This window comes from Prionailurus bengalensis, chromosome D2, assembly GCF_016509475.1.
Source record: "Prionailurus bengalensis isolate Pbe53 chromosome D2, Fcat_Pben_1.1_paternal_pri, whole genome shotgun sequence".
Classification (NCBI taxonomy): Eukaryota; Metazoa; Chordata; class Mammalia; order Carnivora; family Felidae; genus Prionailurus; species Prionailurus bengalensis.
The window spans coordinates 31,233,280-31,374,407 of NC_057351.1; the positions used below are offsets into that span (position 1 = coordinate 31,233,280).

Genomic DNA, 141,128 nt, shown 5'->3' on the forward strand with positions numbered 1-141,128 from the left:
GACAGACCCTGTCTCGTAGTTCTGGAGACTTAGAAATCTGAGATCAAGCTGTCAGCAGCACTGGTTCTTCTGAGTGCTGGGAGGAAGAATCTGGCCCATGCCTCTCCCCTCGGCTAGTGGTTTGCTGGCAATCTTTGGTGTTCTTTGGGTTGGAAAAGCATCGTCTCGACCTCTGTCTCCATCTTCTTCGTGGCATTCTCCCTATGTGCGTGTCTGTGTCCAAATCTCCCCCTTTTGAAAGACCTCTGTCACACTGGCTTAGGGGCTCACCCTACTCCAGTACGATCTCATCAGTCCAAGCACCCATCTTCTCTAGAAGAGAAGGTCATCTTCTCCAGGTACAATCTAACCTCACAGATAGATCAGTACATCTACTGATAGATGATTATTGCGATGGGCTACCATTTATGGAAGACTTACCAGGTAAGTGTTTTCCACATAGCCTGGGCTATGGCCCCAGCAACCCTTGTCCTTCCCTGGAACCGACCAGCTCTACTCCTTGCCTAGATGAACGCAGAAGCCTTGGAACTAGTCTGTCCGTTTGTACCTGCAGCTAGCCATTCTCCACAGAGTGCAGAGGGACTGATTTAAGACCCAAATGTGATACAACCAGCCCCCTGATTAAAATGACTTCAATGTCTGCTTGCTGATATTTGGATAAAGATAAAAGTGCTTCATCCTACGGGGCCCTGTGGCCTCAGACAGGAAGCTGAACATTCGCCCCCAGCCTCAGTTGCTTTCATTTAAGAAACAATCGAGGGGCGCCTGGGTGGCTCAGTCGGTTGAGTGGCTGACTTCGGCTCAGTTTGTGGACTTGCAGTCTGTGGGTTCGAGCCCCGCGTCGGGCTGTGTGCTGACAGCTCAGAGCCTGGAGCCTGCTTCGGATTCTGTGTCTCCCTCTGTCTCTGTCTCTCCTCTGCTCATGCTCTGTCTCTCTCTGTCTCAGAAATAAATCAACATTACATGCTGGAATTTTTTTTTAGAATTGCATTAAATTTGTAGGTTAATATGGATATAATTACCATATTTTGAACTTGGAATATTACCACCAATAAATATTGGATATCTGCCCATAAAAAAAAAAAAGAAAGAAAGAAAGATTAAATAAATAAATAATTAATTAAATAAAAATAAAAAACAATCGAATTGGCAACGCCCTTTTCCTTAGTAGAGGTGCTGAATACGGCTGTTGACTCCCTGAAGATTCAGGAAGCTTGACTTTGATTTGTGGACTTGTGTGTCCATGGGGTATATTTCAATTAAAAGACAAAACTTCAAGACGTTTGGATAAGTTGCCCAATGTTCTGGGAGTTCCTCGGTCACATTCCCCTTTATAAAGGCCTTTTAGATCTCTTGACAACCACCATACAACTACAGATTCTGTCTCTCTCTCTCTCTCTCTCTCTCTCTCTCTCTCTCAGGGGGAGGAAAGCGGGAATTAACAAACCGGGGTGATTCAGCAAGTTACATCATGGTCACGAGATGAATTATGGAAATTGCAACAAGAAAAAACGACCTGGTCCTTCAGCGTTTTTCAGCCCCTTTTGTCCGGAATTCATGCTGTTTCCTGTTGCTAACGGAGAATAAAGAGTGATCTGTATGTTGCATCTGTGTCCCCAGCGCCCAGAGGGGTCAGGAGTGTGCTTGGGTGTCAGCACCGCGCGTCCTTTCTGCTCCAGGGAGGGCGCTTCTCCGGAGCAACAGTCTTCCCGGCAGCACTTGGGCGAGCAGCGGGTTGTGGCCAGCTCCTCCGTGTCTGCCCCAAGGGACAGGGACTTCGAAATCGCTTGGGCACCTGAGAAAACAGGAAGAGCTCTCCACACAAGGCTGAAGGCGTCACTGGTAGTCTCTGAATGTGGCTTCTTTGGGGCAGTGACCGGCCCTGTGACTGGGCTCTGTCTCTCCGGGTGCTAAAGGCACTACAGGAGTCCTAGCAAAGAGAAGAAAGTAACTGCTGACTCCAGCAGGCTCCCAGGACATCACGATTTTAACATTGAGAGATTTTACCAAAAGAGTCTGGATTTATAACTTACCTTGAAAAATGGAAACGTTGGGCCTATTCTCCCAATCTGCTTACAACTGCGGCGCCCATGACACCCTGCCTCATGCCCCACAGTTTCGGTTTCCCACACTCCGCTTTTATTTTATTTATTTATTTTCTTTGCTCCGTCCTGGGCACTTTCTACCGAACTGTTGCAGTTTACTTATTACATTTATTTGTCTGACTCCTTCCACTAGACTCTGAGTCATGCTAGGAAAGAGATCTTTGTTCCGTTCAGTGAAACATCCCCTGCCCAGGATACTGTCACCTAGCATTTGAATGAATGAATGAGTGAATGAATGAGCCAGAGGCAGTCACTTCACCTGCTCGGGTCCCTGAAGGTGCGGCTGTGCACTTGCCCTACACAACTGTCCCTACTGACCTGCACCCCGGCCTCTCCCTCTCCTCCCTCTTCCTCTTGTCTCTCTGGCCACACCGGCCTTTTTGTCCCTGCCACTGGGCCTTGGCACATACAGTGTCCTCGGCCAGAACACTCTGTCTCTTCCTCTCTGTCTGGTTAACTCCCGTTCATCCTGTGCACTCAGCTCAAGCTCTTCTTGGTCCCTCAGCCAGGCCAACCCCCCTGGGCATGGAGAATGACTGCCCTTAGTTTTTTAAAAGCCTGCTAGAGAGGGGCGCTTGGGTGGCTCAGTCGGTAAGCATCTGACTTCGGCTCAGGTCAGGATTTCTTGGTTTGTGAGTTTGAGCCCCATGTAGGACTTTGTGCCGACAGCTTGGAACCTGGAGCCTGCTTTGGATTCTCTGTCTCCCTCCCTCTCTGCTTTGCCCCTGCTTGTGCTCGCTCTCTCTCTCAAATATAAATATAAAGGTTTTTTTTTTTTTTTAAACCTACTAGAGAAAATTACTTTAACTCTGTTTCTAACCCCCAAGGTTTTTATTTGCTGGTGGGGATGGACGTTCTCCCCTCCTCCGCTGACCCTGAGCACAGTGTAAATCCAGAGCTCCTCTGAGTGAGTCAGCCTGGGAGCTGGTTCTGCGGGGCCAGGAAAGGAGTAACCACGGGCCAACGCTCATAATTACCCCCTTAGTCCTCTGTTTACACCGGACTTGTATTACCTGGACCTCTTCCTTGTACCCTATCTGTGTCAACACTGCTGGGAGAGGGGGAGGGGGCCTGGCCTCCTTGGGCATTCTGGCCACACTGCTCACCCTGAGCTCAGGACTGGGACAGACACCCACCACAACCAAGTCACTGCATGATGGAGGGCCCTTGCCGGGAACCTGGGGACAGAGAGGTGGAGTTTCCACACAGAGGCCTCTGGGAAGTAGAATCAAAGTGAGGCAGAGAGAATTCTAGACTGCCAGAGTTGGACTGTAGCTTCCCCTCTGTACCCAATTTTGAGGTGAGAACATTGAGACCCAGAGAGGGTAAACGGTTCATCCGAGGCCACACAGCGCCCGAGTCCCAAAGCTGGCACAAGAACCCATACATTTCATTACATTTCCAGAGCCTGGGCTCCTGGAGCAGAAATGTCAGGAATTCTAGGTTCAGTAGCTTCACTAGCTGTGGGATCAAGGCATAGAAGCTGATGAGAATGGGGAGAACGTGGCACCTCTCACCTGGGAGTGTTCAAAATACAGATGTCTGGGCCCCACTCCCCCATTCACTGGGTCTGCAGGAAAGCCCTGACATGTGGATTTCGAAAAGGTTCTTGGAGATTCCGACATGCAATGCTACCTGGGGAGGCTGGGCCTGGTCAGTGCTCAAGTCCCTTTTAGCTTGACAGATACTCAGCCACAGATAATAAAATGAGGCTTGTGCTCAAGTGCATTCCTGGCCTCAGTCCACGGTGGCAGGTCTCAGTGGGTCGGCTCAGCTTCCAAGGGGGCATCCTGCAAATTTAAAAATTTTGCTTGTCACATGATGAGGATAGCGATCTTGCCACACAGACATTGCAAGGGCAGCCCCTCACAGTGAAGAATTGCCCCTGGGTCCTGCACATCGTTTTGACATTTTGCCAGAATGTTCATGTAGGTAAAAAAACCAGGTCACGGTCACATGAGCCAAAAACCCAATGTCACTTTCATGTGAGGAGTAGATTTCTTTGAAAACATGGTTTTATTAGGGGCACCTGGGTGGCTCAGTCAGTTGAGTGTCCGACTCTTGATTTTGCCTCAGGTCATGATTTCATGGTTCGTGACATCGAGCCCCATGTTGGGTTCTACTCTGACAGCATGGAGCCTGCTCGGGATTCTCTCTCTTCCTCTTTCTCTGCCCCTCCCTTGCTCATGCATGCGCGCTCTCTCTCTCTCTCTGTCTCACATATGCTCTCTCTCCCTCCCCCCGCCAAACCCCCATGATTTTATTATACATGGTTCCTGAAGTGCAGCCACCATGTGGAAAGTTGCATGTGAGTTGTCCTACCTTGCCTGAAACTTTACAACTCCTAATCCACCATTTTGGAAAATCACATCACCCATGGCAGGGCCGCTAACAGTGTTTGAGTCCCTGAGACAACACCTCCGTACTGGTGTGCATTTGTAGCTTTCCAGGTCACAATGATTGTAGGTAGTTCTACAAGGATCCTGATTTAGCCTTTTTTTTTTTTTCAAATGTCAACAAAAGAAAAGCGGCAATATTCAAACAATTACTCTTTTCTCTTAAAAACCTGCTTATCCATTGTAAGTCCACGTATCTGCCAACTTCATGTATGATTTCATGATCCTGGCTTTCACTTTTTTTTTAAAAAATTTTTTTTAACATTTATTTATTTTTGAGACAGAGAGAGACAGAGCATGAACGGGGGAGGGTCAGAGAGGGGGAGACACAGAATCTGAAACAGGCTCCAGGCTCTGAGCTTTCAGCACAGAGCCTGACGCGGGGCTCGAACCCACGGACCGTGAGATCATGACCTGAGCTGAAGTCGGCCGCTCAACCGACTGAGCCACCCAGGCGCCCCTGGCTTTCACTTTTAAAATTAGGTCACTGTACTGCATTGGGAGAGAATTATATGCGTAGGTCGGTACACCCCCTGATTGTAACAAATATATTTTGTAATCCCCATAACCAGAGAGCGTGAGGTCTGGTTGATTTGAGACGAACTGGTCTACCAAGAACAAAACCTGTAGGAACAAATAGATCTGAGGCTCTTGGACAAGACTTGATAAGGCCTAGGGTGCCCGTATGGGGCAAGGGGAACTTTAGAAAGACTGACCAACCATGAGGATGGGGTCCCGGTGGGGAAGGAAGCGAGGCCAAGAGCAACACGGTGAGGGGGCTGGGCTTGGTTTAGCCAGTCACAGAGCCCAGATTTGGATCTCAACTGAGTTCATCCTAGACATGCGTGGTTCAGATTAAACTGATGTTCTTGGGTCCCTCTTGTGGGTCTGGGCCTCTGTTGGGTACACATGTTCCCCTCCCGAGGTACCATCACAGCCCTGGGGTAGATGCTATTAACCCTTGTTTGACAGCTGAGGAAGCCCAGGCTCAGCCCAGCAGACTGAGTTGTCTGAGGCCAAGCAGTAATCTCTGGGTGGAAGCCGCTCTGCCTGCCTTCAAAGCCATTTTGTCAGCACAGCCCCAGCTGGTTTCCTTCTGCCCCAGGAAGTTCGTATTTGTTTGCTTTCTGATAAGCAGCCACTCTGGTTTTGATGCTTTGCTAGGAGTGATCACGCAGCCTAGACGGCAATGGGTGGCTTCCTCAGGAAAAGCGGGCTTCCTTGGGAAATGACTCTTGTTTCTCAGGGCTCGGCCGCTCTGACTTGTGGCACCTGGGACATGTACCTCAGTGGCCCACTGCACCTTGCAGTCTGTCCCAGAGCGGCAACCTCTGGGCACAGAGTGCTCCCGGCCTCAGGTGCTCCCATGTCTGGCTGGCCCTTAGCCCTCCTTCTTCTCAAGGCCACTTGTTTGTGTTGGCTGGTTCCGTTGTGTCACCCCAATCTGCTGCTCTTGCCTAGTTTCCCACCTTTCCTTGGGGAGGGCATTTTAGACTCCATGAACAGAGGTCCTGCGGGGGGCTTTCCTGTGGGCCCTTCCTTTCCAGGAGGGGTTCCGAAGCTACGAGGACATCTGCCCACAGCCCTGTCTTGAGGTCAGCTTCCACAGAAGGTCCCCAGTTGGGAGGGGAGGTGTCAGGGACAGGAATGGAGTCATGGGTAGCATGTCCCTGCGTTTTGGAGCGGGGCATGTGTCCTCATGGATGGGGGGAAGGCTGTCACTAACTTGGCCATGGAGAGCTGTCATTTTAAGAGACCCAGATTTGCTGGCAAGAATTGTTTTGAAAGAAGCCGTGTAGGGAAAAAAAAAATCCCAGACCATATTTCTTCTCACTCTGCCCCCTGGCACCCCAAGCCCTCCGTCATCAGCATGAATTTCCGTCCCTCACCTGGTTCCCCCTAGGTATTCCCAGTCCCTCCCAAGTGTTTGTTATCCTGGAAGGCACCATGACGCCACCAAAGGCCAACGTGGGGAGCATTAGTTCTCCTCCTCACCCCTCTAAATATTCACCACCCCCCTTAAGCCGTCCCAAACATACGGTCTTAATAAAAACACCATGCTTTCTCTGCAAGCAGGGCATCCTGGGAAGTACTTCTCAAACTTTATGGTGTATGTCTATCACCAGGGGGTCTTGTTTAAATGTACCCTCGGATTCAGTCTTCTGGAGTGGGGTTCCAAGATCCAGCATTTCTAGCAAGCTTCCAGGTGATGCCAGTGGTGCTCCTTGGGAAACCACACTCTGGGTGTGGAAGTCACCCCACCTCTGTCTCCCACCAGCCAGCGAAGCCTCTCCTAGCGAAGCCCCTACTGGGGGAGTGTCTGATGGGGGCAGAGGGGAAGCAAAACTGCCTGTGTCCCTTCTTGAGCCCCCTCTTCTTTTTTCACATCCCTCTTCCCTCGCCACTGTAATTCCCTCTTTTATTTATATCTTCTTTGTTCTCATTCCTCTTGCTTTCTCCCAAGGGCCCATCAGTATAGCTAGGACATGTGAGGTCGATAGGCAGTGGGGATTTTGTTCCATTTTGGTATAATGTGATTCCCCTGTGAAAGCTGAAATTATCTCCCTTAATCCCCATGCATCTTTTATCTTTAGCAGATTTCTACTTGATGTTTCTCTTGTAATCCCTGATGTTATTGTATAGTTAAGGGGAGTGTGGGGTAGAGGAGCAGGGGGTCTGAAGTCTCTCTCTCTCTCTGTCTCTCTCTCTGTCTCTCTCTCTGTCACACACACACACACACACACACACACACACACACACACACAGATACAACTTCTGTGCTCTGCAAGGAACTTCCAAGAGTCAAGTTCCTTTCTGGTCCTTGGTTTCTTCATATGTATACTATGGGGTTGTGCTGGCAAATAGGGGAAGGTTCCTCTCCCTCTAACATTCTTTGAGCTTAATAAATCAGCCAGCATATTTTAGTTTCTCCCTACAAAATCTGGGGCTTTCACTTGCCATCCAACTCTACCCCATGCTTCTGTGTGTCTTCTGAGTGATCACTTCTCTTCTCTGAGCCTTGGCACCCTTGTTTACAAGTTGGGAGATGATGGGAGTCGCCTGATCTGGGCAAGTTAGGACACAAACAGGGCCCCGGATGTGAAGGTGCCTATCATAGTTCTTGGCAAAATAAGTTTCTTACTCAGCTCGGGCTGTTAGAACACAATGCAAGATAAAGGTGCTGGCAGGTTCAGTTTTGGGTGAGGAGCCTCTTTCTGGCTTGCAAACTGCTGCCATGGCATCATGTGCTCAAGTGACCTCCTCTTTGTATGTGATTGGAGAGCAAGAGAGCTCTGGTGTCTCTTCCTTTTCTTGGAAGGACACTAATCCCCTTGCCGGGGCTCTGCCCTCATGATCTCATCTAACCCAATGACTTCCCAGAAGCCTCACCACCACGTTGGGGGGTAGGGCTTCAACATACGAATTTTTGGGGGGGGGGGGAACAAACATTTAGTCCACAACAATAAGGATTAGTCAATGAGGCCGAATTGGTTGGTTCATCTGGGAAGAATGAACAGACCGTTCACGATGCGTGAGGAGCAGTGAAGTCGCACCACAGAGGTGTGGGGAGGAACCAGAGATGGACCCTGTCCTCCAGTCAGCTGGCACAGAGATTTTAGAGTAAAGGATGAGAGGTGGCAGCTAAGAAAGAGACCAGGGAGAGCAGATCCTGGGATGTGAAGAAGAAATAAAACACAGGGGTGGAAGTGGGGGTGTGTGTGGGGAGAACGTGCCTGGAATCTCAAAGTAACTCTTGATGGGTAGGCATCGGCTGGAGGTCCCAGGACATTTTTCTGACCCTCCGACGCTGAGAATGCGAGTCTGCTGGGAGACAGCAGCAAGAGCGGTAAGGGTCTGGGGGTGTCAGTGCCTGATGCAGGAGCTCTGAAAGGCAGACGTTCCTCGGACTTCTGATGGGGTGGGGCTGAGAGCAAGGAAGCCCAGGGATAACTTGCTTGACTCTTTCAGAGGCTTCACCATTCTGGCTGGGAGTTTGGGAAATGCTGAGGGGGTGTGCAGAGAAGGGCCGGGCGAAAAGGGATTTCATCCTTGAGAGCAGTGGAGGAGTAACGATGGCGGTGATGCCACCCTAAGTTAGCGTCAGGAAGACATTTGCAAGGGGATGGAATTGGGTACCCTCGATTGGTGTCATCTTTGTTAAAATTTCAAGATTCCGCCTAGGGGTCATTTTAAAAATCGGTTGCAGAAAAATACCATATGCTGATCGCTGTCAGTTACATGTAACTGTGGTGCCTTTGATTCTGCTGTATTAGTGTCGTGGGTAAGTCATGCAAAATGTATTTGACACTTAGCTATTTCACCTGGAAATGAAGGGAGAAGGGGCAAATCTCTGAGTCACCTATTAAAATCCCAAAGGTCTCTCTAAAGACACATTTTGAGTGGTTGCCTTGGATCAACCTGTACAGTGCTCGGCAGGCTGACTCTCCAGGGCCTCCAAATGACCAAATGTGACCCGGAAGTTCGTTTTTATAACCAACGTCTAGCCTTAAGGAGAAGTTGCGGACCCTCTGCCTCCAGCGGGTCGCACCTCCCCCGCCCAGGGCCCTGGTGCTGGCCTCTGTCTGGCCAGCAGGCGGCGCGCAGGGCGGGGGGGCCCGGAGGGGAGGCGGGTCTCTGGGCCGGGACGTGCGCGCGCCCGACGCCGGCGCCGCGCACGCCGGGGCTGGGGAGCCATTTCCGGGCGGGGAGGGGCGGGGCCGCCGGCGGTGGGACCTCCAATCTCGGCGGCAGCTGCAGGGGGAGCCCGCGCTCCGCCGCCCCGCGAGTCTGTCGCGTGGTGAGGAGGAGCCGGGCCGGCGAGAGGGAGAGGCTGAGGGGAGGAGCGGGGAGGCGGACTCGGGGCAAAGGAGTGCAGGGGGGGCCGTTGCGGCTCCGGAAAAGGGACGGTCGAGCTGGGGCCGAGGGCTCCCGGGTGGGCTGGGCAGGGCAGGGCCGGGCAGCGCGGGGGAGGAGGGAGGGTCGGGCAGAGCGAGGGGCTGGCGGATGCCCGCGGGCGCGTTCTGAGCCTGGGCGCGGGGGGCCCGTGAGTGGGTGCGGGAGAGCGCCGGGGCCGATAGGGAGCGGGCTCCGAAACCCCAGTCCCGCGGAGGTAGGAGCGGACGTCGGGCAGCCCGGATCTGCGGCTCCTTGCGAAGAGAGGGAGGGCTCCGGGGTGGGAGGGATGGGGTCGCGGACGAGGCCAGGAGGCTGGACGCTGGGACGGGCTGCCCCCGGCGCCCGTCCGACTCTTCGCCCCGCTGCGTTTGTGGGCTGGGCCCCGGGCTCCGGTTGGCGGCGGGCTGGGCGTTTCCCCCGGGTGTCTACCTGGGGGGCTTGCTTCGTGGGAGGCTGGGCCTGGATTCGTTTGCTCAGCTGTGGGAGGGAAGGCCGGTGCCAGCAGGGTTCTCATTCGCTGGCCCGGGTGCTGGGGGTGGAGTGTCCTATCTGGGAGTGAAATCTGAGCCCTCAAAGGAGGGAGAGAACCATTTCTTGACTGCTCTAGCGACTCTGGGCGGGCAGACGCGACAGTTTAAAGCTTTGGAAGTAAACAAACCTGGTTCCCTTTTGCAGAGGGGAGGCTCCGTAAGGACAGCTGGAAGAGGAAGATGCCGAGTACGGACCTTCTGATGTTGGTGAGCTTTCCCAAACATCCCCTTTGTCATAAGGCGCTTGTCCCTTAAGTTTTATTTTTAGTCCAAAGGATCTGAGTGTGTAACTCTCACTTCTGATGCTTGCTTTTCGTAGCTGAGCCTTCCTGCTACCTTTATTTTGGGCTTAATGTTTGAGATGGGTAAGTGACTGAATTAAACATATGAATATATTTGTATTTAATGAATGTGAAGAATCTTTTACAGAATTCTTGCAACTTATTTTAATCTCTCCCTTCCCGTACTACCGGAGCAGTATTAAAACTTGTATTTAATTTTGTTTGGGTCTGCCGTATATTCGTTTAAAAGCGTGGGTCTCCCAGACTAGAGTTATGATTCCTCAGAAAGCAGATATCCTGTCTTACTTGTTTAAAGAGGAATAAACAGGGGCGCCTGGGTGGCTCAGTCGGTTAAGCGGCCGACTTCGGCTCAGGTCATGATCTCACCGTCCGTGAGTTGGAGCCCCGCGTCGGGCTCTGTGCTGACAGCGCAGAGCCTGGAGCCTGTTTCAGATTCTGTGTCTCCCTCTCTCTCTGACCCTCCCCCGTTCATGCTCTGTCTCTCCCTGTCTCAAAAATAAATAAAAACGTTAAAAAAAATTAAAAAAAAAATAAAGAGGAATAAACAGCTGTCATGGTGCTCTGTGTATAGTAAGTGCTTAACAAATGCTTGGTGAGTTAAACTGGTTTGAATTTGAGTTATTTTGTTGGACTGAGGAATATGCCTGCTTTGGTAGAAGCTGTTTTTCCCTCTTGAGATTTTCTGTGCCTTTTTGTTTTGTTTTGTTTTGTTTTTTGTTTTTAAATAACTGAGCAGGGAGAATAGCATTGCCAAATGCATGTTTACCAAAATGAAGTTTTATTCTTGGGACCTTTATGATTCCATAGAGGCTCTTTATTGTGAGAATTGCAGGGAGCCTACGGTTTTTCAGTAGCTATATAGAAAAAGAGCGTTTCATTTTTTTTTAAGTTTTTTTTTTTTTTTTAGTTGTTTTACATTCATTTTTGGGAGAGAGAGAGAGAGAGACAGAGAGAGAGAGACAGAGAGAGAGACAGAGAGCATGAGTGGGGAAGGGGCAGAGAGAGAGGGAGACACAGAATCTGAAGCAGGCTCCAGGCTCCAGGCTCCAAGCTGTCAGCACAGAGCCCACGCGGGGCTCAAACCCACAGACCATGAGATCATGACCTGAGCTGAAGTCGGTCGGGCAAACCGCCTGAGCCACCCATGCGCCCCAAGCATTTTATTTTTAATAAGCTATTTCTCTGAGCCTGAGGTCTCTTTGTGCAAAAGCATTGATTTAAAAACCATTCCGGGGCACCTGGGTGGCGCAGTCGGTTAAGCGTCCGACTTCAGCCAGGTCACGATCTCGCGGTCCGTGAGTTCGAGCCCCGCGTCAGGCTCTGGGCTGATGGCTCAGAGCCTGGAGCCTGTTTCCGATTCTGTGTCTCCCTCTCTCTCTGCCCCTCCCCCGTTCATGCTCTGTCTCTCTCTGTCCCAAAAAATGAATAAACGTTGAAAAAAAAAATTAAAAAAAAAAAATTAAAAAAAAAACCCATTCCTTTCCCTTTTTTTTTTTTTTTTAATCTCACTATCGCAGAGAATTGGTAGCCATCTCTGGGAACTTGGCAAAAGTGAGTAGTGAGGGTGTGTTTTGTACCCGGTGCTGACTTTCTGTAGTGGCAAAACCTATAGGTCTGTGGGAAGGGTAAAGAGGGAAACTAAGTTGTGATTAGTTCAGGTGTGAGGCAGAGAGCAAGGATGATTTTAATTTTTTTTTTTTCCAACGTTTATTTATTTTTGGGACAGAGAGAGACAGAGCATGAATGGGGGAGGGGCAGAGAGAGAGGGAGACACAGAATCGGAAACAGGCTCCAGGCTCTGAGCCATCAGCCCAGAGCCCGACGCAGGGCTCGAACTCACGGACCGCGAGATCGTGACCTGGCTGAAGTCGGACGCTTAACCGACTGCGCCACCCAGGCGCCCCTTGCAAGGATGATTTTAAAGGCAGGTCAATACTTGGTTTATCCACAGATCCTGGTGAAGAGTTCCCCTAAAATAGTTTCTTGCCTCAATTGTCATGGATTGTCAGTGGATAATAAATAGCCTTATGTGATTTTATTTTTTTTAAAAAAAAATTTTTTTTTTCAACATTTATTTATTTTTGGGACAGAGAGAGACAGAGCATGAATGGGAGGGGCAGAGAGAGAGGGAGACACAGAATCGGAAACAGGCTCCAGGCTCTGAGCCATCAGCCCAGAGCCTGACGCGGGGCTCGAACTCACGGGCCGCGAGATCGTGACCTGGCTGAAGTCGGACGCTTAACCGACTGCGCCACCCAGGCGCCCCGCCTTATGTGATTTTAAATTCTTATTGCAAGAGCCACATGTTAGGAAAATTGGGAGCTGTAAATAAGTAAAAGGAAGCAACCCCCAATAATTCCACTAGTCGGAAATAACTACCGTTAGTACCTTACAGGGTTAATGCAGAATGATTTGTAACTATTGACAATTTGCTTACAGATCAGTATCTTTATGTAAATTAGGATTTCTGTGTGTGAGTAGGATATACCCTCGTGCCCAGAGATGTGCTTATTACTTCTTGGGCCCATGGGCTCTCTGTAGCAGTGTTTTTATTCAGAATGTCAACTTTGGAATCAGTTTTGTTTTGGAACATTTCTGTAGCAATCACCACTACTTTTCATTTTCTCATTTGATGATCTAGAATATTTAGGGTGTTGATTTGCTTGTTGGTGTAGAGAATTAATTCACACGGATAATGGCTGGCCCTCAAGAATCCTCATGCTCTAAAGATATGGCACTTGTTCCTTGAGGTGCTTTCTCTGGAAAAGTTGTTATTCCTACTTTTCTTTTTTTAAAAATTTTTTATTTAAAAAAAAAATTTTTTTTTAACGTTTATTTATTTTTGAGACAGAGAGAGACAGAGCATGAACAGGGGAGGGGCAGAGAGAGGGAGACACAGAATCCGAAACAGGCTCCAGGCTCTGAGCGGTCAGCACAGAGCCTGACCCGGGGCCCAAACTCACGGACCGCGAGATCATGACCTGAGCCGAAGTCGGACGCTTAACCAACCGAGCCACCCAGGCACCCCTTCCTACTTTCCTTCCTTCCTTCCTTCCTTCCTTCCTTCCTTCCTTCCTTCCTTCCTTCCTTCCTTCCTTTTTGTTATTCATTCTTTGCCTGTGCTGTGCTAAAGAATCAATGGCTAGGGCCGGGTGTTCAATGGGGGCATTAAACCATCATTATCTGTGTTCTTTAGTTACTTTGTATGAAGCAGGAGACTTGTTCTGGGCCCTTTAACTGGGAAGAAAGGACCCTAGTTAATAAAAAATAGCCTGCATGCAGGGCAGCGTATTGTAGAACCTTAGAATGTCAGAATTAGAAGTAATCTCGGAGGCTGTATGATGCAACTTCTTACTTACGTTGTATAGGAGTCCTTTTTTGAGCATCTCTGATAAATGATGTCTAGTCATCCCTCCTTTCTGCTGGGGGAATAAGATAGACATAAGCTAGGAGATGGTACACGGTGGATCCAGGAATAATAGAAGTCTGATAGTTAATACTTACTGAACAGGTATTACATGTTAGGTGCAGAAATAGATACTCTACATATTTATTTAATTTTCACAATGACCCGTGGAAAAATATGCTGGCATCCTCCTTTTGTAGATGGAAAACTAGGCTTAGGGAGGGCACCACAGTGATGAAGTTTTAACCACACTTAAGTCTTACTTCGAATCCCTCCTTTTCTGCTTTGCAATGCTGTCTCTGGGCCACATTCCCCATAAGGGACAGAAGAGGTTGGTGAGCTTTGTGACTGATGCGAGGGGGTTTGTGTGGACTGGGACTGGGGCAGGCTGAGTAGGATAGCTGTGCCCTCTAAGGGAGCACTTTGGAAGCGAGTGTGTGGGGTGCTTTTGTTTTCTAGTACGATCTTGTCTGAAAATCCATATTTTTAAAAAAGTGTTTTTAAATGTTTATTTTTGAGAGAGATAGAGAGAGACAGAGTGCGAGTGAGGGAGGGGCAGAGAGAGAGGGAGACACAGAATCTGAAGCAGGCTCCAGGTTCCGAGCTGTCAGCACAGAGCCTGACACAGGGCTCGAACTCATGAACCGTGAGATCATGACCTGAGCCGAAGTCAGATGCTCAATCAGCTGAACCACCCAGGCACCCCTACATATTTTTTTTTATACAGGTCTTGTTTATTTTCTCTCACCTTGCAGTTAGGGCACTATATTGCAAACTTAAGAGTTATATTCATATAAGTGTAATGCTGCAGTCTTTGAATTTCGTTTCAGAATAATAAAGGGGCATACCACATATTTGTTATAAAGAGAGGGCGTTCGGTTTGATAGGGTTGGAAACTGTTGTGTGGACAGGATACCGTGAACCAAAAGCATGAAGATGAACTGGGGTCTGTCCGTGACAGACCTTGTATTCCAGAATACAGAGCTTGGGCTAACAGCCCTCAGTGCTTTCTTGCCCTTAATTTTGTCCTCTTTTGATAATGTGGTTTGCCTGCCTTCTTCCACTTGCTTACTTACGGCATGTCACGGCCTGTAATACTTTCCACCTGTGTTTCAGAGAGTAAGAGGGGTGAGAGTATCCATCGGACACTTGCGATGCTTTCAGAAGAATGTCAAGTCCGGAAATTTTTTAAGGAGTTTTTCTCCACGTTGGCAACCATTCTTTTCATCCAAGTTCTCCTCCTTCCTAGTGCTAGGGAATGGTATCGCTTCGCAAGTTGTCAGATACTTCCGGTTTTTAAGAAAAGAATACTTTATGAAGCCAAGTCTTCTCCTTAGGTGGCTTTTCTCTTGTGAATGGTGCGGTGAATCGTATGCACCATGACAGTGCTGGGTAGAGTTTGAGATAGTTTATCTAGGGCCAAGGTTCTCAGATAAGTGTGATTTTGCCCCCCCCCCCCCCCCCCCCCCGCCCCACCTCGGAACATTTGGCAATGTCTGGAGACATTCTTGGTTGTCAAACTTGGGTGCTAGTGGTCAGGGATGCAACTAAAGGCCCTACTATGCACACAGTCGTCCACTCTCAAGAATTATCTGGCCTAAAATGTCCGTAGTGCTTGGGTTGAGAAACCCTGGTCTAGGGTTCCTTACCATAGGTAATGGCATCTGGGTAGCCTTTGCATTCATACAGGTAGGGGACTGAGTCTTGTCTTAGAGTTTAATGGGCCCGTTACAGTGTTACTTAGGGTTGTTTTGCCCATGGATGAAGTCCTGCTTTGGGATATGTATTTTGGACAATATACAGCATAATCTTCCGTAACACAGTAAAATCGTAAGAAATGTTTTCCTTTGCAACATTTCTGCAGCACTCTCTTGATTTGGAAACAGTAAGCCTGTCTCCATTTTGTGTTTTGGGTTCAGATGGAATGTTTCTAGACCTTAGAGCTTTATCTTTGAGCCTTGAATCTTTTTCAGGCATGCTTTCTTTCTGAATGTCTGATAGGATTTGAGCAATAAACCAAAAAATCGACACTAAAAGCTCATTTGTAGTATTTGAATCTGTTGTCTTATTTGTAGGATTGTCTAGAAGAAAGGGAAAATTCATTGGGACTGGTAGGACCTTTAAAATTTTGTTGACAATTTGAATGGCCCTCATAAGATAAGTACTGTATTTGGCATTGTTCCAGCCTTATTAGTAAAGTAAAACTTTAACGGCAAGTTTGATAATTTTTCCAGCTGTTGGTCTAAAGGAAGGAGGGGTTATAAATAGAAAAACCTCAGATCCCAGTTTTTGGCTTGGCTTTGCTGTCTGGGTGTCAGGAACTTTTAGTAACGTTTGCCTTCTTAACTAGGCTTTGCCCAGTGTCCTGTTACATAGTTTGTATACATTGGTGGCACAATTGGCCGTCATCGTGGGATTAAGAATTTTCTATGGGAATTGATTTATAGTGAATCAGGAAACATGCAGAACAGAATTACTGGGAGAAAAACCATGCTGTGGGGTAAGAGGAAATACGAGGCATCTGGGAAGATAGAGTAGTACAGGCTGAGTCATCGGTTGAATATATCGATTATCTCCTGGGAGCCTCCAGTAGTGGGACTGAGGAGATGAGAGGACTATTTACAAACTGGGCAGAGTCGAGGAAGACCAGTAGGGGTTGGCGAAACACCTCGAGGCCAAGAGCCGTTAGCATTGTTAGGCTTGAAGGGGCAAAGGTGCAGTAGTTTCTGGAACCTTGAGAGGTTAGCTGTAGGCGAGAGTGACCCATAGGATTTCTGCCACTGCCAGCCGGTAGCCCTGCAGGAAGGGAATCCAGGGGCATAAATACCTCAGACTCTGTCAAAATTTTCCCACCCTCTGATCTCATGCTGGAGCCTTTCGCTGGCCAAACCCAACCGGAAAGGGAGCCTGGGTGATTTACTTCATGGAGGGCAGCCCGTTGAGGCACATAGAGGTGGAAGGTTGGGCTGAGGGCGTGGAGGAACCAAGGGAGGATAGCCAGTGTGCTAAAGTTGAGGTCAAGTTAGTTTTGAAAGGCACAAGCGAGAAGACAGCTTGTTAGCAGACTCTGGTAAAATGGATAGGAGATGGAATGTTCTAGAGAAGGAATGTTCTCGCCGATAACAGAAGGATAGATTCAGAGGCAAAGTGTCGCCACGGCTTTGGCAAGGCCAGAGCTGCTTTTTTCCAGAGGTAGCCTCAGAATCTTAATTGCCTCAAGGGCCTTTAGAAATCCTGCAGTCAAGCTTCCCTTTGCTCTGTGGAAATCCTTCCCCCAGTGCCCTGCCAGGGGTGGGTGTGGGATGCTTTCTCAGGGAGCTCTTGCCATTGTTGGACAGCTTGAATTGTCAGAAAGGTTTTCATTTGTCCAGATCACTGAACACATCCATTCGGGTTAGGTTTGGCTGCTTATGAGAGAAAAACTAAAGTCGTGGCGATTTTTAAAAGGTAGAAAAAGACTTCTCTAAAGTAAGAGGAACCCAGAGTAGACAATTCGTGGCTGATGTGGCCATTCCTAGGTCTTTGAGGAGGTTCCCCCGCACACGGTGTGTCCCCTCCTGGTCCAGGATAGCCGTGCTGAGCTTGAGCTGTCAGGTTCATGTTTTCTCAGGTAGGAAGAGGAAGGGCAGGAAGAAGGGCTTGCCCTGCTTTTGGGTTGAAGGTGTTTTCACGTGGAACTTAGCATACATACACAAGACTGTATAAAGCACATCGCTGCGTTTTAATAAAACAGTCATAACATCTATCCCCCAGGCTAAAAAATAGAACATTTGGGGCGCCTGGGTGACTCAGTCGGTTAAGCGTCCGACTTCAGCCCAGGTCATGATCTCACGGTTAGTGAGTTTGAGCCCTTCACCGGGCTCTGTGCTGTCGGTGCATAGCCCGCTTCCAATCCTCTGTCCCCCTCTCTCTCTGACCCTCCCCCATTCACGCTCACTCTCTTTGTCCCTCAAAAATAAGTAAACATTTACAAAACCCTTTAGGACATTTACCTCCAATCCCTGATGACATCTCCTTTCCTTCCCTCTAGGGAGAACTATCCTGATTTTGGGAATAATTATTCTCTTGCTGTGTTAAAGGAAAAAAAACAAAAAGAAAAAAAGTGTTACCCCCATGTATACATTCCCTAAGTTCAGTTTTGTTTGCTTTTTCACTTGCTGTAAATTGATTTATATGTATTTTTTGTGGTTTTCCCACGTTGCTCGGTGTTTGTGAGACTCATCCATGTTGGTCTGTGCAGTTTATTGGTTTTAGGTCCTTGATTTTCACTGTTGCATTGTATGACTGTCACAGATTATCCGTTCCATGATGGGCACTTGGGTGGCTTCCAGTTTGAGGCTTTTTTGAACATTACTGTTAGGAACTTTCTTATATGTGACAGGGGGTCAGAATTGCAAGTTTTTCTGGGATTTAGTCCTCTTGGTGGAACTGCTGCATTATGACTTCATTAGATAATGGCAGACTTTTCAGAAGAAGCTGCAACAGTTTATACTTCTAGCAACAGTATATGAGAGTTCTTGTTCCTACACAGCTTGGCAAACCTGGTATTTACAAGGCTTTTTTACTTTTTGCCAGTCCAGTAGGGGTGAAGTCTAATTGATTTCCAGGTGAATTCCCCTAATTACTAGTGAGGGTGAGTGTCCTTTTCAAGGTCTGTTGACTCTTTGGAGCTCCTGTTTTGTGCGGGCCTCTTCTAGCCTTATGCTTTATCAATTATTTGTTTTTCTTTGTAGTTCTATTAGATTTTGCTGTATGTGTTTTGAGATTTTGTTACTAGGTGCATACAGATTTAAAATTGTTATATCTTACCCAGGAGGTTGTGCTTTTTATCTGATAGTGCTTTTTTGAGTTCATATAATACAGCTGTGTGAGCTTTTTGTCATGAAATGGCCAGATTGTAAATGTTTGAAGGAATGGCTTGCCTGTTGTATAGGCAGAAACTGTGGAACAGTCTTCCTCCTAGTCCATTCTTATGGCACATTGTTATTTGTATGCCCTATTATCCCATGAAGTGGATAAATCACCTTTATTTTATTTTAATTTAATTTAATTTAATTTAATTTTTATTTTTTTAATTTACATCCAAATAGTTAGCATATTGTGCAACAATGATTTCAGGAGTAGATTCCTTAATGCCCCTTACCCATTTAGCCCATCCCCCCCATACCCCCTCCAGTAACCCTCAGTTTGTTCTCCATATTTATTTATTTATTTATTTTTTTTTTTTTTAAATTTTTTTTTCAACGTTTATTTATTTTTGGGACAGAGAGAGACAGAGCATGAACGGGGGAGGGGCAGAGGGAGAGGGAGACACAGAATCGGAAACAGGCTCCAGGCTCTGAGCCATCAGCCCAGAGCCTGACGCGGGGCTCGAACTCCCAGACCGCGAGATCGTGACCTGGCTGAAGTCGGACGCTTAACCGACTGCGCCACCCAGGCGCCCCAATGTTCTCCATATTTAAGAGTCTCTTCTGTTTTGTCCCCCCTCTTTTTATATTATTTTTGCTTTCCTTCCCTTATGTTCATCTGTTGTATCTTGTAAAGTCCTCCTATGAGTGAAGTCATATGATACTTGTCTTTCTCTAATTTCACTTAGCATAATACCCTCCAGTTCCATCCAAGTAGTTGCAGATGGCAAGATTTCATTCTTTTTGATTGCCGAGTAGTACTCCATTATATATCTATACACCATATCTTCTTTATCCATTCATCCATCGATGGACATTTGGCCTCTTTCCATACTTTGGCTATTGTTTCAACGTTTTTTTTTTTTAATTTATTTTTGGGACAGAGAGAGACAGAGCATGAACAGGGGAGGGGCAGAGAGAGAGGGAGACACAGAATCTGAAACAGGCTCCAGGCTCTGAGCCATCAGCCCAGAGCCTGACGCGGGGCTCGAACTCACAGACCGCGAGATCGTGACCTGGCTGAAGTCGGACGCTTAACCGACTGCGCCACCCAGGCGCCCCCATACTTTGGCTATTGTTGATAGTGCTGCTATAAACATGGGGATGCATGTGTCCCTTCAAAACAGCACACCTGTGTCCCTTGGATAAATGCCTAGTAGTGCAATTGCTGGGTCATAGGGTAGTTCTATTTTTAGTTTTTTGAGGAACCTCCATACTGTTTTCCAGAGTGCACCAGCTTGCTTTCCCATAAATCACTTTTGAATTTAAAATGAAGTAGAGGGGTGCCTGAGTGGCTCAGTCAGTTAAGCGTCCAACTTTGGCTCAGGTCATGATCTCAAGGTTCGTGGGTTCAAGTCCCCCATCAGGCTCTGTGCTGACAGCTCAGAGCCTGGAGCCTGCTTCGGATTCTGTGTCTCCTGTCTCTGCCCCTCCTCGGCTCATGCGATGTCTCTCTCTCTCAAAAATAAAGAAACATTAAAAAAAATAATTACAAAAGAAGTAGAGTTCTCGGGTGCCTGGGTGGCTCAGTTGGTTAAGCGCCCAACTCTTGATCTCGCCTCAGGTCGTGATCTCTCGGTTCTTGAGTTCAAGCTCCGTGTTGGGCTATGCACTGACAGCACGGAGCCTGCTTAGAATTTTCTTTCTCCCTCTGTCTCTGCTCCTCCCCCATTCGTGCACTCTCTCTTTCCCTCTCTGTCTCAAAATAAGTCAACTTAAAAAAACATAAAAAAAAGAGGTTCTTTTTTTTGAGGTATATCTTACAGTAAAGGGCACAAATCTTAATTGTACAGGTCAGTTATATTTGCATATGAGTATGCTGTACTCGCTGCCCAGGTATAAAGAATGGCCAGCATCCCAACAAGTTCCCTCGCATTTGGTACCCACCAAAGGTTATCTTTCTTCTCACTGTAGGTTAGTTTTGCTGATTTTTGAACTTTGCATAAATGGAAACATATAGTTCACGTTATTTTCTGAGTATCCTTTTTGCTGAATCTGTGAGATTCAGCCATGCCCTTATATAGCAGTATTTTTTTTTTTTTAATTTTTTAACGTTTATTTTTTGAGATGCCGAGACAGAGCATGAGCAGGGGAGGGGCAGAGAGAGAGAGAGGGAGTCACAGAATCCGAAGCAGATTCCAGGCTCTGAGCTGTCAGCAGAGTCCAACGCGGGGCTTGAACTCACGAGCCATGAGATCATGATCTGAGCTGAAGTTGGACGCTTAACCGACTGAGCCACCCAGGCGCCCCCGGGTAGCAGTAGTTTTAAAACTCATGGCTGTGTAGTTGCACGATGTATAAAATCCCACCATTTATTCATTCTATAGTTGACGAACATTTCTGTTTCTGGTGTTGGCTGTTTTGAATGACACTTCTACATTCTTGATTGAACATGTCTTTTGGTAAGCACAGAATTGCCAGGTCATGAGGCGTACTGCCAGACAGGTTTCCCGAGTGGTTGTCTGATTTACACTCCCACAAGGTTTTCTTAATATGTAACTTTTGCATTTCGCTTTCCAGCAACAAATCTTAAATTTCTGTTACCTGCACACTACATGTCGGAGACAGCATGGAAAACTCTTTCCTGAAGCAGGTTAGGCACTTTTAAAGTGTGAAACACCCTTCCGTTTCTGTCATTTCCCCGGAAAGTAAAAGCCTACTGCATTCTTATTTACCTCGTCCATCACTATTAATAAACATTTGACGTAAAGAGAGCAGAGTTTTCTGTTAAGGGCAGACGTTTAGATTTGCAAAACCCCATTTGTAGCAGATAATTTGAAGGTAAAATCATAGTGCTCTGGAACTCTTTGGAGTCTAAGTAGCTGTTATAGTAGGTTTACACTTTGCGCTCCATATTGGGGAGACCTTTTTTTCTGGAGGCTTTTTCTGAAGGCATTTAAATGCACTCCTTTGAAATGCATTTTGGCTGATGGATCTAAAAAGGGATACATCAGTCCTGTCTTGAGTTCCAGTCTTACTGGTGCTGGGACGGGTGAGGCAAATAGAAGATTCTGTTTGCAAACTCTAACAGGAAGGACCAGAGGACAAAAACAAGAATGCCATGGGAGACCTGCTCCTTGGCTAGCTGCATTGCAGCCAGGGCAGACGAAGGCCTAAGGTTATATTGCCCAGCCCTTTTTGATAAGCTTGTGATTTCAGATGCTTTCCCAAGACTCGTAACTATAGCAGGCAACAGCAATCTGTCCAGATGCCTGAAATCAGCCTTATGATCTGTCAACATAAGTGGGTAACCAGTTGAGTCTTGTTTTGCAAGTAAGAGGACACTTGTAATCTTCTGATCGAATTAAATAGTGGAAGGCCGAGAGTTGATGTAACATCTGCCTTATTAAATGGAGGAGCAGCTCACTGGTCGCCGGCATCTTACTACCATCCTCTGTAAGAAAACACAGTGTAGGGGCGCCTGGGTGGCTCAGTCGCTTAAGCGTCCTACTTCTGCTTGGGTCATGGTCTCACCGTCCGTGAGTTCGGGGCCCTGCGTCCGGCTCTGTGCTGACAGCTCAGAGCCTGGAGCCTGTTTCAGATTCTGCGTCTCCGCCTGTCTCTGCCCCTTCCCCACTCACACTCTGTCTCTGAAAAATGAATAAACCTTAAAAAAATTAAAAAAAAAAAAAAAGAGAGAACACGATGTAGGCATGGGAATCAAACCACTTACAGCCTCTCCCAGCTCTATCTGTGGGACTTTGCTTGAGACCTTGCAAAGGTTACTTGTCCTTGCTGCTTACTGAAAAGGAAAGGGGAATGTTTCCTCACAGAGATTCCGATTCCTCAAATACTTAGTGTTTATTATCTGCGGTTGCTTTCTTATTACCTTACTGCACTGAATACTCACAGCAGCCCTGAGAGTAGATAGATGGGGGTATCTTTTTGTCCGGTGAACTTTTTGTTGAATTATAGCAATGGCATCTGTTTTTGCAGATGAGCAAAATCCTGCTGCATCGAGACTTAGTAATGTGCCAGAGGCCACACAGAGCTAAAATTAGAGTAGAAGCTTTTGATTACCATTCCAGACTTTCCAGGGCACCACGGCTGCCTATAGAACACTAGTAACAGGCCACTCGGTGATCCCACAGAAGTCGTGACGAGTGTCAGTTCGGCACGGCACTCAGAGGTGGCTGTCCCTTTCACATACCCCGGGTAGAGGCTGGAGTGTGTGTTTATGAGCTGCCAAAGGAGAAAGTGTTTTTTAAAAACCTCCTCTAAAAATGCAGCAGTTAATAATTCTGTTTATAAACTCTTAAAAATACATACCGTAAGACAATAGTGATCCACTTTGTCTAGTTTGTATACAATTTCTAAGTTAGTTTTAGATACTTAGGGTTGATTTCATTTGGAGTCCAAAGCTTTATTCTGTGTTTCTGGAATTGCAGAGTTTCTGCTGGTTTTTTGGCCCATATGGGAACTTGTTTTCAGAAAGGCTTTTGGGTTTTTGGGGGGTTTTTTGTGGTTCTTTTTTGTTTTTGTTTTTAAAGAAAGCCTGTGAATCTTAGGTGGTTGGTCTTAGCTACGTTTGGTAGACAGAGATGAAATTGCTGGGTCATAATGCCCCCCCCCCCTTTTTTTTTAAAGTGTACAGTTCATCAATTTTTTATCGTGTTCTCATAGTTGTGCAGCCACCCCCACAATCTCAGAACATTTTCAGAAGAAACCCCCCAGTTGTAGCACTTACTCCCTTATGTGGCTGCAGTCCCCGGGCCTGGAAGCTGCCACCCTGCTTGTTGTCTGCACATATCCTTATTCCGAGTGCTGCATACACACAGAATTCTACAATGTCTGGTCTTGCGTGATCAGCTGTTTTCCTTAGCAGGGTGTTTTGAGGGGTCATCCTGTTGTAACATGGATCAGAATGTCGTTCCTTTTTATTCTAGTGCTGAGGCTTTTCCTGGAGAATTTGAAGTAATGGATGCTAGTTCTCCTACAGGGAACACAGGAGTCTTGGGTTCACTTTACATATAATAGAATACTTCTATGATTCGTTTTAGAGAGGGGGTCATTAACCTGGGGAAGATGGACCCCAGTGATGGCTTTTAGGATGTCCTGAGCCCTTTGTAATTATCTTCAGGTTTCATGTTCCCAAGCATTTCTTTTGTGGGGAAGTTTGGGGACTGAGAGTTTTTAGCTTTTGTTAAAAGACAATTTTCAAAGGGTGCCTGGGTGATTCAGTTGGCTAAGCCTTTGACTCTTGATCTCAGCCTAGGTCCTTTTTTTGTTGTTGTTAAAAATTTTTTTTTTAATGTTTTATTTAATTTTGAGAGAGAGAGAGAGAGAGAGAGAGAGAAAGTGTGTGTGAGCTGGGGAGGGGCAGACAGCGAGGGAGACTCAGAATGTGAAGCAGGCTCCAGGCTCCGAGCTGTCAGCACAGCGCCCAATGCAGGGCCTGAACTCACGATTTGTGAGATCATGACCTGACCTGAAGTCAGGTGCTTAGCCGACTGAGCCACCCAGGCGCCCCTCAGCTCAGGTCTTGATCTCAGGATCATGAGTTCAAGCCCCACGTTGGGCCCCATGCTAAGCAGGGAGCCTACTTAAAAAAAAAAAAAAAATTCACAAAAGGTAAAATCATGACACTGAAACAAATATAAAATGAACACACATTAAAATTTTACTTTGCTTATAAAGAGGAAACCAGGCAGATGTTCTAACTGGTTTGAAAGAAAGGTCCAAAGAACAGACACATTTTTTATTTATTTTTTTTATTTTTTATTTTTTTCAATATATGAAGTTTATTGTCAAATTGGTTTCCATACAACACCCAGTGCTCATCCCAAAAGGTGCCCTCCTCAATACCCATCACCCACCCTCCCCTCCCTCCCACCCCCCATCAACCCTCAGTTTGTTCTCAGTTTTTAAGAGTCTCTTATGCTTTGGCTCTCTTCCACTCTAACCTCTTTTTTTTTTTCCTTCCCCTCCCCCATGGGTTTCTGTTCAGTTTCTCAGGATCCACATAAGAGTGAAACCATATGGTATCTGTCTTTCTCTGTATGGCTTATTTCACTTAGCATAACACTCTCCAGTTCCATCCCTGTTGCTACAAAGGGCCATATTTCGTTCTTTCTCATTGCCACATAGTACTCCATTGTGTATATAAACCACAGTTTTTTTATCCATTCATCAGTTGATGGACATACAGGCTGTTTCCATAATTTGGCTATTGTTGAGAGTGCTGCTATAAACATTGGGGTACAAGTGGCCCTATGCATCAGTACTCCTGTATCCCTTGGGTAAATTCCTAGCAGTGCTATTGCTGGGTCATAGGGTAGATCTATTTTTAATTTTTTGAGGAACCTCCACATTGTTTTCCAGAGTGGCTGCACCAATTTGCATTCCCACCAACAGTGCAAGAGGGTTCCCGTGTCTCCACATCCTCTCCAGCCTCTATAGTCTCCTGATTTGTTCATTTTGGCCACTCTGACTGGCGTGAGGTGATATCTGAGTGTGGTTTTGATTTGTATTTCCCTGATGAGGAGCGACGTTGAGCATCTTTTCATGTGCCTGAAGAACAGACACATTTATAGATTAAGAACACTAAAATGAGTACACAAATGCCACCCAAACTATTTTCTTCCATAGTGGAGAGGGAAGTCACTTGAACCTTTACCACGTGGCAGGTTTTACGTGTTTATAGATGAAGAGTGGTTTGCATTGCTGTAATCATTTCCAACTTCGAGAGTTGTAAAATAGCTTCCTTAGAATCAGACTCTGGTAGCGTAGAGGGACGTTCTAGACAATGTATAATTTTCCATCGAAATCACACATTGTCTTTTGCACTTTTGATGATCAAAAAAGTTTAAAACTCTTTCAAATGTTAATTTTAAATTGAGTGTCTTACCTCAGTTTAAAAAAATAGCTCCTTTGTGACTGGATTTTAAAGGCCGACTTGCCAAAGAGTGTTTTACATCAATTGAGGGCCAGTCAGAGACCCAGGGATTGGTCTCTGGTTTGTGCTTTTGAATAAGATTACATGTTCCAAATCTCCAGAGAGGTAGACTTTGCAAATGACTTAGGTTCCACTTCTGGGCATACACTCAGTGTTTCTTATCTCTGACAGCAGCAGGACTATTGACAATGGAGATTTCTATAAATATAATCTGGAAAGTCTAGGTATCTTCACTCAGGGACAAAGGTAGATAATCCTTTTAGTAAACTAAGTCTGGGAAGGGAGAAGCCCTCTGACTTCTTCCCCAACTGTGGTATACTCAGGGAAGTCAAGACTTCCCCTTTATGTGTGTAGAATACGGGATTATTTCTGCTGGTCCTTGCTTGCAATCTAAGGAGTTACCATTTGTAGTGCTCAGAGGATAGTGAACTTTTGTAATTTGAAGATGACTTCTGTGTATGTGCACACTGGGCTACTTGCCATGAGAGACTGGGAGTTAAGGCCGTCAAGTTTGAGTAGTACCTTCTGCCCACATCTTACCGCCTTGCCTTTGGGTGACCATCTATTTAGCAAGGAAACCCGTAATTGCTCTTACCTCAACATCCCTCAGCCTGTTCCTCTGCTTATTGAACTTGGTTTTCTGCATTTAGCATTCGCTCCTAGTTTAAGCTCCCCATGGTGCCTTTCTTGATGCATTACAGAAGACAGGGGCTCAGAATCCTTAGTTGACAGAAACCACACCAGTCTTCACTTGATGCCTTGTCCTGAGCATGAGTAGGTAAATCAAAAACTGATCCACCCGTTTGGCAGGTTTAGGGCTGTCAGCTTTTACGAGCTCAGAAGCTTTGATTTTCCACGAGTACATTTTTAAAAAAAAAATTTTTTTTAATGTTTTTATTTATTTTTGAGACAGAGAGAGACAGAGCATGAGCAGGGGAGGGGCAGAGAGAGAGGGAGACACAGAGTCTGAAGCAGGCTCCAGGCTCTGAGCTGTCAGCACAGAGCCCGATGCGGGGCTTGAATTCACAGACTGTGAGATCATGACCTGAGCTGAAGTCGGACGCTCAACCGACTGAGCCACCCAGGTGCCCCATCCATGAGTACGCTTCTAATGACTTGAGAACATGGCATGTCAGTCTCCTTTCTGAGGCCAAGATTGTGTCTCCGTGATGGTAAGGTGCTTTGCCTGAATAATCTAGGGCTAAGTGTAGGGCAGTTAGACTTGGTAAATGTTTGTGGAATAGTACCAAGCGTGTACCTCTGACTCTTGAGGCATGGCTGGAAGGGAAAACGTGGACTGTTAAGCTTGTTGGGTGAACTTCTCAGATACCGGATCTCTTGTTTCACATAGTGGAGTTTTGGAGGAAGTATATGGTTTGCTCTTTACCTCCTAAGAAATGATGATTCAGTCCCTTCAAACATTTCTGTATTTGGTTTCATTGCTCAGTTCTTACTTCTTTAATGACCCAAGGGAGTTTTTCCTTCGGGCTTGTGATCTGGTTTTGCTGATAAACATTAATGCCTTTGAAGGCTCTAAAAACAATAGTGTTTTCTTACCTGTTTGCGCTTTGAAATTCTGCAGAATGTGATATGAAAGAGAACCATTTAATTAGCTTTGTTTTCTGTGTTTTTAGGGCAGAAGTGAAGTAAGAATGACTACACTAACTCTTCGGGGTCTCCTGTCCTTGAACTTTACTCCTTAACCTTAGTCCCGGGCTTTAGAGTACCATCTGATCGCAAGACATTAAGACAGTGGGTGAACTGGGTAAAACAGGTTTTTCTTTTCCTTAGCAGCCCATCTGCTTTAAAGCTTGGATTTCTGGCTCTTCTGGAAGAACTGTCGAATGGTGAAGTGTGTAGTTGTACTAGACGTAAAGAAAGTGGACGGAAGAGGAAAAACAAGTCCCTTTTTCTCTGCAGCATTGCAGGGTGGCAGGTTTTGATTTTCATTAGTGTTTGGCTTAAGAATAGTTATTAGCCAGGAGCAGTGAAGCGGTCTTATGGATTGACGTGGCTGGGCCCTCAGACTTCCAGGGATGCTTGGGGACGTCTTTTTACCCTCATCTAAAAGATGGATAGCCGCCGAGTTTGGTGGCTGAGTCTTCGTAATATGTTAAGTCAATTATTGAGCGAGTCTTCTACAAAAGAAGGGGTGGGGAGGCTGTGTGACCTTTGGGTTTCAGCGTCTTCCTCTGTGAGGGATGGAGAGTGGTCATGTACTGGTCTTTAACCTGTCGGCCCTGGTGGCTGTGAGATGATGTATCTTGTGAGCTCATCAGAACGGTGCTGGTGTGTGCAGTCTGGTTACAAACACCAGCGATTCTGCTCCGCAGGTTCAAGTCAGTGGGAGATGCGGGAGAGGGGAGGCCGAATCCTCCCTGGGGTCTTACAGAGCAGTGCTGAGTAGATGTGGTACTGTAATTACTTCATTTCAGTTGAGTAATTGTTGGGTTCTTACCACATTAAAAGTAGTGTAGGACATACGAAAATTGTGTTGTTTGTATTCTAATCCGCACTTGGTACCATAAGAGAGGTCACGTGTGAAAACAGTTACTTGGCCATTCTCCCCCACCAGGGTTGAATGCTTTGCTGCTGGGACAGATGAACTCACAGTGCAGTTGGCCAGTGCAGTTTGGCCCTGACTGACTCTTGAGAAATAGCCCAAATGGAGGCATACTGGATATCTGGCATAGTAGAAATGCAAAGAAGTCATTGTGCTGTGATAGGAAGGTGAACCTTTAGCAGAAAAGTGGCTTTCCCAGAATCCCGATTTCACAGTGACTCCACGGTGATACCGTGAGGCGTCACTGTTGTGAGTTTCTCCTCTCTCCTCCCGTGAGAGACGGACTCACGCTTGGACTCAGGTCTGCGTGTGGCCAGCAGCCCTCATTTGCACAAGCGAGCATTTCCAGTGGCGCAGGGTGTTACTGGAGCCAAAGGAAGCTGGGGAAACTAGCTCCCGGGTGCTTTGATTTTGACCAGAAAACCTTAGCCGACTCTGTGCTGGGTAATAATCAACTGAACACGGTTGCCACATTTTCTTTGGCAAGGAATCTGTGTCGCTGTGGCAGTTCGGAAATTATTAGTAGAGTCCGTCAGCCTGACAGTGGGAATGTTTTTCTTTGATCTTTAACCTGCTTTTCTTTGAGGTGGGAGGGGCAGGAAGGGGAACCTATGTTGGAATAACTTGTTGCTTCCTCTGCTGGGCCTCACAGCATTTGGTTTTCTTGAGTTCTCTTCTTTTAGGTCCGACTCCTCCAGCAAACGTTTAGATGTGTGTAATATTGTGGAGCCCTGAGAGATGGTTCCAGACATCCTGGAATTCAACTCCGCTCGTGAAGTCCTGTGTTTTAGTTCTGACTCTGCTACTGAATACTTTGCTGTAGAGCAAACTTAACCTTTCTGATTTCACTTTGCACCACCTAGGAAGTGAAACTGTTTATTCTATTGTTTTTAAAGTTTTTATTGCTATTTTATTTACTTTACATTTATTATTTTTTTGAATGTTTATTTTTGAGAGAGTGAGAAAGCATGCACTCACACACACACACACGCGTGAGTTGGGGAGGGGCAGGGAGAGAGAGAATCCCAAGCAGGCTACACGCTGTCAGCGCAGAGCCCTGTGCGGGGTTTGGTCTTATGGACCCGTGAGATCGTGACCTGAGCCGAAATCAAGAGTCGGGCATTTCACGGACTGAGCCGCCCAGGAGCCCCGAAACTGTTCATTCTTAACCTGAGGACCATGCGAGATTATAAAGTATGAATAAAATAATATGAAAGCCATTGAAAACTTTAAGTTACATAAATATTACTAAGTATTCTCTACAAGTAAATTAATGCTCCTGAGTGCTTCGCTCTTTCTTCTGCATGTTTGTCATGGCCCCTCTAGCCTTCTCTCAGTTTTAGTCCCTCTGTGATCAGGTGGTCACGTAATCTTTGAGTTTGGCAGGGGAGAGAAAGTTCTAAGTGAAGCAAACAAGTGATCTCTGATCCTTATAAAATAGCACCACGTGTACGTTAGGTGTTCGGAAAATCATTGTCGAGTGGCGGGGAGCTTCAGTAGCCGTAGGCATGTGCTGCCGAGAGACCTCCTCTTACGGGTAGGGGTGTGGGAGGCAGCCCTGGGGCCGCCGCAGCCGCCGAGATGCCATTGCTCGTGAATAAAACGAGTACAGACGGTCCGCCCCGGGAGGTGCTGGAGAGAGGATTGTTGTTACTTGTGTTAGCTCCGAGGAGGGAAGCACCATCCGCTGTGGGCCTGGAAACGTCTGTCAGATGGTTTTTCTCTCTTGGTCCTATTCAGTGTTTCTTCTGGTATAAATTGGCAATGAAGAAATTCGACGTGGAAAAAATACCCCTGCCTCACTGGCAGTTGATCAAGTTCAGTGCTAGTTCTCGGAGGAGTTGTTTGGGGGAAGAGGTATGGGTAGTGCCACGGTGGGAACTCGCTTGTGGAATCTTGTGCTCTTGAAGTCATTTAGGGACCGGGAAGAGTTAGCAGTTGTTGGGAATCGCCTTGGGCTGGTACCAGTAAGGAAGAAACTTCTGCATCTCTTTGACTGACTTGTTTCATCACATCATAATCCTGGCCTCACAGAAATGTGAAGAGAATAAATCATAAGTGTAAAAAGTGCTGAGACCTTGTACGCTGCACAGTACCTCTGTGTTAACAGCCTTCACTGCATTGCACAACTGCCTTCTCTAATTAAAGAAGCCGGGAATACCATCGCTGAGGCACTGCTTTTAAACCTGAATGTCAGGATCCATTTAGAGGGATCAATTCAATGGGTCAAACATCTAAAAAAAAGAAAGTAGACATAGGAAAAAAAAAAAGTGCATCACAAGTAATAAGGTGTTAGGTACAGTATTCTGGAAACTTTTGGTTCTGTATCTTTCTGTTGCTATGTGTGTAGATGGTTGTAAAATGGTTTCTGTGTGTCTGTATTGGAAAAGTTTGAAATCCCATGGCCTAACAAATAACATGTCTCAGATTTTCAGAATTTGTAGACTTCCATTGCTGTGTTACTTTTAGGAAAGTGCCTTGCTCCCTTGAAGTGATTTGGGGGTTGAAAGAGTTCACACATGATTGGGAATAGCACGCCACCAAGCTCCCATGAGTTCTTGCAGCTGCCTTTTGTCTAACAATGATTAGGATGATTGAGTACTATTTCAATGTCTTCCAGGCATCAGCTAAAACCTAAACCATTTGATTAGACATGGAATGAGTAAGAGAAAGGCTGTGTAGTTCACTCGTCCTTATTTGACAGTAGCTTCTTAAAAGAGTTAATGTTTTGAATCCTCCTACCACGAAGGTTTGTCTTTTCTTCTGTAATACTATGCTTTACAAAACTTTACGGTATTCTTTGCCACCATTTTACATATATTCGGTGGGCAAAGTGTTCTGTTTGTTTTTATCCTCTAGAGGAATACATTCCCAATTTGATGACAGACTGGAAAGGAAGGAGTACCGTACTTGGGGAGTTTTTACCAAAACCACCGTTCTCTTGGGGGTCGGAGATAAATGCCCACACCCCCCCACACCCCCCCACAGATACGCATAGACACAAACACAATTTATTTATTCTGTGACTGTTATTCTGTGTCCCTTTTTCTAGATAAAGAGTAGAGGCACAGCTTGGTGAAATAATTTGCCTGGCGTTGCACAGCAAGCTAGTGGCCTTTGTGGATGACCATTCAGAGTGCTTGTGTTTCCAGAGACAGTATGTAGGTTAAGTTGACATGAACAAAAGCTCGAGTGTTGTAATCGTTAATATATATGCAGGTGTATATAGACAAAAAATGTACTTCTGTAAGCAAAAAGACACGGTGGGAAATAGTAATTATAACTATATTAAGTTTCTGTGCTGTTTCTATGTAGACCTGTTTACCTGTAGTCATGACCCATGCATACAGTTTTAGTTTGTTATGATCTGTGCAGTACATCCAAGGTAGATTCTGCCAAGAACATAAATTAGGAGAAGGAAACCCTAGGGATAGCACTGGAGGGTAATGTGTTAAGAGATCCTCTGTCCATGAACACTTAGAATGAGGAATTGAAGGAATACTGAACACTGAGTCAGGAGGCTTGGGTTCTGACAAGCCTGTCTGGATGGGCCTGGGCATGCTGTTTCACTTGGGGGCTTCTGTTTTATAAAGTGCAGTTGTAAGCTTTATCTCTAAAGTTCCCTTCAGCATTTAGATTGTATTCTTCCCTAGGGCTGGAGTATTGCATCAGGATCCAGCCTGGGGTTTGTGCTGTTTGCAAGGCCCCAAGGGACTGCCTCATCCTTTTTCCCAAGGAGATAGCACGCCTTAGCCCACAGAGCCCTATAGAGCAGTGAGCCATTAGTGCTGTGAGGTGCTTATTCGTTGGGGACTGAGCCTAGGTTGTTTGTAGTAACCTAGAAGGACCTGGGACTGAGGCCAGGAGATGTAATTTCCGTGACCAACTAGTTGCCTACTCAAAAAGCTCACTAGGACCTATCCAAATACAGTATCATTCTGTCTTTGGAGTAGGAGAATATAGAAATATATCTCTCCTTAAGGAGATGTGTTTAAGGACTTGGAATCTAAGGACTCCCATTATCTTCTTATAGCAGTTGGCAAGAACATATATTCTTGCTGAAAGTAATTTTATAAATATTAGCGAGGAATGCCTTCATATCTTAATAGGCTTTTTAAAAATTGACATAGTTTACATTTGCTGATTCTTTGCTCTCTCCCTAATGCTAATTATATTACTCTTTGTTCAGTGCTAAGAAAAGTTGAGAATATCTACGGGCATCTTTTGACATGGGTAACCTCTATTTTCTGGGTTAATTAGGAACTAGTATCACCAGAGGAAAAGCTGATCTGCATGATTATTTCTTCCATCATCCCATTCATACACACTATCTATCTATCACTCTACTTATTATTTTTTGAGTAGGACCCATGCCCAATGTGGGGCTTGAACTCCTGACCCTAAAACAGTTGCAGGCACTTCCGCATAAGCCAGCCAGGTGTCCCATATAACTATTTAGCCATCTGGTTAGCTCATAGCCTTAACACCAGAAGATTCTTTATGATGATGGAAATCACGATACATCTTTGATGATGGTAGAGTCCTCTGGTCCTCCTCAGGTCCTGACCAGCACGGTCACTGCTGTGCAGGATTGAGGTTGTTGATAGCAACAGTGGGCTCTGGGGAATGGCCAGGAGCTATGAAGGAGTTGCAGATAAGCTGTGTTTCCATGGATAGCCCTCTAGGGAAGCCAGCACTTGCCTGATGTTAATGACCTTATACCGAAATCTAATTGCCAAGGATAGAAGTGTTTTCAGTAAACATTTGTCGAGCACCTGTCCTCCTCCTAAGCTTTCACACTCCTACTAGAACATTGCATGTAGATCTCTAACAGGCGCATAACTCAAACTAGTATCATTATCTTTATCTCAAAATCTCCTTTACCTTCTTCAGCTTCCCTTTCTCTTCTAGTCTACCATGGTTTAATGGTGACACCACTTGCCCAGTCTCTCAAACATGAACTTGAAAAATTGGAATTACCTATATTCTTCCCACTCCTTACTTCTATATGCCCTACTTACTTCCTGTATCTGGGAAATTAGAAAACCCTGTTTGTACTACCTCCAAAAAGCATTTTTAAATCTGCGCTGCTTTTTAGCCCCAATGTCATGACTGCAAACCCAGTTTATTGCTCCCCTAGACTGCTTCAGCTCCTCTTAACGAAAATTTGTGTCTCTGACCTCTGGCTTCCTTCTCCTCGTCTCCCATCAGGTTGTTTAAAAAAAAAAAAAAAATTGCTCTCCTGATTAACAACCCATGCCTTTTGTTTGCTGCTGTTCTGCAATTTGCCTTTTTTTTACACTCAACATTATGTTCTGGAAAATTTTTAATGTGGTTTATTCAGATCTTTTTTTTTAAATACTGCATAGTATGAATACAGAAAGTGTGTGTATTATAGATTATTTAAACATTCCTCCATGAATGGACATTTGGGATATTAAATTTCATTGTTATAAAGAATACTGAAGTGAATGTCCTTGAACCTGTCTCTTTGATATGTAGATATCAAAAAGGGGAGTATCTGGGTCAAAGTAAGTATGTTTAAAACGTTAATAGGCAGTGACAAATCACTTTACAAAAATTGCCTGTCAATTTATATTCCCAGTGTACATGGTTTTTTTTTTTTGTTTGTTTGTCTTTTGTTTTTAAGACCATTTCTAATCTTTCTAATCTGGACCTAGTGTACTTCTCCCAGTCTCCGTTCTCCAACTGACATGTTCACTCATGCACTTGGTCCTGGTCAGCCACTATCCAAGTGCTGTGTGGTGTGGCCTGTGTGCTGGGCACTCTGCTCTGTGTTGCGGACCTAGACGTGCTGAGACAGATGGGTCCCTGTCCTCATCTCTGCTCTTAGACCATGCTGAATGTTTTTTGCCATCCCTAGACTTTTTTTTAATGCTTTTGCAGCTGTCGCTCTCTCTTCCTGGTATGACTTCTTTTTTTTTTTCCTTTTAACTTTTTTGGCAAGAGAATTTTCTTTGATAGATCTTTTAAACCCTTTGAACCACATTTTCCCCACCTCCTCTTAGGTGAGTTCGATAGGCCTTCCTTAGTGGTCTCTCTTAGCACTTTACTTACATCCTTTCTGTAGTATTGATCCTAATGAGTTTGAATGATTTGTTCATGTATGCGTCAGCCTGTGTATGTTTGCGTGTGTGTACATATATATGCACACACACACACACGCGCGCACACACACACACACACACACCTCTTTCCCATTAGATTGTAAGCTTAGTGAGGGCAAGACCTTGTGATGGTTACCATAATGCTTCCCCAGCTTAATGCCTTAAATACTGATGATCCTTTGCAAATGTTGAATAAGTGAGTGAATAACAAACTATCAGATGAACTTGTTTTGTACAGGGCACTGTGGGGGCTTATAAATATGATTAAGATCTGATCAGCCTTCAAGGACCCAACCACGTAGTCAGAGAGATAAAAAACAGATGAGTAGACTGACTGCAGGGCACATTGTGATAAGCTCTGTGTGGAGTCACAAGTGACTACCTGAGGAGAATTTAATGGGAGAGATGAATTTTCATGAGTGGGTCATGAAATTTTCAGGAGTCCAGATGAGAGGACTTTATTCTTGCTTGTGCCAGATATTGTGAGGGATACACATAATGATAAGAATTTAAGAGTTTCGTAGTCAAGGGGCACCTGGGTGGCTCTGTCAGTTAAATGTCTGACTGTTGATTTCAGCTCAGGTCATGATCTCATGGTTTGTCGGATCGAGTCCCACGTTGGGCTCCATGCTGATAACACAGAGCCTGCTCGAGATTCTCCCTCCCCACCCCCCCCCCTTCTCTATCTCTTTCTCGAAGTAACTAAACCTTTAAAAATTTTTTTTAAAAAGTTATGAAAAGAGACTTTTGCAGTCAAGTTGGGCTTGAGAGCAGAGATTGGCAGACTGTGGCCTGTGGGCCAAATCGGGCCTGCCGCCTGTTTTGGTACAGTCCGTGAGCTAAGAATGACATTTTACATTTTTAAAATTGTTTTTACAAAAAGAATATTTTGTGATCTGTGAAAGGATATGCAATTCCAGTTTTAGCATCTGTAACGAACTCTTGCTGGAACAGCCGTGGTCACTCATTTCCCGCCCTCCGTGGTGGTGTCTGTGCTACCAACGGCAGAATGGAGTAGTTGTAACAGAGACTGGCTGACCTGTGACGCCCGAACTGTTTCCTCTCTGGCCTTTTACAGAACGGTCTGCCCACCCCCTGCGTTAGCAGATGGGAGAGATTCCAATAAAGTAGAGAGGAAGAGAGAGCCCTTCGTATCCAGCGGATTCGTTTGAGTCAAGAGAGTGGGGCGATGAGCACTGCAGTCATAGTGAAGCTTTAGAGCTGAAATGATGCAGCCGAACCATTTATTTTATAGACAAGGCAGAAGATCAAAACCCTTGTCAAAGTCCACCTGACTCGGAAGCAGAGCTTTGAGGACTGTAGAGCATGATAAGAGTATTGCCGGGGTGGGGCCAGGTCACGAATGGCTTTGCCCTTGAAAAAGGAGGGCCGCAGAACGGAAGTCCCTTCTCTCTCTGAATGTAATGTTCCTTTTTTTTCCCTTGTATTTCTAGAAGGCTTTTGAGCCCTACCTTGAGATCTTGGAAGTATATTCCACAAAGGCCAAGAATTATGTAAATGGACATTGTACTAAGTATGAGCCCTGGCAGCTGATTGCCTGCAGTGTCGTGAGCACCCTGCTGATAGTCTGGGTATATGGCTTCGTCTTCCAGCCAGAGAGTAAGTATACCGCCCCCTCCCGTCTGGAAAGGTAGCGTGGAGTTTGACCAGCTTTAGAGCTCATGGCTGATGGGTTGGACTAATTTCTTGCCTTTGGTTTGGTTCTGATTTTTAAAATCTGTTTAGATAGGAAGTGGGGCATTGTCTTCTGACTGTAAAATTATAATAAGGTTGTCTACATAAAGTTATAATAGCTACCCGAATGTAACTATTACTACTTTTGTTGATTTTTCTGGATCCGCAGCTTACATAAAAAGTCCTGAGAAATTAGTTGTTGTAAGGATCCACAGGTATCTCAAAGTATGGCTTAAGCCTTTCCCATGTTTAGTTTCTTGCCTGGAACATAATTGTATTGCCCAGAGTTCCCCAGGCAGGAATTTATTACTTTCATTTTAGGCCACCCTTTCACTACAGATTGTGTGAAATTGGGACAGCACTGTTGCAGTGACCATTTGAATGTCTGCTGTGTGCCAGGCACCGTGCTAGAGTCCGGGGATAGCGACGCAGGTTATACAGGGTCCCTGTCCTCTTGGAGTTGAACTTCTGATGTCAGGGGACAGACGGCACACTTTGAGCTTCCTGGGTAGTGACTCAGGGAGCCTAAGGGACATAGTGAAGAGGAGGTCCCTTCTCCGGGAGTGCAGGAAAGGTGAGAAGTGATGTGTTTGCAGATCCTCCATCCTTCCTAGGGTCGCACCCACCCTTCCTCCCCTGCCAAACCTGGTTGCGCGTTCCCTCCTTGTGGATTGTTTCCTCCTGCAGGTTGTGCTTGGTGAGTGAAGTAGGAGTGGTGGGTGTGTCTGTAACACTCCTCTGCACCCCGTCCCCACCCGTAGCAGCGGCTGCCTGAATTAATGGGATTAAAAAACCCAGTAACATTGAAGAGGACTGCTTGTCATTTCTCACTTGTTTAAAATTTCCAGGACCCTTTGCTTCCCTGATAACATCTGTTTCAAGGGTCTCCTTCACTGTACTTTTTCTGCTTTCCTCTTCTTTCCCCAGGAGAGTTAACGTAGAAGCCACATTCTGTTTTACCCGCTTACCCTGCAGAGAGCCACCGAGCTGTTCTAGTAACAGTGAAGGGTTATGGCGTAGTAAACATTGCACTTAAAGTGGAAACGAGAGTTGATGCCCTGTCTCAATTGTAGTTCACTCCAGCTTTAAAAACCCTGCCCTCAGTTTCGGCTCCTGGTCCTTGTAAGATTTTCCCTTAAACTCTGATGTATGGGACTGGCTAACCCTTCTGCCACATCTGCTCCATGGTTTGGAAGGGGACACACAGAGACACAAGGCCCTGTGTCTTTCTGCTCAGGCTTAGCCTGTCCAGGGAAGCGTTCTGTTCAGTGGTGCCCACCATCTTGTCCTTCCAGGTGAAGCAGTCTGTTGCAGAGGACTCTAAGGAGTAGCAATAAATATACTTCCCCTTCTTTCTTTTTTATTGTGATTAAAATGCACGTAACGCAAAATTTACTGTTCTGTGCATTTTCAAGTACATTCAGTTTGTGGCGCAACCGCTCCTACCATCCATCTCCAAAACTTTCTCAGTACCCTGAACTGAAACCCTGGCCCCTTTAAAGGATAAGCCCCCGTTAGCATATTTCCCCCCAGCTCGTACCAGCCGCCACTCTAAGTACTTCTCCTTTTAAGGTGGTGCATTTGTATAAAGCAACGTAAGGTTAGAAGTCTTGAGATTTATATTTCTTTGAGATTTATATTTCTTTGCTCTGATGAGTATGAGCTTCGGGCATTGACTTCCGGCTTGACTTCTGCTGGCCACGGTGCCTGCTTGCATTTTGCTTACCTGGTGGTAGAAGCGTGGCCGTCTTAGGTCCTGGTACTTACCTGCCTTTAATGTCGCAAACAGAATATGCTGGCTTCTGTGCACTCCGTGAGAAAACTACTAGTAGCGGTGTGTTTGTGGTATGTGCCATGTAAATCTTTGTAAGCCCAACTCCACATTATTTATTTTTAAAAAAATTTAAGTAGGCTCCATGCCCAATGTGGGGCTTGAACTCACGACCCTGAGATCACGAGTCACATGCTCCACTGACCAAGATACCCAGGTACCCCTTAAGTCATTTTTTTTAACTTTATTTATATATTTTTTAATGTTTATTTATTTATTTGAATTTTTTTTAATGTTTATTTTTGACAGAAAGAGAGAGAGAGAGAGAGAGAGAGAGAGTGTGTGAGGGAGCGAGCATGAGTGGGGGAGGGGCAGAGAGACAGGGAGACACAATGGAAGCAGGCTCCAGGCTCTGAGCTGTCAGCACAGAGCCCGACGTGGGGCTCGAACTCAGACCATGAGATCGTGACCTGAGCTGAAGTCAGACACTTACCCGACTGAGCCACTCAGGCACCCCATAAGTCGTTTTTAATAACATGTTTTTCTTATTACGAAAGTAGTACATGTCCACTGCAGAAAAGTAGGCAATACCGATAAGCCATAAGAACAAAATGAAAATCTTGCTACCTAGAGCTAACCACTATTTACATATGTCTTTTTCTACATTTAAATCCAGTTGAACCGTACAAAATATCTTTTGTAGGTCAAAAGTTTTGAATGTCAACAGTTTCATATAGTTTCACACACACACAACACTTTTTATTTTGTAACTTCTAACTTGAATTTTAGACACAGATCAAAATGTCTTCTCTCTAGAGGTTGGAGATAGTCTTGATAAAATTGCCGTGTTTTCAGTACCTTGCTCACGTAGGGGAATTGTGCTTGCCACGGAACAGTCGAGTTATTTTTAGCATATTGCCCCAGAGGAGTCTAAAGTCTGGACTAGTGATAAATCCCGCTGATCTTCAAACTCTGAATACACTTCTGAGAGGAGAGGATAATTCTGCAACACAGGATGGACGCTGCTACAGATAAGAACAAGAGGCTGTAGGAAGATGGGGGTGGGAGTGTGGCCAGGGGTCAGCAGCCCTCTACGGTGTTATCTCTTCCCTAATTCTGCTCTGTGATTATCAGCTCATATCGCTATAACTTGATGTTGATTTAACTGTGGGGTTGTCCATAGTTCATGAATAGGAATCAGAGTTATGTGGTGGGAGGAGGTCATAACACTCCCAGTTTCTAGCCTTGGCACCTTAACTAACACCCATAAGCTCTCTCAGCCTGTTTCCTCGCAGTAAAATGGGCAGAAGTACTACCCGCCTTACTTAGTCATAGGGTAATATGAGTATCGAGAGGCATAATTTTTTTTTTTTTTAATTTTTTTTTTCAACGTTTTTTATTTATTTTTGGGACAGAGAGAGACAGAGCACGAACGGGGGAGGGACAGAGAGAGAGGGAGACACAGAATCGGAAACAGGCTCCAGGCTCCGAGCCATCAGCCCAGAGCCTGCCGCGGGGCTCGAACTCCCGGACCGCGAGAGCGTGACCTGGCTGAAGTCGGACGCCTAACCGACTGCGCCACCCAGGCGCCCCTCGAGAGGCATAATTTGAAAGGAATCTGTAAGCTGCAAGGAGCTATACGTTGTTGTCCTTGCATTGGCACTTACTATTTTATTACCTTAAAACACTATAATTACTTTTCTTTATGTACCTCTGGGGACTTTTACTTTTGAGATTATCTTTTCGGGTCATGACCACATGATCTTTTCATTTCTAGTTTCTCCATCTCCGATCTTACATTTCTGTTCTTTCTACCTGTACTGTTAAATCGCACGCAGAGTTGACTCTGTCCTCCCCGACCCAGCCACGTTACTGTACTTCTCAAGGGACTCCTTTTTGCTGAGTTTTAGACCTCTTTCTGTCCCATTAGTTATTTATCTCATCTGTTAAATAAGGGAATTGTTCTGAATTTTTACAGCTTTAATACAGTTAGAAATATCAAATAACAAGCAGCTTAAACGTCCAACGCTAAATTACGTGCATTTGATGGACTGTTATGGTAGTATTTAAAACTATGTTTAGGAAGCGTTCTTCACGTAGAAAATTGTGTAATCGAGAAGAGGGCACGGCGTTGTACATGCTCTAGGATCACAGCTGTGTACTTCAGTGTGTAGAACTTAAGAGTGGAAGGAAGTACAGTAAAACCTTGGTGTGCGAGCATAATTTGTTCCAGAAGCATGCTTGTAATCCAAAGCACTTGTATATCGAAATGAATTTCCCCATAAGAAATAATGGAAGCTCAGATGATTCGTTCCACAATCCAAAAATATTCATATGAAAATGAGTATAGTGCTGTAATATAATACAAAATAGAAAAATAAGCAGCCTGCACGTTAGAAAACCTTCGTGACTGTTGTGCGGGAGACAAGAGAGAGGAGGGTTATTGTGTAGGACAGCTTTCACTATCACTAACAGAATCACTGCTATCTGTTGACTCAATGGAATCTTTCTTTTTGTGCAATTTTAACAAGGAACCTATCCAATGACCTAGAATAAAGCAGAGCATTCCTAAGCTCACTCTTGGAGGGAAAAGCAAAGGGCCATCCATAGGTGCTTTGAAGTGACAAAAAATACACTAGTGCCAGTTGTGGGCACCTTTGAATGGTCTAAAAAATCACCGATTTCTGCCAAACACTGCGGCCTGAGACCGTGCATCCGAGCATGGGAGATGATTACCCACAATCCTGCAGAGAGAGAAAGAGAGAGGAAAGAACCATTGGTTCAGTTGTGATCATGTGACGTCGGGCGTCATGTACTTCTCGTATTGCAAGACATCGCTTGTTTATCAAGTTAAAATTGATTAGAAATGTTTGCTCGTCTTGTGGAACACTCGCAGAACAAGTTACCTGCAATCCAAGGTTTTACTGTCTTCCAAAGTGTAAACAAAATAGCAACTACAAACAAGTGATTTCAATCCCTTTGTCTTCTTATTCAGTCTCAGACTCAGTTACCTGCTTTGCTCCAGGCATTGACAGAGTATTGGCTCCAGTGCTGGGCCACAGACGGCAAGGTGGAAAGACAGGCCTGCAACCCAAGCAAAACAACTAGTAAAGATGCAAGGTGTCCTGTCATCAGTGCTAACAGAAGGCACAGATGTAGTCTATGCTTGTCGGAGAGAGTTCCACTGGCCGGGGAAGTTGGAATGCCCACATCTAGAAATGTGGAAGTTCATATTCATTTCCTGCCTGCACAGAAGCTAGGTCTAGGTTCCTTATAGACTCATTTGGGATAACTGAGAATTCCTGCTGTGCATAGAGCCCTGGGTGTCTAGGGCTAGGAAAATTGAGGCTTCAGTGTATTTATTTATTTTTTAATGTTTATTTTTGAGAGAGAGAGAGAGACAGAGGCAGAGTGTGAGCAGGGGAGGGGCAGAGAGAGAGGGAGACCCAGAATCTGAAGCAGGCTCCAGGCTCTGAGCTGTCAGCACAGAGCCCGATGTGGGGCTCGAACTCATGAAACGTGAGATCATGACCTGAGCCAAAGTTGGACACTTAATCGACTAAGCCACCCACGTGCCCCTTGCTTCAGTTGAAGCCCGTGCTCCATCACTGATGTGATCTGTGGCCTTGAGCAAGTTATTAATGCTTGATCCTTAGTTGCCTTTGGATGGTAGGTAATGCTTTCTGTATTGAATCTGAATTCATTAAAAGTTATGATGGTCTGTTTAGATGCCATGCACTTACAATTATTATAACGGACAGGATCAGAATTCCCTACTTGTCCTGTACTCTGCCTGACAGGGAGTCCGATTGGTGTCCGTGATACTGAAGCCCTTTTTAGGCCCAAAAAATGTTGAAATGCTGTCAGGGTGTATGTTGAATGAGAGACTGGAGCATAGATCCTGAAGAAAAAGCGTGGCTTGGTCATTTGTTTTGGGGAAGGGAAGAGAGCTTTTGGGCATCTGAAACCTCGGGAAGGTCACCAGCTCTGAAATGATGTTATTCGACCCAGCATTCTGCTTCTGGGAATTTATGCTCTAGGCACGCGCTGACGTGTGCAGTACCTGTTGCAAAGTTTTTGTTTCACTGTTGTTGGTAATAGGAAACACCAGAAATAACCTAACTGTCCACCAGGAAGGAGCAGGTTGAATCAGCTATGATGCATCCATATGGTGGAATATTTTAGAGCTACAAAAATGAGTGAGGAAGCTCTGAGCTTTAAGAGAATATTCCTAAGTAGAAAAACAAGGTCTAATACAGTTACTAGAGTGTGCTACCTTCTGTTTAAAAGGTGAGACAAATAAGATTTTATTTTTATTATTGCTTGTAGAAGCATAAAGAAAGAAAAAAAAGAAAAAAAACTCTAGGTAGGTATTGTAGAAATGAATAGTAATAGTGTTTCCCTGAGGGTAGGATGAAAGTCTAGGGAACCGATAAGAGGGAAACTTTTAACTCTGTGTGTGTTTGTTAATTTAAATAACTTTTTGAACCATGTAAATACGTTACTTATTTGAAAATTTAAATGTCAGAGCTTTTTTTTTTTTTTACAAAGGAAAGAAACTACGTTTACAATCGGAAGGCAGGTGAGATCGCAGAAGGCACGCGGAACAGTTCATGTATTATGGCTGGCGGGTCGTATCCATGCAAACTTAGGTGGGTAACGGAGCCAATTGTATCTTTTAGGTTTATGGTCAAGGTTTAAAAAGAGATGTTTTAAGCTCATCAGGAAGATGCCTATTATTGGTCGCAAGGTAAGTGGAATCTGTACAGATCTTCTCCCCTACCGCCACCCCCATAATCATTTCCTCTTTCTTCTATTTGCCGAACCTAGTGTGAATTCCCAAGGGTGAGGGTGATTTTGTTCCCCACCTCCAAGGAACATCTGACAATGTTTGAAGACCTTTCTGGTTATCACAGCTGGAGGGGAGTGCTATTGGCATGTAGTGGATAGTGGCCGGGGGTGCTGCTAAATATCCTACAGTCCCCCACAGAAAATTATCTGCTCCAAATGTCAGAAGTGCCAAGGTTCAGAAATCCGACTTAACCCTTTCTCGAGCATATTTGACCAAAGGAGAAAGGCCATGTCTGTTAAGGAAGAACTTGAAATTAGAAAACCTGACAGAAGTGGCTTTAGAGCAATATCTGGCCGTGCTGACTTTAGGTATATATCTGGGGTTGGGTGCTTACTTGGTTTAGACCAGGGTTGGCAGACTTTCTCCGTAAAGGACTAGATAGATAGGAGAGGTCTAGACTTCGCAGGCCATCCCGTGTCTTTCTGAACTCTTCAAGTCCGCCCCTGCGGCGGGAAAGCAGCACAGGGTGATGGGTAAAGGGATGAGCTTGGCTGTGTTCCAGTGAAACTATCTTGACGAAACAGGCCGGGGTCAGATTTGGGCTGTAATTTGCTGACAGGGTTAGAAACTTAGCACTGTTCTCTTGCTCTTTGTACCTGTCTGCGATATAGTATGTTCCCTTCACTGTGTCCTCTCTCCCCTCACCCATGCTGAGGATAAAGACTGTCACCTCTGTACCCTTCCCTCAGGCTCCTTATCACAGAAGAAGATAACAGTGCAGGCCCTGGGCATGCTCGGAAGAAGGCACATGAGTCCCTAATGTCGTCATCTCTCCCAGGGTCCTGCCTGTCCCTCAGCTTTCCTTCAAGCTTCCTTTCACTTTTGGCTCTCAGTTCGCTTTCCCTTTTCCCCTCTCCTGACCAAACCAGAAAAGATATCAGTCATCTTTAACGTTTGACCAAAATTCATTCAGACCCCTGTGCTAACTCTCCCGTAACTGTGTATTTATTTTCAGGTGCATTTCCTATAGGGGAAGTAGAAGTAGTTATGGGAGGTAGAAAAGGGGAATGGGAGTGGATAGGCTTTTATTTGACTCCAAATCACCGTAAGCCCTAAAAGGAAATCTCCTTGAGTCCTGCTAGAGTTAAGGGATAGGGGGAGGGTGGACTGGATCTCGAAGGATACTAGCATTTTCCCTTCTCACTCCCTGGATTTTTCTGCTCTTTCTCTTCACACATTTCTCCTTCAGTTTCAGATTTTGAGACAAATAAATTCCAGACACTATTATTAAATTCATAAAATAATAATTGGAAGGCACTTAAAACCCATATAATCACCTTTCGTTTTTTAGAACCAGATTTTGAGGCTCAGAGGCAAAAGTTCTTTGTTTCGAGTGGCGTGTGTATCCTTGTGTCATTCATTCCCGTAAATTCACTTACTGAACATACAATTAGTGAGCACATGCTCTGTCGGATACTACTCTGGATGCTGGGGATATAGAGGGGAACAAGACCAAGTCCTTGCTCTGTGGAGCTTATATTTTTGTAGGAAAATCAGAAAATAGGTAAACACATAAGAATTTCATTTTTTAAAAAAGTTTATTTATTTTGAAAGACACAGTGCAAGTGGGGGAGGCGCAGAGAGAGACAGACAGACAGACAGACAGAGGATCCCAGGCAGGCTCGATGCTGTCAGCACAGAGCCCAACACAGGACTCGAGCTCACGAAACCTCGACATTACGACCTGAGCCGAAACCAAGAGTCAGATGCTTAACCAACTGAACCAGCTAGGCACCCCAAGAATTTCATTTTGAAATAAATGTTGTGAAGAAATTAAAATGTAATAGAGGTTCTGAGGCAGTAATTGGGGGGGGGGTGCTTTCTAATATAACTCATTATCATTTTTTGTCTCTCTTATTACAACAGCATAGTCTGTGCGTGGAAACTCAGCTTTTTTTTTTTAATGTTTATTTATTTATTTAGAGAGAGAAAAAACACAAGTGGGGGAGGGGCAGAGAGAGAGGGAGACAGAATCTCAGGCAGGCTCCACGCTGTCAGCACAAGAGCCCGACTCAGGGCTCGAACTCACGAGCTGTGAGATCATGACCTGAGCTGAAATCAAGAGTCAGACACGGAACCGACTGAGCCGCCCAAGCGCCCCCAACGCCCAGCTTTCATAGTTTGCTCCTGTTGCACGCTCTCCATTTATGCGGCATAGTTCTTCGCGTACATCTTTAAAAATATTTTCGCTTCCATCACACGCCTTGCGTCCATCACGTGCCCGAGAGCGTGGCCTCTGCTGTCTGCCGGCGCTTGCTCGGGAGGCGGTCACAGGCGTGTTTCAAAGGTGCGGCTTTCCCTGTGGTTTCACTGGGGGCCACGTCTAAGGAGGTGCTCTTGTGTTGGAATCATCCGAGGCTACAGATGGGGAAAATCTAAATGTTTGCAGTCAGATCGTGGGCCTGACACTTTCACCAGTGTGTTGCTGAAACCTTCTCGCTGTCACACACACAAATTGTGACATGTAGCCCTTTTTCCAGATCTAGCGCCCGACAGTCTCTTAGCACAGATAGCGGCCCCTGCTCTGTTTTGTTTTGTTTTTTTAAACCCTATTTCTCCTCCCCACCCCTCAGCACTCCCCCAGCACTTTTCACTACCTGACCTTCATTTTCGGCCTCTGCTGCTAAAGATAAGCCTCATGAGAACAGGAGTTATTTTCACTTGTACTGCCTCCCTTATTTTGTCCACTGCGTATCCCTGGCCCATAGTAGTAGTTCAACGAAGTAGTTCACAGGCTGTTGCGGTGAGGATGAAGAGAAAATAGCCATAGTTGATGAACTGTAGCAGAAAGGACCCCAGCCCCTCCTAGCCCTCGAGGGCCAAACAGGACAGGCGGTGGACAACCTGAGGAGGTAGAGCGCAGTCCCCCTGGCATTCTACCAGGGATGTCTTGTGCACGCACGTGAGAAGCTGTGGAGGGCCCCCGGGTTCTGGGTGTGCCCCGCGTGTGTCTGTCTGTTCAAGGAGCTCATCACCCCCTCGAGTACTAGGATCCCTCTTACCGCTTGGCTTATTTTCTGGTGGCTGTTTGTGACTCTACCTCTGTTTCTTTAGCACACACATTGTAGCTGTTGCCAGGACAGGAATAAGGTCCAAGTACTGCTCTCAGAGAGGTGCCGGCCCTGGCAAACGCGAAGCGTTCACGTTTACGCGCTCACCACGTAAAGCAGTGGTGAGGTGAGCACGGCAGAGGAAAGGCGTGGGGAATTGGATGCATCTTTGACTTTCAGAGAGAAAGATGACGTTTAGTCTTCTAAGAGACATTCCAGAAAACAGCAGGTAGTCAGAGTGTCACCACATCTTGTTAAGAACAAGATGCCATCGTCCCCGTTTTGCACGCTCGTGTCATGCCCGGCCTTGAGCGGCTGACTTGGTCTCTGCTCCCCACACTGTATGCTTCCATCTCCGTGTTAACTTTCTCTCTTACCTTTGGAGATCCAAGATAACTTGAACAAGACCAAGGATGATATTAGCAAGAATATGTCGTTCCTGAAAGTGGACAAAGAATACGTGAAAGCCCTGCCCGTTCAAGGTCTGAGCTCGTCGGCGGTTCTGGAGAAACTCAAGGAATACAGCTCTATGGGTATGATTCTCGGCAAATGCAAGCTGTTGACTTCCTTAACGTGGCTGGTCTGGTCATCGTTTCATGATTGTACAGGTTAAGAACAGTTCACCCTTGGAACTTAGATGCTTGTGAGAGCCCGCCCCGTCTCAGAGGCTGAATTTCTTTCTTTCTTTTTTTTTTTTTAAAGTTTATTATTTTTTTTTTGACAGAGAGAGAGAGACAGAGCATGAGTGGGGGAGGGGCAGAGAGAGAGGGAGACACAGAATCCAAAGCAGGCTCCAGGCTCTGAGCTGTCAGCGCAGAGCCCGATGCGGGGCTCGAACTTACGGACCGCGAGATCATGACCTGAGCCGGAGTCAGACACTCAACTGACTGAGCCACCCAGGTGCCCCTGAATTTCTTTTTTTAAAAAATTATATGTAAATTCATCCTTCATCCATAAAGCAAAACAGTCTCCTGAGACAGTGGAACTTAGTCCCATTTCCTTTGGTAAGCCTGAATAAAATAGGTACATTTGTCTTTAAAAAAAAAACAATGAAAATGAAATACGGATTCATTATAGAAATTGTGAAATCTGCACAAAGGCACAAAAGAAAATAAAAAGTGACTCTAATTCTGTCATCCAAGATAAACACAGATGAGATCCACATATAAGTCAGAGGTGTCAGTGTTTTTGTGTAACACAAACACACGTACACATACAGGTACATGCATGAGTGTATAAGGGAAGGATGAATATACTGAGTAGCTCAGTGTTTAAGAGTGTAGCCCACGGACTCAGCCTGGATTCCCACTCTGGTTAGGCCACTTAAATATGATCTTGGGTGAGTTACTTGACCTGTGTCTCAGTCTCTGTCTTTCTACAGTAGGGAGCATGATAATAGAACTTATTTGAATAATCATAGAGATCAAACAGGATGATACAGGTAAACGTATAATAACTGGCATATAGTAAGTACTCAATAAATGTTAACTTATGAATACAAATACATGTTTGTTACAGATTAAGATCATATTACAAATATTTTAAAAAATAAGCTTTCTGGTTTGTCATCATTTTAGATTTATTTTAAAAAAAAAATTTTTTTTTTTTTTTTAATGTTTACTTATTTTTGAGACAGAGAGAGACACAGCATGAACGGGGGCGGGGCAGAGAGAGAGGGAGACACAGAATCGGAAGCAGGCTCCAGGCTCCAAGCAGGCTCTGAGCCATCAGCCCAGAGCCCGACGCGGGGCTCGAACCCAAGGACCGTGAGATCGTGACCTGAGCTGAAGTCGGACGCTCAACCGACTGAGCCACCCAGGCGCCCCTTTTCTTTTTTTTTTTTTTTTTAATTTTTTTTTTCATCATTTTAGATTTAAAGAGAACTTGCAAATGTCCTACATACAGAGATTTCCCATACGCCCCTCACCCTGCTTCTCCTGATGTTAACACCTAAACTAACCACGTTAACACTGCTTAAAACAGTAGTTAACTAAACCGCAAATTCTGTTCCTGTCTCACCAGCTTTTCCTCTAGTGTCCAGGATACCACATTGCATTTCAACAAACACACTTAAAATTTTCTGCTTGACGTGTTGAGTTTTTGACATCAGATTGTATAAAATTAGATGCAGTCCAGGATTTATAGGTGATGGAAAGCAGGGATCGGCACTCTGAGACCTTTGTATTAAAAGTTTCCATGATTATGAGGGCAGATTGCTGCCACTCTATTTCCTTCCTTTCCATTTTTAACTCGTTGTCCATTGCCATATTCTGTAGCACAGGTAAGATGACAGGAAATGAAACCATGTATCCTATTTTCGAAAGGCTGGTGGCCTCCAATCTGAAGACATGCATGATACAGTCAGTCCAGTGTCCTTTAAGGAAGAGGGAAAGTCACCCTGGCAGCAAGCCAGGGTTTGGCAGATGAGCTGAGAGTGAGGACGTTCACTGCTCCGTCTTCTCTCTTGTTGGAGCTGAAGATCTTGGCTTGATAGAGCCCGTGGCTACAGTTTTCAGTCCGTGCGTCTCTGTGATTGCCCTCTCACTGTGCACTTTCAGTAGGGCACAGCCGTCCTGTAGCGAAAGGGCCTGGGATAGCCACGCCGGCAGATTTGTTGATAACAAGGTAGACTGCCTTTGGAGAAGCACGCCAGACAGGAAGTGGAAAGTTAGACCTCGCGTTCTGGTCAGGAACCTTTCTTCTGAGCTTGATCCCAGCGTTGACCGCGTTCCTGATGCTGAGGGCTACTACATGTGTTGCTAGAAGGTTGTGGCTAATTGTCGGGGGAGTGGGTTCCAGGCTCGTGCGAAGGAGGGGACACTGAGACCAGGGGCCGATGGTACATGCATCATCATGGTTTGTCTGGTCAGGGATTCAGTTCCTGGACTCCAACTCTGATGAGAGTGTACTGCCAGTTCATACTTTCTGCCAACTCTGCTCGTGACGCTCCTCACACTTCTTTGACTGGGTAGGAAGGGAGAGAAGAAGGAACCTCTTGCAGAAAAAAGTCAAGTTAGTCATACAGAGACCAGAAAATGAGTAGAAGTAAAGGAAAATTTTTCTCCTTTAGAAGATAGTTGGGGATGATGACAGCGTCTTCGTTGCACTGTATATTTTTTTAATGTTTGTTTATTTTTGAGAGAGAGCATGCACAAGGGGAGGGGCACAGAGCATGCAAGAGAAGGGAGACACAGAACTCGAAGCAGGTTCCACACTGAGCTGTCAGCACAGAGCTGGATGCAGGACTCGAACCCACAAACTGATATCATGACCTGGGCCATAGTCAGATGCTCAACCGACCGAGCCACCCAGGCGCCCCTCGACTATCTGTATTATACCTGGGTGCTGTGAATATCTTTTCACACCGTTGTTGATAGTAACGGAAGATCTTTCATCTTTATTTTGCTGCGATAGCTCTTTATTGGAATGCTTTTTCTTGATTTATTATAAGAACACCTTTGAGTTTCCACTCAGACTTTGGGGTTTCTTTTGTACCAGTGGGGTTAACTTCGTATTTCTTCCTTATTAGAACCTGAGTGTAGGGGCGCCTGGGTGGCTCAGTCGGTTGAGCATCGGACTTTGGCTCAGGTCATGATCTCGCAGTCTGTGAGTTCAAGCCCCGCGTTGGGCTCTGTGCTGACCTCTTGTTCAGAGCCTGGAGCCTGCTTCAGATTCTGTGGCTCCCTCTCTCTCTGCCCCTACCCCGCTTGTGCTCTGTCTCTCTCTGTCAAAAATATTTAAAAAAAATTTTTTTTAATAAAAAAAAAGAACCTAAGTGTCTTCCCAAAAGTTCCTGTTTACTGACTCACTGATCTTAACTTTCTCTCCAGATGTCTTCTGGCAAGAAGGGAAGGCGTCCGGAGCTGTGTACAGTGGGGAGGAAGAGCTCACCGAACTCCTCGTGAAGGTGAGTGCCAGTCAGTTTTTCTCCTTAGTTGGGTAATTAAAATAAAATATTACGTAGGGGCGCCTGGGTGGCTCAGTTGGCTAAGCATCCGACTTCCGCTCGGGTTATGATCTCATGGTTCGTGGCTTTGAGCCTTGCGTTGGGGCTCTGTGCTGACAGCTCAGAGCCTGGAGCCTGCTTCGGATTCTGTGTCTGCCTCTCTCTCTGCCCCTCCCCTGCTCATGCGCTTACTCTCTCTCTCTCTCTCTCTCTCTCTCTCTCTCTCTCTCTCTCTGAAAAATAAATAAACATTAAAAAAGTTACTTAAGGAAAGCATATTGTTAAAAATAACTTCAGAGAGTCTCTCTTTACCCACACATAGGTGAATATGAATTGTACTGTTAGAGATCTCTTCAGTCTGTAAAAAAGTACAATACGACCTATGTTTTTAGGCTTTATACATGCCCTGTGTAGAAGGCAGATTACTAGGGAAGGTAGTCCCCCATCATTTGAGGTTATTAATGACCAGACATATTTTGTTTGCTAAGAAGGGATGAGGAACAGAAATTTGGTCATCATTTCCTATACTTCCCACATCTCAAATCAGATGATCTGAGAATGAGCAGTAGGCTCACTCATAATTCAGATAATTCTTGTTTTCTGTTGACTTTAGAGTTGCCTATCGCTTCTTCCTTTTCTAATCAAGTTTATTTCTTAAACCCTACTTTGTCATGTAAAATTGGCATGGGCCTTATAGTCTCTAAGGTCTTTGTGTTTGATTATAATAACTATGAAACTGCTCTTACCTTACTAAATATTACAGGTTTTGCTCTGCTATGTCTTGACATAGTGCTCTGATCTTATTCTCTGCCTAAAAATCTTTCAGTGGTGAGGTGCCTGCGTGGCTCAGTCAATTAAGTGTCTGACTCTTGGTTTTGGCTCAGGTCATGATCTCACCACCATGAGACCAAGCCCTACTTTGGGCTCCACGCTGAGTGTGGAGCCTACTCGGGATTCTCTCTCTCTCTCTCTCTCTCTCTCTTTCTCTCCCTTCCTCCCTCTGCCCAAAACAAACAAAACAAAAACAAAACCAGGAAAAAAAAAAAACCTTTCAGTGGCTTCCCACTACCTACAGGATAAAACCCAAGCTGCTTTTGTAGCAGAAGATGTAAACCCCGTCAGGAGCCAGCTTCCTACCTGTATTTTTAACCACTTTGTTACTTTCCCACGTGAACTTAAACTTTCACCTTTTCTCTTCGTGGCACATAGCTCACTCATACCATGTTTTCCTCCCCTTCACTCCGCCTGTTCTAAATGATGAATTCCTATTGATCTGTCACATTCCTAGTGATTCCACTCTACAGACACCTCAGACCCCTGGGGATGTTTGTTATTCCCTCCTTAGGGCCCCTTCCATCGCTTGCATGCTTCTGGTACTGCACTGACCACAATAGCTGGTTTGTGCTGGATGCCCTACTAAGTGCTTTGCGTGCGTGTTATGTTATTTACTCATCGCTAGAACCCTAGCAGGTAGGGACCATAATTATCCCCTTGAGCATATGAGGAAACAGCCTCAGAGAGGTTTTTGGACCTAAGATTACACAACTAGAGGTAACAGGCAAAGCTAAGGTTGCAAAACGGGTCTGTTTGGTGTTTTATTTTATTTTTTATTTATTTATTTTAATTAATTTTTTTTAAACGTTTATTTATTTTTGAGACAGAGAGAGACAGAGCGTGAATAGGGGAGGGGCAGAGAGAGAGACACACAGAATCTGAAACAGGCTCCAGGCTCTGAGCTGTCAGCACAGAGCCCGACGTGGGGCTCGAACTCACGGACCGCGAGATCATGACCTGAGCCGAAGTCGGCCGCTTAACCGACTGAGCCACCCTGGCGCCCCTGTTTGGTGTTTTAGTGTGTGCTTTTAACCACATCTACGCTTCCTTTCTCACCATGCTGTAAAATAATTTATTTGCATGTCTGTTTCCTCCACTATATGTTGATCTTCTTTATGTTGGAGAACACATCTTACCGTTTTTCCGGTTTCTAGTGTTGTGCCTGATACTTAGAAACTTTTGTGTAGTGCATGGTTCTTTGTCCCATGCGGTGTATTTATCATACTTCATATCTGCTTGCATTTCTTTGCAGGCTTACGGAAATTTTGCGTGGAGTAATCCATTGCATCCAGATATCTTCCCAGGACTGCGAAAGATCGAGGCAGAGATTGTAAGAATAGCTTGTTCCCTGTTCAATGGGGGACCGGATTCCTGTGGATGTGTAAGTGTATGCAGGGGCCTCCAACTATCTTATATTGTTAGCTTAAAATAGAAGAGTTTGTTGAAAACATTTTATTATACAGGTAATATGTGATTATTGTAGGAAGATCCAGATTAACAGCAATGTAAAAATGTTAACTTTTGCAATAAAAAAAACTTTGTTTTTAAGTGTATTTATTTTGAGAGAGAAAGAGAGCAGGAGCAGGGGAGGGGCAGAGAGAGAGAGGGAGGGAGAGAATTCCCAAGCTGGCTTCACACTGTCAGCACAGAGCCCCACATGGGGCTCGATCTCACAACCTGTGAGGTCATGACCTGAGCCGAAACCAAGAGTCAGGAGCTTAAGTCACCAAGACACCCAGGTGCCCCAACTTTTACAGTTTTTAGAGCACCGACATTTTATTTTACATTTAAAAAAAAATTTTTTTCATGTTTATTTATTTTTGAGAGAGAGAGACAGAATGCGAGCAGGGAAGGGGCAGAGAAAGAGGGAGACACAGAATCCAAAGCAGGCTCCAGGCTCCGAGCTGGCAACACAGAGCCCAACGTGGGGATTGAACTCACAAACTGTGAGATCATGACCTGAGCCAAAGTCAGTTAACCGACTGAGCCACCCAGGCACCCCTTATTGTACATTTTTAAAGTTTTTTTTTTCTTTTCAGGTTTTTTCTTTTGAAACATTTTAAACTTTATATGAGTTCCTATAACAGTTTAGAGAACACCGTGGATTCGCTAAATGTAAATGTTTTGCACATCTGCTCTATTCTTTTCTTTCTCTCCCTCCCTCTTTCCTCCATCCACTGACACACCCACTGCCTACCCATTGGTCTATATAATTTTGTCAAGCCATCATAGTGTTTTTTTTTTTTTTTTTAATTTTTTTTTTCAACATTTATTTATTTTTGGGACAGAGAGAGACAGAGCATGAACGGGGGAGGAGCAGAGAGAGAGGGAGACACAGAATGGGAAACAGGCTCCAGGCTCCGAGCCATCAGCCCAGAGCCCGACGCGGGGCTCGAACTCACGGACGGCGAGATCGTGACCTGGCTGAAGTCGGACGCTTAACCGACTGCGCCACCCAGGCGCCCCCATCATAGTGTTTTTGATATACTTCTCATTCTACTCGAGCTGGAAGTTTATTATTTTGCTATAAATCAAATCTCTTTTAGTTGGTTTAGGAATAAAGGAAGGGGAAATTATTATATTTAAAGACACATGTAAGGATTTTTTGTTTCAGCTGTTCTTTCTAGTAGATGTTTGTTAATTTTCCTAAACTGTGATTGATAAACTTCTGTTTAGATTTGTTACTACAGACTGATACTTGCTTTCTCTAGAAGAAACTCAGGTCTCTCAATCTCTGCTTATGCAGGGTAGTTAGATTTAACTCAGCATGCTGTAGTGGTAACCTAGAGGCACTAAGCCTATCAGATACTTTTATAATCATTATAATATCTGCAAATTTAACTATTTTTTTTTATTAAAAAAATTTTTTTTTAACATTTATTTATTTTTGAGACAGAGACTGAGCATGAGCAGGGGAGGGGCAGAGAGAGAGGGAGACACAGAATCCGAAACGGGCTCCAGGCTCTGAGCTGTCAGCACAGAGCCCGACACGGGGCTCGAACTCACGGATCGTGAGATCATGACCTGAGCCGAAGTCAGTCGCTTAACCGACTGAGCCACCCAGGTGCCCCTCTGCAAATTTAACTATTGAAGGGCCTGTCCAAAGGCAAGAACATTTTATAGTTTTTTGTTCTTTCCAATAAGCAGTAGTTGTTTTACTTTATGTTGGCACCATGAAAAATCAACACATTCGTATATTCTGTATCTAAGAGAATGGTATTCCTGGCATTCATTCCCCCCCAGAATTCCAAAGCTGTTAAAAACTGAGCCAACCATAATCCAGCAATGGGTTCCTTTATGGCATTTATATGAACAGGTGGCATGGTGGGAGAGGCCAGTATACTTAGTGTATGTGGGTATTCTCCTGTGCCACAGACTCTGTGGACTTCTAAGAGGCCACCAGTGAAGCAACCAGAACATAGTTTGGCCTTGTCTGGTCAAGTCAAGGATACACGTACCTCATGACCCTGAAATGTCACTACTCAGGGCGTACCCTAGGAAAACTGGTACATGTGTGTGTCGGGATGGATGTATACTCACAGCAGCACTGTCCATGGTAGCTGCAAACTGGCAGTAACCAGTGGCTGTCAATAGTGCGGTGGAACATTGTAGAGTAATTTGCTTCAGTCCATTGGAGCTGCTGCTCCGATTAATGCTCAAATTGGCCCATTTTGACCAGTGGGAGCCTCTTAGTTTTGGCTCTTGGGTCCTTTTGTGTGACTCATGTAGTCTTTGAAAGCTTCCTTTCTTTTTCCCTTTTTTTGAGAAAATACTTTTATTTGATGAAATATTCCAGGTTGACCTTGCATGCTTCCAGACCCTGATTCAGCCACTTGTCCAAAGAGCCCGGTCTCATTTAGAACTCTGTAAAATACTCACGTGGTTCGTGAGTCAAACTTACGGAACAAGACAGATAAAAACTCAGCCAGAATAAAATCCAGAGAGACAAATAGAAGGCACAGAAGAGGTTGAGAGCCATGAGGCTAGAGTGAGAAGGGCTGACACACATCCGACAGGTGGTTAATTAGCCAGGAGACATGGGGAACTTGGACAGGCGTAGCCGTTAGAGCAGCGATGTTCTCCGTAGCAGCAGTGGCCGGGGTGTTGTGGGTAGAGGGAAGATGGGCTGTGAGGTGATAATCGTCAGAGCCAGGAGATAATTACAGAGCTTTCATTGATTCAACTAATTGATCAATGAATTAATTTTTAAAGTAAGCTCTGTGCCCGATGTGCGTCTTGAACTCCCAACCCTGAGGTCAAGCGTCACATGCTCTACGCACTGAGCCAGCTAGGCACCCCTGCGTGGCAGTTCTTTATTGTTCCTTTGCTTGGCGTATATTTTGTTTCCTTAAATATATTGCACGTGATTATTTTCTATTCTGTGTCTAATTCCACCACTTCTGAGCCTCAACCTGTCTCTGCCGGTTTCACTCATGTTGTCTTGTGTTGTCTTATTTGTGACTTTGTTGTTGTTTCAACTGTGAGCCACTCGTCTTCCCGGGAACCTATCTTTGAGGCCTAGATGGAAATGAAGGTCTGGCAGAGAAGATGTGCAGCAGCTCCTGCCAGATGCCGGGGAGTCGCTGGGAAGCGATCTGCATCCGATGCTCAGCTTGCAGTTTCGTGCTACGGCGGTGGCGTGAGTTCACAACACAGACTCATGTGAAAGCGGTCTCGTTATCCGTTCCCGAGAGTTCTTTGTTTTTCTTCGCCTGACCGTCAGAGCCGAGAAAGCAGTTTTCTTGCTGCCCTCTTCTGCACCACTGGGGTATTTCTTGTTCCCCTGAGAATGTGGGTGCGGGTCCCCGGTCTTCAGCCGTGTGCTGTCAGAGTCCTTACCGGGGGCAGGCCCTGAGTTGATCTCCTGTCAGTTGTCACCACGGGAGTTTGGTGTCCGGGGGCGGCAGCAGCCCTCACGGCCGAGGCCGGCTCTGGCCCTCCCGTATCTGTAGGATTCTCGATGTCGCTTTGTCCAGGTTCAGTTTACTCCTTCGTGTTAGCTCAGTGGCGGGTGTAAAAAACTCTTACTGTTTCCTCAGGCTTTTGGTCGTCTCTCGCGGGAGGCCCAGCTATACGGTCAGTGTTGCCGGAGATGGGGTTCCGGGGTGGTTGTTTTCCCACGTGACCGTGCGCACTTCGCAGCCTCTTTCCCTCTGGATTTTCTCTTCCCCACTTTGCCCTAGGCTGCTCAGCTCTTCCTTGGAGAATAGGATTTCCCAGATTTGCGACCGTCCCTGTGTTTCTTGTTGGAACCCCGTTTGGTTCTCCGTGTCTAGCCAGGAGGACGCAGCTCTCCACGTGCGGAGCGGCGTCCGTCTTTCAGTCTGTCTTTTGCTAATCCGGTTCGCTACACTTGCCTCAACCTTTCCTCCGAGTCATTGTTTTTGTTCTCGGCAGGGCTTATTCTGTTTCCCATGCCTTAATTCTGTGTTGGGATCGTTTGGTACTTTGTGCTTTGGGGTCTGTGGTCTCATGATCTTGTTTTTGGTGTCCATTCAGCGCTTGTTCCCTTGAATCCACGTTCTTTTTTTTTTTTTTTTTTTTTTTTTTTTTGGAATCCACGTTCTTACCGTATTGTCCTATAGGGACCAACAGGTGTGTGGATTTCCCCTCTCTTTAGGCCGTTACCATTTTTTGAGTTTGGCTTTTGTTTTGCGTGCTGCTTTTTTTTTTTCTTTTTGAATATTTGCATGGTTACCGTGCCATTTTCTTTCATCATGGCTCATGCTCCTCAGAACATTCGAGTTTGTTCTGCTGCGTGGTGGCCGATCTCTCATGTGAGAGCATTTGGTTAAGAGCCGCTTTGTTGCATCTGTGTTGGGTTCGGTGGGTCTCTTCTGAGATTTCGTTAAGAGTTATCTCTTAGAGTTCACTCTGCCTAGTTGGAAGAGAATAACACCCTTGGGCTTTGATTGTTTCTTTAACCCGTTCTATATCCCTGAAGCCCTGACTTCAGGGGTCGGTCCCCACATTCTCATTTTGCTGGTTTCTCCTTAGCCGCCAGGGCAACCACTCACTGATCTGAAGATAAGGACACCCCCTCCATTGTTTCTCTGAAGATTTGGGGGCTTTAATGAGAGTTCTCAGGATTTTGCTGGCCCACAGGACAATTTTCAGGGCCTGGAGGGGGGATTAGGAACTGTATTCTGCTGTCTGCTATCCTTTAGAAACTTCTCCTTTTTCCTTGCCACTATTTGAAGTATATTGCTTCCGAGTATCTGTTTCTTTGTTTGGTGATTGTTACTGCAGGTTTCTGCTTCTTCTTTTCTTCCTTCTTCTGGGTCCTGCGGGAGAGAAGGTAGTTGTGGAGCGGTTTCAGCCTTCCATCTTAATCCAGAAGTCCAGCCCTGGTTTTTGTTTTTGTTTTGTGTTTTGTTTTTGCATTGCTACAGTTAAACCATGCCTCTTCCGTTTTGATCTTTTTTAGTGGCTGTGTCAGGGATCAGGAGAAGGATGGAGTCTGAGATCTCCAGTCTTTTCTATTACATAAAATTTTATAAGAGAACTAATTACCTCTGGGATTATTTCAGTTTCTCTGTTTCTCTCACCCTTCTCTATTTCTGTCTCTCTCTTATATCTCTCTGTCTCTCTCTCTCTCACATGTCTCTGTCTCTGCTGCTTTTGGTGAAAACAGTTCGGGGTTCAGAGATGGGAAAGAAGACGACAGAGCCTCATGGCTGGGCTGTCTGTAGCATGCTCCCAACTAAGATCTTAGCTCTTTCTGTTCTTTGTTCTTCAACTTAAGCTGTTTTTCCTTTTATTAACTTCATTTGCCTCAGAACGGATGAGAGGTTATCTCGTATACTAAAAGAAATTCTGTTGCCACGGAGAACAGTCTTGGCTTGTGCAAATGCCTTTGGCTACAAACAGCATCTGAAAGAAAATTCTCCAAGTAGGCCATGTTCTACTCTTGTTCTCTGACGTACTTACATATTAACAGCGAGAGTTTTTATAATGTTGGAAGAAGTTGACTAACATTACAAGTAGTTATTGAGGCTTTTCTCACTTCACGATTAAATTTCCATTTTTTTTCTTTGGGCACACAGGGCAGTGGGAGATTAGCAGCATAGTTAAACGCAGAATTGGAGTGCCTGACTGGCTCAGTTGGAAGAGCATGCTACTCTTGATCTCAGGGTTGTGAGTTCAAGCCCCATGTTGGGCATGGAGCCTACCGAATAAAAATTAAACAAAAATAAATAAACATAGAAATTGGGGGATCAGCAATAAAAATCAGAAGTAGAATGTAGATATTCCTGCCTTTACAGTCAAAGTGCACTGTTGTTTGCCCAACAAATAATGATGTTGATTTGATTCGTTATTGGACTAAAAATAGGGTGTGTGCGCTGGGTGACTAGGGGTTTGGAAATACTTTTGCTTAGGTCATCATGGGACCTTAGTAAGAGACTGACGCACTGGAGACTTGGACGTTGCTGGTCCTTTCCTGACTTTCTTCACAGCTGGTTTGGCTCCTCATGTGACATTCTGAGGTCTTATGCTAGACCACAGGACGTGCTGCTGGTTTGCAGAGCTGACCTCCTCTGTAAGCATTTTCATTGTCTCCAGCACAGAAGTGCCGGGATTTGTAGACCGGTCTCCCTTGTCCAAGTTCAGTGCATTACCTTGTGGGTGATGGTCACATGTTTCTCGAAGACTTCCTGAATCAAAATGTGACTGACTTCTCTCAGCTAATCTTCCATGTAACTGCTGACCACTGGGATTTTGTCGCCAATGGTATTTTTGTCCTATATGTGGTTACTTTAGGAAATTCCAGAAATCGCCGTCTCTCATTCCATCTCCTGTTAAGCTGTACTAAAAGAACAAATGTAGAAAGTTTTACTTCTCAGCAACAGATACTAATGGATGGCATTGGGTGAATTATTTTAGTCTTCGGGGCTTCTCAGCTGTACAATGAGGAAGTTATCTAAGCTTGTATGAATCTTCGGAGATGAGAAGTCTAAGAAAATAACCACCTAGCTCACAGTGGTTACACCACAGTGCTGTGGCTTTTTGTTTGATTGTTTGTTTGTTTGTTTTGAAATGATTCATTCTTAGATGCTATCTAAGAAGATAGCCTGATGGGTATGACATGCCTGTGTTGGTCATGGTTTATGAGAGTCACATCAGGCTTTGAAAAGTGTCAGTTGAGGTTGTATTAGGTGTCAGCTGTTAGGCTAAGTGCTCAGAATATTGTCATGAGCAGATCGGTCCCCACCTTCATGAGTTTGTAGTCCAGTGAGGGAGATCGGGCTCATGACAGGCCCTCTTGAGTGTTGGGAACCAAGATTGGGCTTAGCTGATAAAGCCAGATTTCCTTCCGGAAGACATAGCAGTGTCTGCTCTGCAGAACGCATTCGAGACCTTATCTGCTTCTGCATCAGACCGCCATCAAGATCAAAGTGGCATCGATGTGCTTGCTGATCGTTGTCCCTCACTCCACTCCATGGATGTCATCTCTTCTTTATTACAGGTGACCTCTGGGGGGACAGAAAGCATACTGATGGCCTGCAAAGCTTATCGGGACCTGGCCTTTGCGAACGGCATCAGAACTCCAGAAATGTATGTATGTGTGGCCTTTAGATTATCTGTTTGGAGTACCGCTGTTGCAAACAGCCTGACCATCTGTTTTCTGCTTCTTCTCTTCCCTCTTCCTCTGGCAGTTCCAGTCCTCATTCTTCCTTTCCTTTGCGCTTGACCCTCATCCCTTCACATTCTGCAACGTCCTGGGTGGATCAGCCAGTTAATTTTAAAGGTCGTTCCCTTTCCCAGCTCGCAAGTTTGTACACGGCATATACCGATAGCAAGAATGAGATCCTTTTTCTAAAAGTGACAGAGTGACGGGACTACATCTTTGAATTCTGTGATTTTATTATAAGTAATCTGGAGCCTAAGGAAAACTCTAATTACCTAGTTCAGTGAAAGTTACTTAAATATAATAGGCTGCCTCGGGGTGCTTCCTGAGAAGATTTCAGCCTGAGGGCTGTTTTTTGGGAGGAAAACTTTAAAAAATTTTTTTGAGATTCATCCATAATGGCACCCCATGGGCATAATTTTGATATTTGGCTGCATTTTTTTCTCTAGACCCTCTCCTTATCCAGTGTGTTTATACTGCATCCTCTGGGTTACTGTTTTCCTGCAAATGTCACTAAGGGTTTTGTTGCAGGTGATCTCATGCCTGAGAGAATAAATCACGGTGCCATCTTTCTCACACATAAATCTTAGTGCCTGGTACTTAACTCAGTAATCGAGACTTTCCTTCCTTAAGGGGAACCGATTGATTTTGAGAGTGTAGTAATTGAGAGAAGTTTGAAAGCAAATACATAACCATGGCTCAGTCTCCTTTTCAGTGCTATTTGTCTTTTTTTTTTTTTTTTTTTCTTTTTAAGTAAGCTCTGTGCCCAGCGTGGGGCTTGAACTCATGACCGTGAGATCAAGAGTCACATACTCTACCAACGGAGCCAGCCAGCCAGGCGCCCCCCATTTCAGTGCTATTTGAAATGCTGCTTCCAAGTTTACAGGAACAATGGGAATTTTCGTTTCTCACAGGCTGTGGGCTTTCAGAGATGGAAGGAACCACTGACTTGGTAGAACACCCCAGCCAAGCGGTCTTGGGTTCCTGCTTGGCTGTGTATTGTGTCAGGCAGCATGTTCCCACCAGGGTCTCCCGGCTTTGGATGGCCAACACAAAAAGGCTCTGCCTGATGCTGGTCTGATCCAAATTCCCAATCCCTCGTCTTTTACCTGTCAGCCCTCATTTATGCTTCGGATTTGCTAAATCATAGGGAGAAATTTTCTATAGAAAATCATTTGACCTCTTTTTATTTGTGGTTAAAAAGAAAAACAACATAAACACTTGTAAAAATGTGAGGAAAAATAATTAGAAGTTTGCTCTTGGGGATTTAGATGAGCTGCTAATGAGGCTCTCTCTTGAACCCTGCTTTTATCTGAATTTCATTATTTTCCTCTTCTCTATCATTTAGTGTGGCCCCCCAGAGTGCCCATGCTGCATTTGACAAAGCAGCCAATTATTTTGGGATGAAGATTATACGGGTTCCACTGAACAAAATGATGGAGGTGGATGTTCGGGTGAGTTCCCCTGAAGGGCCATTTCCTGCTGGGGACTGTGAGGTGCAGGAATGTACCCGACCGGCTGACTTTTTCCAACGTCGTGCACACATGGGCTCCAGAGGCCTTGGACTGTAGCGGCCACAGCCGACGAGCTGCTGCTGGCCGTGGTGATTGAATGTTTTCATAAATTCAGAGGTCTGATAGCAAGATGATCTATCTAGTCCCTGACTTGAGACTTCGCAGACCTTGATTTTGCTTCAGCAACATCACTTTCCCCTTTGTTTTTGTACCATGAGCACGGACTCACCTGCCCCCAGACTCTTCTTGTGGTTTTTATTGGCCTGAATCGGTATCCTTGCCAACAGAATAGTAACAATATTTATTCAGAACCAAACTACCCAAGTTATTAGCACTGGCGTTATTTCTGCCTGCCATCTTTACTGATTTATGAACTGACAAATTAATGAGTTGACAAATAAAAAATATATTGAAGGTGCCAGCTTGATGTTTTGAGATGTGTATACACTGCAAAATAATCCCCACAGTCATGCTATTGAACATACCCATCTCCTCAAATAGTTACTCTTTTCTTTCTTTTTGTTTTTTTCCTCCTTGGTTGGCATACTTAAGACTCCCTCTTCGACCTCCAGCTGATTTCAAGCATACAGTGCAGTATTGTTGTTTCGTGGTCACATGGCCATCCACTAGCCGTCCACAACTTGCTGTTAGACATCACTGAAACTCGGTGCCCCTCATCCCCCAGCCCCCAGCAAGCAGCATTCCACTCTCTGCTTCTGAGATTGACTGCTGTACCTGCCGTGTATGTGAGATCATGCACTATTTATCTTTCTGTTCCTGGCCTGCTTAGCAGTATGCCTTCCAGATTCATCCCTGTTGTCATAAATGGCAGGCTTTCTTTTTTTAAGACCGAATTGTAGTCCTTTATTTTTATGCCTTGCCTTTGTGGAGAACTTTCTAGTTTCTGGAGTGCTATACAAATTGCATCTGAGCTTTATGACGGCCCAGGGAAGTTGTAGAAGCTGTTAGTATTTTTGCAGTGCACAGGTGAGGAAACAGACCGGGGCGGTTAAGTAGTTTACCTCCGGTTTCAGCGCTAGTAAGTGGGGCCGGGACATGCTCCGCGGCATCTTCGCCCGATGCTGTTTCCTCCCACAGTGATTTGCTGTATTGTGGCCTCAGACTGTTTTTCCCAGATGGACCCCTCTGGTCTGGTTTTCTGTGCTGCCCCCATGGCAGGGGCGGTCTTCTCTCGGGTTGGAGAGGTGGAGGCAGCGGCGCTGGAGGAGCGCAGACCCTGAGCCAATAGCGACAGAGGAGAGTAATGTTGACGTGGCTTCTCATTTTCCTTTCGACTTTAACCCCTAGGCGATGAGGAGAGCCATCTCCAGGAACACTGCCATGCTCGTCTGTTCTGCCCCCCAGTTTCCTCACGGTATCCTAGATCCTGTCCCTGAAGTGGCCAAGGTACGCGGGAGAAATGGGCCGCTTGCTAGGTGGTCAGGTTGAGATTTTATGATAGAATCTAATGGTGCGGGACTCGGCGAGGAGAAGCAAGTGCGAGTTCAGATTTGTGCACAAATCCCAGGAGCCCCAGAGGAAGCCTTCCAGCTCCCTTCGGAGCCTCTGCTGTGGGGGAGGGATGACACAAGGTAGAGCCTTTGTTGAAGCTGGATACTCTGGATACTCTGAAAGAGCGCCGCTGTTTCCATTCAGCCGGGAGATGGGCTGCTTGTTAAGGGTGTGCCTCGCAGGGGGCGGTGTCCCACAGGCTCCCCACCCCGCCGTTACTAAAGCAGCACCTTTCCCCCCTACATCAGAGCGCTGCTTGTGTCCTGTTCGGCTTTGCATTGCGCTTGGGGCCCTGCAGTATTTAGATATAAAATGCCACATTTCAGATGAATTATTTTGAAGGCTAAATACATTTGGAAGATGAGCTTTATTAGGAATGTCAAAACTAGCCAGTTTTTTAAAACATGAAAGCCATCGTGCATAACGGCCTTGGGATTACAGCATACCTTTCCACCTGTGTCTTACAAAGTTTTTGTTAGATGGCTATAAATGAAATTCTCTTGCGGTCTCTTTTGGAACTAGCTGGCTGTCAGATACAAAATACCTCTTCATGTAGACGCTTGTCTGGGGGGCTTCCTCATCGTCTTTATGGAGAAAGCAGGATACCCGCTGGAGCAGCCGTTTGATTTCCGGGTGAAAGGCGTGACCAGCATTTCAGCTGATACCCACAAGGTGAGGCGGGGAAGGACCGAATGTTAAAGTAGCCATTTGATTATTTCGACTACTATCAACAAAATAAATTGGTTAGAGCGTTAGCGTCTGCCAGAAATGTAAAATTAAATCCGGCTCTTTGCTCTCACCAGGGTAGCTGGTTCAGGTGACAAGTAATAGCGAAAAGAGACCCATTATCTTGGCGGCATGTGGCTAAGAGAATTTCTGTGCCCGCTGACGGCATGTGACTGGGACATGCTGGTACCTAGGCATGTGGCCCACAGAACAAAGTTCCCTGAAGCTTTCGGATCCTTTGGGGTGAGGTCGAGGGTAGAACTCCTAAGAGGGTGTATGTTAGTGCTGTAGCTCCGCGCTGCTGGGGCTCCTGCCCTGAGCGACCGGTGCGGGCTAACGGGAGAGTCCTGTGGAAAAAGGGAAGAGCTTAGGTGCTTGGGAATGTTCAGATGCTGCTGCCCCTGGGGGACCGAGACCAAGTGTAGGTTGGTCAGGAACGCTTTTAAACGGCATCCAGATATGGAGACGGAATAGCGGCCTCGGGATGTGTGCTCTGTCTTGGCTGCACTGGCAGAGTTCTTTTTAATTTCCAGTGTAGTGGGGACCTGGTTCTCAGACTCTAAATAACGTGTACGGATCTTCCGTCAGGATCTGATCCGATTTCACCTCGGCCCCCAGCAACCCCTGTGCCCCCTTCCTTACCATCTCTCCCGGTGTCTGTCAGGGAGTGAATTTAGCTCCACGTGAGCTGCAGGGACAGTTCGTTAGGAGGGCACATTTTCTATAAGGAAACCAAGCGCACAGTTTATTTTTCAGCTGCATCAAGTAGCTTCTGGATTCTGAGCACTGTGATTTTTTTAAAAGGAAGTATAATACTAATGAAAATAACGGGAAGGGAGTCAGCTCGTGATTTGAGTTGTTCCGAGCGACACGAATTCCACCCTTCTACCCTCAAAGAGAGTTCCCTCCAGCCTTTAACCTCCTGACTTTGAATTCTTTTTTTTAATTGTTTAAGTTTATTTATTTTTGAGAGAGAGGGTGAGAGCAGAGAGAGCGGGAGACAGAGGCTGCGACGTGGGCTCTGCGCTGACAGCGGCGAGCCCACGGCGGGGCTTGGACTCCCGAACCGTGAGATCGTGGCCTGAGCTGCAGTCGGACGCTCACCCGACTGAGCCACCCGGGCGCCCCCTGACTTTGAATGTTTCACGTGGGCGGGAAGCAGAGAGAAGCGGGCGCGTGAGAGAGAGGTTTGCGGGCTGAGTTTGTGGGGCAGGCGTGCCCGGCAGAACCGTGGACTCACCTGTGCTTCTCCCCCTCAGTATGGCTATGCCCCCAAAGGCTCGTCCGTGGTGTTGTACAGTGACAAGAAGTACAGGAGCCATCAGTTCTTCGTTGCTACCGATTGGCAGGGTGGTATCTACGCTTCCCCGACCATCGCGGGCTCACGGCCTGGAGGCATTAGCGCGGCCTGTTGGGCTGCCTTGATGTACTTCGGTGAGAGTGGCTATGTTGAAGCTACCAAACAGATCATCAAAACCACTCGCTTCCTCAAGTCAGAGTATGTGTGCAAGATCGGGATTCTGCCTCGTCTCTTGCTTTGTCTGCTCGTAGGTTCGAGGCGTCTGCCTGGCCAAGCACCCGTACTCCCAGCCCGTTTACCATCCTCTGGAGACCGGGGCTTTAGGACAGCAGCTCAGGAGTGTGGTGCCGGCCCGAGAGGATAAGTTCCCTTGCTCTGCTGTGACTCGGAGGGTCAGATCCAGGCTTCGTCTTGAGCCATCGTGTCTCAAAGGACGTGTCAGCAACCGGCAGCTCTTACCAAGGGCTGATAGACAGTTCAGTGCGAACTTGAGCATGTGTCCTAACCATCCGGAGGATGTGTTTAAAATGCAGAATTCTGATTCAGTAGATCTGGAAAGGGAGTCTGAGGGTGTGCGTCTCTAGGAAGTTCCCAGTGGGAACTGAAGCTGCCAGTCTAGGAATCGCACGTGGAGAATCGCTAGTGTAGGAAAAGAATCGGGGATGAGGCGGAATGAATGGGGGCGGGGCAAGTGAGGAAATCCAGGGCTGAGCTAAGGCTGGAACTAGGCTGCGTGCTGGCTGACTTACCTGTGCACATATTACCCGCCTGTCTCTGTGGCTCACCCGGGCTGGGGAGGCTTTTGCAGAGTCCTGAAGGTGAACGAAAGTGGCCAGTTAGGCCTGTCTCATTTGAAAGAAGCCTGCGTATACCCAGCTGGTAGACCTGTGTGTTGAGAGCTGCTGTACCATTTCATGCATTAGGCATGACATGTAGGACTTTAAACTGTGGAGATAGATGATTTTGCCAGGATTTTTTTTTTTTTTTACTGTGCATTTTTTTTTTTAATTTTTTAAATGTTTACTTATTGTTGAGAGAGAGAAAAAAAAATGCGAGTGGGGGAGGGGCAGAGAGAGGGAGACAGAATCCGAAGTAGGCTCCAGGCTCCGAGCTATCAGCACAGAGCCTGACGTGGGGCTCGAACCCATGAGGCCCGAGATCATCACCGGAGCTATCGGACACTCAATTGACTGAACCACCCAGGCTCCCCTTAACGTGCATCTTTTATGCCTCAGATGCCTCTCAGGCATATCAGAATTTGGGAGTTGGGCAGATAGGGTAAGAGCCGATGATTCTGACTCATTGGAGCTTGGTGGGATTTGGGCCTTTGAATACTTGTAATGTTTGGGGACCACTGCTCTCAGTCTAGCCACCTGATTTTAGAAGGTGAGAGAGCTGAGGCCCTAAAAGATTAGATTGTGTTATAGGGGAGACATTGAATGATTAGAGAGGTGATGGCCCGAGGAGTGTATGTGGCTGAACTTCCTTTCTGTTCCTTTTTTTTGTTTTCAGGCTGGAAAATATCAAAGGCATCTTTGTTTTTGGGAATCCTCAGTTGTCAGTCATAGCTCTGGGCTCCCGAGATTTTGACATCTACCGACTGTTTAACCTGATGACTGCCAAGGGATGGAACCTGAACCACCTGCAGTTCCCACCCAGGTAAGCTGGAGGAGCCTCTTCCCTTCCTGCGCGCCGTGGCTCCCAAAGAACTCGGGTGGCAAGGTGACCCGAAGCGTAGAGATCGGCTATGAGGCCGGGCACCGCAGTGGCAACTGTAGTAGCCGTAGGATTGCGTCTTGCCATCTGGAATTACTCTGTATCCAGAACAAGACGATTAGTTTTAAAACTAGCAAAATTAGGTGGCAGCCTCTTGAGACCAGTGGCCGGTCATGAGACGCCTCCCCACCGCCCCTGCCATCTTTCTAGGCTGTGCTCTCCCTACCCGTCTTGTGCACCCCCATCACATGGTGCCTACAAACTGACTGCTTCCCTCAAAACCTCCCTTAGGGCCTCTAATCGTTCAGGTCCGCTGCTCTCTCCTTTAATATGCCTTTGTAATCTAACCTTCCATGATGCTTATAAATAAATAAACACTCCACCCCAACGGCAGAGGTCTCTCCTGTGTCTTCTATGTACCCCGATCCCTTTGACTTCGTGGTGCCATTGCCAGTCCTGTGTGGACTCAATTTATTCCTCTTCACTATCCCTCTGTTCCTCAGTCTCCCTCCAGGGGGAGTTAGAGTTGCTTCTTTGCCTTGAAGTCCTTCAAGACCCCCGCCCTGTGGCCCTGTCCCCATGAAGGTGTATCATCTAAGATGAAAGCATCCCCTTGGTGGTCACGTGGCTCAAGGCCTAGCAGTTGACCGTTTTGGAGGGGAGGGGTGGGACAGAGCTGGCAGCTGTATTCATTCTGTCAGGATGTTCTCGATCATGCTGAGGCATGAAGCCCTCATGTCAGCCCATGCTCGACAGCCCATGTATTTGATCTCCCTGATTCCCAGGACTGGGAACACTCGTCACAAATCACATGAAGAAGCAAGCGATAAATTCCTGTGTGGGGGGCTGCTTTATTTTAGAACTTTTTTCCCCCGAGGTTCATCTCTGTCTGTGTCTGTCTTCTCCCGTAGTATTCATTTCTGCATCACGCTGGTACACACTCGGAAGCGAGTAGCCATACAGTTCCTAAAGGACATCCGGGAGTCTGTCACTCAGATCATGAAGAATCCTAAAGCAAAGACCACAGGAATGGTAGGGACACTTGGGATTTTTTTCTTCCTGTGGAAGTTTAGGTATCCTGGGGGGGGTTGGAAGAACCAAGTGACCTCGAGTCTGTTCCTGCCTCTGTTATGTCTCCACAAACCTTATTACTCCAAGCTGATAATCTCTGCCTCACCCGTGTCCAAGGTGTTTGGTCTCAAATGAAGTATGCTATGTAGAAAGCACCTTATAAATTTAAAAGTGCCATACAAAGGCAGGTGGTGGTCCTGTCCCTTTGAAAAGAAAGTTTTGACACAGGAAAGGCAACAGCCTGCCTTTTCTGGAATTTTCTACAGCAAATCCCATAGGCTGGTTCCTTTGGGCAGAAAGGCAGACTGGCAAGTACCTGTGAAAAACTGTCTGGGTGGGCATGGAGTGGGGAGAAGAGGGACATGGAAGTCAGGGATGGAAGGAGGGGGAGATCAGAGCCACAGCTTCATCTCCATCCCTGTCCCCCTCATTGCCAGTAATGATCTCTGACTGGATTTGTAGGGTGCGATCTACGGCATGGCCCAGACGACCGTCGACAGGAACCTGGTGGCAGAATTGACCTCAGTCTTCTTGGACAGCCTTTTCAGCACTGACGCTGTAACTCCGAGCAGCCAGATGAACGGTTCTTCGAAACCCCGCTGAGTCTGGACCCTTCGTTGCCCCGAGGGGCTCCTGGCCTTCAGAAGGTTCTGGGGCTGTGGAACAGGCCGCGCACAGTTCGAACATCTGGTCTTGCTCCGTAGATCACGACGAGATGGACCACGAGACGGCTTGATCCTCAGGATTCTTGTTCCTCCTATCATCCTTTTGTGGTTTTGAATGTGGAGATCCCAAAGGAGTCCATTACCTAATTATTTTGCCCTTGCTCTCAAATGTTACCCTAGGAATCGTTTTAGCCATTTCCTTCTCTAACCTTCTAGCTTTCCACTTCACTTCATCATTGTGTGACAGCTCCGACCTGTCCTGATTCCTTAGGGAGGCTGGGGTATGGTTTATGCGATACGAGAGGGTTTTCTTTGTTCTCTCAGGCAGATGGGTGAGGCAGCTCGGAAGCATCCGTGTGACACGTGTCTCCCCGGGTGGTGTTAGGTGTACTCTAAGCACGCGGCCTTCTCGGCCCTCCTCTTTGAGTAGGTGAGTCGTCCCTCTTAGAGTCGCTTTTAGCACACCTCACTTTATTTTTCCAGGACACAGCTGGACAGGCCGCTGTTCCTGGTTTGCAGGATTGGAGTGGCCAAGCAGATCTGCTCAGTCTATCAAGGCAGGCTCTGGAACGGCCCTCTTTCGTGCTCCAGTCCCTGGTCTGATACTTGGTTGCTGCCATCTTTGGAGATACGTGTTTGAAGTCATGCTCTCATTGGTTTGCTATTGTTCCCCTGGATTAAGAAGAGAACGTGGTTTCTAGAGAACCCAGGACTTTCCGGCCCTCGTGCTGCCTGTCTGAATTGGCAGTGTTCGGAGCACACCTGTACCCTCTCCCAGGCTGGTGATGATCGGAAACCAGGGCCCTTTCCCTGCGTCTCTGAGTGTCAGAGCAGGATGAGTGCCCAGAGTCACATCTCTGTCGCCAGAGTTGGTGGTCCTCCCCTCCCCACCCCCCACCGTTGTAAGCCATCATGTAGGAGTGTGTTCACTTGAAGGAACAGCTCAGAGCACCTTCACGAGTTGCCTTGACTTACCCTAGGTGGGTGCCAGTAGGGTGTGAGAGAGAGCCCCCACGGCAAGGAAAATTTTCTCCCCATTAGTGTGTTCGTCCTGCCTCTTTCCCTATATTCATCTCGCAAAGGTACTATGGCAGTTTAGCCTCAGGTACTGGACACTTCTCAGCCCTGGCTAGAATGAGACAAACTTGTTAGGATAGGAAAGCATGACGGCAACCGTCAGTTGCGGCCTAGGGACTGGGATTCCTTCCTAAGACTAGTTGCTCAGGGTGGTGCAGGGACAGGACCAAACCCTGTACCCACTTCCTACCCCCTTCTCCCTTGCATGGGTCCCTGATCTAGGTGGAGCCACTGTCTTCCTCTGAAGACGACATATTGTGTGCCTTTTTCCTCACAGTGAGCAGTGGTGGGCTATTCCTGACCCAGGCCCTGGGGGAGGTGCAGCAGTCTTTGAGATTTTTGCTTGGGTAGGGGAGTACTTTAGGATGAGTCAGGAGAAAATCTCCTCTGTTCCATTACTCTTCTCAGGGACTCCTGAACCATTCAGCCTCTTGAGGCTGGTATCCTCTGGCCTCCCTCACTGGGAATGCTGGCCAGGAGAGCCAAGACGACCGGACTTCCCCCGCCCCCAGGCCTTTAGCACTGTACTTCCTCCACAATAACTGTGATTAGCTGGCTGTGTCACTGCAGGGCTGGTGTGGTATGTGTTCCTTCTGTCCATTGTGGGTTCCAGGAGAGGTTGGGGCGTGTGTGTGTGTGTGTGTGTGTGTGTGTGTGTGTGTGTTAGAGGGAGAGGCTAGGATCCTTTGGACCCGGGGGTCACGCTCCCTCCAGTTACCGAACTGGTGGGCACCCCCCCAAGAGAGGAGCTATGTGCGAACTGTTTCTTGGGTCTCCGGTGCATTCGTGGCGCTGGACAAACCACCCAGCAGGCACTGTGGTCTGTTAGCTGCTAAACTGGAGAAGCACATGCCCTACAGAGCAAGCTGTTGCTTCCAGTGTCTGCAGGCCCCCCTCTTCCGTGACAGCACTGCTGCCCCGGGGGCAGTGGCATTTTTTTAAAGGGACCTACTGTAGCCACTTTATGATCATGAGCCTTAGTTTGACTCAACACTTGTGGGCTTTCCATTCTCTGTGTATCTGTGCACATAGTAACACCTAGTCTGGCAGAGGTGGGCAGAAGTCTTCACGATGTCATGTTGCTAGCAGATGTCACATTGGCCTCTGCAAAAACCGTACTGTCTTGTTTCTACATTAAGTACTCGCGTGAATATACTGCCGTGTCACTTTTAATATTACCAGTTTTATACTTGGAAAATGGTACTTGCCTCTTCTAAATCTTTTCTGTATTTAACCTCCTTCTTCCCATCTCAGTGCTCCCTTCCTAACTGCAGCAATAATATCTTAAAAAGCAATTAATTAAATGTCCCAAATCTTAACTAATGTGGATGGTTGTATTCAATGATTTGGATGCAGGTGGTTGATCCAGGGGGAGGGGGTCGGGCTGCTGGTGGGACATCGCCCCCTTGTGGTGAAACGGTTGTGTGTGTCCGCTGATACTCAGGGCCGTAGCCCGGGGCGAGAGCACCTTTGCAGGTGGCTTCTCCAAGAGTGGTGGTCATACCGGTTTTAAGGAGTTCTAGAACTTAGGTCTTTAGCTCCCCAGGACCTGGGCCCTGCCTTGTGTTTTCTGTCATCTTCATCATTACTTCTGCTGATACCTTAATGATGGATTGAGCCCTCTGAGGTGGGCCCCAGCCAGCTGGGCACTGGCTTCGAGGCCCGCATTTGATTTGGGAGTTGGTGGAACCCCTCAGAATAGCTCTGCACATGTAACCACTGGACACCTTGTTCCGTTACGAATAAGAAGTGAGCAGTCTTTCCAAAGGGTTATTCGGGTCTTGGAGGCTGTCCTTCAGGTAACCCAGTTTCTCAATTCCATTTGGACTTTGTCAGAATCAAGCCAAGGAATGTTGTCTTTGCTACAGTTTTCTGCTAAATGACTTGGTTTCCTGAGCACCTAGTTGCTCTGGGTAAACCCTAGAGAATAAGAGGGCAGGATATGCTTGGTTAGGGGACCTGGCCCATCCAAGAGTTGCTGTTTGAATGCTTACTCCAGCTACTTACTCTGAACCCTTTGGCCTTCCCTGTGGGTTCTTGGTAGCAACGAGCCACTTTTCACTAGACCTGGCAGTGACAGAAGTGATGATGGAGGCCGGATTTGATAGCCACCAGCTACAGCCTGGGTAAGCAAGAGTCAGCTGTTTGAAACCTTTCTTGAGTTGTGAGTCTTAATTGCCTTTTTCTTGGCCTTGCTTTTTCATAATCTCTCCTTAACATCTTCCCATATAACTTCAGTTATTTGCATGAATTTTAAAACAAACATTTATTTCGGAAAAAGTATTGCTTATAGGTCTTTGTCCCACAGAAAAGTCCTTCATATGACTGTAGTGTCCTCCAGGATGGTGTTTTCAACCCCTGACCCCTGAGTAAGCAGAGGCAGGAAGGTGACGTAACGTGTGCTCTATACTTCCGTGTCTGGTGGCTTCTGTCCCCTAATCCGCAGTCATCAGATCAGAGCCCACTTAGGAAAAGTTAAGTCAGAAGTGGGGCAGACGGGAGAGCATCTGAATCTCATTGGTTTTGATATTAAGCTTTGCTAAGAACTTGCTGTTGACCTAGGTATTGTTATCTTTAGATCCTGCTAGTACCTCTTACCAACAGTATGCTGATTTCTCAGCCACCAACCTCTCTTTTCTGGCCCTTGTTGCAGGACCAACTCATCCAGGGTAACTGGGTTGTGACACCCTGTTCCAAGGGACTGTGGCATTTGCAAGTCAGCTTAGTATGCCGGCACCTTCAGGCTAGGGGGTCATAGGTGAGGGAGGAGGGCTTCCCCAAATCTTGCATAATGGCATCCGCAAAAGGACATCCATGTGGCATGCGCTGGGGAGAGAGGTTACTGTGCTCTGTGGCTTCCACTTCTCCCAGACACAGCACATTATGGGAATATTCTACCCTAGAGTCTCTAGGTTGGAGGACTGGTCTGTAGGAATTGGCTCCTTAGCTGCTCAGGTGGTAAAATAGCCCATCACCTCCTTAAGCTAGGATTTTTGTCCTCTCCCTTATGTAGTAAAAGCAAGTAATCCTGGAGGATTAGAAATCTCCCCATGGGATGGGGCACCTGGGTGGCTTCATTAAGCGTCCGACTTTGGCTCAAGTCATGATCTAGCGGTTTGTGAGTTTGAGCCCCGTGTCGGGCTCTGTGCTGACAGCTCAGAGCCTGGAACCTGCTTCAGATTCTGTTTCTCTCTCTCTCTCCCTCCCTCTCCCCCACCGCCCCACTCATGCTTGCTCTCAAAAATAAACATTAAAAACAAATCTCCCCATGGGATGTAGACCAGACAGATCATACAGCCTAAGACTGCCTTTTTTTTTTTTTTTAATTTTAGTGCAAGTGTGAGTGGGGGAGGGGCAGAGAGAGAGAGAGAGAAAGAGAGAATCCCAAGCAGCCTCAAGTCAGCACAGAGCCCGACATGGGGCTTGATCCCACAAATGGTGAGAGCATGACCTGAGCCAGGATCAAGAGTTGGACACTTAACCAACTGAGCTACCCAGGCGCCCCACGCAGACTGCCTTCCTAGTCACAGGTCCCACCACGGATAAACACAGTGTCCTACACACCTTTACTTTTATTCATGGTGCCCCCTCAGCCATCTCTGCCTCAAGAATTCCATTCAGGCATAATTTAAATGAAGCCTCCAGAGTCACCCTTGTCAATCGCCTCATGTTTCCTTAGCTCATTTCTTATCCTCGCCTGTAGCACTGACTTCATTCATCCTGCCTAGTGATAGTTAACTGCTTCCTGCTTAATTCCCCTACATGACTGTGAACTCCATGCAGACAGGGTGGCTCGGTCCTACTTTTCCTCCAGTGCCTTCATTGAGTAAGTGCTCTAAATGCCTCTTGACTCCAGTTTGGACTGACCTGTGGAAAACCATGTTCCAGAGCTGAGGCCGAGTGAAACAGTAGTTTTATTTGAGGCATAAAAGCACATGTGTTTCTGTCACATACGATTGGGTTGACTTTAGGGTCCTGGCTTCTAAGTTAAGACTGTGCATCTTAGACACAGCTTCTTGGGAAATGAATCAGAAAAGGAGCAAGACACAGCCTGGCAAGAAGACCATTACTGTTGTTGGGAAGTCCTACAGAAGGGGAAGATCGTACTCGATTAGCATACGTGTGCCAGAGCGCTGGGGATAAAGAGTGGTCGGCAGTGAGGCTGACATCTCCTCTTACCACAGCAAGGACTCTCCCCTAAACGGAGGCAGCGGAGTCCACTTGGCAATTCTGGCTGTAGAACATCCCAGGGCTCCCCAGCTCCCTCCCTGGATCCCCAAATCAGTCCCTCCACTTCCCCCAAAGACTTCCACGAGGAAGGGCAGGGCCTATGTCATGGACACTGCTACTTGTTCGATGAAGCTGGCCAGGTTTATGTCCCGTTCTGAAAGGCCTGCACACTCATGGGTGCTCAGGGTGATGTGGACCTGAAACAAAACCAGCGATTAGGGCCCAGCTCATCCGCTGCCTTCGCCAAGAGCAGGAGAGGGTCACGGCTACGGGGCTCAGCCACACCAAGGATTCCAGAACAGCGGCCAGGCACTACAATCTCTCCTGGGGGCTGCCTTGCCTGCCTGAGAGTCTCTAGCAACAGTGTAAACCCGCCACTCGCACAAGGAGGGCATTGAATGACAGCGTTTGTTCGGCAGGCAGGCCGATCTGTTTGCTGTGCGTGGGTATTCTTAGCTCAAGTTACTACTTTTTCATTCCTCCACACCTCCAGGAGGATTTAAGTCATTTGGAGCTATTAGCAATGAATACGCCCCATTCCCACAGTCTTGCTTTTGTGGGTCTCGCCGCCTTAATGTCTCCTTACTCTCTACCTCAACCGCAAGTTCTCTCACGAGTGTTTTAATTTGCACCTTCTTTAATTTGTAGTGAGACTGTTTTGCAGGGGTGTTCACGTTGATTCCAGGAACGAGTTGAAAGGACCAGGAGGAGTGGACAGGCAGCCCCTGGGTGGTGAGGCCCCTAGGGAAGCCCAGGGAAGGGCCTTCAGAACAGGCTGGGCTGGACCCAGCAGGCAGGCATCGCTCACCTTGTTGTACACGTTAAACCATTCGGGGTGGTGGTCCAGTTTCTCCGCCTGTAGGGCCACCCTCGTCATGAAGCCAAAAGCCTATGTAGTGAAGTGAGACCCGAGTTAGTGCTCTGAGAAACAGAGGGCTGCTAGGCCTGTTTTCGAGCTGGCGTGAGACCTAGGTGCAGGATGGACCGGCTCCCCACAAGGAGACCCGTCCAGCTTTAGTCACCCCCCTGGCACCCTGCAGCTGGTTCTGCGCCGGAGTTTGAGGCGGTCCTTCCGAAGTGGGAAGAAAGTCTGGTTCCTAGGGCCCCTACCTAACTAGGTGGAAACACCACAGAGATGTTTAGATCTGGCCAGTCTTTTGGTTATCTACTGAGATGTCTTGTTTCCTACTTGACCCGTTTCCTCTAAGGATTGTTTCTAAAAGTTCCAGGTATGGAGGGCCCAAGACCCATCTCCCCCCTCTCCAGTCCCCAAGGATGACACTCCCAAGTCATCCGGACCAGGGTAGTGTCTGAGGGTCTCGGGTAGGAGGGCTTTAAGGGAGAGAACAAGTCCTGGAATGGGACCCCATCGCCCCAGTCTCAGACGCTCTGTCCCACCCGGTGCCATACCCGATTGAAGTCTTTGAAATGGAACTGCTTGAAGATGGCATCGCGGCCTTCCAGCTCATTCCACCCCACGGCCCTCAGGTTTGGCAGCAGCTGGTCCCTCTCCTCGGCACTTAGCCTGTGTGCTTTGCCAGCCTAGGAGAGAAAATCAACAGAGGCCCAAGGGCATTTCTTTTTGCGGTCCAGGAGAGTGCCCCATCCCTGGGGAAATAATGTAGCCAGCCTGGGAGGGCTGTTCTAAAGCAATTGACAGGGAGGTGTTGAGGGTGGTGCCCTGCCCTGGAGGTGGGGCCGTGGCTCAGGCACTGATTGTTTCTTAGATTTGGACACTTCTCTCTAAGAACAGAAAATCCTGAGGTGTGATGCAAGTCCCTGGGGTTGAGCAATAGTCCCCTCACCCCACCCCAAAGCCTGACAGATTCCCCCCTCCCCCCTCCGCACACACCATTAGGTCTCTTAAGTTAATGAGACAGATCAAGCCCAGATTCGAATGTACACCACCTTTCAGAAAAAGAGTACCCAGGATTCTCCAAACTTTTTCTGTTCTGGGCTTCATCCAGTTCACCCTATGCCAGTGCTGTTGTTACTCAAGGAAACTGAGGCCTAGAAAGGCAAAATGACCACTGTGCTCCTCCCCCTACTTTCCCCTCAGTCCAAGAGAACACAGGCATTGTTCTCAAAGGGGTTCTGAATCTGCCTCCTGGGGCTGGGCAGAGGAGCCAGCACCTAAAACACCTTCCAGATGACTCTTGGCCACAGCACAGTTGACATCCACTGGCCCTACCTCCCAGTGGGTATTCATCATGGTCCCATGTAGCCTCTGAGTACCGGCTGCCGGGCCTAGGGGTTTCAGACTCCCACCTTCTTTTCTATTCTGTCAGCTTGGGGAGCCCGAGCCAACAGAGCTCAGTCCCAAAGTGGAAGTAACTTGGCCAAGGGCGACTGGCAAACCTTGGGCCTCATCCTATTTACCTATTGTGCAAAGTGCCCTCAAGGCAGCCCAAACTGGCACAGCCATGGGTGGAACCCTCAGAGACAGAAGGAAGCCAAGGTCAGTTCCACTCCCTAGGAGGATCCAGGCCTGGCACCAGGGATCCCAGAATCGAGACTTCTGAAAAGCACTCCCCCAGGACAGAATACAGAGTGCTAAAGGAGAAGTGAATCAATGAGATCAGGGGAGAGAACGTGAGGGAGGTTAGTTTAGCTTTCCTGAGGCAGCCGGCAGCCGGTAGGCGTGGGCCGGGTTGGCAGGGCCGGTTCAGGCCCCAGTCCTGCCATCCTCCAGCCAGGCGACCCTGTGGCCCTCACCTCCCTTGGCTTCAAGGGCAGAAGGGGCCAAGAACTTCCACTGTCAGATCAGCAAGAGGAGCCAGTGGGACACTTTTAGTAGACTCCACTGTTACTATGGGCACGGCACCTGCATTTATAGAAGGAGGCTCCTGGGGCTGGCAGGCCTGATGCGCCTCTCCGGTGTGGGGGTAGATCCGGAAAAGGATTGCAGCCTCCTCGAGGTCCATCTTTCTCTGCCTCCTGAAAACACTTGTTTTCTCTGGACTGACCTGGCTTCGTCAGGCTCCTTTCCTCAGCTCTGAGAGATCTGTATCCAGCACCCCACCCCTGCTCCCTTCCCAGAGCTGGCCCTTTCTCAGTGGCTGATAAGCCTGGTCCACGTATCCAGGCAACTGGATTAACTGATGTCAGCCCAGGCATCAGAACCCACTGCTTAGTTCTTTGGCCCAGAAATAAGTGGATGGGTACCCTTGTCCCCTGGGAGGCACCCCTTCCTCGAGAGTCTTCTGGGGACCCCCAAGTGTCACAGCCTGGGGCTGAAATGACAAGCTCCTCCCAGATCTGGGATCGGGTGGGGGGAAGGGGCAGTGTTTGCTCGGTAAATCACAGGTCAGGCCTGGCCTCTGCCTTGTGGGGGAGTGTGCTGTCGGGTTACTGATTACCCGCCCTGCCCTGCATCTTTGGGGCCTCAGTGCACCACACAATCAGCCTCACTCCCCACCGCCCCTCCCTCCAAGCCACAGCTTTCCAAATGCCCTCTCAGCTGTTACCACAGTCCCCCCTGCTCCAGAGGCTTTGGGACCACAAAGGGGCTGTTTAGTAAAGCTTCCCCAGGCTAGGCTCTCCTCCCCTGCCAGGGCCCACCTTCACGTGCCCAAGGGTGGAGGTGTTGACGCAGAGCTGAGCACAGGGCCAGGGCCCTCCTGGGGGGAAACCCAGTGGAGGAGGGCTGATCCTGAGCAATCAGGTCCCTATTGCTGAGCACAGTCCTGGAGCTAGGCACCAGGGGCTGGCTCTGAGGCCAGGAGGCAGCACAGGGTGCACAGAGGGCTTGGCCGGACCCTGTGCCAAAAGTGCACGAGAGAAAGGCGGTAAACAGGCGCGCAGAACACAGAACCAGCCTCCCTCCTTCTCACACTCAGACACTCAGACGCCCCCCTTCCCTCAATACGGAAGAGGACTGGCGACCGAGGGGGAAGAGGTCTGCGGGCTCACTAGATGCCTCTCCCCACTCCCCACTGACCGCCCTGGGCCCACCGCCCACGCCCCGCCCGCGGCAGCGAGGGGGCCGGGTTATACGGGCCTGGGAGCAGGACCAGGCCTGGGCTCCCGCCTCGCTGTCACACGGACCCGCCACCGCCCCTCTCCCGGCCTCGGCTCACCCTGGGATACTACCAGGGGTGCGGGCGGCCGCGGGGCGGAGACCCCGGCTCTCCGAGCCCGCGAGCGGCCAGCGGGCGCAGAGCTCGCAGGCACCGTACTCCACCCTCGTCGCCCCCCGCCACGCCCCCGCGGTCGGACCCTTTCCTCTCCTCCGCCCTCCCGCGCGCCCCGGCCCCCACGGGCGGCGGGCGCGCGACCCCCTCACCATGGCGGGCACGACGCAGGTGCGGACGCGGCCGAGCGGCAGGTGGCGGCGGGGCGACAGGGCGGCGCCGGGCGCTCGGGGCAGCGGGCGGGGCGGGACCGCGAGGGCCCGCCCACCGGTAATCGTTAACTCGGCCGAGATCCGCGCTGGGCCTCTGCCCCGTTCCAGCACTTTCTTCAGGGCTCTAGTCACCGGGACCTCAGGGACTGAGAACGTCGGGCTCCAGGCGCGGAATTCTGCGTTTGGATCGCTCTGTGCCACTTAACCAGCCCTGTCACTCTGGGCGCGAGATTACCTCTTCCTTTTTTAAAGACAACTGATTGAGGTATTGACCTTCAAGAAACTGCACGTAACCAAAGGGTACAGTTTGCTGCGTTTTGAGGTATGTGTGCTCTCGTGCAAGCATCGCTGCAACCAAGTTCATGAACATATATACATCATGCCTACAAGTTTCCCCCTTTCTCAGCCATTGATCTGCTTCTGGTCACAATATGTTAGGTTGCATTTCCTAGAATTTTATGTGAATGGAAATCATACAGTACATGCACTTGTGTCTGGCTTCTTATCTCTCAGCATAATTACTTTGAGGTTCACCCATGTGGTTGCGTGTATCAATAGTTTCTTCCTTTCTATGGCCAAGGAAAATTTATTTTATCGTATGATATCGTATGGATATACCACAATTTGTTCATCCGTTCTCTTGTTGATGGGATTTGGGTTGTGGGCAGTTTTTCACTATAACGAATAAAGCTGCTGTGAACATTTCCATCCAAGTCTGTATGCATGCATGCTTTCATTTTTCTTGAGTAAATGTCCAGGAGTGGAATGACTAGGTCATATGGCAGACGTGTTTATAAGCTTGTTAGGAAACTGCCAGACTGCTTTCCAAAGCGGTTGTACTGTTTTACGTCCCGCCAGCAGTGTCTGAGAGTTCTAGTTTCCCTATGATGAGGAAAACAAAAGCAAGAGAAATGCAGCTTAAATGACGTCTGCGTACAGCTTGCAGCCCACGGATAGACACCTGAAACATGCAGAGTGTGACGTTGCTCAAGGCACTCATGGCTGCCTTACTGCATTGATGTTGTTTTATTAAAGACTAAAAGTAACCTTATCTTAATAGCAGCCAGCCCCTCAAGGTCCTGAAAGCCTTGCTTCCAAATTCCTTAGAGACTTACACTATCCCTACCGCCACTACCCTAAGAGTATATAAGCAGTCACTCCTCACAACCCCACTGCAGCTCTTTCTGCCCCCACCCCGGGTCCTGCCGGTCCTGTCCCTGTGCTGTAATAAAATCACCTTTTTGCACCAAAGATGTCTCAAGAATTCTTTCTTAGCTGTTTGCTCACAAACCCTCGCAGATGCCCCAATGCTTATTACGGTTGATCTTTTTTTTTTTTTAAGTTTATTTATTCATTTTTACAGAGAGACGGAGAGGGAGCATTTGCACACTCATGAGCGGGGGAGGGGCAGAGAAAGAGAGAGAGAGAATCCCAGGCAGGCCCCAAGCTCAGCGTGGAGCCTATCCCGAGGCTCGACCTCAGGACTGCAAGATCCTGACCCGAGTCGAGATCAAGAGTCAGGCACTTAACTGACTGAGCCACGCAGGAGCCCCAGTGGTCAGTGTTTTAAATTTTAGTCATTCTAATTGGTGTGTAATGGTATCTCATTGTGGTTTTCCTTTGAGTTTCTGTAATGGCTAAAGATATTGAACACCTTTTCATGTGTTTATTTGCCATTGGTAAATCTGGTGAATTGCCTGTTCAAATTTCTTGCCCTTTTTGTTTATTTGTTTGTTTGTTTGTTTTTGAGCTGTTTGTTTTCTTACTGGGTTTTGAGGGTTCTTTATTCTGGATACGAACACTTTATCAAAGATCTGGCTTGCCATTTTTTAAAAATGTTATATATGTTTTTATTATATATATAATACAAACATGTAAACACGGAGATGGTACTAATACAAGTATATGTTCATATGCCAATTCCCAGAACTAACAACAACTATTTTAATCTACCTACTTTTGTGCTTTCTTTTTAATTTTTTTTCTAAGGGAACATAGTGTGTATTCAATTATTTTAAATGCCCAGTCTAATATACTAACCATATTTAAAAAAAAATTATTTATTGGGGTGCCTGGGTGGCTCAGTCAGTTAAGCGGCCGACTTCAGCTCAGGTCATGATCTCATGGTCCGTGAGTTCGAGCCCCGCGTCGGGCTCTGTGCTGACAGCTCAGAGCCTGGAGCCTGTTTCAGATTCTGTGTCTCCCTCTCTCTGACCCTCCCCCATTCATGCTCTGTCTCTCTCTGTCTCAAAAATAAATAAACGTTAAAAAAAAATTTAAAAAAAATTATTTATTTTTAAATTTACCTCCATGTTAGCATATAGTGCACCAATGATTTCAGGAGTAGATTCCTTAATGCCCCTTACCCATTTAGCCCATCCCCCCTCCCACAAACCCCCTCAGTTTGTTCTCTATATTTAAGAGTCTTTTATGTTTTGTCCTCCTCCCTGTTTTTATATTATTTTTGTTTCCCTTCCCTTATGTTCATCTGTTTTGTATCTTAAAGTCATCCTATGAGTGAAGTCATATGATATTTGTCTTTCTCTAATTTCACTTAGCATAATACCCTCCAGTTCCATCCACGTAATTGCAAATGGCAAGATTTCATTCTTTTTAATTGCCGAGTAATACTCCATTGTGTATATATATATATATATATATATATATATATATATATACCACTTCTTTATCCATTCATCTGTCAATGGACATTTGGGCTCTTTCCACACTTTAAAAATTTTTTTTTCAACGTTTATTTATTTTTGGGACAGAGAGAGACAGAGCATGAACGGGCGAGGGGCAGAGAGAGAGGGAGACACAGAATTGGAAACAGGCTCCAGGCTCTGAGCCATCAGCCCAGAGCCCGACGCGGGGCTCGAACTCACGGACCGCAAGATCGTGACCTGGCTGAAGTCGGACGCTTAACCGACTGCGCCACCCAGGCGCCCCTCCACACTTTAGTTATTGTTGAGAGTGCTGCTATAAACATTGGGGTGCATGTGCCCCTTCGAAACAGCATGCCTGTATCTCTTGGGTAAATAGCTAGTAGGGCAATTGCCGGGTCATAGGGTAGTTCTATTTTTAATTTTTTGAGGAACCTCTGTACTGTTTTCCAGAGTGGCTGCACCAGTTTGCATTCCCATCAGCAGTGCAGAAGAGATCCTCTTTCTCTGCATCCTTGCCAACATCTGTTGTTGCCTGAGTTAGCCATTCTGACAGGTGTGAGGTTGTATCTCATTGTAGTTTTGATTTGTGTTTCCATGATGATGAGTGACATTGAGCATTTTTTCATGTGTCAGTTGGCCATCTGGATGTCTTCTTTGGAGAAGTGTCTGTTCATGTCTTTTGCCCATTTCTTCACTGTATTATTTGTTTTTTGGGTGTTGAGTTTGATAAGTTCTTTATAGATTTTGGATACTAACACTTTATCTGATATGTCATTTGCAAATATCTTCTCCCATTCCGTAGGTTGCCTTTTAGTTTTGTTGATTGTTTCCTTCGCTGTGCAGAAGCTTTTTATCTTGATGAGGTCCCAATAGTTCATTTTTGCTTTTGTTTCCCTTGCCTCCCGAGACGTGTTGAGTAAGAAGTTGCTGTAGCCAAGGTCAAAGAGGTTTTTGCCTGCTTTCTCCTCGAGGATTTTGATGGCTTCCTGTCTTACATTGAGGTCTTTCATCCATTTTGAGTTTATTTTTGTGTATGGTGTAAGAAAGTGGTCCAGGTTCAATCTTCTGCATGTCGCTGTCCAGTTTTCCCAGCACCGTTTGCTGAAGAGACTGTCTTTATTCCACTGAATATTCTTTCCTGCTTTGTCAAAGATTAGTTGGCCATACGTCTGTGAGTCCATTTCTGGGTTCTCTATTCTGTTCCATTGATCTGAGCGGCTGTTTTTGTGCCAGTACTGTACTGTCTTGATGAATACAGCTTTGTAATACAGCTTGAAGTCTGGGATTGTGATGCTTCCAGCTTTGGTTTTCTTTTTCAAGGTTGCTTTGGCTATTCAGGATCTTTTCTGTTTCCATACAAATTTTAGGATTGTTCTAGTTATGTGAAGAATGCTGGTGTTATTTTGATAGGTATTGCATTGAATATGTAGATTGCTTTGGGTAGTATTGATATTTTAACTATTTCTTCTTCCTATCCAGGAGCATGGAATGTTTTTCCATTGTTTCGTAAGCTTTCTATAGTTTTCAGTGTATAGATTTTTTTCGCCTCTTTGGTTAGATTTATTCCTAGGTATTTGATGGGTTTTGGTGCAATTGTAAATGGGATAGATTCCTTGATTTCTCTTTCTGTCGCTTCATTATTGGTGTATAGGAATGCAACCAATTTCTGTGCATTGAGTCTCTATCCTGCGACTTAGCTGAAATCATGGATCAGTTCTAGCAGTTTTTTGGTGGAATTTTTTGGGTTTTCCATATAGAGTATCATGTCATCTGTGAAGAGTGAAAGTCTGACTTCCTTCTGGTCGATTTGGATGCCTTTTATTCCTTTGTGTTGTCTGATTGCTGAGGCTAGGACTTCCAATACTATGTTGAATAACAGTGATGAGAGTGGACATCCCTGTCGTGTTCCTGACCTTAGGGGGAAAGCTCTCAGGTTTTTCCCCTTTGAGGATGATATTAACATTGGGTCTTTCATATATGACTTTTATGATCTTGAGGTATGATCTTTCTATCCCTACTTTCTTGAGGGTTTTTATCAAGAAGCGATGCTATATTTTGTCAAATGCTTTCTCTGCATCTACTGAAAGGATCGTGTGGTTCTTGTCCTCTCTGTTGATGTGATGAATCATATTGATTGTTTTGCGGATACGCCAGTTTTTAATTTGCGCTCCACACTGTCTTTCAAAGAGAAAATGCTCTTAATTTTGATGAATTCCAATTTATCAAATGTTTCTTTTATGGATTAGTTTTTTTGGTGCTGCAACTGAGAAATCTTTACCTAACCCAATGTCACAAAGATTTTTCTGTTATGTTTCCTTTTTGTGATGTTTTCTCCCATGTTTTATAGTTTTGGGTTTTGCATTTAGGTCTATGATCCATTTCGAGTTGATTTTTCCTGTGCTTTGAGTTATAAATCCGAATTCACTTTTTGCATATGAATATTCAATTCTTCCTTTCTCCACAGAATTGCTTTTATACCTTTGTAAAAACTCAGTTGAAGGTATATGTGTGGTTTACTTATAACTGACCTATACGTGTGGACTCTATCCTGTCCCATTGATCTGTTTGTCCATCTTTTAAAAAAATTATTTTTTTCAACATTTATTCGTTTTTGAGAGACAGAGACCCTGAGTATGTGTGGGAGAGGAACAGAGAGAGAGGGAGACACAGAATCCACAGCCGGCTCCAGGCTCTGAGCTGTCAGCACAGAGCCCGACGCGGGGCTTGAACCCACGAACAGTGAGATCGTGACCTGAGCCGCAGTCGGGCGCTCAACCGACTGAGCCACCCAGGCGCCCCCCAACTGTAGGTATTTTTAATTTTTGTAAATGGATCGCTGTGCCGTATCTCATTCGGTTTCTTCCACCCATGTCTGCTATCTGTGTACTTGGTCTGTAGCTTCTAACTGCTGCTGAGTGTCCCAAGTTATCCTTCCTCCAGGGAGGGACACGCAGGTAGCTTCCGGCTCCCTGCTCCCACCACCACCACTACCACCCCGCCCCCCCAGCATGTGAGTGTGCAACACACACATAGCAAAACAACAAAGACTGATGTCGCAGTCGGCACCTCTTCCAACCCTATGGCTCCCCGGCTTCTGGGGAGTTAGTCAGGCAACTTAAACATCAATGTCAATATATAAATATGTAAATATATATACATATATAAATACAAATATATAAATATGTAGCCTGTAAATCCAGCAATTCCCTCATGGGTACGTATTGCAAAATAGCTTCCGATGCTCTGGACAATGGCCATGCTGGTCCTTATGTCACACGCATCGTGTGAGGGTTCCTATCACACCTAAGTCTACACTGGACACTCTCCGGCTTTTTAATTTCTGCCAAGTGAATCAGTATAAGCTGATAGCTCACTGCTTTACTTTGTGTTTTTCTGATTACTAAGGATTCTGAGCCCCTCTTCATATGTTTGGTAGCACTTGGGGCTTATGGCTTGTCAATTACCTTTTTTTTTTTTATTTTAAAGATTTTTTTTTAATCTTTAAGTAATCTCTACACCAACGTGGATCTCGAACTCACAACCCGGAGATCAAGAGTCGCATGCTCCACAGACTGAGCCAGCCAGGCACCCCCCCCTGTAAATTACCTTTTAATAGTCTTCCCATTTTTAAAAGAGTTTACAGTGTTCTCTCTCTCTTTTTTTTAGTTGATTTGCAAGAGTTTATATCTAGACACTAATCGCTTTGTCCACTTTCGATATTGCAAATATGTCCTCCCGTTTGGCCATCGGCATACTAACTTCTTCCGTGGTGTCCTTTGTTGGGAGAAATTTTGTGTTTTGGTGTACTAGGCTTATCTCTTTTTTTTTTTTTCTCTGCCTTATAACTTTGTGCCTGTGAAGATTTATCTGATAATTTCCCTGCCATGACAATATTCTTCCTTTTCTTTTGTTAACTCTATGGTTAGATAAATGTAAGACCTAAATGTAAAGGGTCCCCTTTTATATGCAGTGTTAGGCAGGTTGTCAGCTAGTCTCCAAAGACCATATCCAATGGACCTTGACTGCCCGTGTTCATGCCTCGTGGCTTCTGCTCATCATCTGCCGGTGTGGGACTGGGGCTCTGTGGCCGTCCAGACCTTCAGATGACTTCAGCCCCAGCAGACATCTGCCTGCAGTCCCAGGTGAGACCCCAAGTGAGAACACTGCCCAGCAGAGACCAGTCAACTCATGGAATTATGAAAACTAGTAGTACGTTTTCATTTTAAGCCACCAGATTTGGGGGTGGCTTGCCATCCAGCAATATAGGGAACAAGACACATAGATTCCTGAACAAAACTTAGTACCTGGAAGTGGAGTGCTAAAAACAAGCTGCCTGGGAATGGTGGGTGGGGAGAAGGCAGAAGGAAGGCTGCAAAGACAGTAAGGAAGGTGCCCTCGCACTCAGGAGGTAGAAAGCTACAAAGAGTGTTGCTCCCACACTAACATGGGGAAGGCTGGATATACTACAAAATCATCACTTTTCTTCTGTTGGCCATGAAGCTGAGCTCTCAGGGCCAGGAGCCTGAAGTCCAAGGGAGGAATGCAGACTGGCTCTGGCACCCGGGGAGGGAGGGGGGACACACACAACTTCCCCTAACAGCGAGCAAGAAGAAATCAGCTAAAACCTTAACAAGTAGTTGGGAGCCAGGGCGCATGCTGGAATAGCAGCCCAGAGGAGCTGGGGCCACAGACTCGGGGACAGTTTGCCTTCCGAACTCCAGCAGGTGCAGAGGTGAAAGATGGGAGGGAGACCCCTCAGCAGGGCAGGGACCGGAGGGGATTGGCTGCTACTGTGGGGAAAGTGCCAAACCCCGCCCTCCTCCAGACCCTGGTCGCAAAGGAGCAAAAGCCTCAGTCACTCGGAGAGGACCCACACACTCTCACTTCCAGAGCCCAGATAAAGACCCACCGTGGCTTTATTTCCAGTAGGAGAAAAAAAATCCCCTCTGCCCCTCAGGTTTGGTGCAGGAAACTGTTCCGAGCCCGGATCCTATACCAACACTTTTAGACGTCAGCTACCTGTTGATGAGGATGTGGGCCCGCTGGAGCTCTCACACATTGCCGGTGGAAATCCAAAATAATTCAGCCACTTCGGAAAGCGATTTGGCAACTTTTTATGAAGTTACACATACACTTGCCTTATAGATCGGCAATCTCACTCCAAGAGAAATGAAAATAGGTCCATGCAAAAACCTATGTGCAAGTGTGCATAGCCGCTATGTCTGGAAATAATCCAAATGTCTATCAACAGATGAGTGAATAAACACATATGCATTCATACATTGGAATACTGCTCAGCAATGTAAAAAAAAATGGGCTGTGGGCTCATTCAATGTAATGGCTGAATCCCAAATCCATTATGCTAAGTGACAGCAGCCCAAATGTCAATTGTACTGTATTATTATTTATATAATATTCTGAAAAATACATTATTCTACACAAAGATTAGTGACTGACTACAAGAGGCTGGAGGGGAAGCACCTGGCTCCAGAGGGGTGCAAGGGAATTTCGGGGGTGGCAATTAAACTATTTTGAATTCTGATTGTGATGCGTCAAATGACTGGATGCCTTCGCCAAAAAGTATGAAAATGTAAATTATAACTCAGTAACCTTGAATTAAAAAACAAATTTAGGGTATGAAGTCTCAGGACAGTCATAACCATTGGATAGTTGGGTTCAGAAAGATGGCGAGTGGGCTTCTGGTAATGCTTTGTGTCTTAGTCTGCGTGTTGGCTTTGCGGGTATGTCGGTGAAAAGTCGTCAAGCTGTACATCTATGAATTACGAACTGTTTTAGATGTATATTATACTTCAGTAAAAACGTTTAAAAGACAGTGATGAGATTCTTATTGGGAAAAAAAAGAGGACTCAAGAACAATTAGGAAGATTGTCTCTTCAAGTCACCTGCAAGAGAGAAGGGGCTACCTAATGACCTTGTGCTTAGCTCCTAGCTGTCTATGATGACATTGAGAAAAGAGGGAATGGTGAGCTGGCAGTGAGCTGTTGGGTTGGTTGGATGGTTGGTTTTAAGAAATCTCTCCACCCAATGTGGGGCTTGAACTCACGACCCTGAGATCAAGAGTCATGTGCTCTACCAACTGAGCCAGCCGGGCATACTGAGCTGTTTGTTTTTTTGAGCAGAATTTAGATGGAACAGAGAGGAGTCAGGACAGTCTTTCCAGTTAGCAAAAGGTTCTCAAAGTAAGAAATGCCTTCACAGTAAAGATCAAGTCAGGGCTGTCATTGTAAGACTCTCTGTTACGACCTTAGATTTGGGCTGCGTCTCATAGATACCTTCAGGTAGACAACAGGTCTTCTAGAAAAATCTTTAGGGTGTGGCTCTGAGAACAACTTTACCAAGCAGGAGAGCTGTTAACAATCTTAAGGACATTATTCTGCAGGTCCCTGACTCACAGCCAAGGTAGAGAGGGGCCTCTCTCGAGGACATTTGTGGCTGGAATTTTTGTCGAATAGAATAAAGCTCCAGAAGATTCATAGGAACCTCAAAAAAATTTTTTTTAAAAGAATTGTATTGGTAATAGCACTACCAACTCGGAATGAAAAGATAGAGACAATTCACAAGGAAAAGAGTCCACTGTACTTCCTACCTTCTAGGAGTAGGATTCAGACAGAAAAAGCTATTGCACTTCAAACAGGAGCATTTCTTATCAAGAAGAAAAAGCCTCATTTCAGAGAGAAGAACTCAGTGTTCTAAGCCAATAGATATGAAGATTTCCTCCCAGGGGCAGGACTGGGTCCGGGATCATGTGATCTATGATCATACCGTGATGGATTTCAGAATTGCTAAGGCCCACTGACTACCACGTGCCCCTTCTCTGTCCCTCCCCCCCCCCCACCATGTTTAGAGAGAGAGAAAGAGAGAGAGAGAGAGAGCGAGCAAGTGAGCATGAGCAGTGGAGAGGGGCAGAGGGAGACAGAATCTCAAGCAGGCTCCACGCTCAGTGTGGAGACCGACGCGGGGCTCGATCCCACAACCCTGGTGTTAAGAGGGCAAGTTTGAAGCAGAACCATATTCTGGTGAAAGTGAAAAGGACTTATCATCTTCCTATAGGAAGGGTCATTTCCCTGTCACCCCTTTCTCCCCAGCGGGGCAAGCTTTGACTCATGAGCCATGTTCTCTGTGGTGGAGTATGAACAGATGAACTAACCAGGGCTCTGGGGGCCTCACATCGGGCTAAGCGGCCTCAACTCCTCCATGTAATGCCTCTGTCTGTCAGGATGGGGTTACGCTGCAGAAACAAGTAACCCCCCAAACCTCAGTGGCTCAACATAACGAGAGTTTCTTTCTCTCACAACATATCCAATGCAGGTTGACAGGTGAATTCTACGCACTGTTGTTGCACAGGGACCTAGGCCAATGGACATTCCATGTCTCCTGTGTTTCCACAATCACTACAAAGCTGGGATGGGGATGTGGTAGATTAACATTGGATCTTTTTTCAAAGAATTTTTTAAAAATGTTTATTTGGGGCGCCTGGGTGGCACAGTCGGTTAAGTATCCGACTTCAGCCAGGTCACGATCTCGCGGTCCGGGAGTTCGAGCCCTGCGTCGGGCTCTGGGCTGATGGCTCAGAGCCTGGAGCCTGTTTCCGATTCTGTGTCTCCCTCTCTTTCTGCCCCTCCCCCGTTCATGCTCTGTCTCTCTCTGTCCCAAAAATAAATAAACGTTGAAAAAAAATTAAAAAAAAAAATAAAATGTTTATTTTTGAGGTGGGGGGAGGGGCAGAGAGAGAGGGAGACACCGAATCCGAGGCAGGCTCCAGGCTCTGAGCTGTGAGCACAGAGCCCGACGTGGGGCTCGAACTCGTGAACCACGAGATCATGACCCGGGCGGAAGTCGGAGGCTTAACTGACTGAGCCACTCAGGCGTCTGGATTAGGGCTGTATCTTAAGTTTTAGCTCACAGGGCTGTGCCCAGATTCAGAGGGAGTGGGGAAGTGCAATTAATTCTACCACGTGCCTGGGAAAGGATGCTGGAAATATCTGATGACATGAAGGACCATAGGGTCCGGTCCCCCTATGACGGAGCCCCTGGAGAAGTTGGATGCTGGCCCCGGTGGAAAGAGAGGCTGTCCTTTAGGCCGCACAGCATGGGACTGGGCGTCAGGCATGTGCCTAACCCCAGGGGCATGGTCTGCCCAAGGGAAACTTCTGAGGCCCCTAGGTGAGTCTAGAGGTTCATAATCTCTGGATTTGTTTGGGCCATCTTCTTCTGATTATCCCATTCTACCCCTAAAATGTCACCCTCCATTAAATGACTTAATAATGACCTCTTCCAAGGAGCAGGTACAGATCCAGAATTTTTGTATAAGCCTAATGTATTTTTTTTAGGGTATATTTTGAGAGAGCACGCGCACATGCACAAGCCTGCACACAGCAGGGGAGGGGCAGAGAGAGAGAAAGAGAGAGAGAGGGAGAGAAAGAATCCTAGGCAGGCTCCGCATGCTGTCAGCACAGAGCCCGATGTGGGGCTGGATCCCATGAACCGCGAGATCATGACATGAGCCCAAATCAAGGGTCAGTGGATTAACCCACTGAGCCACCCAGGCACCCCCGTGGCGGCCCTCTTTTCTTTAAGAAAAAGAACACAAAGTACAGAAAAAGGCTCCTCCCTCAAATTTAAACTCAAACGTGAATATTGACTCAGAAGGAGAAAGGCAGTTGCAACAAATTGCAAATTTAAACGAACTGCTATAAACATCACAGAGTTCAGAGAAATAATATAATATTTTAATTGGGGGCCTAACATGCCACCTATAATAGTATTTATTTCCTACGATTTCATCTACATTTTGATCACCTCTTCCTATGATGGTAGTTTTTCATTAGCCTTTTGTAAAGAGAGCATAGGAAGATTGATTTCGATAACTACGCTAGAAGAAAGAAAGGATTATTTTGTTGAGAATTTCGAGGCATAAACTGACTTCACGCATACGTGCTTGCCAGTACAATCTGGATCTGATGATGGAATGCTGATACATTCTGTCTGTGCACTACAAACGGAAAAAACCCAGCAGTGAATATGTTAATATTAATTAATTAATAATTAATAACTGAATATGTTACATTATTGAGGATTTCCCTAACAAAGGAGAAGATGTCTTGTTTGAGCAGGTGTTGATGAAAATGAAAACACGCGTTTTACAAATGTTACACAACTGACAACTGGAAGAATTTTCCAGAGGTTCGGTGCTGGCTCTGTACCTAGGGAGGCTTTTTCCTCCTATATGGCCCACCTGCCTTTTGCCAGGGTCCAAGAGACACATGCAGGTCATATGCAGTGTCTGCCCCGCACCTTTCTGTTGCTGGCCGGATGTGTTAGCATAGCAGGAGGCGGGAATATTTCTGGAAGCTGTTCCTACAACCAGAATGGCCAGCAATAGCTAACGCAGACACGTCAGTGACTGAGAATTACTTACGTGTATCTATCCCTCTGAACCCAAATTAAGTGCGTTCCTAACTCAGCTTGCCCGTAGCCAGATCCGCAAACGCATCAACATCTAGTCTAACACAACCCTACCTGAGGTGAGCAACACCAGGAAAGTGGGAAAGTCCGAGAGACAAAAGACAAGGGGGCTTAGCCTATTGGGTTTAAACTACCAAAATATCTTTCTTATAAATTTTATTCTTTTAAGGTTTATTTATATATTTTGAGAGAGAGAGCGAGCGAGCGAGAGTGAGCGAGCGAGCGAGAGAGAGAGCATGCAGGTGTGGGGGGGGGGGCAGAGAGAGAGAGAGAATCCCAAGCAGACTCCGCACCGCAGCGCAGAGCCTGACACGGGGCCCGAACCCGTGAAACTTGAGATCATGACCTGAGCCAAAATCAAGAGTCTGATGCTTCACCAACTGAGCCACCCAGGCGCTCCCCCAAATACCTTTCTTTTGCAACTTTCACAAAAACACGTACGTCATCTGGGTTGGTCCTTGGATGGCTCCCATGGAGGGGAAGGCCCCGAGACTCAGAATCTGCTCCAGTAAATGCAGGCCTGCCAGGTGGCCTTCCCCACGGACTTCACCCACTTCTGGACTGAGCTTTATTTGGTCTCTTTCTTCTTTCCTTTCTTTCCCCTGCTCTGAGGGATGAAAAATGGCATCTCTGAATTCCCCACGGTGTCTGACCCTACGTCCTGTACTTAATACCCTCTCAACAAATGTTTCCCAGATCCGCGCTCACATACTGTTTGTATGCTGGTTGAGATGGCCGCCGAACAGCATATAAGCTATTCTAGAAGGGCTGTCTCGGGGTGACATCTCTGTCACCAACATTTACGTACCGCTAATTTTTTTTTTTTTTGCCAGATCCGAGGCTAAGGATCTAGAAGTTAAAACAAAAAACAAATGCAAACCCACACAACCTTCGAAAAAAATTTTTTAAAAAAATTTTATTGAGGTAAACTTGCCATTTGGTGACGCTACATTAATTTCAGGTCGTACACATGGTGATTGAACAAGTCACACAGCCTTTTTTTTTTTTTTTTTTTTTTTTTTAGTTATAGAAGGAGCACATACTGATAGTAAAAAAACAAACAACACGGCAAAAAAATCACAAAAAGATTGTGGATATTACACCTGGGTGAAAACCGTCTTTCCACGTTGCTTTGTACCCACCCAGGGTCACCACGCAGAGGCAACCGCAGGACCTGGGCTGGCGTCTGTGCTGAGGTCTGGCTCCTTTCCCAGCCTAACTGTGGGATCTTGAGCAAGTTACTTAACCTTTTGGAGCCTCAGTGTACTCAACTGTAAAATGGGAATGATGATGATGATGATGATAATAATAGTTGCCTTGTAGGGGCGCCTGGGTAGATCAGTCAGTTAAGCGTCTGACTTGACCTCAGCTCAGGTCATGATCTTGTAGTTCATGGGTTCAAGCCCCGCATTGGGCTCTCTGCTGTCAGCGCAGAGCCTGCTTTGGATCCTCTGTCTCCCTCTCTCTGCCCCTTCCTTGCTCTCTCTCTCTCTCTCTCTCTCTCTCAAAAATAAATATAACATTGGGGCGCCTGGGTGGCTCAGTCGGTTAAGCATCCGACTTCAGCTCAGGTCACAATCTCGCGGTCTGTGAGTTCGAGCCCCGCGTCAGGCTCTGGGCTGATGGCTCGGAGCCTGGAGCCTGCTTCCGATTCTGTGTCTCCCTCTCTCTGTGCCCCTCCCCCATTCATGCTCTGTCTCTCTCTGTCCCAAAAATAAATAAACGTTAAAAAAAAAAAATTAAAAATAAAGAAATAAAGAAATAAAGAAAACATTAAAAAAAAGTTAGCTGCCTTATAGGGTTTTTGCAACGACTAAATGGGCTATTCCATGACAAGTGCCTGTGTCCTGTTAACCCCACATGAAGGTCACCTGCACCGTCTGGCCACTGATGCTATCTGCCTCCCTCTGCCTGAGGACATCCTCGGCCCCTAGAACAAGCTCCGTATAGACAGATGTAGAGGGAGGGTAATACCTTGTTCCCCACCAACATGGACCAGGACTTAGTGGGTACAGTCTGCTTCCTTGCCCCTTGCGGGAGCAATCCTGGCATGTTCGACAGCGTCTCTCAGGGTCCCCAGCGGATTCAACCCATTGCCCTCAGTGCTGTCCTGCTCTTCAACGCACGTGCCCTTGATTCTCCTTCCTCCCCCACCTTCCCGCCTGCTCTTTTTTGTTTTTCTTAATTCAAGATGGTCCTTTTCCCGTTGATTTGTAGGATAACAGCCCTTCGTTTGTTACAGATGCCGTAAATATTTTCTCGGAATCTCATTTGCCTTTTAGCTTCGTGGTACAGCGAAATGTTAAATTTTTAGAGGGTCAAGTCAGTCTGACTCTTCCTTTGTGGTTGCAGGGTCTCATGTCTAGTTTGGAAAGGGCTTCCTCGCGCCAAGATGAACAAATATTTGACAGCTGGTAAAGTGTTCAGATTATTAATCTCTCTGGAATTTACTTTCGGGTGGCGTGTGAGACACAATAATACTAGTAACAAAATCAACAAAAACAGCGATACTTACCAGTTTGTTGTCCAAGTGGATAAGGAAGAACCCCACCCTATTTGTTCAGACCTCAACTGGTCTATTTCCCGGCCCCCCTCCCCCAATCTGGATACTGCTCTCGCATTTTCCCCGAGTTCCCATAATCCCCGTAGCATGGCTTCTGGAGTCTTTGTTCAATTCCTTTGATGCGGCAACTCTGCCCTGTTTTAATCACTCTAGCTTTACAGCGCGTTTTGATATTTGGTAGGTCGAGTCTCATCTCACTTTTTTTTTTTTCTTTTTTCAAAATGTTACTCTTCCAGATGAGCTTGAAAACCAGCCTCTGTCAAGTTCTATAAAAATCCCGTGAGGGTTCCGATTGGAAATGCGTTGAATTTATAGATTTAATTTGGGAAGAATTGACATCTTCGTATTATTGAGGCTTCGTGTCCAGAGTATGATATACCACTCCATTTATACAGGCCTTCTTTACGTCCTTCAGTAAAGTTTTATTGTGTTCCTTGTACGGGACTTGGACATTTCTCATTAAGTTTACTCTTAGGTATTTTATAGTCTCGGTTGGCCATTGTGCATAGGATATTTTTCCCATTACATTTCTAATTGGCCATGGTTGGGTGTGCAGGTGGGTGTGAATTTTGATAGTAGCTTGTCTGCAGCCACACCAATGCACTGTTTAGTTTTAGTGTTTTCCTGTGGATTAGCACAACTCTCAACCAGCCGTGCCTGTGCCACATGGGACAGGCCCCCCTCCAAAGCGGAGGTCTCTGTTGTACCTGGTTGGATGCACTGACCCCCGTGGGGCTGCCTGGGGCAAAACTTTCCATTCATGGCCCCTAGATCGCTTCCAGTTCTAAGCTTCTCTGAGTTCATAATTCTGGTCGCCGTGCCTGTTTTCACATGAGCGAAGAATCTTGCTTCCTCTTCCGGGCTTTGAGCCTCAACGTTGGCCGCAGGGGGCGCTGCCGTCCCATCCTGGACCCCTGCTCTGTTGCCTGTGCTTCTGTTCCGGTAACTGGCCTTCCCTGAGGCCCAAGTGGGGGTGTCCCCTTTCTCAGCAAATGAGGCTGCTCCTCAGGGACTCTCTCAGCAGTTCTCCAGGGGTGCAGAGCCTCAGAGCCAGTAGGCAAGGACAGCAGGGTCTGCCGGCTGGAATCCTGAACCCGGTCACCTTTGCGCCCTGTCCTAGGCCCACAGAGCCACCCGCGGGGCAGCTGCTCCCCGCCTCCACCCCCAACACAAATGGCTCTTTCCCACTCATTTCTCACAGGGAGCATGCTTACCTATCAGAAGGGTCTGGAACAGTGGTTCTCAATCAGGATGGTGGTGACGGTGATGATTTTGCCCCCCACCCCCCCACCCCCCACCGAGATCATTTGGTCCCTCCCCATCACATGTCTGATGCTCAGCTTGGCACCCGGCTCTGATAGGCACTCACTAAATGTTGTTGAATGAAATGAGGTCTGAAAGACAGCTTAGGAGCCACCCAAGAGTCCTGAGACACTTGGAGGTGGCCACTGGTGTTTAGGAAGAGATGTCCCTGGGGTTGCTCAATGCCTCCAGTCACGGAACACTCACTGTCTTAGACGTACTCCATTCTGGGATGGCTCCAGCCATCTGGGCAGAAGTCCTTGCTGATGGGGGAGGGGTAGGTCAGGTGCTTTCCGCTGTCTGAAGGCCACGTGTGACTGGGGACTGGTGGCAGCCATCCTGGACAGCAGAGGTCTAGACATCAGAAATAGAAAGTCTCAGTTTCTTCCTGAGGGAGAGAAAAACCACCACATCCTCCTGGCTGATGAGTCAGCCTTCCTTCCAAAAGACAGCAGGGAGCTTTGGCAATAGTGGTAGAAGCCAAAATCACCAGTTCAGTACTTTTTTTTTTTTTTAAGTTTATTACTATTTTTAAATTTGTTTTGAGAGAGAGACAGAATGCATGTGTGCAAGCGGGGCAGGGGTGGGGCGGGGCGAGGGCGTGGGGCGGAGAGAGAAATCCCAAGCAGGCTCTGCACTGTCAGCACAGAGCCCGACGCGGGGCTCGATCCCATGAACTGTGAGATCATGACCTGAGCCGAAATCAAGAGTCGGAAGCTCAACCGACCGAGCCACCCAGGCGGCTCCACAAATTCAGTTCTTAATGGGTCTCTGCCATGCTGAGAGCAGTGTCCTCTCTCAGGGACCCTCCGGTCTAGGGAAGGAGACAGTTATACCGGTAATACACGTGACAAGTGCTATCCTAGAGGGATGTGGTGGGGCCGTAGTAGAGACACAGCGTAACTCTATAAGTGGGTGACACTGTAACGTCCACATGGAGACATGACCGGCACAGGTCTTGAAGATTCCCCGGGAGCTGGCCAGGCAGAGACAAGGTATGTGTTGGGGGCGCCTGGCAAATGTCAGCTGGTCCGAGGGAGGGCATGGCCTGTTCCTCAGGCGAGTCCTCAGTGAGCTGACCTGGGAGCCCCGAGGCGTTAGGAGAGGCGAACAGTGATGGGTTGTGCACGCTTCCGTGGCGGGCTTCCCCATCTCCCAGCCTGGTTCAGAGCTCTGTGGAACAGCAGCCCTAGGCTTTGGGGGCCTGGGGAGTCCAGTTTTGCTTCCAGCCATCCTTGCAAAGCTACTTTCCACCAACAGGGGGCAGGGCGACCTCAGGAAATGATCCCCATTCTTCGGGCTTTGGGCAGCCAGACGAAGACCCGCGTTAGATGAGACCTCTCCGTACTCAGTGGACAATTACCGAGCTTCAGGCTTGGTGCTAGGCTCTGGGCGCACGAAGACAAACCCTGCCCCTTGCAGCCCGTGTCCCTGAGGGCTTGTAGGGGCTGCAGGGAAGCAGGGATCAGTTCCATCAGGGTAGAGGCCAGTGGAGAGGTAGGAACTGCTCCCTAGAGAAGGCCACTCTTTGGCTCAACCAAGACCTCTTGGCACACAGGGTTTCACGATGTGCCACCGAGGGGACAGAGCCCGGTGCATTGGGGGTGAGACAGACTGGAGTGCCTGGCTGCTGACTGCAGTCCTGGATCCCAGAGCATGAAGTACAGGTAGGTAGGTACAGGGGCCAGAGAGCTGGGACAGTGGCAGGTGCGGCTGAAGGGACAGCTCGTGAAGGACCCTGGAGCCGCGCTAAGGAGCCCCGTCCTAGGGCAGCAAGGAGGAGCAGACAGAATTTCCTTTCAGAACACAAGATCGAAAACAACTTTTCGTCGTGAAAATGTACAAATACACCCCAAAGTATGTAGCATAAAGACTCCCCTGTGCCCACCGCCAATGATCACATCCTGCCACGTTTTCATCTACTCTCCCTCCACGTTTTAAAAGCTTCCTGGGGCGCCTGGGTGGCTCAGTCGGTTGAGCATCTGACTCCGGCCCAGGTCATGATCTCGCGGTCCGTGAGTTCGAGCCCCGAGTCGGGCTCTGGGCTGACGGCTCAGAGCCTGGAGCCTGCTTCGGATTCTGTGTCTCCCTCTCTCTCTGCCCCTCTCCCGCTGACACTCTGTCTCTGTCTCAAAAATAAATTTAAAAAAATAAATAAAAGCTTCTTATTGTAGGAAATTTCAAATACGCAGAAAAGCTGGGGGCTGGAGTCATAACCCCCATAGACCACCACCTGCCTGGCTCAACAATGAATGATTTGCCAAGCTCGTTTCAGCTCTACCCACACCCTCAGATTATTTTGAAACAAATCACACTATCAGTTCATATATCGGCATTTCAGTACGTATCTCTAAAAGTGAAGAACTCTCTAAAAGCAAAAACGTAACCGCACTACGGTAGCAAAGTTTCCCGTCATTCTTTAATTTCGTCCCTTATCCAGGGCTGACAGAATTTTAAGCCCAGAAATGGCCGGACTTGGGCTAGCGTGTCAGGATCCTCGCCGTGGCGGAGAGTGCGGGACGAGGGGCTGGTGTCGAGGCATCAGCCAGGAGACTTTTATGAGAGACCGGGTTAAAGCGATGAGCACGTGAACTTGGCCAAGGCCAGGCCATAAAGGTAGGAGCCGTGGAGAGCTTACCGGGTGCCAGACGCTACGCGTGTCGTGTTAATCCTCACAAAGCCCACGAGGGACGTCTTGTTATCTCCCGTTTGCAGGTTGGAGACCATGGCTCGGATGGACTGAATTGGAGAGCATCATCCCCGAAGCCTTGGTTCCTCACCTCGGAGGCAATGCCTTCCTGCGGCGTGGGGGCCACAGAACCGGGGTTGGGGGGGGGGCTCAGGTGCAGGGGTGTCAGCGGAGCCTCTGGCAGGTGAGGGGTGGGGGAGGGAGCTGTCTCTCTTCCAATTCCCACGGGTGCCCGTGGAGAGTCCGGGTGCTGGTGGTGGGTGAAGGGTCCCCTTTGCTAACCTGTACCAATGACATGCCACGCATCCCAACCCACTCTACCCTTTCCCTAATTTCCTCTCCCGGTCCCCCAAGCGGACTGCCGATCCCCATTCTCCATGTGAATGAGGCGGGGGGGGGCTCATCTCTCAGAATCCAAGGTCAAGCCAGGGGTCAAGCCGGGGCTGACAGAGTCCCTTTTGATTGTCCTTGTAACACATCCTTAGAAGAAGATTGTGCTCCCCGCCTCCCATTCATCACCCCGCGGAATCTCCCGTCAGTAATCGACACGGGGGACGGAGGGCTGTTCACTTCTCTTCTGGGAAGCATCCCTCTTCCCAGGGCCAGCAGCCAGGGAGAGGGGTGGCCTTTTGTCCGGGGCAGGTGAGCACAGACCTCCTGCTCGCTCAGATTGGGAGCCCCGAGGTGGTGGGAGCAAGTCCACAGCCAAGTTCAGGCCCATGCTGGGTGACGCGGTAGGGGTCTCCGGCCCTTCCTGGGCCTCCGTGTCTCAGCTGTGAAATGAAGCGTCTTGTCTCGTGGAGACTCTAGGGAGACCGTCTTGGGGAATTCTGGCAAACCGAAGGACTGTGCCCGGTAAAGAGGGCGTCATGGCCAGTTTTGTTCCCCGTCGCTTCTGGACCTTGTGGCTAAGATCATTTCTGCTGTTCCTTCCCTCCCCAAAGTCAGGGGATGCGGCCCCTCCCACCCTGAGAGCCTACAAAGCTGCAGCCCTGCGTGCCCCAGGGGCAGTTTCTCTGGAGGAGGCCCGGGGACCATCCTGCCCACGTTAGTCCCTCTCCTCATCTTTCTGGATCGTGAATCACTTCTCCCCTCCAGCCCCTGCCCATCTGACAGCTGCCACAGTCCCGGCCCCGCACACCTACCTCCCCTGCGGCCCAGATGAGCCCGTCTGTCTTCATTAACCAGGGATTTTGGCCACTAGTGCTGTGGGGAGCTGGGTCCTGGGAGGAGCCTCCAAGGCCTGGGCACCCTGGGCCAGAGCTCTGGGGACAGTGGCTTTGGAGGAAGATGAACAGGGCCTCATTGGTGTCTGTTGCCTGGTGACCCAGGAAAGCTGGGTGACCGATGTTTATCGATGTCTGATTCAGACTCCTGCATGCCCAAATCAGCCAACTATGAGCTGCTCTCCCGGGGAGCCTCAGGTGTGGCCTCCCCGGGGCCAGAAGGGGCAGCAGCGTGGTCCCTTATTTGATAGATGAGAAGATAGATGACCAGAGAGTAAGGGACTTGCCCAAGGTCACAGCCAGCTGTGATAGAAAGCCAGGGGTCCTGTGTCACTGGTTGGGTTCTCCCCTCTGCAGTGGGCCCCCCCTCAGACATGTTGGGGCCAGGCCGGGCTTGCCCTGCCCCCACCCAAACATCCCTCCCCCCCTGCGCCCTGCAGGAACTAACAGGACCAAGTCTCCCTCTCTGTCATAGAACCCACCTCGTTGCTCCCCCGGAGCCTCCCCAACTCAGCTCCCGCCCTGGTTAGAGCGCTGGATGGGGAGGCCAGAGACCTGGATTCGAGTCCTCTCCCTGCCCATTGCTGTGTGATCTTTAGTAAGTTGCTTCGCTTCTCTGAGCCTCCCCTGCACGATGGAAACATTAATTCCACTGCCTTGATCAAGTGGAGGAAGATGAACAGGGAGAAACACTAGACAAATATGAGGGGTGGGCTTGTTCTGAGATGGCTAGAGGGACACCGAGAGAATCAGTGAGTATACAGAAGGTGGGTTCTTTCTGGGCCCCAGAAGACTGGGAGCGCTGACTCTAGCTCTGTCGCTGATTTGCTGTGTGGCCCTAAGCAGGTGGCCTAACCTCTCTGTGCCTCTGCAGAAGAGCACGGCGATCTATGCTTCTCCACGCTGTGGTATCGACCTCCTGGCAGCAGGCGAAGCTAAATGCGGAAGAGCTTGAGGATCCTTGGAAGAAAGACTGTTTATAAACCTAAGAGATTATTAACAACATCCAATAATCACGCTGTCTGCTAACAAAAGTAATGACGCCCTAAAGTTGGGCAGAGAAACCAGCCCTGTCAGCACAGCAGCTCCTCGCTGGTCTTCCTCTCAGGCTCTGAGGGCTAATAACCCTCTGTGTTCATGTGGGGCTTTGCCTCTGCGAACCAGCCGCTAATTAGTTCCTCCACGGGCGTGCCCAGGAGGGAGGCAGGAAGGGCATGGGGCTGGGAGGGAACTCGAGCTCTGGGAAGGTGGGGGGGGGGGGGTCCAGCCCGGCCACCCAGCTGCTCAGGGGCAGGGCGGGCCGGGAACAGAAAGATCTCCCGGTTCTCAGCGCCTGCTTCTGCTGCTGCGGTGAGCACCAGGGCAGACGGCTGGCCCTTTCCGGGCCTCAGTTTTGCCCCCCGGAGCTGCCGGTGCAGAAAGGCCAGATCGCCTTCGACTCGTCTCTCTGCCCTCCTTGAAGCTGGGCGCTGCCACAGGGAAGGCACTCGGCCGGAGGGGGGGCCCGCATCTTTAATTCCGAGCCTGGGGACTCCCACAGGGCGTCTGTCCTCTCTGGGGCCAGGTCCTCTCGGTGGTGCCCAGGAGTCAGGCCTGTGAGATGGCTCTCTTGAGTCTCAGTTTCCCCATCTGTACAGTGGGGTTGGAACTACCACCCTGCCAGGTCTGGGTGCCCAGTCCCTGGCTCCGGGCCAACGGAGCGGCTGCACGGGTGGGTTTTGCCTGCGCGGAAGGATGCCCAGAGCCCCGGGTCAGGACCTGGGCGGGAGGCGGGCAGCCGCGGCCTCATCTTGGCTGAGGCCTGCGGGGACACGCCTCCTGGTCCGGCTCCGGACAGCTTGCTTCAGCCGCCTGCTCTCATTCTGTCTCTCTTGCACCACACAACCTATTTTTAACTTTCAGCATTGGGGGAGGGGAGGAAGGGCTCCATGGCAGTGGTTTCTCCTCTCTCCTTTCCTTCGTCTTTTGCTCCTGGGTCCTCTCTGCTCCCTGGGCCCTCCCCCAGCTCCCCCCGCCTCCCCATCCTGTCCTGCCGTCCTTCCTCCTCGGCGCCACTCGTCCCCTCCCTGCCTCCCGCTCTCCGTCAGGGTGCCCCCCTCCTCCCGCTGCCTCCTCCCAGTCCTCCCCCCCGACCCCCGACCCCCGGCCCCACCCCTGTCCAGGATGGCATCCCCTCAGGGGCAGCAGGTCAGTCACTTGCGACCGCTGGTGGCCCATCTTGTGGACGCTTTGTGGCCACAGCTGACCCGGTGACCACGTCCTCCTGCTGCAAAGCTGACTTCGTTCTGGTCTCTCCTCCCACCTTGCGAGACGAGCCTCTGGGTGCCACTCCGTCCCCGCCACTGGCTGCTGGTGTCGGCCAGCGAGTCAGGTGGCTGCGGGGACAACTTCCGGGCGCCCCTCCACCGTCTTTGGCTTCCAGCCTGTGGATTTTCCTGAGTCCCCCTCCTCACCCACCCACCTCACCTCAGTCCGTATTGCCCTTGTGAGCCCCGTCCCCCTCCTGGCTTCAGGCCATGCGCGTGACCAGGCCCGGCCACCGGGAGCCCATCCTGGGTTTTTGCTGGATTAGGAAAGAGGGTCTTTCCGCTTGGTGGGATGAAGGCGTGACGTCCACTCAGAGCTGCCCGGGGCCTGTCGCCCACATCAGGGAAGACCCGCCTGAGGAAGAGGTCAGCAGGGAGGAAAGAAGGATAGAAGGAGATAGAAGGATAGAAGGAGAGGGCAGATCTCCAAGCCCGCAGCCGAGCACCTGGATTCAACCAGGGGTGCTCTCAGTGCCCGTCCCCACCCCCACCCCGGGTGGCTGCCCCCCAGGTAGGAGGCTGTCTTCGGCTGCACCGCAGGAAGCCACACTGGGGGGGGGGTGCGGGCAGAGACTAGAGCCCATCTTGTGGCCCACAGCATCTGGGAGGCCGGCGCCCGCTGCGAGGACCTGCGGGAACACCGGCCTGAGGCTCGGGGCAGGCCTGGGAGGGTGGGGCTGGGGTCACGCGGCTGTCCCAGCCTCAGCCAGCCGCACTGCTCTTGGGCCAACACCGCTGTCCTGTCCCTGGGAAGGAGAAGGGGGTGTGGAGCGTGGGCTGGGGCTGCCCCCGGAGGGGCTGGGGTGAGGGCGGGGGACCCCTTCCTATGTGTGGGGCGTATCTGGAAGTCAGTGTGGCGACTGTAGAGGTCCACACTCGGGCCTCCCTTCCAGAGAAGCTGCCCCAAGAGACGCGGCTGGCCGCTGGCTCCCAGCCATCGCCCCTAAGAACCTGCTGCAGTCTTCCCAGCCAGGCCGCCCCCCCCCCCGCCCCCGTTAATGGCCCAGCACTGGGGGGACCGGAGCTGGGGAGGACATTGCGGCCCGGCACGCCTCTCCAGCCCACGGCCCCGGACTCTCCTGTCTGACGCTGTGGGGGATCCCCCGGCCCAGCCCCAACTGGCCCTGCCGGCTCCTGGGGTCACCTCCAGCCTTTACTCCCTGCCTTCCTCCTGCCCCAGGGCTCTCTCCCCTGCTGGGACACAGCCACCTCTGAGAAGGCTTCTCTGGCCCCAGCCCAAGGAGCCCGCCTCCGGGCCTCCCCGGGCCCTCAGCCTTGACTTCTCGTTTGGGGCCCCGGCTCGGTGTGGCCCACAGCAGTGGGCCTTGTGGTACTTTACCCCCTTGTGAGCGTCTCATGGCTCAGAACGAGTCCCTGTGTGCCGTGAGGGCGAGGGGTTCAAATCCTGGCTGCACCATTAGCCCAGCTGTCTGGGCTCATTGAAACGGAGAGAAGAAAGTCCATGGGCTTTGGAGTCGGGCAGACCCGCAGCTTGGTCTCTTCATGTCTCTGGGCTTCAGTTTCCTTGTATGTAAAACAGGAAAAGGGTGACCCTAAGAACGTCTGCGGAGTGCCTGGGCCGGCCGGTGGCCGCCTCTCCCCTCCCTTGCCTGCCTTCGGGCCTGGCTCAGGGCCTGGCACCCAGGAGGTGGGGAGGGGAGGGGAGGGGGCGGGAGGAGGCCGCGGGCGGGCTCTGCTGGGCGGTTCGAGGTCTATCCCGGCCCCGGAGGGCTCAGAAACACCGTTGCTGCACTGGCTCCAGTGTGAGGCTCCGTGGGGCAGGGGCCGGCCGGGAGACAGGGAGAGCAGGAGGCGGGGGATGAAGGGCAGAAGGCACAGAGACAAGGAGGGAGAGAGACCGAAAGAGGGGAGATGGGACACACGGTAGGGGAGCTGCAGGGAGGCTGGCAGAGAAGGACGTGAAGGCACAAAGGTGTAGAGAGGCACCGCGTGGAGAGAAGTAGGTGCAGGAGAGCCGCAGGCCAGGCCCCCTGTGCCCCGCGTGGGTGGCGGGTGTCTCCCCACAGGGCACGTGGGAGGTTGACATGTGAGTGAGGGTTTCTGGGGGCTGTCGTTTTCCTGGGCAAAGGCCACGGCTTCCCATGCCCCCGTGAGTGCTGATGAGGGGTCCTGAAGCCCAACTGAAGAGTGGGTGGCGACCTGATTAGTAGCGGCTCTGGAGGTTAGGAGCAGCCCCTGGGAGGGACCACCCCTGCACTGGCCACTCAGAGAACACCCGGACTGCAGGGGCCCCGGCGGCAGGGCAGAGGAGGGGCAGGAAGGACAGTTGTGGACTTGTGGTGAGGCTGGCGGGACTTGAGGGCTCATGGAGGAGGAAGAGAAGGAGCGTGAGTGACCAGATGTCCGGGTATCTCTGGGATGGAAAGGTCCCCTCATCATTCCACTGCCGCGGCTTGGATGCCTCCAGCGTCAGGCAGCTCCCCACCCCTGCTCTGATGGGAGAAAGCCTGCTCTGACACGGAGAAGGTCTTTGCTAGGTTGATGCTTTCACTCTGGCCTTGGCTGTAGGGTGTGTGTGTGTGTGTGCGTGTGTGTGTCTGCACTGGGGTGAGCTGTAAACCAGCATACGATGCTACAGGATTGCTGGCAGGGAGAGAATTCTAGGAACTTTTGTCCGCGCCCCAAGAGGAAGCAGAGGTCTTTCTCTTCGGGTCCTTTATTCGCTCTTGGGTCTCTATGGCCCCAGAGAAGGACTTCTGACAAATTCATTTATACTGAGATGCTAGAAAATTACTTCCTAACTTCCTCTGTAAAGAGGGCAGTTTTTAACCCAAGGCGACACTTCACTTTCGGTGGAATGACAGGCAAGGGGAAGCTGATGGGAGAGCCTTAGACGAGAGAGTACACTCTCCACTAAAATCTCTTTTTCGTGTCTTAATTGCAGGTTCTTGGCCGATGGGGGCTATCTCTTCTGCTTTTTTCTGTGGACCCCCCGCCCCCGAATCAGGGTCCAGTGACCCCCCCCATCACCCCAGGGGACTCTCTGTGAGTGGCAAGGATGGGACAGTAAGCATAGCCTTTGCACCCGTGAGCCACATACGAAGCAAGATCTCAACTAAGGCATGAGTCCTGGCTGTGGCTGGCTTGCTGTGCAGCCTCGGGCAAGTCATTGCCCTCTCTGGGCCGCCATTGCCCATCTGGGAAAGGCAGAGTTTGGACCATAGTGTCCTTGAAGTCTCCTCCAGCTACAGAAATCCGAGGTCCTGGGCCTCTGATCCTTCTCAGGTTGCTGGGCAATACCTGGGCGAGGCTCTGGGTGCAGTGGGACACGGGGCATGGGCTACACATGGCCCCGTGGCCCTCGGCCAGCCAGGCACCTGACCCCCTCCACACATGATAGGAGAGTTCTCACTGCTGAAGGCCCAGAGGCTCTCTTGTCCGACTTCCTGGGTGACAGATGGAGAAACTGAGTCCTGGGTAGAGGGATGGCTTGCCTGAGTCCCTGAGCAGGTTAGCATTGGGTCGGACCTATAAACAGGTTTCCCGTTGTTCTGTGCAGTTGGTAGGTCTTGCGGACAAATCCTGGTGGGCTCCCTGTTAGAGGTGAGAGCTAAGATAGGTTCTAAAGGAAAGCATGGGTAGAGGATGGTCTTCTAGGGAGGGGCCCCAGGGGGAGAGGAAGGGGAAGGGGTTGCGTTGCGCACCTGTCCTTGGCCCTAGAAGCCCTGGTGTCTGAGGCCGCCGTTCTGCACTCAGTCCCTGGTGTGCAGTGATGGAGGACAGCTCTCCCTGTGGGGTGCGCTGTCCCCGGACCAGGGGCTGGACTGGGCTGGACGTGGCTGCAAATCAGCCATGGGGCAGAGCTAGAGGAGATAGTTTATACATCTCAGGCACCTATCCTGTAACTCAGAATGGGCAGCGACATGTCATTCTAATGAGCTTGTAAATTTCCTTGTCACCCGGGAGGTTGACAGCCACTACCAGCGCCACGTCGCTCACCCTAGGCTCCTCCAGGGCCTCCCCGGGCTGGGAGTGGATACAGAAGGTGACGAGGCTTCAGGTTCAATCAAGCAGGCCGAGGACCTGACTTTGGGCACCCCCCTCCCCCGCCTCCCTCTCCTCTCCTGGATGTCTCTCCCCTCCGGCAGCTGATCCCACCGTCCTTGAATATGCTGCGCAGGTTTTTCTCTCCAGATCCCGACTGACACAGCTCCTGCCTCCTAGAACACCCTCTCTGCTCTCTTCAACTCTCCAGAGTCTTCTTTCAAGGCCTAGGGAAGACTTCCGCCTCCAGGAAGCCTCCCGTAGCTAGCCCAGCTATAACCCTGAGACCTCTGGGGAGAGCTGAACCCTGTTTCGCTTGCTAACTCCAGTGAGGAGGCTGGGGGCGGCCTGGAGCACCAGAAAGGAAGGGCCAGGAGGCTGCAACCTGGCTCAGCGGGGAAGAGTTGTGGGATCTATTCGTGATGTCTGCCAGGGTCAGGAAATAGAAGACTGCAGGGCCTTCTGTTTGCTTTCCGTGCCGAGGCATCTGGGCCAGGTGGCCGTTTATTTTAACATTTTCACACGCGTTGACATTAAACCTCTCTCTTTTTTTTTTTTTTTTTTTTTTTTTTTTTTTTAACTTTCTGTCTACCCAGGAGAGACATAGCCTTTTGATGGCTGGCACTTTCCCTTTGAATCCCCTGGGTCCCTCAGAGTGGTAGGCATGTGTGAAGACGCGACAGACCACGGTCAGATAGAGGGGCATGAGTAAAATGCTGTCACTGTCCCTGGAGTTGGGAACCTGGGTCATAAGGCTTCAGAGCCATTTACAGAGGAGGGCTGTAGGGGGCACAAAGCGGGGAAGATGTTCCTCAAGGTCCCGGAGGAAATGAATGCTGGGAAAATCTCTAGTAGATTGGAGGTTGCCGGGTTGCTGGTGTTTCTTGGACCAGTGGGGCAGGGCCCAGCGTCCAGCCTGGCGTCAGGGGCCCCCAGGTTGCTGCCTTATGTCCCCTGGTCCCCACAGCGGCTCCCCCTTTTCTCTTCTGAGGCTCTGAAAGCATTCATTAGTGCACGGCCTCCCACATGTGAGATCCACACCTGTCATTTCCCATTTTATAGATGGGAAAATGAAGGGCGCTCAGAGTTCATGGCTGAACCCCGGGGCCCACCCCGCAGTTTGGTGGTGTCTAAAGTGACTCTGGCTGCAAACAGAAGCTCTCTGTTCAGGCCAGGCCCCCGGCTCGTCAAAGACGTCATTCTCCCCTTACAGACCCTGATGAAGAGTGTCTGAGCTAGAGGGTCACTTACAGGTTGTCAATTCCGAGTCCCCCGTGACCAGAAGGAGAAAATGAGACCTAGAGAGGACCAGGGGCTGGTCCCAGGCCACACGGCCTCCCCTCACGGACAGGCTTCCTGACAATCGAGTCCCCTGAGAAACCAGAATATAGGGTGAGCAGGGCTGCCCGCCCGGGCCTTTGCCAGGGCCCCACACTGCCCAGACCCAGAGACGCTGAAGCAAGGGACCCTGCAGGACTGCTGCTGTGGCAGCCAGCCTTGGTTAGCACTAGTATATGCCTTTATTCTCCCCCAAGTCAGACACTTTGACGTCCCACCAAAGACCTTGACATGGGGATGCTGTGCAGCATGACGACCATGGTACAGGCCTGGTGCTCAGAAGTTTTCAGCCTGGCCACCGATGCCCTGGGGCATTTAGCCCTCCTAGCCTCAGCTCCTCCGTCGCCCAAATGATGTGGCATCAGGGCATCTCTGCGGTCTTGTCCAGCTTCAAATTCTTACTATGGTGTAAATGACTGATAGCAGACTTTCCCTGAGGCCATGTTGGTGGCAAGTGGGAAGGAGAGGCTGAAGGCGAGAACAAGACCTTGGAGGGATACTGCAGATATGGGTCATGATGTGGTCCGGAGAGGAGGTCTGGGGGCCAGGACACTCGACCTGCTTCCGAGCTCCCTTCCTCTCTGGCCTTTCTCTTCTTCCTTCTTTTCCTCTGCTCTCTCTCCCCCTTTCTTGGTCTCCTGCTGCAGCAGTCCCTGCAGCACTCCCCTCAGCATGGAGCACGAGAGAGCTGGCCCTTGGCCAGATTTGCATTGGTGGTTTATTGGTTTAATTAATCCGGGGCTGTAAACAGTGCCCCTCCTCCGTGTGAGGTTGGGCAGAGGCTGGGCCGAGGATCCGCAGGGCAGCTGGCAGGCATGAAAGAGCCAAGGAGGCCGCTGACGTCAGGGGCAGCCTGTGTCGAGGACCTGTGATTCCTGTAACCTTTGTCCCTTTTGGACTCTACCTAGAGGGACAGTGCAAGTGGCAGTGACAGCTTAACCAAGCCCGGAGCCTCAGCCAGGGAAAGAGGGGCCCAGGAGACAGGCAGACGGAGGGAGCCCGGCCCCAGCAGCCCGGATCCCACCTGGGCCACCTCTTCTCCGGCAGGTGCCCTGCTCGGGGCCCCGGGGAAAGCTGTTCTTTAGTCCTCAGCCACGGAGCAGCGGTTCCATCTTGCCACGCTTGCCTGGCATCTCCAGATGCCATCACGGAGCAAGCATTTGCTGTGTCTGTAGAAGAGGGAGGCGTGATTTCAGGCGACCTGCCTCCTCCTAGACCAGGGAGCACTGGCCTGGGAGCCAGAACCTTGGGCTCTGTGCCTGCTTTCCAGCTGCCTTCTCTAGATGTGAGTGAGGACTGGGGTCAGCAATTGTCTGAAGTCCCTTCTAACTCCACGGTCGTCTTTGCTCCCGTGCCTGGGAGATGTCCTTATGCCACGGAGTGCTGGGCACTGGGTGGGGGCCTCCCACAGCTCCAGGGTCAGTCAGTCTTCACTCCAGCTCTGTAAAGTGGGCAACCTCATCTGCACGTTATTGAGAGCAACTCAGAGAGGTTGAGTTACCTGCCTGTGGTCACACAGTTGTTAGGTGGCAAAGCTTGGTTTGAGCCCAGGCAGTTCTAGGAGGGGTGACAATGATGTTGATGGATTTCTCCTGGCGTCCTCACACCCTACTGTCCATCGGCCCCTCCAGTCAGCCGCAAGGTACCTCCCTCCCTCCAGAGCACGAGAAAAGGGTCTGCCTGGGGGGACGGGGAGACGGAGGTGCTGCAGTCAGCCTTTGGTCTCATCTTTTTTTTTTTTTAATGTTTGTTTATTTTTGAGAGAGAAAGACAGAGCATGAGTGGGGGAGGGGCAGAGAGAGAGGGAGACCCAGTATCCGAAGCAGGCTCCAGGCTCCGAGCCATCAGCCCAGAGCCCGATGCAGGGCTCGAACTCACGAACCATGAGATCATGACCTGAGCTGAAGTCAGATGCTTAACTGACTGGGCCGCCCAGGCGCCCCTGCCTCATCTTTTTTATATGGGACGCTTCAAGATTTTGTGTGTCCTCCTTGGGCCGTGCTAATGTCCATATTGTTTCAGCGTTAGTGTACGTGCTGGCGAAGAGAGCACACCCCGTCCTTCGGAAAGGAAGCTGGGGCTCCAGGCTGGTAGTGCTGAGTTGGCTACACTTCACAGGGAGCCAGGAGGCTCCCTGTGACGGGGGGGTGACAGGGGGTGGAGAGCTTCAGGGTGTCATCTCTGCAGGAGTGAGGCTGGGGGCAGGGAAAATGCCTTGGTGGCTCAGAGCCTGACAGCGCTGGCAGGGTCTTTGGGGCCCATTGCCCAGATGAGATCGCTGAGGCCCAGGGTCACGTGGTCTGGCTGGGGGTCTCTCTGGGAGAGTCTGGCCTGGCCTCCTGCCGATCCTCTCCCAGTTTCCGCCCCAATTTCCGCCTGGACCAGGGTGGCCAGAGGGCGGGCGGGGGTGGGGGTAGGCAGGAGCAGGGACCTGCCCCGCAAGCCTGTGTCAGCAGAACTCACGTCTGTCTCGTGAGTTCACAGCTGCTGGCGACATCTGCTCCGTCTCCCACCTCGGCACCACCTGCTTCCCCGCCACCCGGCCCCGCCCGCTCTGTCTACTGCTTCTCTCGGTTTCTTTGCGTCTCTGGTCTTCCGCCCTCCTCTCTCATTCTCTGGCTCTCTCAGAATTGCTCATCTCTGCCCCATCCCCTGGGCGGAGCCAGACCCTCCCGGTGCCCAGGACCCACGGGGTGACAGGCTGGGCTTGGAGACTGCACGGCGGGAGCCTTTGCCGTGTCCTGGCTGACCACTCTGACCTTCCAGCTCCTCATCTGTGAAACGGGATGGGGATGCAAGGTGGTGCCCCTGCTCAGCCTTCGGAGCCTCAGTTTGCCCATCTGGGAAATAGGAAGAATAAGGCCTTCTTCCCGGGCTTGATGAGAGAGCTCTCACCACAGGGCCTTGCAGACGTCGGAAGGGCCCAACAAACGGGGGCCGATTATTCTCGTTGAACCCGCCAGTGTGGGGAGCTCACCCCCTCTGAGACCGGAAGCAGGGGTGCCTGGTCTAGACGACACCTGGCCATGTTGACATGCGCCGGTGCCTCAAGGGGTCCTCGCCTCTGCCGGCTGGCCGAGTCCCTCTTTCTCCTTCCGGGGCCTCCCCCAGCTGCCCACACTGCTGACATCTTCCTCTGGCCTCCTGGAGCATGACTGGCGGAGCCCACGCCTGGCACCTGTTTCCTGCTGGCTTACTCATGCTCTCTCACCTGCGGTGTTGCAACAAGTCTCCCAAGAGGTTGTCCTTCCTTCCCTCGCTCTCTCCACTCCGCTCTTGAACTTTAACTCAAGGGATTAAGAAACGCTTTATGGGGCGGGGTGGGGGGGGGGGCGCGGATTTTGTGGATGGATTTCTACGTGCGTATACTCTGTGTAAATGCCTCACTGATCAAGGGACAGACAATTCCAACAGCCCAGGAGGTTCCCCTGGGCCCCTTTCCAGTCAATAATCTCCGGGAGGTAACCCCTCCTCAGACCTCGATCCCCCAAATTCACTCCATATAGCCCTGAGCTTATTCAACTGGAGTCACACAGCATACATGCGTTTCTGTCGGCTTTCTTTCACTCCGCCTTATGTCTGTGGGATCCATCCGCGCAGTTCAGTGTGTCCTCATCTGTCCTTTTTCACGGCTGCGTAGTAGTTCATCGAACGGATGTGCCTTTGCGTATTGAACCACCCCACGGCCGATGGGCCTGAGGCTGGTTTTCAGTTCCCGGCTATCGTGGGTAAATCTGGGATGACCATTTTGTTCATGTCCTTCGGCAGTCATCCGCTCTCCCGTCTCTCGGGTGAATACTTGCGAGTGGAATTGCCGGATCATAACCCAGGTATGTGTTTAGTTTCCGTAAATACTGCCAAGTGGGTAATTAACGTGCCCACGAGCAGCGTGTGAGAGTTCTGGTGGCTCCACATTCTTGTCCACACTGGAAGCTCGCATTCCTTCTTAATTGTAGCCACGGTGGTGGGAGTATAATGGGATCCCATTGTGGTTTCAAGTTGCTTTGCCCCCGTGATTGATGGGGTTGGGAGCTTTTCACATGCTCCCTGGGCAGCTGGACACGTGCTCCCTGAACAGTGCCCGTTCAGGTCCTTGGTCGATGCTCTTTTTACTGGGCTGCTTTTTGCCCTTGATTTGGAGGTTTTCTCCTTTTTTTTTTTTTAACATGGTCCGGATTTGATTTGCCTGTGGATCTGTGTGTAGGCGATGTGCTTCTCGATCTTTCCCACCTGCTTTCTCACCCTCTCACAACCCCTCGCTTTGTCTTCTTGGGCAGTACACTGTCCCACCACAGAGCGTTTGGATGTGGGGGGCCCTCTGCCGGGTGGGATCTCCCCCCTCTTCTCCTCCTCACCACGTTTGCTTTCCAAGACCTGAATCAAACTCCACTTCCTCTATGAAGTCAGCCCCTTCCTGCTTCCTGCTCCGCGGTTCACAGCCCTGTGCTTTGTGTGCATCAGTGTGGAGCCCCTTGGATACAATACACGTACGCTGGGGGTGCATCTGGGCATCCGTGTGCGCCTCTGGGGCAGGACGGTGCCTTCTCTTTGTCACAGCTGCTCTGTACCTCGCACAATGCTGGTTCCCAACCCACTTTTGCGGAATGTGTTCAAAGCTAGGGTTGAGGCATGGCCCAGTTTGCCTGGACACAGCACCACGGCATTAATAGTCCCTCCTGGAGGCTCCGAGGTGGGGGGAGCAGATGAGGGCACCAAGGGGCTGATGGGGGAAAGAACATTCGTCTCAGGGACAGACCTGGGTCTAGTGCTGACCTGCCACCGTGGACTGCGTGCTCTCGGGTAGCTGCCTCACCCTCTGTGCCTCAGTTTCCTCTTCTGTGAAACGGAGGGAATACATCTTTCTTCACCCGTGCCTCACCAGGTGGTTATGAGGGTAAATGAGATGTCAGAGGAGCGTGCGTGTGACACAACCCAGCGCAGAGGCACAGAGAAGCCACCCCTGTCCTATGCGAGCCCCTGCTTGTGAGGGAGGTGTCAGGCACACCCGCCCCACTGCAGCCGGGAGGGGCGCTGGGTGTGCTCTGAGCTGGAGACACATGTCCCTTGTTAATACTGACATCGAAATCCGGGACGTGGCTAAATGTGTCCTTTTCTGAATGTTCAAACTATTTCATAATTTACGTTATCTTTCAATGGAAAAACAAAAGCCCAGATTGGGCTCTTCCAGTGCCCTGGGCTGCTTCCGAGACGCCACCCGCCTGTCGCTCCGTCAGGTACCACATGTCGATCAGGCTGGCCCAGGCAAGGCTGCCGCGAGCACCGCACGTAGGAGTCGCCTCTCACAGAGGAGGACACACACCCTTGGATGCCAGCCAGCTGAGGACAGGTGTGCGAGGCGTGGAGGGAGGGCGACCCAGTGCCTGGGGCTCTGCAGGGGGCGGGGGGCCAGACCCGGGGAGGGGGCAGAGGCCGGAAGTCACAAAGGTAAACTCTGCTGACTTGCAGAGGCCGGAGTGGGGCCCCTTAGAGGTCACGGCCCTCGGGTCTCTCCTCTGTACAGATGGGGAGTCCGGGACCCAGAAGGCAGAGAGGACTTGGTCAAAGTCATGCGGGAAATTCTTGCGGCCACGTCTCCCCCACTGACTTCACCTCCCACTATCCTTGCCAGGGATCGGAAATGCTTTCCTGGGTTGCCCTCAGGCTTCGAAAGCCCGAAACTGCCTAGCAAACCCTCAGGCTTGGGCCGACCTCTGTTTCTTGGACCTGGGCTGCACAACGTTGAGATCCTCTGAGTCCTGGGGTGTCCAGGGAAGAGCCCAGGAGGTTCGGTGCGTAGCTCTGGGTGCTGGTGCCGGTCCACAGGCTTGTGGAGTTAACTATGGGCATCTCTTCCCGGCTCTGAGTTCACTAACGAGAGCCTGGAAGCCTGCAAACCAGCCCTTTGCATCAGCAAATGCTCCAAGGCAGGGCCTTTCCCTGGCCGCTGAGTGTTGTGTATTTCCGAGCACTGCTGCAGGCCTCCCCACCGCCCCCCCCCCTCGCCAGCACCGCTGCCTCCTCCCCCCAGCCCCCCACCGCACCCCGACCCAACCCACGCCAGCCCCACTTTGTCGGTTTTACCACTGGGTTCTAGGTGAGAAGGTTTCATTTGAAGGAAGGCTCCACTGCTTTAAATTTTTTTGAAGAATTGTTCTCTTGGACCAACTTATTTGTCGTAATCTATCCTGGGTGTGCCAAGGAAGCCTACGTGTCGGGGACTAACCTGGCCTAACTTGCGTGTGCCGGGCTGACCCCTGAGTCCTGGGCTATCCTGGGCTCACGGGTGCTCCAAACCCACCCAGGTGTTCTAGGATAGCATGTGTCTCTGGGCTAACCTGGGATAACGTGTGTGTCCCCCATGAATGTGTGGGGCTGGGCTAGCCTGAGAGCTAGTTCCAGGCTAGGCTGGGCTAAGCTACATGTTCAGAGATGGCTTGCAGGTTCTGGGCTACTCTAGGCACCTGTTCCAGGCTAATTTACAAGATCTGGGGGAGCTGCCTCTCTCTGTCCTAGAGATAAGGACCAGGAAGAGAGCTCTGGTCCTAGTGCGCTCTTAATTCTTCAACGGTGGGGAAGCTGTCCTGTTTTCCTTCTGATGAGAACAACCAGTACCAAAGAGCTTGGGGTTCCTTCAGGAGCAAGCACCCGGGACGGCCTCAGGAGTCCGGAGCCAGCCTCCTCCTGAGCTCGTGGGGGTGGAGGAGAACACAGCCAGCTCTTGCCCAGGGCAGGCGGGGCTGGGCTGGGCAGGTGAGGGACAATGGGGTCATTGTGGGTTCTGGGGAGGAGGCCAGACAATAGCAGAGCTCCCTGTCCTTCCTGATTCTTCCTGCAGAAGGAAGTCAGGGACCTCAAGTGAGTCTCAGCTCCACCCCAGCTTCGCCAAGAGCCCCCTCAAGAAAGCCTGGCATTCGTGCACAGCTCTGTGCCTGGCGGTGTCACCCCCATCCACCCATGGTTTTGGCAGAAGGAGGATCATCTGTCCAGTTGGCAGGTGAGGAGCCAGGCTGGAATCGCAGGTGCCCCTAGCTCTGACGCCCGGGCTTCCGAGACTGCATGTCACCTGTCGGAATCCCCGTCCAGGAGCCTACCCTCTGTCCTTGCTCCGTCATCGGTCCCTCCCCAGAGGCACCTTGGCAAGAACTGTCTCCCCCGTTGCTCCTGGCCCCTGGGAACATCCACTCTGCCCCAGACCAAGAGCCTGGTTTCTTGGCACCTGCTGGGCCAGCCGGGGAGAGAGTCGTCCCTGTCACTTGTGCCCCGCGGGTGTGGCCACACTATGCTAGACGATGCAGTGACAAGGGCATCACGGCCCCATCCCCACGGGGAAGTTCGGTGCTGACCTCAAACTGCTACCCACACCCCGAATTAGGTTCGTTCCTCAGCCGTCTTCCCCACCTGGCCACGTATGTCCTTCCTACCTCCCTCCACCCCTGACAGCCAGACCCGGCTCGCCCCGTCCATCCTTCCACCCCTAGTTCCTGAGCCCTTCCTGAGAGGGTGCTGCGCACCCCAGGTCAGCACTGACCTTCCCCACGGGGATGGGGCCGTGACGCCCTCGTCGCTGCATCGTCTAGCATAGTGTGGCACACCCGCGGGGCACAAGTGACAAGGACGACTCTCTCTCCGGCTGGCCCAGCAGGTGCCAAGGCCCTGCAACTTGCTGCTCCTGAATTCCGCTGGGCTCTGCTCCTGCCACTCCCTCCACGTGCAAGACTCTCCCGTCTCCTCCTCCGGGGACTCTTCCCTGACTCCCCACACAGGTGCCTGTAGGTCAGCCTGTGAGCCCCGGGGGGTGGGTATGCCCAGACCCCTTGAAAAGGGTTTCCTTACTCCCTGGGCACTCTTGTGGCAACCCCAGATCCCTCCCCCGAAGGGGTGCACCTGAGAACACCCCCAACCGGCAGGACAGCTGACGCCCTTTAGTCTACCCCTGCCTCTAGGAAGGCGAGCACAGCCATCAAGGCCACAGCAAGGGCCCTTCGCCCGTGTCGTCTGGACCGGCTGGGGCTGGCATAGGAGCCTCTGCACTCACCAAGTGCATGGAACAGGGAGGCACCCGGGGACCCTGGGGAGGAAGACTCTGGGCCTCGGGCTTACAGGGAGACTTCAGGATTTCCATCACCAGCCTGACATAGTGCTTCTGCTCCTGGTGTCTCACTAACCCCTCATTGCCCATTTGGCCAGAATCGGGGGTGCTGGGGCAATCCTGTATGGAGGGGTCCAAGATCCTGAAGGATGGGTCTGGAACCCCCACCCCAAGAATAAAACCCCGAGTGCCTCCAAGGCCCACAGGTCAGAAGGGTCAAATTGCTGTTGGGCCTCCAGCCTCAGTGGGTACACACGCCCCCACCTGTGGGCCTACTTCCTCCCACCTCTGCCTCCCTCCTACCTCTCTGGCATCTTTTCTCTCCACCCCGCCCCACCCCCCCACCCCCCCATTCTTCGTCTACATACCACAGACCGTTGTTGACAGCCCAGATTTAATGCCCCTCCTCGGGGAAGGCTTTTCCCTGCTTCAGGCCACGTGGGTTCCACCTGCTCTTTGCTTTTGTGACCCCCTCCACTTCTGCTTCGTAGCAATGATCTTGATTGCAGAGAAATAATGAGCTGTGTCTCATTGGCTGTTTAACATCTGTCTTCTGTACCACCGCCCTATCCCCTGCCTTTACCCTGTGGAAGCTTCATGACCGCAGGGGCCTTGCCTGTCCTTGAGTGAATCAGTGAATGAATGAATGAGTGAATGCGTGAATGAATGAACGAACAGTGAGACGAGAGACTGCAGGAGACAATGAGTGAGGAAGTGCGGAGGCCAGCCCGCGGCGGGGGGGGGGGGGGGGGCGGGGGGTCTGTGCAAGGGTCCAGGTGGGCACAGGAGCCTCCCCTGCCCTTGGCTCTGTGCCCCTGCATGGTGGGCATGCGTGGCTGGCCTCTTTGCATGGGGGTTGCCATGGGGGGCGGTGAGAAGTGGTCGGATTCCAGGCTCATATTGAAAGCAGTGCCAGTAGGCTTTGTAGGTGGAGTGGACGTGGGGTTGCACAGAAGAGATTTTCGGCCTGACAAACTGAGCGGGGGGCCACCGAGATGGGAAAGGCTGAAGGTGAGCAGGTTTCGGAGGGAGGCCTGAGGTTCTGACCATTTCAGAATTCACTGAGCGGCCTGTTGGGCTCCGAGGGGAGGTGCTGGTGGACAGCGCCCAGTGTGAGTCTGGAGCTCCGGGGAGAGACTTGGGCCCTAGGGACGCATTTTGGAGTTGTTGGTGGATGGAACTTACTGGTACAGAATTAGGTGAGCTTATTGAGGGCACGAGGGACCCATCAGCTTAGGGGGGGTGGGCGTCATGGGGAGCCAGGGAAGAGCCTCAGGGCGGAGGGAGGTGGGGAGGCCCAGCAGCCTCAGTGATGGAGGGGCCTGGAGAGAAGGAGGGAGAGGAGGGCTGGGGAAGGTTCCAGGAGGCGGAACACAGGAGGATTTAGAAGACAGAGAAGACGTCAGGGAAATGAACTTGGCTAAAGAGGCTCTAAACATCAGCACAGAGAGGGGTGACTTACTCCACCGAGAATAGAGAGCTACCGAGAAGGCTGGTGAGCGAAAGATGTGTCTGACAGGGCGGGCCTTGGGGACCCACTTCGTGGCTGTGAATAGAAGGGGCGCTGCTTTCATACTAGGGTCTGGACACGAGTTTGGGTTTGGGGGGAAGTTGGACTTCAGTTTCCTTTTCTGTCAAGTGTGTATGAGGATGTTGTTTCGTGGGGGCGTTGATTTACCTGCCCATCTTCTCTGGGAGCCGCGGCCTGCCTTTCTGATGCTGGCCGCTAGGTGGCAGCCGGTCCCCGGGAGCCCCACCTGTAGTTCCAGGCCAGGCGGGAAGGACTTCCCTGGTGAGGGTACCGGGCTTAGCACTGCCGCATCCCAGCCTGCAGTTTCCTGCTGGAATCTTCTCTCCTTACCCACTCATTGGCCAGAGACTTCTGGGGCCTTGGGGCCCAGAGGAAGGCCACGAATGAGAAAGTCACCGTGCACACTGCCTGCGTGGGGGCCTCTCTCCGGAGCAGCTCTTTGCCAGGCACGGGGCCGAGAGGACACTCTTTTGTAGGGTTGCCACAGGTAGCCACCAAATACAGCATCTGGGACAAAATTTTGCTAAGAATTGTTCATAATTAAACTAAAATTCAAATTTAACCCTGACCCTGTGGCATTGGCCATCATCGGGGACAAGGCAGGTCACTCGCACATCTGCACTGAGCACAGGGCACTGGCAGAGGCTGCCAGGGCTGAGGGCTATCAGAGAGGGAGCTGGCACAAGGGGACCAAACCCGATTTCGGCTCACGGTCGCCTCCCCCGGATGCTGTTCATCTGTCTGTCCATCTGTCCGTCCATCTACTCACTCACCGATCCACTTACCTGTCCGTCCATCCATCATCCATTCTTTACCCATCCAACCATCCATCCGTCCATGAGCTCGCCCACCCACCTGTCTCTTTCACTCCCTGTGGACTGGCTAGTGTCTGAGGACATACAGACCACTGGCCACTGTTGTCACAGTCTCATGGGCTCTATTTCTGTCCTTCTGGGTCCAGCCCACCAGGAGCTGGAAAGAATCCACGGCTCCTGCCTGCCTTGAGGGTCCTGCTTTCCATGGTGCATTCTGGCTGGACACATATACCCCACTCACTCCCTCACCGGACCAGGAGCTTTGGCAACTGAACTTTTACCAGGTCGTCATGTGCGTGTGGTGGGACCAGGAAAGGCAGGGAAGGGAAGGGGGAACGAGGGCGGCAGGAGGCTGGCGCTGCGGGCAGGGTCCAGAGAAAAGGGCCTTCCCATGTGAAGGTACCACCCATGTCTCTTCCCCTCCTTGGGGAACATGGGGCTTAGGACCCTGAAAGCCAGCTTGGGGATGCCTCTCAGAGACCAACTGGACTCATTCCCCCGCTGTTAGATTGGAACCTGAGTCCCAGAGAGGGCCAACGGGTGACCTAAGGACTCACAGGGTCCTACTCCCTGTCTGAGCATATTATCCTATGTCCTCCAGGCTCTAAAGATCTAAAGATCAGCTTTAGCTCTTGGGCTCCGTCACTCACCTGCTATCCCCCAGGGGTCCCTGGCAGCCCCAGACGGGGCCTTCTGCAGCAATGCAGCCCTGGGTCCCGAGGGCACTGCCTCCTCATCTGTCCTCTTCGCTGGGAAGAAGACTCACAAGGCAGGTGAGTTAGTTTAAAGGAACCTGCAGTCTTTTTATCACCTTGATGGCTACAATGGATTTTGTTTCAGGGAGTATCCGTAAGACTTTAATTAAATCAGGAACTCAGGCCCCGCCAGCTTCCCTGCTGCTTATCAGCTTCTTAAGGCCGTGATTCATTACCCAGGATTATTTTTTTTCATCCCTGAAATAATCTTTAAAGGCCTTCTATCAGGGAGATTAAAGCCATAAGTCATACACGCCCACGTGGACGCTTTGTTTGCTCTGCACATGGGTGGTTGGTGGAGAGTCACCCAGAGGAACTGGCCTCCCGGCCTGGCTCCCTGACTGGGCGGAGGGTGGCTGGAGCTGTGGGTGCTGGGGTGGCCTGGGTGGCTGGGGAGGTGGGGAGCAAGGAGCTCAGCACCTGGCTTCCCTTTGACCAGAGACGCCTGATGTCCTGGGTTAGAAGAGCCAGGCCGGTCGCATAATTCGGCCTCTGCTGTCACCAAAAACACACGAGCATAACATGGGAGGGTGAGGGACCCAGCTCCATTCACCCCCTCCCTGGACCTGCTACCCTGCTACTTGCCTCTTCTCTCTCGTTCTTCTTTCTTGCTTTATGGTTTTTCTCCTCCCTTCATGTAACTAACATTCACTGGGCCTGCCCTGGGTCACTGCATTCTGGGTGCTGGGCAGGGCAGGACAGACGGGATGCCTGTTAAGGGTTACAGACAAGTAGTGAGCGATGACACCACATTTATCTCTCTCTTGGCTTCCAAGTCTCTTTACTTCTTTGTCCCCGCCACCACCCCCAGCTCCTGTGTTTCTATGTCTCTGTCTGTCAAATTGGAGAAGCAAGAGGCAGGACTGCACACGGGAGGTAATGGCCTTCGAGCTCATTTTGAATTGTTCAATGTCAATCTCCCCTGGGCCAGTTTCCTAGGGGGCAGGGCCCGGCAGCCTCATCCAGGTCCCCAGGCCCTTGAGGATTAATGACGTTCATGGGTCAGCCTTTAATGGGGACAAAGGCAACCAGGGGCATGGAGAGAGGGGGGCAGCCTACCTGGAGGAGGCGGTGATGGAGACTCAGGTTGGGCTGCGGAGCTTGGGGTCCAAGCACACCCTGCCCTGTGCTGGCTTCAGAAGGAGCTGGAGTGGATCCGAAACCACAGGTTCAAGGGCCTGCTGCATCTCTTTTCTGGGGTGATATATGAAGGGCCAAGGTTTAGCTCTTGAGGACGTGCCCCACCGAGGCCTCGTCCACTGCCAAGTTCGGTAAGTTGCTGGTGACACAAGTGTCTATGTCTTCAGAGATGTCCTAAGTGTTGGTGCTGGTTTCTGATTGGGGCTGCTCTGTGCACGTGCGAGCAGGCAGCGGGTGTAGCCAGAGCAGTCTCACGTGGATGTCCCGGGTGAGTCTACACTGGGACTTCCGGTCCTGCTGCACCTGCTGGATGGTGAGACCAGGAGTAGCGCTCGGCACCCATTGGCAAAAATTGATCTGCAAGGGGAACGTGTATGCGGTTGTGGGTAGACAGAGGTGGGGTGAGGGGATCGGGGAGCTGGGGACCTGAGATGAGGTTTGGCACCTGTTCCCAGCACAGGGCCTGCAGCCGACTCTGCACCATAGCACGGGACTTCCGTCCCCCTTTTGGAATGTGTCTTGTTCTTTTCCACTTCCTGCCTTTGCAAGAGCGGTCCCTCTGCCTCCCTCCACTTTCCATGTCCCCTGGACTCATCATCTGTCTCAGCTATGCCACCTTGCCCGGTGAGACCAGGTCCCCGTTCAGTGCCCTCTGAGCCCTGAGCACAAGTGGAGCTGATTTACATAGTGACCTGCAGGGACAGGTTCCCCTTCGGGGCAGGACTGTCCGCACAGCTGGGCCCTCTGCCCGGCACAGAGCACACTCTTGCTGAATGTTTGCCAAAGGAAAAGACAAGCTGGGGGAGGGGTGGTGGGCCACTGAAGGGACTTTGGGGACGCGGAACTCCTAAGGAGGGTGCTTCAGGTGGCCCAGGATGGCCCAGACCTGGAGAGAGACGCGTCCCTGAGCCTACTTCTGCCCAGAACACAGAAGGTCCCTGTGATGCAGAAATCCAGCCAGGGTGGTCCCAGGAAGGGATCAGGACCACAGGCAGGGACCGGGCACAAGCACACGGGAGAGCCCCGCCCCTTCCTCGGCCTCCCAGATCTTTCTGGGCTGGGGCAGTGTCACCTCCTTTATACTGTAGGCTGGCCAGGCCAGCGCACATTGATGTTTGTATTGATTTGTGTCACACACGATGACTTCATCTTCCAAAACAAAACTCAAGAATTACACGCAGAATCTTTCAAAACCAAGTCACCCTGATTTTCTATGACACCTGCTCCTGATAGTGTGTGTGTGTGGGTGGGGGGGGGCACGCGACTGCACAAAGCCTCTGGGCTTTATCAGACAGTGATTGGGTTTCAGGGGCCGTGGGCTGACCTGTGGTTCATCCGGGAGCTGGGGGTCAAGGCCGACGAGGGAGAGGCAATTACCTTATGATCTCCTAGAGGCTAAAGGTCTTTCCTTAAAATAACAGCTCCTGCGTATGGAGTGCTTGGCGTGCCCTCCATGGGAAGTGTCGTGGAGGGTCCTGAACCTTACAGCAGCCTCGTGGGGTGACTGTGACCATCCCATTCCACAGATGAAGGAACAGAGAGCCCAGGTGCTGCATTGCTTCGTTCAGCAATTCATTCACTTGATCGCGCATTCATCGCGCTCTCCTGTGGGCCCACTGTGCGCTGTCGCTGGGCAGCTGGGCGGACATCAGCACGGCAGAGGCGGGGACGACAAAATAATGACGCTGCTTATTTGTGTCAGGTTCACGCTTTTATTCTCACCTCCTTTCAGTTGATGATGGTCTCTGCCCTGCGAGTGTTCCTATGCCAGAATTTGGCCACAGCAGAAGCTTCCTTGACTTGAGATGGGCAGTAGGAAAGCTGAAGACAACAAGCTTCCTTTCCTTTCCTTTCCTTTCCTTTCCTTTCCTTCCCTTCCCTTCCCTTCCCTTCCTTTCCCTTCCCTTCCCTTCCCTTCCCTTCCCTTCCCTTCCCTTCCCCTCCCTTCCCTTCCCTTCCCTTCCCTTCCCTTCCCTTCCCTTCCCTTCTTCTCTTTTCTCTTTTTGAGAGTGCATGTGTGGGGAAGGGGCAGAGAGAGAAAGAGAAAGTGAATCCCAAGCAGGATCCACTCTCAGCTCGAAGCCTGGTGCAGGGCCCGATCCCACAAACCGTGAGATCATGGCCTGAGCCGAAATCAAGAGTCAGATACTCAAACAGCTGAGTCACCCAGGCGCCCCCTGCTTTTTTGTTTCTTTTTTAAACATGGGCCGAGGCTGACTTTGTGTGCCATCCTTGTGCAGGGCCATGCTGACTTCTCCGTATCACCCCGACGCCCGCGTGCGGGCTGCCCAAGCATGCACTGGACACGGTGGCCTCACGGGGGAAGACTGTTGGGGAGGAGGAGGAGGAGGAATGAGGGACGGCATGATGCCCTTTGTCTGGAAGGCAAGCTAAGAAGCATGGTCCCACCTCCCCCACAACCACTCCCCCCCCCCCACCGCAGCGGGGAGAGGACCTCCCTGAGCCTCACTTCCTCCTCTCTGAGATGGGACAGGCTGAGCCACCATTGTCCAACTTCCCACGGTTTCTCAGCAGCTCCCTGGAAAGTTCCCGGCATTGTTCAAATTGGAGGGTGATGGGCCTTTGCGGTACCACTAATAATTTACCGTTTAACCTCTCAAGTGATAAATAAGAGACTCCTGCCGGGGGACGCCTCCAGCCCACAGGGATTTATCCCCCCTCTGTGAGGGCCCCGTGGCCTCCGGCTGCACCCTCCCATCTGCACCCTGCGCCTCTGGCCCCCTCTGCTCCAAGGATCTGGTCTTTGGTTGTCCTGTGTTCTTTGAGACCCCGGAGTCCAGTGTGTGGGCTTCTGGAAGCCACAACACTGCCAGCTTGCTGAGTGACTGCTCTAACCTCGGCCTTTGTCAAAGGGTCAGGGTCGTTGGGAGGGTCCGATGAGACGGTGGCATGTGGACATGGGGGCTGCCTCGTAATACGCGGTGGGTGCTTGGGGAACGTCACCACCCCCTCCTTTCTTGACTCTCCAGTCCCCTTCTTGAACCTCAGCTGCCTCATCTAGAGGAGAAGGGGCTTAGGACTTGACAGGATGGCAAAGAACGGGGCCGTACTTGGGGCCACCGCACGCTGTCCCAGGCCAATGGAATAACACCGCTATCCACCAGAAGCAGCTTCAGAATCTTTCATAACCCAAGATCCGGGGAACCTCAACTGGTCAGTGCATGGAGGGCTTGAACTTCTAATGGCTGAACTTCTAAGGCTGGGACGGTCTTGATGTGGGAAGGCTCAAAGAGTCCTTACGGGGAGAGGATCTGGAGCTTGCTATATGAGAAGAAGAGGAGGAGAGGGAGGAGGAGGAGGAGGGAGGAGGGGAGGAGAATCCCTCTCTGTGCCTAAGACTGGTTGTTTCTGGGGCATCCTCACCCAGAAAGTACTCAGTGATGCAGGAGCACCTGCCTGGCAGAGAGATTCTAGTCAGGGGCTGGAAACCCCGGCCTTGAACTCTGCCCCCATTGCCTTTCCCCGACCCTTGGCCTCAGACAGACTTCAGTACACTTCGTCGCCGCCTTCCTTTATGAGGGGCCTGCTCTGTGCCAGCGCTCAAGCCAGGCACGTGCCTCTGTGACACCACGTGTCCTCCCAGCCACCCGCACCCCCATTTTATAGACAGGGAGGCAGAGGCCGGAACACGACTCAGTGCCAAAGGTTGCTCAGCCAGACAGGAGCCGAGCCGGGAGGGGCCCCGTCTGTTCCCTGCTGGATGTACCCAGGCCATTAGCCAGGTCCCTGACATCGAATGAATTCTCTAATTTGTAAACACAGCCGAGTGGCTTTCACAGAGGAATGTCGGGAAGTGATAAAAACTATCTTCGATAGATTTACGGAGCAGCTGAATGCCAGCCTCCTGCCCCCTCCTGCTTTCTCCAGGAGCCACACGCGACCGGAGAGAAGGCCCGAGAAGGCTTTTGTGGCTGGTGGCCAGGCCTTTCAGATGCTTTTACAAGACAGGTTGACGGCGTGGAGGAGACCGGGGGTGCAGGGCGGGAGGGAGAGGGCTGTGTCCATCTAGGGTTCAGGCAGGAGAGGGACAGACTAGCAGGTGAAGTCTGGGGGAAGACAGTGCGGTCCCCTCCCCTAGGGGCTGAATGCCCACCCTGCCCATGCCTGGGCCTCCAGGGCTGGGGGCATGTGGGGACGGGGCGGGACAGATGGCAGCACCGGTCTCCACTATCCCTGCCTCTATCCCAATATTGCCTGTTTTTCCCACGGTGGCCGGAGGGAGCGTTTTCCCACACCAGGTCTCCTGCTCCCAGGGTGCCCTCCTCACGCTGCCCTGCTCTCCAAGCTCAGGATTTACTGCCCTCTTTGGAGCCCTCTCCTCCCCCTTCACCTGGTTCAGGGTGACACTGAGCCTGGAGAGCCTCACATCCCTGTGAGAGCTTCACACCCGCCCAGGCCTCCCCTCATCTCCTAGAACCCAGTTCGTGAGGCCGTGTTCTGTGTGCAGGAGACGGGCAGTCCCGGTGAGGTCAGGGGTGGTATCTGTCCCATCCAGTCTTGTATCCCCAGCATCCAGGACAAGGCGGGCACACAGTAGGTGCTCGGCAGACGTATGAGATTGCAGCGGGGAGCAGCTGGGGCCCGATGGACTTTGCAGATGGCGAGGCTGCAACTGGGGGGGCCCTGAGGGGACGTGAGGCAGGGAAACGCCACGAGAACAGCATGGCGGGAGAGTGGGGTGACGAGGTGGGCCCCCATGGCTGCTGTCCGCTCATCATCAGCACATCAAGCCTGGATGAAGCGAGAGGGCCCGGAAATCACTCACTGGAGAAGATGTGCCCAAGACGCCCCAGGGGGTGTGATCACAGCTTTCAAGTGTCTGAAGGGCAAGGACCTGGAAGAAGGCACGTGTCCTCTGGGTGTTCTCCGGAGTGGGAAGAAGGCGGGGGAAGGGGAGGGTGAGAAGCCACAGGAAGGCAGCTGTCAGCCTGCCGTCAGAAGAACTTTCTTGCACTTGGAGATGCTCCATAGCAAATTAAAGTACATGGGGCGCCTGGGTGGTGCAGTCGGTTAAGCGTCCGACTTCAGCCAGGTCACGATCTCGCGGTCCGTGAGTTCGAGCCCCGCGTCAGGCTCTGGGCTGATGGCTCAGAGCCTGGAGCCTGTTTCCTATTCTGTGTCTCCCTCTCTCTCTCTGCCCCTCCCCCGTTCATGCTCTGTCTCTCTCTGTCCCAAAAATAAATAAAAAAATAAAAAAATAAAAAAAAAATAAAGTACTTAATGTGGTGGTGAGCTCCCAGGGGTTGGGGGCATTCAAGAAGAGGCCGGTGAGAATGAGCTGAGAGGCAAGGCGTCTGAGACTCTTCCCCACCTTCTTTGATTCCGGCCTGGCCCCATAATCCATGGAAGCCACTGGGAGATGTCCCCCTGTTGGTTAGAGCAGCACGGCCAACTTGGTTGGCCTGGGACTAAGGGGTTTCCCAGGGACATGAGACTTCTAGCGCTAAAACCAGGAAAGTCTTGGGCAAACTGGGACAAGGGTGTCTTGAGGCAATGCACCCCTCCCACGCTAGCATGGGTCTGGTCCTCACAGGGAGCTCCAAAGTTGGCAGAAACATTCTAGACTGCCTCCTTCCCTAGGAATGTAGCCTGACTGGCTGGGAAGGGCAGAGATGGAACCCTCTAGACCAGGAATTCTCCATGATGATAGGTCAGACCCGCCAGGGCCCCTTCCCGCTTGCTTCCCTTCTCTGGGCCTCTCTTTCCTTTTCTGTAAAATGGGACAGGGGTGGCTGGGTGGCTGGAGAGATTGCGCCCACGGTTGTCCTCCACCCTCTGACATAGGAGCACCAGCCTCCGCTTTCTCCTCCTGGCCAGAGATTAACGCCTAGACTTTTGGCCTCTTTCCTGCTGCACATGGGGACAGGGTGGCGGGCGAGGGGGTGGCGAGAGGGGGCGGGGAATGAGAGCCTGTCTCTTTCTCTGGCAGGGCTGGGGCGGCAGAGGGACAAGGGGCCTGCTCTCCACCAGTTTCCAGCACGTCGTCTGTCCTAGCTGTCCGTCAGCCCGGCCCCCCTCCTCCTGCCAGGCCCCCGGCAGTGCTCTGTCACCCCGCCTGCTTCCTTGGGCCCTGGCTCAGGAGGAGAAGGTGGAGGGGGCTGGCTCCCCGGGGGGGGGGGGGGGCCTCTGCCTGTGCAAGGGGAGGCCCCAGGACTCCTTTGGAGGTGAAGAGCGTCCCTTTTGGGCCCCGGTCCTCAGAGGGGCTGGGCTGGGGTCCCAAAGCTCACTGTAGTTGGGCTTCAGCCCAGGGTCCTGCCTGTCACTCAGCAGAGTTAGGGGACGGTAGCAAGCATGGTCCGAAGAAGGGGTAGCATCAACCTGGGAGTCTGTCGACTCCGGCGGACCTTGGCCAAACTGCGGCCCTTCTCGGAGCCCCGGTGTCCTCCCCCGTCGCTCTTCCTTCCCGCCGTGTGCTGTGTGGCTCAGACACCTCAGATGAACGCAGTGGCTGAGCCTTTACATGGAGACCCTGTGGCAGGACTAGTGAGTGCTCAGCTCAGCTTGCCAGCGGGGTGAATCCCCACTCTTGCTCTTTGTAGAATATTCCCTGAGCAACACACAAGTTTCCTCAGGGTTTCCACCCCAAGTATGCACACCCATACCCACCTCCACCAGCACGCGTGCACACACACACACACACACCTCCATCTACACACACACACACACATACCCCTCCATCTACACACACACACACCTTCAGACACCCACACCCACCTCCATACACACACACACACACCTCTATCCACACACACACACACACACACCTCCATCTGCACACACACACACACACACACACCTCCATCCACACACATACCCCTCCATCTGCACACACCCCTCCATCCACACACACACACACACACACCCCTCCATCCACACACACACACCCCTCCATCCACACACACACCCCTCCATCCACACACACACACACACACATACCCCTCCATCCGCACACACCCCTCCATCCACACACACACACACACACACCCCTCCATCCACACACACACCCCTCCATCCACACACACACACACACACACACATACCCCTCCATCCACACACACACATATACACCTCCATCTGCACACACACACCCCTCCATCCACACACACACACACACCTTCAGATACCCACACCCACCTCCATACACACACACATACCTCTATCCACACACACACACACACACACACCCCTCCATCTGCACGCACACACACACGCACACACCTCCATCCACACACACACCCCTCCATCTGCACACACACACGCACACACCTCCATCCACACACACACACCTCCATCTGCACACAGGCACCTTCAGTCCCCCCACGCTCCCACACCATCCTGCACACATACATACACCCTGCCCCCGGAACTAGGATGGGGTGATAGGCCAGGGTGAAAAGTTTCTGGAGACACTAGCTCTGGAGCACTTGGAGAGCCGTGGGCAGGGGAGGCGGGTCAGCCAGGCACACACACCCTGTAGGTGAGGAGTCCCGAGCAGGTGCCTCTGGCCCAAGCTGCTGGCGTGGTCTCCTCTGACCAGCCCTGCGGTGGGTGGGGGAGCAGGGGTCCTTGCCCCTGGAAGGTCCCCTGGCCCTGCTCCCCCTGCACAGGTGGCGGCTGGGCTCTCCCAACTCCACATCCCTGACACTGAGCTTCAGGCCTCTTTAAGATGCAGGAGGAAACCAGGTGCGTGGAGTGGAGGTGACTGGCCCAAGGTCGTGCAGAAACCAGGAAGGAAACCAGATCTCCCCAGAGAGCTGCGAGATGTGCTTGAAACATCGAGCCTCCATCGGGGGCCGGTGTTTGTGCCTGCTCTGCCTGGCCATCTCCACCTCGTTTTCCTCCCTTGTCCACGATGGAGCCTGGCCAGGCCACGCTTCTCAAGTCTTTTTCTCGCCTCGACACCCCCAAGAGATCCTCAGCCTTTCTCCCAGCTATGGGAACTCCTGTGGTGTACTTGGTGTGGGCTTGGAGGAGGCCCTGGGGACAGAGGACCTGAATTCAGGGCCATAGCAAGTAATCCCGATGGGTCCCCCAAGAGGGGACGTGGCCCCGTGAGGTGCCTGTACTGCACGGCCCCCTCCATGCCCCTGTCCGGTATTCTCTGGTTGCCTGTCTCCTCAGCTCTCTTTCCCCACCAAGGGGCCACGGGCTGCTTGGGTGGCCCTCGGTCAGTAGAAGGAATCAGCCCCTGAGGAGCTCAGGAGCCCTGAGGATCCCCGTGTACAGGCCATGACACAAAAAGGTTGCTGACGAGCCCACAGGGGAAGGGTTTCCATCTGCCAGGGGCCCCAGAGCACTTAGTCATGCAGGCCATAAGTTCATCCCAGGGGCCATCAGACACAGGGGTCTCCCGGCAGGAAAGGCAGGAGCTGGGGGCCAGCAGCTCAGGGCTGCTTCTGTCAGTGGTCTCTCTGTCCTCCTCCCTGCCCCCCATCTCCCGGAACAGCCTCCCCCTGGGCTCGCCTGCTCATCCTCCTTGCTCTAGATCAACAAATCCTCAGCCCGGACACCATCATGTCTGATGGTCTCCACCCTACTGGCCGAGGCCTGGGCCGGGCCACGTGATCTGCCCCAGGCTGCCCGTGGAGGGCCATGTGTACACCCCGGTCCGGTCAGTGCCATCTGGAGGGTGTGGGCAGGATCATCGTAGCTACAAGGGCACGTGGGTATGGCAGGCACCCTGAGTGACATGCAGCAGCGGCAGCTGTCAGGGGCCCAGAGTCACAGTTGGGAGGCAGGTGAGCCCGGTCACCAGCTTCTCGGGTGTGTGTAGGCCCAAAAGCAGGGGTGAGGGGCAAGAGAAAGATGAGGTGTAGAGATAGCAGGCATAGTCCTTGGGGGTTCATGGATGAGAAAGGGCCCTGGTCCCTGCGTGCTTTGTCCTCTCGAGATGGGTAGTGGGTGAGGCTGCCCAGTGCCTGGCTGTCCTGGGGAGACAGGAGCACGTGCGCCAGAAGTGTGAACAGCGCGGCCAAAGCTCTAGTGTGCAAGTTCACGCTGTGTGAGGTGACATCTGTCTGGCTTTGCTCAGACCACTGCCCGAGGGACCACACCCGTGGGCGGGCGTCAGTAGACTGCCCTGTGTCCTCTGGAGAGGACCGGGTGGTGCCTGGGCCACAAAACCCAGGCCGGGGGGCAAGATGACTGGAGAAATTCTGGAGTTGAACTTGGAGGGACTGGGATGGCTTCTCTCAAGCATCTGAAGAGGAATTCTACTTGCTCTGGGTGCTCTGGCAGAGGTCGAAAATGGGGAAGAACAAGAGGCAGTTTTCAGCTGAAATGAGGATGAAGCTTCTAGGTCGCCGCTGCCCCTGGTGGCTGCTGGAGGCACGGGGAGAGGCGCGAGAGCCCCACCATCGGCGATACTGAAAGCAAAGAATACGTCCTGTGCATCCAAGGGACCCGAAGAACATGTGGTCTGAGGGACACCCAAGAAATGACATGAGCCCTGCTCTTGGAGGCTGATGGCGGTGTGGGGGGAGAGACAGACAAGACACACAGAGGGAAGTACAGCAAGGAGTCTCAGGTCGGGTCCACCTTTCTGGAAGCACCCGGGCCCAGGGAAAGCTTCCCTGCAGCAGCAAGCCTGTCTTGTGGACAGCGAGCCGCCTGTCCTTGGAGGAATGCACCTGGGACCGGATAACCTTGGGCAGGGATGCTGGAAAAGGGATTCCAGTTTCGGGCATGAGGAGGGGGTTGGATGCGAACAGATGACCTCTGTGGTTCCTTCGAGTCCAGAGTTCCTTGGCAGGGAAAAAACACCCGCAGAACTCTGAGCGGCGCACAAGGTTACTGAGGACGGAACAGAGATCCCAATATAGCTGGCGGGAGGAAGGCGGCAGCGGGCGAGGGGAAAGTAGGTCCCCCGAACAAATGAGGTGGGGCACGAAATTAACGAGGCTGGAAAGGGCTGAGCTCAGGGACTCATTTTTAAAAACTGTCTTTTAGCAAGAAAAATGAGGGAAAGAAATTTGGGCAATGGAGATGTAATGGGGGTTGTGAAGGCATCTATCGACTGCCAGCCAGTTGGCCAGAGAGAGAGGCCTCCTGGAGGGAAAGGAAGAGATACACATCAGTGGACCCGGGGTGACCCCTGCATGCTATGCAGGGCAGAGGGGAGCTGGTGATGGAATGTGAGTGATAGCACAGGGGGTGACCACCTCCTACCCACTCCTGGAAGACTGCCTTCACTCCAGCTCTTTAGCTGGGCCGCTGTGTCCCCCGTTCTGCCCTCGGGCACTGTACTCTTACTTGATTATTGTACTCCTGACGTCCGCTCACACTGTTCTCTTCACTCGGCACGCTGCGTTGCTCCCATCCAATGGGGGGCTTGTCCTAGATGACCTCCGAGTGTTTTTCTCGGCCACTCGGTAACCCCTTGGATGGTGGGTACAGGGGCTGCTTGAGCCACCCCCCTGGCGACTGGTTGACTTTATCTTGGTCTCTTTGGAAAGAATAGATGCTGGTGTCTGGGTGCCATGGGGCCTTGCCCACCCTACTCTGCCCCAAGGCAGCTGGCCTGGAGTTTCCTGGGGAGAGAGGCCCTGTTGGATTCCTTCTTGGTCTGCCTGGCCCCTGATCTGACACTAAGGGAGAGGGCATGTAGGATGGAAGGATGGATGGATGGATGGATGGGTGGATGGATGGATGGATGGGTGGATGGATGGGTGGATGGATGGGTGGATGGATGGGTGGATGGGTGGATGGGTGGATGGGTGGATGGATGGGTGGATGGATGGGTGGATGGGTGGATGGGTGGATGGGTGGATGGGTGGATGGATGGGTGGATGGATGGGTGGATGGACGGATGGATGGGTGGATGGATGGGTGGATGGATGGGTGGATGGATGGGTGGATGGGTGGATGGGTGGATGGGTGGATGGATGGGTGGATGGATGGATGGATGGATGGGTGGATGGATGGGTGGATGGATGGGTGGATGGATGGGTGGATGGGTGGATGGATGGATGGATGGGTGGATGGATGGGTGGATGGATGGGTGGATGGATGGGTGGATGGGTGGATGGGTGGATGGATGGGTGGATGGACGGGTGGATGGACGGATGGATGGGTGGATGGATGGGTGGATGGATGGGTGGATGGATGGGTGGATGGGTGGATGGGTGGATGGGTGGATGGATGGGTGGATGGATGGATGGATGGATGGGTGGATGGATGGGTGGATGGATGGGTGGATGGATGGGTGGACGGGTGGATGGGTGGATGGGTGGATGGATGGGTGGATGGATGGGTGGATGGACGGATGGACGGGTGGATGGATGGGTGGATGGATGGGTGGATGGATGGGTGGATGGGTGGATGGGTGGATGGGTGGATGGATGGATGGATGGATGAATGAGTGGGTGGATGGATGGATGGATGGATGGGTGGATGGGCGGGTGGATGGGTGGATGGATGGGTGGGTGGATGGCTCTCTTCTCTCTGACCACCTGTGTGCCATCTGGCAAAGGGCATAGTTAGCTGTGTTAGAATGATTCTATCCTTCGCTGGGTGGGGAGGGTGGAGGGAGAGGAGGAAGAGGATTCAGGGAAGATGTAAGGGTGGAGGAAGAGGAGGAATCAGATGCCTCTGGCTCATACCTGAGCTACTAGGTCTTTGAAGAAGAGGAAGTTGCCCTTCTTGCCTCTTCCCAGGGCAAGGCCCCTTGGTTTTCACTGTTGGCCTCTGCCAGGAGGTGACTGAGCTCTAGAGGCAGGGGCTGGTGGGGAAATTGGCAGGTGAGACTCTCAGCCAGGGCTTCCTCAGATCAGGTGTTGGGGGAGGGGTGGCTCATGGAGTCCCTCTGGGGTCAGAAGAGGTGATGGAGGCCCGTGATTGGAATTTCTGGGCTCCTGGGCTCCAGCTTATGGATGGGGACTGCTGCCACCAGCCTGTGCTTCAGCTCAAGGAGTTGCCCATGAAGCCCTTGGGAAACAGAGTTTTCTCAAGGCCCAGCTACCTTGTTCTGGAGGCTCCAGTAGCCCCCAAAGCCCCAGAGCTCCATCGCCCCTCCCTGGGGTGGCTCCAGGTCCTGCTGTGCCGCGACTCAGGGTTGAGCTGAGCTCCTCCAGGCACAAGCTTCCTACCACAGTCCCGGCCCAGGAGGGAGGGGCTAGAGCTGGAGCCCAGTAGCTGGGGTGCAAGACCTCAAGTGAATCCTCACCCACTGGGAACCTGGCTGCAGCCAGCCCATTTTCCCTGGGACCTCTGGGATGCTGCATTTGGCAAAACCCACTGCCCACTTTGGAAAACCCTGGTGTCATGACCGAAGCCCTGAGAGTCACCTACCCAGGCCCACCCACCCAGCCAGATCCTCTGGTTCCCCACCCCACCACCCCCAATCCTGGTATATATGTGGGGCCTGGAGGGCTAAGAGGGGAGGGGAATCATCCCAGTGCATACGACACAGGAGAGGGGCAGAAAGGGAAAACAGAGCTCCCGTTATCCTGGGCTCTTTCAAGGCAGCGCTGTGGCTCTCCTGGACAGTCCCCTCCTTCTCTGAAACCCCATCTTGCCCCTTTTAGGCCATCCCTGCAAGCCACTCTCTTCTCCAGGTGTGGGAGGGCCGCAGCAAGGTTGGCTAGGGGGAGGCTGAGCTGAAGCGTCTCAATTGCCACCACCCCCAGGCTTGGTCACCAGGGCAGGAGCTCCCTGCTCCCCCTGTATCGGCCCTCGAATGTGGTCCCTGGATACCCCTGCTCTATCCTCCTCCCCTACCGTGGACGTGGACGTGGATGTGGTGGGGCTGCAAGGGGCCCCTCGAGGCTTCCCCTACCTGGCCAGGGTGATGCCCGGGAGACCAGGCTACCCCAACCGTTGTGCTGTGTGCCTGGGGAGGGTCCCCCTGCTCCCTCGCCTAGCCCTGCCAGCTGGACCTCCCCCTCCCAGCCCACCATATGGCCCTGCACAGGTGACAATGCCCTGAAAGAGGTGCAATCAGCTGGACTCCTCAGCAGTTGTCACCAGGGCCCCAGGAGGTGGCGGGGGTGGGGGGAGCAGAGGTACCGCAGAGGGAACAGAGCCCCTCCTTCGGAAGAGGAGAGGAACGGGGGAGGGGCAGTGAGCAGGGAGCCTGAAGTCCAGAAGCCACTTCACACCTGGCCTATTAATTGCCAGATTGATTTCAGATCCGAGTCTCCAGGAGGACCCAAAAATCAATCCCTTCCACTCCTCCCTTCTGCGGGCTCAGAAGTTATTCTTAAAGCCGCAGCTGTCCCAGCTGCTTTGGCTAAGCCCTCCTGCTGAAGAGCAGGCTTCAGATCCAAAGTATGCCCAAGGCTCCGTGTAGGAAAAATCTTACCCTGAAGGGAAGCAAGACAGCCCATAGGGTGTGATTGGAGGGGCATCGGGAAGGCCCTTATCCACAAATCTCCCTCCCACCAAGACGGCCTGATGTTCATAATTCCACCATTAGGAAGTCATTCATTTGGATGAATTAGGTCAACAGTCCCAGCTTCCAAAATGGAGGCACAAGAGAAGGAATACTCGTTAGGGCTGTAATGTTCCAGTTCCATGCGAGTAGAGGTATTGGAGACCCTGGGGCATCGGGAGAGCTCAGTGTGACAACTGGGGATGAGGGGGAAAGATATCAAAGCGAGGGAAAAGGGAGTGACACCGGGGTTACCTTGGTCCTCAGGTTGACTTTCCCCAAGGCGCCCTGAATGAAAGGCCAGAGAGGCTGAAGTCAGGCATAGACTCTGGTGATGGCCACAGGTGGAGGGGGTCACCGGGCACAGGTACAGACTACTTGGGGCATGTGGATGTTCCAAGGAGTCACATTCCAACTTAGTAGGAGAACCCTCCCTCACACTGAGCTAGTTCACAACGTCTGCCTTGGGTAGTGAGGGCTCCATCCCTCGGGGCATACAACCCTAAGGCAAGGACCACCTGAAGGGAGGCTATGGAGGGGTTTGGGGCAAAGGAACCTCAGGCATCTCAAGGACACTCCCCACTCTGGAGGCTGTGTCCCTGGGTCTCTGGGCTGTGAAGCCTGGCTTTGTGAAAAGATGGGGTAACTCTCAGCGGCTAGGCACTCATTGTGTCCCCAGCCCTGAGCCAATATCGGTGACCATCTTTAATGCCACCACAGCCTTGTGAGAAGGGCACTAGGAGCCCCATTTCTTAGACGGGGACACTGAAATGCACGAAGGTAGGTGACTTGACCCATGTCACACAGCTGTTCACACATAACTAGAACCCAAGCTTGGGTCTGTGGCTTCCCGGGCAGAATGATCCAGGCTCTGACTGGACCCCCTTCAAGGTAGAGGAGGCTCACGGGAAGTCAGGAGAACTGGAGTCCAGGAGACCAAGAAGCTCGGGCAGTACGGTCGTGATCCACAAGCCAGGCCTAACAGCCTGTCTGACACTCTGCCCGGCTCAGAGGCCCACACGTGCCAGGGGCGGGTGGCCGTTGCTCTGAAGCCCTGGCCCAGCTTCCGTTCCCAGTGACTCCTTCCTGGCTCTCGCGATGAGGGCTCTGGGCCGGGTTACTGACGGTCAACCCTGGACCCGGAGATGTGATGACATCACGGCTCATTCCTTCCCCACCTGGGCCTCATCACGCATGCGGCCCTCTGTGTGCCCACTGCCACCCACAAGGGCCTCTTTCCTGGTGGCATCACAGAGGGACAGGGAGATCCTGTGACCTCCCCCAACCCTGTGCCATTACAGCGGCTGGAGGGGCTCCTTGAGGTCAGCTTCCCCCACATGCCTCTCTGAAGGTGTGTCCCCACTTTTCCCACCCAGAAAAGTGTGTGTGTGTGTGTGTGTGTGTGTGTGTTGGGAGGAGTGAGGTAGCAACCGTGAAACATTTGGTGCAGATTCCAGGGAACAAGTCTTACCTTTGCAGCCTGTGAGCCCCAGGACAGCAGGAGGGAGTCGTGTCTATTTTGCCCGCCCCGCCCACTGCCCCGGAGGCGTGGCATGGGGCAGGCCGGCAGCAAACGTGTGAGCGAGTGAATGAACGAATGCCTTAGAACTCTCGCTTCCCCTGCTCAGGACAGGACGGTGAGGACAGTGAACTCTTCTTCCTGCTCAGAGGGAGGCAGGGAAATCGCTAGGTGACTGTCTCAGTCCTTGCTTTGCCCACAACTGTGCTGTGTGGCCCTTGGTGGATTGCTTGCTGTCTCTGTGCCCTGATCCCTGGGAATGGCGCTGTCTGGGGAGAGTGGCTAATGACCTGCGCCTGTCGGAGGGATAGGATGGGCAAGAGGGTGGGAGGTGCCTACAGTGTGAACCACAGGCAAAAGGGGGGCCTCTCCTCTTCCCCCAGGGTGAGGCTGGTGTGGGTTAGAGCGCAGTATGGTCCTGAGGGGCTGGGGAGGACAGTGTCCTGGGCCTGGCACCCGGCCAGGGCCTGGGCTGGCATTGGGACGGAGGGATGCCAGAGTGGGCTGGACTGGGGGCTTGGCCAGGTGCTGGGGGCAGGGCTATTATTGCTGGAGCCTCGCGCTGGATCCCAAATGAAGAATTTGGTCAGGGCCTGGGCAGAGCAGGGGCTGAGTTCTCAGGGTCAGGGTTGAAGTCAGAGCCTGGGGCTGATTTCAGGTCTTCAACCCAGGGCTAGATCAGAGGCTCCCACAGGTGGCGGGGGGGGGGGGGCAGGGACAGGGTCAGCCTGGGGCCAGGACAGATTTCTTCTCGGGTGGGAGCCAGTGGGGCGAGCGCTGCCGTCCTGGCCTCATTTGCTCTAAGCACTCAGCTGAGCGGGTGGTCCCCGGAGGTTCTTTGAGGGCAATGGTGTCCTCCTTGTCCCCGGGGTGTCCTCGGGGAAGCTCGGGACTGCCTGGGGTCCGTTTCTTCCTGTGCCTGTGTGATGAGGGAAGCACAGCACTGAGTCTCCAGCGGCAGGAGGGGGTGTCATCCCGTTTCTCACCTGCGCACAGCACTTTAAAGTTTATATAACCCCTTCCTGACCAGGATCTTTTAGTCTTCTCCGTAGTCCTGAGAAAGGGGCGTGACAAGAGAAGACGCCCATTTTACAGATGAGGAAGACAGAGACCCAGAGAAGCTAAGCAGCCTGCCAAGGCCACTCAGGAGGTAGAGGGAAAGCTGAGGCAGTCCCCGCCCTCCCATCTGGGGTAACATCACCAGCTTGTCTGACTCTGCTGCTCGGTCCCAGGTTCCCTGCCCGGGCGCCAGGCACTTGCCCCGTGGCCGCCCTGCCCTCTGATGCCCGCAGAGGTTAACAAGCGGCACCCGCCCTGCGGCCTTTGCCCCGTCTCTCCAAGTCGCCTCTGTCATCAGCAAGTCACATCGCTGACATCACGACCGCATAAAATTAATTTATTTAGTTAAGGAAGGTGTTAATTAAGAGTTCTCATTTATTGTGTCTTTGCAGACAGCTCTCGGGGGCTTCTGAGTTGTCAGTGCTGGTGACAGCAAAAGCTAATGGTATCACAAGTTATTAATAGAATGACTCGAGAGGGGGAGGGGGAGGGGCAGGAGCCGGGGCTGTCGGGGAGGGGAGGAGAAAGAAGGCTAGGGTTGGTGAGAGGATGGTCTCCCCAGCTTCCTTCTCCAGAAACAGGCCTCCCACTACAAGTTGATCCAATCCCAGACATTCCCGGGGGGGGGGGACCCGGAGTTTGCTGCTAGGTCTCGCGGCCACCAAGATGGGGAGCGGACCGTCGCCCCCACGTCCAGGTTTGCCTCGAGGGGTGTTTGCTCTCACACAAGCGCGTCCTTCTTTGCCTGCTTGCTTCCCTGCCCGACCCTGAGCATCTTGGGGGTGCAGATAGGGACTGGGTTCGCTCTGGATCCCCAAAGTCTAGCACAGAGCCTAGGGCATTGTGGGAGGTCAGCAGACATTTGCGGAATGAATACGGGGTCATCCTGTCTCCCAGCCGGTCTCATGTCTGGGCTTCCTGCTGAGAGAGTTTGCCCTCTGGGGAGAAAATCATGTGAGAGAGACTTCCCACCCCCCAGCCCCTGCCCTCTGGCCCCTCTCAGCCCCCTCCGCCCTGCAGTCCTGAGTTCCACGCCTGGGGAGAGGATGTGTCTTCGCTGGTGAAGGGGGAGCAGGTGTGGGTGCCAGGTGTGGGGGAGACTGGCCAGGGCCGGGGTAGTAGGTGCGGAACCTTTGGTAAACTCTGCACAGGGACCCACCGTGGGGACGGGTGGGAAGGGAAGACATTTAAAAAAAAAATTTTTTTTTTCAACGTTTTTTATTTATTTTTGGGACAGAGAGAGACAGAGCATGAACGGGGGAGGGCAGAGAGAGAGGGAGACACAGAATCGGAAACAGGCTCCAGGCCCTGAGCCATCAGCCCAGAGCCCGACGTGGGGCTCGAACTCACGGACTGTGAGATCGTGACCTGGCTGAAGTCGGACGCTTAACCGACTGCGCCACCCAGGCGCCCCAAGGGAAGACATTTTAAACTATTTTAGCTAAACAAGGAAGGCTGCAAAGAAGCCACCTGGGGTGAAGGAAAGAGCACAGCCGAGGAGCTCGGAACTCCAGTTCTGTCCCTGGTAAGCTCTGTGACCTTGGGGGGATGACCGCTCTCTGGGCCTTAGTTTGCCCAGCTGTGAAATGGAGTGACTAGGCTAAACTTGGCAGAAGTCTCCAATATCCTGTGCAGTTACTCATGGAGAGCACCTCCGCCTTCCAGGAGAGCACCCCCACATTCCAGATGTGCCGGGCCCTTTCGCGGTGATCGTCTTGAATGCTTACAGCGCCCCTGGAAGGGAGACAGTTGTATTTTTTCCCCCTGTGACGGCAGGGGAACCTGAGATTCTGATGGGCAAATAGAGGCTAAGCAACCTGCTGAAGATCCCAGGTGGGCTTATATCCAGGTGGGTGCTCCTTCCAGAATATCAGGTCCTCTCCATTGATCGCCTGGGATGCGGTGGGCACAGAGGAGACCCCCGTTTAAAGGTTGGCTAGCTGACCAGGGCAGACAGGGCTGAGGGGAAGGGGGACAGAGCAATGGGGCCATGTCACTAACTGGGCCCAGCTGTCGGGCTACTGGAGCAGGAACAGGTTTGGAGATCATCGCAGAAGCAAACAAACCTGCGCTATGAAGTCAATCTGCCTGAGCGGCTCCCCGCCGCCCCTCCTCTCAGACAGGCTGTCTGTCGTTCATCTCAGATACATTTATTAGGGGGCCGGCCTGACATTAATGGTGAGTGAGACTGGCCCCCGCCCTCAAGAAGCTCGGCATCTGGGGGGAAAGTTGACTCCATACACAGATATGTCACCCGATGGATCACCAAGGCTGGGACAGAGGCAGGCTTAGGTCAGCTGGGGGCTCCCTAAGGAGGGATCACTTCCCTGGGCGGGTGTCAGGAATGACTTCCCTGGAGGAAGTGACCCTTGAGAGGAGTCTTAGAAGATGAGCAGATATTCACCTGGTAGAAAGGACGGGCTCTGAGAAAGCCTGCATGGTTGAGGGAGCTGTGTGGGCAGAGTCCCGCAAGTGCGAAACTATCTTATGGCTGAAGCCTCGTGGGAAGAGGGGTATCCAAAGGTGAGGTGGGCAGTGGCCAGAACATCCCAGCTTAGAGGCTCTGGACCCCATCTGGAGGGTACTGGGGGGGCCGTCAGGGGATTTGGGAAGGAAAATGGCATCTGCACCCTAATCCGATCCCCCATCACTTGTCTGCTCTGGTACTGCTGAGAGTGGGGAGGAAGGGGGTTAATTTGGGTTCCTCCAGAAGCCCATCCTGAGATACATATTTGAGTGCAGGGACACCAGGAGGGAAAGAAAGGCAGTGGGGCATTATCGAGCCAGTTACCGCGGTGGGTGAGTGGGGCCCAGCCTGACTTTCTAGGTCTCAGGGGCTCCGAGACCTAGAAGGGAGCGTGGCCTGCTGTTGAACCTCCCAGGGAGCGAGGGAGCTGGGGAGTTTATGCACCAACTCCCATCAGTCATCGGTTGAAGTCTGCTCCCAGGGGGTGTTAATTCCCTAACATTTCTGGTCTTCCCTACAAGGAGGAGCCGGGCCGTCAGAGAAAATCCTCGGGCAAAGAGATGAAGATGATGTCAGCTAGCAGCACGCTCAGGGCCAGGGTGCCCTGAAATGGTAAGGGAGGTGGGTGTGGGGAGGCCACCCGCAGCACCTGCTTCAGTGACCGAGCAGAGACAACTTCCCAGAAAGGAGGCGAGAGGTCAGTATGTACCAGGCCTCAGTCATCGGCCACCTGGTTGACCAGACTCTGGGGTCAGCTGCCGATGGGAGAATTGCTTCCATGGGCACCTTCACCGAGGCCTAAGCCTGGGGCTGGCCCTCAAGACAGGAGGGCGGGAGGAGGAGGGTCCTAAGCTCCAGCTCTGGAGAAATACAGATCCGAGTTCAAGTGCTGATTGCCACTTACAAGCTATGTCTTCGGGCAAATTACTTAACACCTTTGAACTTCAGTCTCTTCTTCTGAAAACGGAGAGATAACTGTCCCTATGCTATGAGGTTGAGATGATCAATAAGAAAAGTAATGCATGGGATGTGTTTGGCCCAGAGCTTTGAATATATTATGTGCCCAATAAATGTTTATTTTCACCATTATTATTTTATTCCTATTCCAATGATACCTAAAAAGAGGGGGCAAGGTAAAGGCTTACAGAACACGCTGCCAGCTTACCAGCCCAGGGTAATTTTCAGAGGCCCACGGTGTCCTTGGGAGTTAAAGAACAGACTCCCATAGCATTTCTGGACTTTGTGAGCTCAAATTGGGCCACTGGCAAGTGACTTTATAAATCTGTTCCCATAGATACTGGCTGTGACAATCGCTTCTACGTCTATGACACCTGTCTCCCTAAGAATTCAAAGATCAGCTTCCGATATCGTCTGTCATCATTTCATCATCCTTAGACCATGCCTAGATGCGGAGAGGAAGGGGGAATGCTGGGCAAGGAGTGTGGATTCTAATTCGGGCTCCAGAATGAATGTCAGTTTCCTCATCTGCAGTGTGGGGATGAAACCACATCACCTTGGTGTCTTCTTAGGGCCATTTGGGAATCAAATAAGATCACGACAGAAAAAAAGATCCTGAGTGTGGAACTGGTTTGAAAACTACAGATCACCAAAGTCTTCCATGGTGGCAGAGGACAGAGACGAGAGCCAGGTGGCTTGACTCCTGACCCCCGGGTTCTTTCAAAGGGTCTAAGTGACCATGGCCACCGGAGAAGCCACACATGTCACCATGGCACACCATGCATGGCTCAGCTGGGCCTCTGGGGCAGTTAGCCCTGGAAGAAGGGACCAGGGGAACCCTTGGATGGGAGGCCTGAAGTTCTTGCTCAGGGACATCAAGCGGGGATGCTCTCAGCTGGCTCCTGGGGGTTAGGCAGAAGACAGAGGAGGATGGGACTGGCAGTCATTAAACCAGGAGGTGGGGTGGTCACCTGAGAAGCGTTCTGACCAGCTGGGACAGGTTTCCTCATTTCCTTACAGTTGCAGGGACATCTCAGGATATGGGCTAAAGGGACTCCTGTTCATACACAGGCAGTGAGACCCAGAGAAGCTGGCTCAGGCCAGACTGGCAATACGAGTGGTCTGCTGAAGGCCATGTGGCTTCCCCTTCTCCCTGACATTGAACTGACTCAAGCTGGGATCGGCTGCAGTTAGCCCTTGGTCTCAGCCAGAGTAAACCCAGTCCTAGCCTCGTCTCAGTGGTCAGTCCTAGTGTTTCTGTAATGTGAAATCATCATGGGTGGAGAGGTTGTGGGCCTGGGGCCAGAGGTCCAGGAAGAGGGATCTCTGCTTGCACAAGCAGCTCTGGACTGATGTCCAGAGAACCATCAGGGAACTCTTATTCACTGTTGCTCAGAGAAGGAACGTCACGACCCTCATGGGGCAGGCAGCAAAGGGCAAAGGCAGCAAGCTTGGGATATCTGGGTGGGATGTATTCACTAGAAGATACCAACAATTTCCCATGATGCCAGTGCGTGGAGAGCACCAGGCTGATACACAGTCACTTCTCTGAGCTCCCTTGGTCCCATCTGAAACGGACAAATCCCCACATCCTTCCTGGACCCCACGTAGAGTGCAATGGTCCTTATGGGGCTGGTTTCCACACTGGGGGCATTTCTTGGTGACTCCTTGATAGGAGGGATCTGGGATCTAGAAGGAGGACACTTAGTGCTGTTTAGAACCCTTTGGCCACCTGAGAAAGTCCTGTCTGAGGCACCCCAGGGTGAAGACATGACTGGTTCAGGACCGGGGAGGCCGTCTGGGGAAGTTTTTGCTTTGGTTCAAGTGCTGGTTCCAATTTTAATCTATCATTCAGGGACCCAGTCAGACTGATTCCCTGGGATCTTATTTTATTTTATCTTTCAAAGCAAAACCCTCCAAAAGTTTGGCCAACTCTGTAGTTTAAGTAAAAGCCTTCAGATTTGTGGCTTTTACAGTTTTCCTTCGATGGCTTACATCCACTTACCACTCTGAATCCAGAACGTGCTTTGTGAACGAAGATCTCGAAGGAAGCCTGTTGAGAAGGACTGGGGCCATAGCAACCAGAGGTTCGGGGGAGGGAAACCTGGAAGAGGAGATTCAGGAACGCAGTGGGGGAGGCAAAGAGGGTAGTGACAAGCCACAGAGTGACAGGAGAGGAGGATGGCCCGGTGCGCTAGGGCAGCGAGGGGCAGAGGTGAAGGAGAGAGAAGACAGAGACAAGCGTGCAGTGAGACAAGCCCGAGGGGGAAGAGAGAGAGAGGGGGGCGCGAAGAAGGTGAGGAAGGTGGAAGGAAAGCGGTGGTGGCCGGGCGGGGGTGGGCTTTTGGGGGGGGGGCATGTTCTGGAGCCCTCTCCTCTACCAAGCATCTGCATGGCAGATAAATACAGTACAGCTGGGCTTTTTTTCTCTTCTTAATTGACATCTTTGAATCTGTCCCTGCTTGACAAATCAGGCCACTTATTATTAGAGATGACAAGGATAAATATCACAGGCATTCATTTTACATCTGGGCCCCCTGATAATAGCCCCTCTCCCCACAGACCCCAACCCCCCCCCCCCCGCCATCCAGGGCTTCCTAGTGGGGAAATTGGGTGACGGGGAGCACAGACCTCCTCCTGGAGGGAAGCTAGGGGTGGGGGAGTGGGTAGGGACTGTCCATGACGGGCCCCAGAGGGGACGGAGACCACCACTCCCCTCCTCCGCATAGGGGAGACAAGTTCTTCCTGGACCTCCCACTCCATGTTGGAATCAGCAAGCCAGGCACATTCATGGAGACACAGGGCCCTGCCTCACGTGTCCTTGGAAGGCTGAGCCATGCCGGCTCGTGTGCACAAGCCCCACCTCCCTGCTTGCTCTGGGAGTTGACCACTGGAGTGGTCCTTGTACAAGAATCATGGCTCTGCCTCAGCTTCGGTTTTAGGGACCTTGTAGGGAGCTTCCCACCTACCTACCCCCCCGAAGCCCAGACTCCTCGAGGAGAGCTTCTCCCTGCGGAGCTCACACTTGGAGGGGCCAGTATGATTTCCTGGCACACCGTTATAGAACCGGGGACCTGCCGCTCACTCTTCCTTCTGTAAACGAGGCGGGTTCCATCCTTTGGGGTGAGCCAGCGGGTGGGGAGGGCGTGACGCCCTTTCCTCCATCAAACCTATGGGGAACTCAAGATGGTCCAGAGGTAGGCGTTATGCGTCTCACCAGGGGAGGCAGAATCACCGCCTGGGGGTCTAGCAGAATCCTGGTGAAGAAACCGCTCTCCCTTCCTGGGCCTGTTATCAAGCCAAAGGCTGATGTAAAGCTTGGCTTCAACTCTGCCCACTGCCCCTAAGGCCACGGCTGGGACCTGGCGGTTCCAAAATGGGGAACTTTTTCAAGAAGTGGTTTAGAGGGGGAGAGCCATGTTCATTATTAAGTCCTAGAAGCTGAACCGCGTGCTTGGCTTGGTGGCCTCAGTTTCTGCAGAGGGAGGGGCCTACAGAGCACTTCTTTCTCCCCACAGGCTCTGGCATCTTCTCAGAAACCCAGAGACCCCCCCATGGACCCTCGTAATATCAGAGATCAAGGGGCTTGGAGATGATCCAGGTTCTAGACCGACTCCTTGGTTTCAAGATGGCAAAACTGAGGCCCAGAGGGGGAATCAGTTGCCTGGGGCCCGTAGCAGAGAAGGAAGCGTCTTGGACTCTTGGCTCTAGTCCATGCCTGACCTCCCTACGCCAGGGGGTCAGCCTTGCCGTGGACTTGTGGGGACAGAAGTGCCTCAGTGGCCTCTCCTGGCTGGGCTCCGGGCAAGGGAGCTGCTGGGGACTCATCCTGAGGGGCTGACGTCTCTCGTCTTGCCAGAAGGCCTACGACCTCAGGTGGGAGAACTGTACAGGGAGCCGAGGAGGCAGGATGTCCCTTTAGAAACTGCCTTTAGGGCTCTGAGCCCTCCCAGGCTGAAGCGGGTGGGAGGGCTTCGTTTGCCTCTGTACCAGGGGACGGATGGCTCGGGAGGAGCTAATGAAGCTGTCTTCCTACCGATACACCCAGACAGTGACAGATGACAGTGGGGAGAAGGCAGGTGTTGGCACACGGCCCATTGGGCAGGGTAGAGAATGGCACGTCCCTCAATGTCACTGTGGGTCACAGTGACAGCTGATGCCCCAGGAAGGGGGCGTGTGGGCTCTGGGGTGCAGTGACAGGGATCCCGGGGAAAGCCAGTGCCTCCCATAGCTCCCTTGGCATGATCTGCAGATAAAATGTCAGTTAAAGGGGACATAGCCACCCTGTAGTCCAGCCTGCTCATTATCCAAATGGAGAGGTATAGGCCCAGAGAGGGATAGCAAATTAAGCAAGGTCACACAGCAAGCTAGGCCCCTAAAGAGGTCCTAGGTAGTCCAAGGGAGGGAGTAAAGACAGAGACCTCAGAATGTATCGCTGTATCAATGTCCCCACTGGTGGGGGTTGGAGAGGGTGACGGGCAGAGGGTATGTATGGTCCCAATGTCTTGCAGAACATTCAAGGCCAGGGTAATCTGCCTGGACCTTCTCTTCCTTCTCACCCTGCAGCCCAAGCCATCTGCCTACCTTCCACAGTCTCTGAGCCTTCGCTCATGCCCCAAGTGCAGACCTTTCAAACCCCTCCCGTTTCTCTGTCTGATAATCTGTTGGAAGCATTCGCCCAAGTGCCTTTTAGAGTTGCATAAGCTACTTGGCATTTTGAACTAATCTCCGCATGAGGCCCCCACACCTGAGTCACACAGGTGA

The 141,128-nt window shown here is 50.5% G+C and overlaps 2 protein-coding genes across 6 annotated transcripts; one reads left to right on the forward strand and one right to left on the reverse strand.

Moving 5' to 3' along the window:
• Positions 1–9,207: 9,207 nt before the first annotated feature.
• Positions 9,208–69,805, forward strand: SGPL1 (sphingosine-1-phosphate lyase 1). Of its 4 annotated transcripts, none has more exons than XM_043596549.1 (15): positions 9,208–9,299; positions 10,073–10,134; positions 35,583–35,748; positions 42,277–42,344; positions 45,882–46,029; positions 49,327–49,403; positions 51,529–51,657; positions 58,744–58,832; positions 60,254–60,359; positions 61,728–61,826; positions 62,454–62,603; positions 63,917–64,155; positions 65,470–65,616; positions 66,585–66,705; positions 67,207–69,805. In XM_043596549.1, exons 2-15 carry the CDS (start codon positions 10,108–10,110, stop codon positions 67,345–67,347), a joined length of 1,707 nt encoding a protein of 568 aa, XP_043452484.1. In that variant the 5' UTR covers positions 9,208–9,299; positions 10,073–10,107; the 3' UTR covers positions 67,348–69,805. The 4 variants fall into 4 exon arrangements, with proteins under 4 accessions (XP_043452484.1, XP_043452482.1, XP_043452485.1 ...); XM_043596547.1 differs by having other exon boundaries at positions 9,237–9,434; XM_043596550.1 differs by lacking the exon at positions 9,208–9,299 and adding an exon at positions 9,366–9,403.
• A 2,577-nt stretch (positions 69,806–72,382) lies between these two features.
• PCBD1 (pterin-4 alpha-carbinolamine dehydratase 1) lies at positions 72,383–77,098 on the reverse strand. 2 transcript variants are annotated; one of them, XM_043596555.1, is made up of 4 exons: positions 77,002–77,098; positions 74,127–74,258; positions 73,525–73,605; positions 72,383–72,913 (listed from the first exon to the last, which is right to left on the reverse strand). In XM_043596555.1, exons 1-4 carry the CDS (start codon positions 77,002–77,004, stop codon positions 72,815–72,817), a joined length of 315 nt encoding a protein of 104 aa, XP_043452490.1. In that variant the 5' UTR covers positions 77,005–77,098; the 3' UTR covers positions 72,383–72,814. The 2 variants fall into 2 exon arrangements, with proteins under 2 accessions (XP_043452490.1, XP_043452491.1); XM_043596556.1 differs by lacking the exon at positions 77,002–77,098 and adding an exon at positions 76,796–76,902.
• Between the last annotated feature and the right edge of the window lie 64,030 nt (positions 77,099–141,128).

What these genes read in the sequence shown, in the direction of transcription:
- SGPL1 (XM_043596549.1), top strand. Translation starts at nt 10,108, where the DNA reads ATGCCGAGTACGGACCTTCTGATGTTG. An exon ending in TGATGGAGGTGGATGTTCGG is followed by an intron (nt 60,360 to 61,727) that starts GTGAGTTCCCCT and finishes TTTAACCCCTAG; the next exon opens with GCGATGAGGAGAGCCATCTC. An exon ending in CTGTCCCTGAAGTGGCCAAG is followed by an intron (nt 61,827 to 62,453) that starts GTACGCGGGAGA and finishes TTTTGGAACTAG; the next exon opens with CTGGCTGTCAGATACAAAAT.
- PCBD1 (XM_043596555.1), bottom strand. An exon ending in ATTTCAAAGACTTCAATCGG is followed by an intron (nt 73,606 to 74,126) that starts GTATGGCACCGG and finishes TTCACTACATAG; the next exon opens with GCTTTTGGCTTCATGACGAG. An exon ending in GGTTTAACGTGTACAACAAG is followed by an intron (nt 72,914 to 73,524) that starts GTGAGCGATGCC and finishes GTTTTGTTTCAG; the next exon opens with GTCCACATCACCCTGAGCAC.